This window comes from Oryctolagus cuniculus, chromosome 16 (genome assembly GCF_051225735.1).
Source record: "Oryctolagus cuniculus isolate XC-2025 breed Fujian yellow rabbit chromosome 16, ASM5122573v1, whole genome shotgun sequence".
Taxonomy (NCBI): domain Eukaryota; kingdom Metazoa; phylum Chordata; class Mammalia; order Lagomorpha; family Leporidae; genus Oryctolagus; species Oryctolagus cuniculus.
Genome location: NC_142882.1, coordinates 15,165,665 through 15,309,843, shown reverse-complemented (window position 1 = coordinate 15,309,843; position 144,179 = coordinate 15,165,665). Strand labels below are relative to the sequence as shown.

The 144,179-nt window shown below is 41.8% G+C and overlaps 3 protein-coding genes across 3 annotated transcripts; 2 read left to right on the top strand and 1 right to left on the bottom strand.

The window, feature by feature from the left end:
• Positions 1 to 24,815: 24,815 nt before the first annotated feature.
• LOC127485628 (vomeronasal type-2 receptor 116-like) lies at positions 24,816 to 29,800 on the bottom strand. The gene is made up of 3 exons (XM_070067758.2): positions 29,651 to 29,800; positions 28,354 to 28,477; positions 24,816 to 25,729 (listed from the first exon to the last, which is right to left on the bottom strand). Exons 1-3 carry the CDS (start codon positions 29,798 to 29,800, stop codon positions 24,816 to 24,818), a joined length of 1,188 nt encoding a protein of 395 aa, XP_069923859.2.
• Positions 29,801 to 53,769: 23,969 nt separating this feature from the next.
• Positions 53,770 to 124,357, top strand: LOC127485191 (vomeronasal type-2 receptor 116-like). The gene is made up of 4 exons (XM_070067757.2): positions 53,770 to 53,935; positions 58,337 to 59,233; positions 66,982 to 67,047; positions 124,245 to 124,357. Exons 1-4 carry the CDS (start codon positions 53,770 to 53,772, stop codon positions 124,355 to 124,357), a joined length of 1,242 nt encoding a protein of 413 aa, XP_069923858.2.
• A 474-nt stretch (positions 124,358 to 124,831) lies between these two features.
• Positions 124,832 to 138,199, top strand: LOC100350224 (vomeronasal type-2 receptor 116-like). The gene is made up of 6 exons (XM_051829260.2): positions 124,832 to 124,992; positions 128,311 to 128,602; positions 130,715 to 131,521; positions 133,824 to 134,051; positions 134,358 to 134,481; positions 137,286 to 138,199. Exons 1-6 carry the CDS (start codon positions 124,832 to 124,834, stop codon positions 138,197 to 138,199), a joined length of 2,526 nt encoding a protein of 841 aa, XP_051685220.2.
• Positions 138,200 to 144,179: the final 5,980 nt, after the last annotated feature.

Sequence of the window (144,179 nt, the reverse complement as noted above, 5' to 3'; positions counted from 1 at the left end):
AATGGACACTATGAGAAACAGTGACCTGATCAGCTCTTCTGCTGACTGTTGATGTACAATGTAATACTTTATCCATTTTACTATTTTTTTTGTTCTAGTACTATTGGTTGAACTCTGTTAGTAACATACAATTATTTTTAGGTGATTAAATTTTAACTGAAAAGTGATCCCTGTTAGGAATCTGGAAAGCATTATGCTGAGTGAAATAAGCCAGTCCCAAAGGGACAAATACCATATATTCTCCCTGATTGGTGACAACTAACTGAGCATGAAAAAGGAAACCTGTTAAAGTGAAATGAACACTAGGAGAAACGGTGACTTGGTCAGCCCATGCCCTGACTGTTGATGAACAACTTAATACGTTATCCCTCTTAGTATTTTTGTTTGTTTGTTCTACTTAATACTTTTGGTTGAATACTATAATCAATACACAGTTTTTCTGAAGTGTTGAAACATAACCCAAAAGTGATGGCTGTTAAATATAAGAGTGGTAGTAAGAGAGGGAAGAGATGTGCAATTCGGGACATGCTCAAGCTGACTTACTGCAAACGGTAGAGTTAGAAACATACCAAGGGATTCCAATTCAACCCCATCAAGGTGGCATGTACCAATGCCATCTCACTAGTCCCAGTGATCAATTTCTGTTCACAGTTGATCATAATGATAGGACTAAGAGCCAAAGGGAGCACATAAACACGATTAGTGTCTGCAAATAGTAGCTGATAGAATAAAAAAGGGAGAGAACGATCCAACATGGGAAGTGAGATACACAGCAGACCCATAGAATGGCAGATGTCCTAAACAGCACTCTGGCCTCAGAATCAGCCCTTAAGGCATGCGGATCCGGCTGAAAAGCCCATGAGAGTATTTCAGGCGTGGAAAGCCAAGACACTCTGGGAAAAAACAAAACTAAATGAAAGATCTCTACAAGTGAGATCCCAGTGGAAAGAACGGGTCATCAAAGAAGGAGGTACCTTTCCCTGAAGTGAGGAGAGAACTTCCACTTTGACCATGGCCTTGTCTAAATACGATCAGAGTTGGTGAACTCAAGAGGCTTCCATAGCCTTGGCGACTCATGACAGAGCCTAGGGTGATTACTGATGCCATAAACAAGAGTGTCAATTTGTAAAGTGAACAACAGGAGTCACTGTGCACTTACTCCTCATGTAGGATCTCTGTCCTTAGTGTGCTGTACATTGAGATTTAATGCTATAACGAGTACTCAAACAATATTTTTCACCTTGTTTTTCTACTTGGGTGCAAATTGTTGAAATCTTTACTTAATATATGCTAAACTGATCTGTATATAAAGAGAATTGGAAGTGAATCTTGATGTGAATGGAAGGGGGAGGGAGAGGGAAAGGGGAGGCTTGTGGGTGCGAGGGAAGTTATGGGGGGAAGCCATTGTAATCCATAAGCTGTACTTTGGAAATTTATATTCATTATATTAAAGTTAAAAAATGTTTGACACATAAGCAATTTTATGCACTTCTTTGTGAGACAGGGCCATATTTCAAAACATGTATGCTGCATCAAATCACACCCTTCTAGACTGCTTCATGTGCCCTGTGTTTTGTAATATAGCATCAAGAATACCTAGTGTAATCAAAGGAAAATCATTTCTTATATCCTAAATTTTTTTCAAGGTTATGGGGTTCTCAGAAATAGTTTGGAGAGTTCTCTACTTTATTACTTGATCGCAGTTTAATGTAGATGCTGGAAAGTTGAGTTAAGACCATTGGTAAAGATTTGGTTTTGGAGTGGCATGTGGTTCATAAGTTTATACATGTACCTTTGATACTTAAGATCTCTGCATATTTTCTACAAACTTTGTGCAGGGTCTGAAGGAAACACTGGGCTGCCTTGTATTTGGAAAAAGAATTAAATCCATCAGCATGCAGCTGACAGCAAGTGCTGTAAGTAACCCAGCAGTGAATAAAAATGACCTTTTCAGGGAAATTAACTGCAATTAAGCAAAATGATTAAAAGCAAGAAACATCTCAATGTAATGCCCTTAATGTATCATTACAACAAGTAAAATGAAGTATTGAACAGATTTCAGAAGCACATTTTTTGATAGATCTACTTAGTAAACTAAACGTAAATGCTACTTCTGAAGTAAAAAGATTTTTTTCCTCAACTGTTTAAGGAAAAGAAACAAAATTTGACTATTTTAGGCAAAATCTCAGAATTTCAAATTCTGCATGTAAGACTAATAGAAAACTGTGAAACTAAGAAAAATGCACTTAACATAAAATCAATATTGACTTTTAGAAATGGTATAAAATTATTTCCTGAATTTAACACATTAAAATGACAATCTCTCAACCTCAACATTTAAACACGTGAATCAATGCACCCCAACAGCAGATGATTACATAGACTTATTATATCCCACGTAATCTATTGACAAGTATGAACTTCCTTAACTCTCAAATTATGGATGAAATATAAAAATAAGAAAAATTTCCTAAGAAGAGGAGCAAAAGTATCCATTGTGAGAAAACAAAACATCTACTCTCTTGGACATGAAACATTTGAGAGCTATTATGAAATACCAAGACTCATACTTTTGCTTAAGATATGTAGAAAAATGAGAATGTTCAAGACTCAAAAGTGATATGATAAAATAGAATTCAGTGCATGAAGAAAACAGTGAATAAAAAGTGAATGTTGTGAATATTCTGACATATTGATGTTCTGAATGAAAAAGCAAACATAATTGAATGAAATTACCTCTGTGAGTGTTAGTATATTATATGGGAAAATTACAGAAACGGCTCATGAAAATCCCTTTGGTGAATAGATTACAGATGCTCCCAAACACTTGGATAACTGACAGGTCAGATGTGTTCAACTATTTCAGAAGGTACTGAAAAAAAAAATGCTTCCCTCTTGGGTTCCATCCCTAAGTAGAAGTGAAATCCCATGTTGGCACATACCAAGGCTTTCCTGAAGGGCTCGGGAAGGTGAGTATGATCATGGACACCGTTTTCTTCAGAGGAGTCCATGGGCCATTCCATGATCTTCTTGAGCCGTTGGAACCTCACTCACACCTCCTCCATATGCCAGAGCTGAGGCACCGCTGAATGAAAGTCTGAAAAACATAGTTCCGTTGTTGCTCTGAAATCCTTGTTCTCACACTTCTCCCTGCTGTTGCCCCTCTCTTTAGATGGCTGTGGAAGAACTACCAATATGGGCTGGCCTTCCATTTTGCCATCCAGGAGAACAATAAGGACACCCAGCTCCTCCCCAACCTGACCCTGGGTTTCCAACTCTACAATTCTGTTACCAGTGGTCAGTTTACCCTGAGAAGCACTCTGCACTGGCTGACTGGAAATCATCATCTCATCCCTAATTACATCTGCTAGGCACAAGGGAGACATTTTGCCATCACTGCTGGAACCACATCAGCATTTTTGGCTGAAATTGGAACAATGCTAGAGCTGTACAAAACCCCACAGGTAAATGGGTTGTGACTTCTGGTGAGAAATATTTCCATCTCCCACCAGATCTGTCACGTCTAATGCAAGGGTCATGTGGAAGCCAGTTGCACTTATACTACTATTAGTTTAAACAGATTCCACAGAATTCCTTGGGCTGTGAGAAAGAGAAGGAGCAGTGGATCCTGAGAGCCTCATCTGAGATCCCTGTCTAGGACAGATGTATGCATCCCCATCTGCTTGGACTGTTGATTGCTGACTATTGACAGGGAATATCCACAGCACAGAGATGTCCTAGGATGACTCCATGTTAGATGTGGGGATATAAAGATCTTGTCCTGAATTTTCCATTTGGAAACCCACTGAAATGATGACAGCCCCAAAGATCATTAAGGAGTATTTGGGCCTCAGTTATACTTAGATGAGATTTCACCCTCTTCCTATGCCCAATCCTGACCTCGTCACATTCAGCAGATTCCTTCACAGGGTTCCCAGTTCACTTTGCATGTGAAACTCAGAGATTTAAATCTTAGTGTGTGTTTGATTACCTGAGAAACAAAGAGAGGCAGGCAGTGTACACACATTCACTGGTTTAGTCACCAAATACAAACTTTGGTGCTGGTGCTGACTAACTGTGGTGAAGCCTCAGAGTCTAGCACTCAATTCAAATCTCCCAAGTAGGTGTCAGGAACCCAATCACATGACCAATCAAGTGGACTACCAGGGGCTGCATTCGCAATTCCAGGATTCTGAAAGGAGACCCACTTGAAACAGGTAGTGTTCTGCACACATTACTAACAAACTCAGAGTGCAACAGCATAGGGGAATTCTGGTTTAAAAAGCAATTTTCAAAAACTCAGAGATGGTAGGTGATTGTATTCTTCAAAACAATTTAGGTTATGCTCTGAAAACAAATGAAATTCAAAGTATTAAGAGATCAACACATGAAACAGTTGCTTGTCCCTGAGGTAACATCTAATACCAGTTGCAGTGGGAGCTGTTCTCCACATGTGATATGGGGTGAGAGGTGGGAAGACCAATGTCCTCGTGATGCTGCATCCAAAATCCATGCCGCCTTCTCCCCACAACTGGAAATGAAGATACTTGGATATCTTACAACTTTCATTCTATGAATAAAGATTTACATTTCTCCTCCTAAAGCAATAGGCACTGAAGCTTGGTCTTCTCTGAACCTAGATGATAGAACATGGTCATGTCCACTGTGGAAATCACTTTTTATTCTCACTTGCCAAAACAGAAAACTCATATCCCACAAAAGTCAGATCATGGTGGTTTTCTTTCCATTCAGATCACATATGGCTCTTTCGATCCCATGCTAAGTGATAGAAAAAAGTTACCATCACTCTGTCAGAGGGCCACCAGTGACAGCTCTCTGGCCTGTGGAATGCTCTCCTTGCTGCTACATTTTGGCTGGATTTGGGTGGCGATCTTTGTATCTAATGATATGAAAGGAGAGAAGTTCCTTGAGGATATTGAAACCGAGATGATAAACAAAGGTGACTGAATGGCCAATATAATAAAGCTCCCAGACACTAAGTCAAAGTATGAAGAAATGGAAATATCCTCCTCAGCAGGGAATTTCATCAGCAAATGTGCATATTCTATATGGTGATGTATGGAGCCTCCATATCATGGAATTTCTAAGTGAATTCTATTTAACCCTGGGGAAGGTGTGGATCATGGCTGCAAGGTGGGATATTGTGAAGGAGACACACAGCATGCTGCACTCTTTCCATGGAGGCTTCTCATTTTCACACCACAAGGAAGAAATCCCTGGCCTCAACCACTTTGTCAAGACAGTGGACCCTTCCCACTACCCAGAAGATTTCTTCCTCAGTCAACTATGGCTTCATGCTTTTCACTGCTTACCACATGGGTCACTTTGTGGAACAATTGGAGTCTGCCCACCAAATGCTTCCTTTGAGTTTTTCCCAGGACGCATTGACATGCTGACCATATCTGACTCCAGCTATTTCATCTACAATGCTGTGTATGCAGTGGCCATGCCCTCCATAAGATGCTTTCAGAGCAAATAGAAAAAGGATCTACAGGAGTTGCAGCTCAACCTAGGGTTCTTCCATGGCAGGTAACATCTCCCAGAAGAGGACATGCGTTGAACATCTGTTTGCATGCTCAGTTATTTTTATTGCAGTACCATGTGACCATGTTTTCATGTTGAAATTAGCATGATCAGGTACAATGGAAAGTGGATTCTTTCACAACACACTGGGCATAGATATATCTGTAATTGTTATCTGTGTGAGGAGGATTTGATATGGAACATTTTAAAATACACTTCTTGCTATGGGACATGATAAAAGCCTTTTAAAATGCTATATATGCTAAGAATTGCACATAAATCTACAGATAAATGAGTTTTGTTCATTTGAACACACTCATAACCAACACCCAAATTAAGAACATAGCATTATGAAAAAATATTTCTTGGAGGTGCTCAAAGATGGTGGAAGAGGTAGGGAGCGCACTGATAGTCCAGGAAAAGATAGTTTAATAAAAGTGGAGATACTGTAGTTTCAGGGAAGAGTTAGGGGAAAAAACTGCAAAGGAAACATGTCTGGAACCAGTGGGACACGGTGGACCTATGTGGAGGGCATAGGCGCCCATGGCTCGGGTACCCAGCTGCCTAGTCTATGCACCAGCACTGGAAAGGAAGGTAAGGCAAAACCTCAGTAGCCTGGGACACTGGTGGGAAAGCAGCAGGAAGAGCCTAGAGGGTACGAGGCTTGAAGCCCCTTGGGGGAAAGTTCACCAGGCTAGCTAGAGAGGGAAAAAAGGGGGAGACCGGAATGGACATGATTCTCTCTCTCCAATAACTTTACAAAGGTGAGCAAAACAAACAGCAGGTGCCATTTTGGACATATGTAACAGCTGCCCAACTTCAGGGCTGCAACCACCCTCAGCCAAACAAAAAACCTGACTCTGGTAGGGAGAAATAACAGGAGGGTACAATCTAGTGAATGTGTGGAGCTTATGAACTGAGGGTGTGTGAAGGAACTCATGGAGTGCCTGAGATGTGAGTACTCAGTGGGAGATGCACAAACTCAGTAACCTTGGCAAACCAGTGGGAGATTGCAGGGGAATCTGAGCTTACACTGAGGACTGCACAGATCCTTTGTGTGGTTCTTGGGACAAAGCAGATGATTATTATACCAGCTGGGGCCAGTGCTCAGACACTGACTGCCTTCAAGGAGAATAGTTCAGCTGTGTGGAATTACTTCACTTCTGAATAAAAAGTGAGAGAGAGAGAGAGAGAGGAGAAAGAAAGAAAGAAAGAAAGAAAGAAAGAAAGAAAGAAAGAAAGATTGATTTACCACACCAAAAATGGGTGTGTCACCTTTGATACACCCTTAACCCTGAAGAACTGAACAGAGCTCTTTGGCCACACCCATCACAGGCCTCCAAAGATCCACCAAAAGCAGACAGTCTGCTTAATCTAGAGTCAAAGTATAACGAGAAAAGCCACCACAGCAAGGAAAAAAAATGAAGAAACCAAATAATATCTCCACAATGCCAAGCAACAAACACAGAAACTGAGGAAACAAGAACAATGAAGACATTATGATGCCCCCAAATGAACATGACACTCCAATTCAAGATTATGAAGATGATGAGATAGAAGGGATGCAAGATATGGGTTTCAAAACATTTATCATAAAAACATTTAGAAATTCTCAAAAACAAATGCTTGAGCTACATAAATCCTTACTGGACAGGATAGAAAATCTCTCTCAAGTGGATGGGAGGGAAGTTATGGGGGGGAAGCTATTGTAATCCATAAGCTGTACTTTGGAAATTTATGTTCATTAAATAAAATATAAATACAAAAATTAAAAAAAAAACACAGTAAAAAAATGAAACCTTAAGGAGAAATCAAAATGAAAGGAGAAGAATCTAGTAGAACAAGAAATGGTGATATTGAAGAGAAAGCAAAATGAAATGAGGAATACAATAGATCAAATGACAAACGCATTTGAGAGCCTTAAAAACAGAGTCAGTGAAGTAGAAAAAGAATATCAGACTTAGAAGACAGAGCACAGGGAAGTATACAGTCAAACCGAAGAAAAGGAGAGGAAATTAGAAATCTAAAAAATATTCTTGGGAATCTACAGATTAGAACTTAAAAACCCAACATTCGGGTTCTAGGAGTTCATGAAGGCATCGAGAGAGAAAAAGGATTAGAAGGCCTTTTTAGTGAGATACTAACAGAAAACATACATGGTATGAAGAGGGCCAGAGACATCCAAGTACAGGAAGCTCATAGAATCCCCAATAAACTCACCAAAAGAGATCCTCACCATGACACATTGGCATCAAACTCACCACAATGAAACATAAAGAAAAAATTCTAAAATGTGCAAGAGAGAAATGTCAGATTACTCTCAGAGGATCTCCAATTAGACTGACAGCAGACTTCTTATCAGAAACCCTACAGGATAGAAGGGAATGGCCAGATACAGCCAACGTATTAAGAGAAAAAAAAAAAAAAACTGCCAGCCCAGAATATTATATCCTGCAAAGCTCTCATTTGTGAATGAAGGTGAAATCAAGACCTTTCATAGCAAACAAATTGAAAGAATATGTCACCACTCATCCAGCCCTGCAAAAGATGCTTAAAGATGTATTACACACAGAAACACAGCCATCAGTATGAAACAAGGTCAAGGAAGAACACATCCCAGGAAAAGATCACAGGAAGTTCAAAGCATATATTAGAAATATCTTTGGGAAAATGGAAGGGCAAACTTACTATTTTTTAAAACTTTCATTTAGTAAATATAAATTTCCAATATACAGTTTATGGATTACAATGGCTCCCCCCCATACCTTTGCTCCAACTTGCACCCCTCCCATCTCCCGCTCCCTATCCATTCCATTCAAATCAAGATTCATTTTCAATTATCTTTATATACAGATCGATTTAGTATATATTAAGTAAAGATTTTATCAGTTTACACCCACACAGAATATAAAGTGAAAATACTCTTTCAGTACAGTTATAGCATTAATTCACAGTGGAAAACACATTAAGGATGGAGATCCCACATGAGGAGGAATTACACAGTGACTCCGGTTGTTGACTTAACAATTTGACACTCTTGTTTATGGCGTCAGTAATCTCCCTAGGATCTAGTCAAGAGTTGCCAAGGCTATGGAAGCCTTTTGAGTTCGCCAACTTCGATCTTATTTAGACAAGGTCATAGTCAAAGTGGAAGTTTTCTCCTCCCTTCAGAGAAAGGTGCCTCCTTCTTTGATGGCACTGTTTTTTCCAATGGGATCCCACTTGCAGAGATCTTTCTTTTTTTTTTTTTTTTGCCAGAGTGTCTTGCCTTTCCATGCCTGTAATACTCTCATGGGATCTTCAGCCAGATCTGAATGCCTTAAAGGTTGATTCTGAGGCTAGAGTGCTGTTTAGGACATCTGCCATTCTATGAGTCTGCTGTGTAACCCACTTCTCATGTTGGATCATTCTCTACCTTTATTATTCTATCAGTTAGTATTCGCAGACACTAGTCTCGTTTGTGTGATCCCTTTGACTCTTAGACCTATCAGTGTGATCAATTGTGAACTGAAATTGATCACTTGGACTAGTGAGATGGACTCAGTACATGCAATCTTGATGGGATTGTAATGGAATCCCCTGGTAAGTTTCTAACTCTACCATTTGGGGCAAGTCCGATTGAGCATATCCCAGATTGTACATCTCCTCCCTCTCTTATTCCTACTCTTATATTTAACAGGGATCACTTTTCAGTTAAATTTCAATACCTAAGACTAAATGTGTGCTAATTATAGAGTTCAACCACTAGTATTAACTAGAACAAAAAAAATACTAAAATGGATAAAGTATTACATTGTACATCAACAGTCAGGACAAGGGCTGATCAAGTCACTGTTTCTCATAGTGCCCCTTTCACTTCAACAGGTTTCCTTGTTGGTGCTCGGTTAGCTGTCACCAATCAGGGAGAACATATGATATTTGTCCCTCTGGGATTGGCTTATTTCACTCAGCATGATGTTTTCCAGATTCCTACATTTTGTTGCAAATGACTGGGTTTCATTGTATAGTATGCTGTATAGTATTCTGTAGAGTACATATCCCATAATTTCTTTATCCAGTCTACTGTTGATGGGCATTTGGGTTGGTTCCACATCTATTGTGAAGTGAGCTGCAATAAACATTAATGTGCAGGCAGGGGGCGGAGCCAAGATGGCGGAATAGTGAGGGCGCGCACCGATAGTCCGGGAAAATTTAGTTTAATAAAAGGGGAGTTACGGTAGCCGCAGAAAATAGAACCAAACAAAAATTGCAGGGGAAACCCTTCTGAATGGAGCAGGCGTGAATCGGACGACCTACTGGGAGAACAAGGTCGCCCACCGCACGGAAGCAAAGTCGCGGGACCCAGCCGCAGAAGCCCCAGGGTCTGCGCGACAGTGCTCCAAGGAGAGTGCACGCCACACAGAAAACAGCGGGGAGACTTGAGACGCTCAGGGCTCCGAGTCCACACATCTGCGCTGGAAGGGGAGGTGAGCTCAATAACCCGAGACATTGGTGGGGAAACGGGGGTCAGAATCTAGAGGGGGGCCGGAAAGTGCAGCAAACTCACTACTGGAAAGAAGGAAAAAAAAAAGCTTCCGGGTTTCTCTTCCCCCTAACCTTGCAAAGGTTACAAGCCTGCAAGACTTGAAGAATTCCCAAGAGACAAAGAGCAGGCCTGCTCTTTGGATTTACATATCAGTGGGGGAGAGTTAAGGAACTGAGTCACTACAATTCAGTAGCCTAGGCAACCCAGTGGGAGTCCAGAGGAGCCAAAGACTGGAAGCTAAATACCATCAATTCTGCACAGCCCTGCCCTGCAGTGTTACTTACCCCCTGAATAAATAAAATAAATAAATAAATAAAAAGAGAGAGATTTACCACGCATAACCTGAGGGTGTCACCTTTGCACACCCTTAACCTGGAAGAACCAGGCAGAGCTCTCAGGCCCCACCCATCTCAAGCCTCCAAGGCTCCTCCAACAGCAGGCAGTCCACTTAACAGGGACACAGTATAAAAAAAAAAAAAAGAAAAAAAAAAGCGCACAGTGACGCAAGAAGAATTAACTATGCCGAGTAACAAACACAGAAATAGAGGGAGCAAGATCAACGATGACACTATGATGCCTCCAAATAAGCAAAACACCCCAAGCCAAGAGTATGAAGATGATGAGATAGAAGAAATGCAAGATACGGATTTCAAAAAATTTATGATAAGAACATTTAGAAGTTTTCAAAAGCAAATCCTTGAACTACAGAAATCCTTAATGGACAAGATTGAAAATCTCTCTCGTGAAAACGAAATTTTAAGGAAGAGTCAAAATGAAACTCAGAAACTAGTAGAACAGGAAAGTGTTATAGTGAAGAGAAATCAAAATGAAATGAAGAGCTCAATAGATCAAATGACAAACACATTAGAAAGCCTTAAAAACAGAATGGGTGAAGCAGAAGAGAGAATATCGGACTTAGAAGATAGAGCACAGGAAAACATACAGTCAAACCAAAGAAAAGAAGAGGAAATTAGAAACCTGAAAAATATTGTTGGGAATCTACAGGATACTATTAAAAAAACCAACATTCGAGTTCTAGGAGTTCCTGAAGGCATGGAGAGAGAGAAAGGATTGGAAGGCCTTTTTAGTGAGATACTAGCAGAGAACTTTCCAGGTTTGGAGAAGGACAGAGATATCCTAGTACAGGAAGCTCATAGAACCCCCAATAAACATGACCAAAAGAGATCCTCACCACGACACGTGGTAATTAAACTTACCACAGTGAAACATAAAGAAAAGATCCTAAAATGTGCAAGAGAGAAACGTCAGATTACTCTCAGAGGATCTCCAATCAGACTCACAGCTGACTTCTCATCAGAAACCCTACAAGCTAGGAGGGAATGGCGAGACATAGCACAGGTGCTAAGAGAGAAAAATTGCCAGCCCAGAATATTATATCCTGCCAAGCTCTCATTTGTGAATGAAGGTGAAATAAAGACCTTTCATAGCAAACAGAAATTGAAAGACTTTGTGGCCACTCGTCCGGCCCTGCAAAAGATACTTAAAGATGTGCTACACTCAGAAACACAGAAACACGGCCATCAATATGAAAGAAGGGAAAGGAAGAACACCTACCAGTAAAAGAGCATGGGAAGCTCAAAGCATATACTAGAAAATATTTCCGGGAAAATGGCAGGGCAAAGTCACTACGTATCAATTGTCACATTGAACATTAATGGTCTGAATTCTTCAGTTAAAAGACACCGTTTAGCTGACTGGCTCACAGAACACAACCCAACTATTTGTTGCCTACAAGAAACACATCTCTCTAACAAAGAGGCATGCAGACTGAAAGTGAAAGGTTGGAAAAAGATATTCCATGCCAACAGAAACCAAAAAAAAGCAGGTGTAGCCATATTAATATCAGACAAAATAAACTTTAATACAAAAACTGTTAAGAGAGACAAAGAGGGACACTATATAATGATTAAGGGTTCAATTCAACAGGAAGATGTAACTATTATAAATGTATATGCACCTAATTACAGGGCACCGGTCTATTTAAAAGATATGTTAAGGGACTTAAAGGGAGATTTAGATTCCAATACAATAGTACTGGGGGACTTCAATACTCCACTCTCAGAAATAGACAGATCATCCGGACAGAAGATCAACAAGGAAACAGCAGATTTAATGGACACTATTGCCCAAATGGATCTAACAGATATCTACAGAACTTTCAACCCTACATCTACAGACTTCACATTCTTCTCAGCAGCGCATGGAACCTTCTCTAGGATTGATCACATACTAGGACATAAAGCAAATCTCAGCAAATTTAAAAGAATTAGAATCATACCATGCAGCTTCTCAGACCACAGCGGGATGAAGCTGGAAATTAGCAACTCAGGAAACCCCAGAAAGTATGCAAACACATGGAGACTGAACAACATGCTCCTGAATGAACACTGGGTCATTCAAGAAATCAAAAGAGAAATCAAAAACTTTCTGGAAGTAAATGAAGACAACAACACAACATATCAAAACTTATGGGATACAGCAAAAGCAGTATTGAAAGCAAGTTTATAGCAATAGGTGCCTATATCAAGAAATTGGAAAGGCACCAAATAAATGAGCTTTCAGCGCATATAAAGGACCTAGAAAAACTGCAGCAAACCAAACCCAAATCTAGTAGGAGAAGAGAAATAATTAAAATCAGAGAAGAAATTAACAGGATTGAATCCAAAAAAACACTACGAAAAATCAGCCAAGCGAGGGGCTGGTTTTTTGAAAAAAATAAACAAAATTGACACCCCATTGGCCCAACTAACTAAAAAAAGAAGAGAAAAGACCCAAATCAATAAAATCAGAGATGAAAAAGGAAACGTAACAACAGACACCACAGAAATAAAAAGAATCATCAGAAATTACTACAAGGACCTGTATGCCAGCAAACAGGAAAACCTATCAGAAATGGATAGATTCCTGGACACATGCAATCTACCAAAATTGAACCATGAAGACATCGAAAACCTAAATAGACCCATAACTGAAACAGAAATTGAAACAGTAATAAAGGCCCTCCCAACAAAGAAAAGCCCAGGACCAGATGGATTCACTGCTGAATTCTACCAGACATTTAAAGAAGAACTAACTCCAATTCTTCTCAAACTATTCAGAACAATCGAAGAAGAGGGAATCCTCCCAAATTCTTTCTATGAAGCCAGCATCACTTTAATCCCTAAGCCAGAGAAAGATGCAGCACTGAAAGAAAATTACAGACCTATATCCCTGATGAACATAGATGCAAAAATCCTCAATAAAATTCTGGCCAACAGAATACAACAACACATCAGGAAAATCATCCACCCAGACCAAGTGGGATTCATCCCTGGTATGCAGGGATGGTTCAACATTCGCAAATCAATCAATGTGATTCACCACATTAACAGACTGCAGAAGAAAAACCATATGATTATCTCAATTGATGCAGAGAAAGCATTTGATAAAATTCAACACCCTTTCATGATGAAAACTCTAAGCAAATTGGGTATAGAAGGAACATTCCTCAATATAATCAAAGCAATTTATAAAAAACCCACAGCCAGCATCCTATTGAATGGGGAAAAGTTGGAAGCATTTCCACTGAAATCTGGCACCAGGCAGGGATGCCCACTCTCACCACTGCTATTTAACATAGTTCTGGAAGTTTTAGCCAGAGCCATCAGACAAGAAAAAGAAATTAAAGGAATACAAACCAAGAAGGAAGAAGTCAAACTATCCCTCTTTGCAGACGATATGATTCTGTACTTAGAGGATCCAAAGAACTCTACTAAGAGACTATTGGAACTCATAGAGGAGTTTGGCAAAGTGGCAGGATATAAAATCAATGCACAAAAATCAACAGCCTTTGTATACACAAGTAATGCCATGACTGAGAAAGAACTGCTAAGATCAATCCCATTCACAATAGCTACAAAAACAATCAAATACCTTGGAATAAACTTAACCAAGGACGTTAAAGATCTCTACGATGAAAATTACAAAACCTTAAAGAAAGAAATAGAAGAGGATACCAAAAAATGGAAAAATCTTCCATGCTCATGGATTGGAAGAATCAACATCATCAAAATGTCCATTCTCCCAAAAGCAATTTATAGATTCATTGCAATCCCAATCAAGATACCAAAGACATTCTTCGCAGATCTAGAAAAAATGATGCTGAAATTCATATGGAGGCACAAGAGACCTCGAATAGCTAAAGCAATCTTGTACAACAAAAACAAAGCCGGAGGCATCACAATACCAGACTTCAGGACATACTACAGGGCAGTTGTAATCAAAACAGCATGGTACTGGTACAGAAACAGATGGATAGACCAATGGAACAGAATTGAAACACCAGAAATCAACCCAAACATCTACAGCCAACTTATATTTGATCAAGGATCTAAAACTAATTCCTGGAGCAAGGACAGTCTATTCAATAAATGGTGCTGGGAAAACTGGATTTCCACGTGCAGAAGCATGAAGCAAGACCCCTACCTTACACCTTACACAAAAATCCACTCAACGTGGATTAAAGACCTAAATCTACGTCCTGACACCATTAAGTTATTAGAGAACATTGGAGAAACCCTTCAAGATATTGGCACAGGCAAAGAATTTCTGGAAAAGACCCGGGAGGCACAGACAGTCAAAGCCAAAATCAACTATTGGGATTGCATCAAATTGAGAAGTTTCTTTACTGCAAAAGAAACAGTCAGGAGAGTGAAGAGACAACCGACAGAATGGGAAAAAATATTTGCAAACTATGCAACAGATAAAGGGTTAATAACCAGAATCTACAAAGAGATCAAGAAACTGCACAAAAACAAAACCAACAACCCACTTAAGAGATGGGCCAAGGACTTCAATAGACATTTTTCAAAAGAGGAAATCCAAATGGCCAACAGGCACATGAAAAAATGTTCAAGGTCACTAGCAATCAGGGAAATGCAAATCAAAAGCACAATGAGGTTTCACCTCACCCCGGTTAGAATGGCTCACATACAGAAATCTACCAACAACAGATGCTGGCGAGGATGTGGGGAAAAAGGGACACTAACCCACTGTTGGTGGGAATGCAAACTGGTTAAGCCACTATGGAAATCAGTCTGGAGATTCCTCAGAAACCTGAATATAACCCTACCGTTCGACCCAGCCATCCCACTCCTTGGAATTTACCCAAAGGAGTTTAAATTGATAAAGAAAAAAGCGGTCTGCACCCTAATGTTTATTGCAGCACAATTCACAATAGCCAAGACCTGGAACCAACCTAAATGCCCATCAATGGTAGACTGGATAAAGAAATTATGGGATATGTATTCTTTAGAATACTATACCGCAGTAAGAAACAACGAAATCCAGTCATTTGCAACAAAATGGAGGAATCTGGAACACATCATGCTGAGTGAAGTAAGCCAGTCCCAAAGGGACAAATACCATATGTTCTCCCTGATCGGTGACAACTGACTGAACACCAAAAAGGAAACCTCCTGAAGTGAAATGGACACTATGAGAAATGGTGACTTGATCAGCATAGCCCTGACTGCTAATGGACAACTTAATACATTATCCCTCATAGTATTTTTTTTTTGTCTGTTCTACTTAATATGACTGGTTTAATTCTGTAATTATCACACAGTTATTCTTAAGTGTTGAAAATTAACTGAAATGTGATCCCTGTTAAACATAAAAGTGGGAATAAGAGAGGGAAGAGATGTATAATTTGGGACATGCTCGGGCTGACTTGCCCCAATTGGTAGAGTTGGAAACATACTAGGGGATTCCAATTCAATCCCATCAAGGTGGCATGTGCCAATGCCATCTCACTATTCCAAGTGATCAATTTCAGTTCACAATTGATCATAATGAAAGGACTAAGAGTCAAAGGGAGCACATAAACAAGTCTAGTATCTGCTAACACTAACCGATAGAATAAATAAAGGGGAGAGTGATCCAACATGGGAAGTGAGATACTCAGCAGACTCATAGAATGGCAGATGTCCTAAATAGCACTCTGGCCTCAGAATCAGCCCTAAAGGCACTCGGATCTGGCTGAAAAGCCCATGAGAGTATTTCAGGCATGGAAAGCCAAGACACTCTGGCAAAAAGATCTCTGTGAGTGAGATCCCAGTGGAAAGAACAGGTCTTCAAAGAGGGAGGTGCCTTTCTCTGAAGGGAGGAGAGAACCTCCACTTTGACTATGACCTTGTCTAAACAAGATAAGAGTCGGAGAACTCAAGGGGCTTCCATAGCCTTGGAAACTCATGACTGGTGCATAGGGAGATTACTGATGCCATAAACAGGAGTGTCAATTTGTAAAGTCAACAACAGGAGTCACTGTGCACTTACTCCTCATGTAGGATCTCTGTCCTTAATGTGCTGTACACTGAGGCTTAATGCTATAACGAGTACTCAAACAGTATATTTCACTTTGTGTTTCTATGGGGGTGCAAACTGTTGAAATCTTTACTTAATGTACACTAAACTGATCTTCTGTTAAAAAAAAAAAAAGAAAAGAAACTATCAATTCCCAACTTGACTCTCACTGGGATTAAACATGACAATAGGTCTGATCTGATTTCATCATCATTTAAAAAAAAATCATCTATTATTTTTCACTTTATGTTTCTGTGTGGGAACAAACTGTTGAAATCCTTACTTAAGGTATACTAAGCTGATCTTCTGTATACTAAGATAATCGAAAATGAATCTTGATGTGAATGGAAGGGGAGAGGGAGTGGGAAAGGGGAGGGTGGTGGGTGGGAGGGACGGTATGGGGGGGAAAGCCATTGTAACCCATGAGACGTACTTTGGAAATTTATATTCATTAAATAAAAGATAAAAAAAATAAAAAAATAAAAAAAAAACATTAATGTGCAGACAGCTTTTTTGTTTGCCAATTTAATTTCCTTTCAGTAAATTCCAAGGAGTGTGATGGCTGGGTTGAATGGTAGGGTTATATTCAGCTTTCTGAGGAATCTCCAGACTGACTTCCATAGTGGCTTAACCAGTTTGCATTCCCACCAACAGCGGGTTAGTGTCCCTTTTTCTCCACATCCTAAGTAGCATCTGTTCTTGGTAGATTTCTGTATGTGAGCCATTCTAACTGGAGTGAGGTGAAACCTCATTGTGGTTTTCATTTGCATTTCCCTGATTGCTAGTGATCTTGGACATTTTTTCATGTGCCTGTTAGGCATTTAAATTTCCTCTTTTGAAAAATGTCTACTGAAGTCCTTGAACCATCTCTCAAGTGGGTTGTTTGTTTTGTTGTTGTGGAGTTTCTTGATTTCTTTGTAGATTCTTTTTATTAATCCGTTATTTAGCATAGTTTGCAAATATTTTTCCTATTCTGTCGGTTGCCTCTTCACTTCCCTGTTTCTTTTGAAGTACAGGAACTTCTCAATTTGATGCAATCCCAATAGTTTATTTTGGCTTTCATTGCCTGGGCCTCCTGGGTCTTTTCCAAGAAGTATTTCCCTGTGCCTATATCTTGCAGAGTTTCTCCAATGCTCTCTAATAATTTGATGGTGTCGGGTCATAGATTTAGGTCTTTAATCCATGTTGAGTGGAATTTTCTGTAAGGTGAAAGGTAGGGGTCTTGCTTCATGCTTCTGCACGTGGAAATCCAGTTTTCCCAGAATCATTTATTGAATAGACTGTCCTTACTCCAGGGATTGGTTTTAGATCCTTGATCAAATATAAGTTGGCTGTAGGTGTTTGGATTGATTTCTGGTGTTTCTATTATGTTCCATTGGTCTATCCATCTGTTTCTGTACCAGTACCATGCTGTTTTGATCACAACTGCCCTGTAGTATGTCCTGAAATCTGGTATTGTGATGCCTCTGGCTTTGTTTTTGTTGTACAACATTGCTTTAGCTATTGAAGTTCTCCTGTGGCTACATATTAATTTCAGCATCATTTTTTCTAGATCTGTGAAGAATGTCTTTGGTATCTTGATTGGTATCGCATTGAATCTGTAAATTGCTTTTGGGAGAATGGACATTTTGATAATATTGATTCTTTCAATCCATGAGCATGGAAGATTTTTCCATTTTTTGGAATCTTCTTCTATTTCTTTCTTGAAGATTCCGTAATTCTCATCATAGACATCTTTAACTTCCTTGGTTATGTTTATTCCAAGGTATTTGATTGTTTTTGTACCTATTGTGAATGGGATTGATCTTAGCAGTTCTTTCTCAGCCGTGGCATTGCCTGTGTATACAAAGGCTGTTGATTTTTGCACATTGCTTTTATATCCTGCTACTTTGCCCAACTCTTCTATGAGTGCCAATAGTCTCTTAATAGAGTTCTTTGGGTCCCCTAATAATGAATCATATCATCTGCAAAGAGGAATAGTTTGAGTTCTTCCTTCCCAATTTTTATCCCTTTCATGTCTTTTTCTTGCCTGATGGCTCTGGCTAAAATTTCCATAACTATATTGAATAGCAGTGGTGAGAGTGGGCATCTCTCTCTGGTACCAAATCTCAGCTTCCAACTTTACCCCATTCAATAGGATGCTGGCCATGGGTTTTTATAAATTGCTTTGATTGCATTGAGGAATGTTCCTTCCATATCAAGTTTGCTTAGAGTTTTCATCATGAAAGAGTGTTGTATTTTTTTCGAATGCTTTCTCTGCACCTATTGAGATATTCACATGTTTTTTTCTTCTGCAGTCTGTTAATGTGATGTATTGATTGATTTGCAAATATTGAACCATCCCTGCATACCAGGGATAAATACCACCTGGTCTGGGTGGATGATCTTTCTGATGTGTTGTTGCATTCTATTGGCAAGAATTTTATTGAGGATTTTTGCATCTAGGTTCATCAGGGATATTGGTCTGTAATTCTCCTTCAATGCTGCATCATTTTCTGGCTTAGGAATTAAGGTGATGCTGGCTTCATAGAAAGAATTTGGGAGAATCCCCTCTTTTTCGATTGTTCTGCAGTTTGAGGAGAATTGGAGTTAGTTCTTCTTTAAATGTCTGCTAGAATTCAGCAGTGAATCCATCTGGTCCTGGGCTTTTATGTGTAGGGAGGGCCTTTATTACTGTTTCAATTTCTGTCTCAGTTATGGGTCTATTTAGGTTTTCTAAGTCTTCCTGGTTCAATTAAGGTAGGTGCATGTGTCCAGGAATCTATCCATTTCTAATAGATTTCCCTGTTTGCTGGCATACAGGTCCTTGTAGTAATTTCTGATGATTCTTTTTATTTCTGTGGTGTCTGTTGTTACATTTCCTTTTTCATCTCTGATTTTATTGATTTGTGTCCTTTATTTTTTTTAGTTAGTTGGGCCAACGGGATGTCAATTTTGTTTATTTTTTAAAAAAATTAGCTCCTCATTTGGCTGATCTTTTGTAATTTTTTTTTATTCAATCCTATTGATTTCTTCTCTGATTTTAATTATTTCTCTTCTCCTACTAGATTTGGGTCTGGTTTGCTGCAGTTTTTCTAGATTCTTGAGATGCAGTGAAAGCTCATCTATTTGGTGCCTTTCCAATTTCTTGATGTAGGCAGCTATTGCTATAAACTTACCTCTCAACACTGATTTCTGATTTCTCTTTTGATTTCTTCTATGACCCATTGTTCATTCAGGAGCATGTTGTTCAGCCTCCGTGTGTTTGCATATGCTCTAGGGATTCCTAAGTTTCTAATTTCCAACTTCATTCCCCTATGGTCTGAGAATCTGCATCGTATGATTCTAATTCTTTTGAATTTGCTGAGAACTGCTTTATGGCCTAGTATGTGGTCAGTCCTAGAGTAGGTTCCATGTACTACTGAGAAGAATGTAAATTCTTCAAGAGTAGGATGAAAAGTTCTGTATTTCTGTTAGATCCATTTGGGCTATAGTGTCATTTAAATCTTCTGTATACTTGTTGATCTTCTGTCTGGTTGATCTGTCTATTTCTGAGAGTGGGGTATTGAAGTCCCCCAGTACTATTGTATTGGAGTCTAAGTCTCCCTTTAAGTCCCTTAACAAATCTTTTAAATAAAATGGTGCCCTGTAATTAGGTGCATATACATTGATAATCATTATACTTTCCTGTTGAATTAATCCCTTAATCATCATATAGTGCCCCTCTTTGTCTCTCTTAACAGTTTTTGTGTTAAAGTTTATTTTGTCTGATATTAAGATGGCTATGACCGCTCTTTTTTCATTTCTGTTGGCATGCTGTATCTTTTTCCAGCCTTTCATTTCCAATCTATATGCATCTTTATTGGAAAGATGTGTTTCTTGTAAGTAACAAATTCATGGGTTTTGTTCCTTAACCCAGTCAGTCAATCTGTGTCTTTTAAATGGACAGTTAAAGCTGTTAACATCCAATGTGACTATTGATAAGTAGTAACTTTGCCCTGCCATTTGCCGAAGATATTTTCTAATATATGCTTTGAACTTCCTGTGATCTTTTTCTGTGAGGTTTCATATTGATGATCGTGTTTCTGTGTTTCTGTGTGTAACATATCTTTAAGCATCTTTTGCAGGGCTGGATGAGTAGCAATAAATGCTTTCAATTTCTGTTTGCTATGAAAGGTCTTGATTTCACCTTCATTCACAAATGAGAGCTTTGCAGGATATAATATTCTGGGCTGGCAGTTTTTTTTTTTTTCTCTTAATATGTTGGCTGTATCTGGCCATTCCCTTCTATCCTGTAGGGTTTCTGATGAGAAGTCAGCTGTGAGTCTAATTGGAGATCCTCTGAGAGAAATCTGACATTTTTCTCTTGCACATTTTAGGATCTTTTCTTTATGTTTCACTGTGGTGAGTTTGATTACAATGTGTCGTGGTGAGGATCTCTTTTGGTCATGTTTATTTGGGCTTTTATGAGCTTCCTGTACTTGGATGTCTCTGTCATTCACCAAACCCTGGAAGTTCTCTGCTAGTATCTCACTAAAAAGGCCTTCTAATCCTTTCTCTCTCTCCATGCCTTCACGAATTCCTTGAACACAAATGTTGGGTTTTTTAATTCTAATCTTTAGATTCCCAATAATAGTTTTTATATTTCTAATTTCCTCATCTTTTCTTTGGTTTGACTGTATACTTTCCTGTGCTCTGCCTTCTACGTGCGATATTCTCTTCTGCTTCACCCATTCTGTTTTTAAGGCTCTCTAATGTGTTTGTCATTTGATCTATTGAATTTTTCATTTCATTTTGATTTCTGCTCACTATCACGCTTTCCTGTTCTACTAGATTCTTCCTTTCATTTTGACTCCTCCTTGAGATTTCATTTTCACAAGAGAGATTTTCTATCCTGTCCAGTAAGGATTTATATAGCTCAAGCATTTGTTTTTGGAAACTTCTAAATGTTCTTATTAATTTTTTGAAATCTGTATCTTGCATTTTTTCCATCTCATCATCTTCATAATCTTGGCTTGAGGTGTCTTGTTCATTCGGGGGCGTCATAATGTCTTCCTTGTTCTGGTTTCCTCAGTTTCTGCGTTTGTTGCTTGACATTGTGGAGTTATTTGGATTCTTCTTCCCTCGCTGTGGTATTTTTTTCTTGTTATACTATGCCTGTATTAAGTGGACTGTCTGCTTTGATGCAGCCTTAGAGGCTTGAGATGGGTGTGGCCAGAGAGCTCTCTTTGGTTCCTCAGGATTAAGGGTGTGTCAAAGGTGACACTCCCAGGTTAGGCGTGGTAAATCTTTTTTTTTTTTTTTATTCAGAAGGGAAGTAATTCACACACACACCCAGAGTCAGCTTGGCTGTGGGCGGGCACAGCCTTAAGTTGACGCAGCTTTTACGAATGACCAAAATGGCACCTGCTCTTTGTTTTGCTCACCTTTTAGAGGTAAGCGGAGAGAGAGAAACTCATGTTCGTACTGGTCCCTTTGGAAGAGGAGCAACTGGGACAGAATCCAGTACCCCGACCAAGACTAGAACCCAGTGTGCCAGCGCTGCAGGCAGAGGATTAGCCTATTGAGCCATGGCGCCAGCCACTAACACATATTTTTAAAAGGTTACCAAAGAAAGAAAATTTTCGAGGACCAGGAAGCATTCTAGAATGAAGATGGTTCAGAATGCCTGGACCAAAACATGTATTTATAGCCCTGGCCTATATTCTTGCAGAACTATGGACTTCTTGCTTATTTGTTGAACATTTTGTTTGTTGGAGCATTAAGTCTTTGAATATAATGCAAACTAAAACTATGTTATCACAAAAATAACAAAACAAATATTAGGTTCAGCAAAAGAAAAAAAGAAAATAAAACCGCAAAGCAGAATGATGAAAATCAGGATGGCACCATGGCTCACTCGGATAATCCTCTGCCAGCAGCACTGGCATTCCATATGGGTGCCAGGTTCTAGTCTCAGTTGCTCCTCTTCCAGTCCAGCTCTCTGCTGTGGCCCAGCAAGGCAGTGGAGGATGGCCCAAGTTCTTGGGCCCTGTACCCACATGGGAGACCAGGAGGAAGCACCTGGTTCCTGATCAGCATGGCATGCCAGCTGTAAGAGCCATTTGGGAAGTGAACCAATGGAAGGAAGACCTTTCTCTCTCTCTCTCTCTCTCTCTCTCTCTCTCTAACTCTGCCTGTCTAAAAAAAAGAATGATGAAAATCAGTAAAATGGAAAACTACACTTTAAAAAAAGGAATGAAAGATGCATGCTGCAATGTGGATGGGTTTGGAATCTGGATCCAATTGAATGAAGCCACACTCCTATGCCACATACTGACTAGAAAGCTTTTTATTTAATAAATATAAATTTCCAAAGTACAACTGTTGGATTATAGTGGTTCTTCCACCCATACCCAACCTCCCATCCCCAAACCATCCCTGCTCCTATTCCCTTTACCACCCCATTCTTCATCAAGATTCATTTTCAATTATCTTTATATACAACTCTATACTAAGTAAAGAGTTCAACAGTTTGCACACACACACATGCACACACACAAAGTATAAAGTACTCTTTAAAGACTAATTTTACTGTTAATTCTCATAGTACAATACATTAAGGATGGAGGTCCTACATGGGGAGCAAGTGCACAGTGACTCCTATTGTTGATTTAACAATTGATACTCTTATTTATGACATTGGTGATCACCCAAAACATTTGCCATGAGCTGCCAAGGCTATGGAAGCCTCTAGAGTTCACAAACTCTGATCTTATTTAAACAAGGCCATAATCAAAATGGAAGTGCACTACTCCCTTGAGAGAAAGGAAGGAAGGAAGGAAGGAAGGAAGGAAGGAAGGAAGGGAGAAAGGAAGGGAGGAAGGAAGGAAGGAAGAAAGGAAGGAAGGAAGGAAGGAAGGAAGGAACTGAAGGAGATGATTGGTTGCATGATATGAGGTCATGGGAGTTAGAAAATGACTACTAATGCAGAAATTTTTATAGATTGATGAAGATGCATTCAATCCACAGAGAAGACTATTGCACAAATGTGAACACAGTGTGCACAATCTGAATGTATAAATCCAACTGATTTGAACAATTTAAAAATGTTTCAATTTGGCTGTAAGAATTTCACATCAATCACACAGCATTCTGCCCCCATATGCTATTGGAAAAAGAAAAATTAAAACAAGGGAATAACATAACCAGTATTTTGACTGAAGAACATAGTTACTGAGTCATTCACATGTGCAAATCAATATCCCATGTATGTGTGATAAAGATACCATTTCAAAATAGCTCAACAATGAGTATTTATTAAGATTTTTTTGGAAAACAGGGTATATCCACAGTGGAATACTGCATGACCTAGCACCTCCTGTATCTAGGAAAGAAATCTCACTTAAATCACAATGCCAACAAATAAATGACAAACATTCAACAGCCAGGGCAAACAGAATGTGAAGCATGTTAATTAGATGTCTTAGCAAATAAGAACACTTACATTGTCTGCACATTGATAAATAAATAGAAATTAATTCAGTCTCCACCATTTCAGGGATAGCTATTAAATATAAAATAACATTGCTGGGGACAGGCGCAGTGGCTTACTTGGTTAATCCTCCACCTGCGGCACCAGAATCCCATATGGGCACTGGGTTCTAATCCCAGTTGCTCCTCTTCCAGTCCAGTTCTCTGCTGTGGCCCAGGAGGGCAGTGGAGGATGGCCGAAGTGCTTCAGCCCTGCACCCACATAGGAGACAAGGAAGAAGCACCTGGCTCCTGGCTTTGGATCAGGCTAGCTCCGCCAGTAGCGGCCATTTGGGGGGTGAACCAATGGAAGGATGAACTTTCTCTCGGTCTCTCCCTCTCACTGTCTGTAATTCTACATGTCAAATTAATAAATAAATAATCTTTTTAAAAAATAACCTTGCTGTTGTAGCCTTGATGGCCATCAGAGGTTTCATTTAAAGCATGATTCATTTTTACTCAATTTAAAAATTTCCCTGAACTCCATTACTAACTCTGAGATGTAGAGAAACAGAAGGTTAGTGATAGAAACCAAGAGACCTCCTATTCGATGCTTCACACATCTACACCCCCAATGCTTGTACCTGGGCTGAGGTTACAACCAACAACAGGGATTCAGACCCTGGATTTTCACATGGGTGCCAGGACCAAGTTACATGAAGATTCACCACTTCCTTCCGAGGGCCCCCAGGACTCAAAACTCCAGGTCAGGGGCCAAAACCAGAGCCAGAAATAGATGCCATGAGCTCAGATTGCTAGGCTAAACATCCAACTAACAAGTCATTTATAAAGGAAAAATCCATTTTAGCTCCTTCATATATCTGGATTGCTACTCAGCCTGCATTCTTGGTCCTAAACCCTGAAAATGTGACAGGAAAACAAGTGGAAATTTTTAGGATCCCTTAGAACTTACTCTTTTCTTTAAGCCTTTCAAAGAACTCCTTTCTGGTCTTAAGAGAATAATGTAGCACTTGGGGAGGAAGATGCAGCCCAAGAGCCCCGCACTGGAGGCCAAGATGGAGAAGACCTCCACGGCCACCATGACCTTCCCCTTGGTGCTGTGGTAGACAAGCAGGAAGGTCACCCAGACACTGCAGAACACCAGCATGCTGAACGTCAGGAACTTGGATTCATTGAACGTGTCAGGCAGGTTCCTGGCTAGGAAAGCCACAGTGAAGCTTGCCAGGGCCAAGGAGCCCAGGTATCCCAGGACACAGTAGAAGGCAGTGGCTGAACCCTTGTTGCACACCAGGATGATGTGGCCATGCTCAGAGTGTGCATCTGTGTCAATAAAGGGAGGAGAAGTCCCAAGCCAGATACCACAAAGAACCAGTTGGATCAGGAAATAGATAGGAATGACAGAGTTAGAAGCTCCTGATACCAGCAATCGCCTGATAGTTCTTCCAGGTTTTGTAACCTTGAAGGCAAGAATCACAGTGATGGTCTTGGCCAGCACAGTGGAAACAGCCACTGTGAACACAAGGCCAAATGCTATTTGCTGCAGGAGGCAGGTGGCTGTGTTGGGACGGCCAAGGAAGAGTAAGGAGCAGAGGAAGCACAGGAGGAGGGCAATGAGTAGGATGTAGCTGAGGGTCCTGTTATTGGCCTTGACGATGGGAGTGTCTCGGTGCTTCACAAAGACCCAGAGGACTGCAGCTGTGAGGACAGAGAAGCACAGACCCATGCAGGTCAGAGCCATCCCCAGAAATTCCTCAAAGCCTAAGAAGGTCACCAGTTTCGGGAGGCAGTGGTTTCTCTCCAAGTTTGGGTACTCGTGATCTGCACACGGGATGCATTGTTCTGCATCTGTGGGGAAAAGCAAGATTCACGTTTCCATTTCACAATTTGCTCCTATTTCCCTGTTCAGGAAAAGGGTCATAGTGAGTCCATCCTGCTCTGATGTATACCAAGAAACACTAAAGGATATTTCTACATTCCTGACCAAGGGAGAATGCTTATCTCCTGTGGAAGAAAGTCTTTCAAGGAAGCTCCTTTGCACATGGGGCTCTGTGGTCTCATTCTGTCACTCTGAGGTTTTTTTTTTCAGTGTTTGAATTTCTATAGAATGATGAATTTCCTATATTTCATATGGGCATGAGATTCTTCCAAGCCCTCTTCTCTACAGTCCCCAGTGTCTTTCTCAGGAGGAGCCTTAGATTCACATGGGTTAGAATATTTTTCTGGGGTCATCAGTGTTAAGGTTTTTCTTACTTTTCCTCAGATGTTGACGACGTATATAAATGATATCTGATTCCTGGGACCTCTATAAATTTTTTCAGTACTCTAATTTCCTGCATGGACTCACCTTTTCATTCTTTCCATATAAATATTGTGATACTGTGATTGAATGTAAGAGAATTGTAGCTGGTTGTCTTTCTGAGGTAATATAGCCGTAAGTGGTATTTTCATGATGTCACTGAAACACACTCTTGTTAACCTGAAAGCATGGCTTTTTCACCTTTTTAGCTCATGTGAACACCACATTGGGCACCACATTTTCTCACTTGAAGTAATGCACTTCTGCTTCTACAGCATGAGAGAAGTCATTAAATACAGGCCAGTTGGTGAATATGTTTCTTTTAATCAAATGTCCATTAAACAAACAAAAATAGGGTCCGTGTTGTGGCATGATAGGTAAAGCCACGACCTGCAATGCCAGCATCCCATATGACATTGTTTTGTGTTCCAGTTGATCAATTTCCATTCCAGCTCCCTGCAAATAACTTAGAAAAAGCAGCAGAAGGTGGTCCAAGTAATTGGGACACCCACAGCCATCTGGACAACCCAAATGAAGCTTCTGGCTCCTGGCTTCTGCCTGGCCCAGCCTGGGCCATTCTTTTCCTCTGGGGCATGAGCAATTACATTGAGGCTCTCTCTCTCTCCTGTTCTCTGAATCTTTGATTTTCAAATAAAATAAATCTTTTTTTAAAAAAGCAAAAAAATGGTATTAGTAGGACTACACTTGCAGTAAGAGTCCTACTCTGTTTTTATCCTTGGTGTTCATGCAAGAATACAAACTTCAGGGACTGAAGTTGTGATGTAGGAGGAAAAGCCACAGCCTGGGATGATGGCATCCCATACAGGCACCAGTTCATGTCCTGGCTGCTCCTCTTTTAAACCAACTCCGTGCAAATGTGCCTGGAAAACCATCATAGGAAGGCCAAATACTTGTGCCTCTGCAAAACCTGGAAGAAGCTCTTGGTTTCCGGCTTTGGCCAGGCCCAGTTCAGACCATTACAGCCATCTGGGGAGTGAATCTACCTGATGGAAGATCTTCTCTGTCACTTTTCTCCCTCTCTGTTATGCTCTCCCTCTCTCTGTAACTGACATTGAAATGAAGAAATAAACATATTTGTGAAAAAAAAGAAAGAGAATATAAGCATCTATAAAAATTTGAGGAATTCTCTCTTAAAATTCTTTTCAAGGTGTACCCTTTACTTTTTATAGACTATGTAGGTGCTTCTGGCATCTGGCTCAGAGATGCACTAGACACAGATATGCAAATGTACATTGTACAATGGGTCAGTGTATGACACATTAGTTTTCTTTTTTCACTAACTTACTGCATGTTGATTATTTTCACAAAACTTAAAGTCTTTTTTTGTTATCTTTTTACTGGAAACTATATAACTTGTTTGAAGTAACTGAAATGAAAACAATTCTAGAGCTAAGATTATGTGAACTGAAATATCCTTTCAGAAGAATTCAAATTATTATAAATATATTTATTATACATTGAATAGTGAAACTATTTACCAATGAGACTTAGTACATTTTCACATTTCTCAAAACAATTGGCTTTGATATTTAACATTGCTTAAATGTTGGCCTTTTGCAAAGGTTTTTTTTGTGTTACTAAGTAAGATCATTTTTAGGATGCTGTATCTCTATATTCACCTTGTTTGTTCTCTTACTAAATTATATACATTCAAAGGACAAAGTGGTGGCATTCATTATGTGTACTGCACACCATGCACAATGTCAAAGATGTAGCACAGAAAATAATACAGTATTCCCATCACAATTCATGTGAAGTAGAACCCTGCTCATCAGTTGTGTATGGAAAAGTTTTGATTTCAAGCCCTTTAGAAATCCAAAGGGAGCCTTAACAAACATAAATATTATATTTCTTGTTTAGACATTAGGTCTCAGATTGAGACAGTCTCCTCCAGCACCAGATGGGAAAGAAGGATGCCAGATAGAATCAGTGTCAGAGTAGAACTAGAGAGGATGAGCATCACCAGACAACAGCTTACATATAATGAGATGGTGATAGTGAGCATACAACAAGGGTATGGAAAGAGTGAGTGAAGGTGTGCATGGAGAACAATAGGGCACTCTGATCCCAATACAAATACTCTTGGTTTCCTTTTTATCGAGAGAGAGTTCAGAGACTGGAGTCCTCATAGGTCAGTTATAGGGTTTTTTACCTGTATGATTGGAAATGTCTCTCTCTGGACAAACAACACAAGTATAGCAGCAGACAGGTCTTCCTTCCTGTGGTATTTTCCTGAATCCTGGACCACACCTCTGGCTACACAAAGACTGAGGAGTCTGAGGGGGGAAGAAAAGTGATGGTCATTGTTTTATATGTCATTAGGCACTGTGATAGGATGACTCTGTTTTTCTCATCACCCCCAAGGTCATCACTATGCCCTCCTTGATCTGTATCTCCTTGATTTTTACCTAGACATCCAATTTGGAGTTTTTATGATTCTCATCCCTGGTTTATCAGCTGTCTAGCAAATATTATGAGGTACCTGATCACTTTAATTTCATTCATAACCACATCTATGCTAAGCATTTCTTTCTTTCTTGAATTGCTTCCTGTGAAATCTTTTCCATTCAGCTTTTAATGTGGTAATTATTTTGAGAATGTGTATGTCTGAGACTATTTTACATGCTTCTTTCCTTGATTGAGTAGATTTTACATGCCAGAAAAATATCAAAAAATCAGAATGACTAGATGCAGTTCTGAATAACTACCTAGGAAAAGACAAGCCCACACAGAAATGGTGAGGAATGTTATAAACCATGCATTGTTTATTGATCTACTTCTGGACTTCTAGACCCAGGGAGAACAACAATTCTAGATTACCAAAGATTTGTAATATAATGTACAGCAGCTGTATAAAACAATAACAAAATTGTCTGGAGTATTTAAAGAGCACAATAATGATAAAATTTTTTATCACAGCTAAGAGGTGCTATTCAGAAGAAAACCCGAACTGATTGGCAAACACAATGAAAATATAGAAAATGGGAATAGTTTCTACAAATACATGATGAATAAGTCCACTCATAATTTATTTGTATTCATACTGCATCAAAACATAATAATGACTCTCACCATATGATTAAAATATCACTATGCTTATAAATATATATCTAATACATGAAGTTTTTTCACGTTATATAAATAAAAAAGTTGAAATAAAATTTTGGAATTTGTGTAGACGTGCATTTAGTAATTTTATGTCTACATATTGACCTCTATCTCTATTCCTTAACATTGCTCTTTCTAGTCACTCAACCTTTGGATGCATAAATATGCCCAGAATAAAAACAACAGTATCTAATACAAACATGCACTTCTAATACACACTGGCTCATATATGTATAAGCAACACCATACCTTTTGGAGCCAAGATGTGAAATGGGAACTGAATGCTTATTTAAAGTCTCACACATAATATCCCCTCAGACTCTCCTCCCATGGATTCACACCTCCATGAATGCAACAGGCCATTCTATCATTTCTTCATTGAGGACCAAGCTTTGATCATGTTTACTCTCAGAGGAAAACTCCCCGATTTTAATCAGCAACCGAAATCCAGCAGGAAAGTTCACAATGTTGTGGATATCATAGTGTGCCATACGGTGTCTTATTTCATGGAAGGAAACATCCTCCCCAGCACTGTTGGTAAATTGGATTTCCCTCAGAAGTGGATGAAGCTGGAGGGGAGGCACAATTGGAAAGAGAGAGAACATTCAGATTAGAGGTGGGAGGTGCACATGTACTGAGAAATCCTTGTCTCCCCTCCTCTCTATTTTCAGAGTCTATTTGGTGGAGGCTGACTTTGTCTGAATGGTCCCCATATTGTGGGTTCAAGTAATGAGAATTCTGCCTCTTCCCTATTAGAATGATGGGGAGTATCTGAATCCAAACAGAGAAATCACAGGATGTGTCCCACAGGGTGGCTGACCAAGAACGATTGGTTAGAGGTTTAGGAAAGCTCATCTTAGTTCTTCCACATGAGAACAACATGGCTTTATATGTGAAATACCTTGATTGTTGTGATGGTTCTACAGGATAGTACACTTCTAAAAGTTTAACCCATTCCCCCAAAAAGAATGATATCTGTTCTTTGGCAAAATAATGGATGCAACTGGATACCATTATTCATTGTGAAATGTATTAATTCCATAAAGAAAATAGCATATAGTTTTTTTGGTAATAGGTACTACATAATATAGCATGGGAAAAAAAATCCACAATGTATAAAAATGAAACTGACATCTCTGGGTTTGATTTGATTTGTTTATGACCCATGTGTAAATTCCTGTGTAGCTGTGGTATTTCTACTTTTCACTTCTGGAACATTATGATTTGTGTGGTATTAAACCCTACTTTTCACTTCTGGAACATTATGATTTGTGTGGTATTAAACCTGTGATTTAAAGTTAATTGAAATTAAAAGAAAATTAGTAAAGGAATTAGAGGGGATTAAGATATGAAAGGAAAAAACAATGGTTATCTTCTTAGAATTGTATCAATGAGCCAGCACTGAGGCTCAATAGGCTAATCCTCTGCCTGTGGTGCCGGCATACCGGGTTCTAGTCCCGGTTTGGGTGCCGGATTCCGTCCCAGTTGCCCCTCTTCCAGTCTAGCTCTCTGATGTGGCCCGGGAGTGCAGTGGAGGATGGCTTAAGTCCTTAGGCCCTGCATCCCCATGGGAGACCAAAAGAAGCACCTGGCTCCTGGCTTTGGATCAGCACAGCGTGCCGGCTGCAGCAGCCATTGGAGGGTGAACCAATGGCAAAAGGAAGACCTTTCTCTCTGACTCTCACTGTCCACTCTGCCTGTCAAAAAAAAAAAAAAAACAGAATTGTATCAATGAAATACATGAAATCTGTTCTTTTATATCAGTAAATTTCTCTTTAATTTAACAAAATTTAAGCTGGCCTTGTGGTGCAGCAGGTGAAGCCACTGTGCACAGTGCCCAGCAACCCTTTGAGTGCTGGTTCAAATTCCAGCTGTTCTACCGCTGATTCAGCTTTCTGCTAATGTTCCTGGGAAAGCAGCAGATTAGGGTCCAAGAGCTTGGGCCCCTGCGCTCACATGGGAGACATGGTTGAAGCTCCTACATCCTGGCTTGGCTTGGCCTAGTCCTGGTCCTTGCAACCAGTGGGGAATGAATCAACAGATGCAAAATCTGCCTTCTCTTTCTTTCTCTGTCTCCCTCTCGCACAGTAACTTGGTTAAATGAATTAGAAATCCAAACATAATTTTTTTTAATAAACATTTTGCAAAGTCCGCTTGTACATCCCTGGCTGAACCTGATAGTTCTAAACTTTAAAAATATGTATGTTTTGTATGTGCAGGTCCATTTGTATAGCAATTTCACCTCAGTGGATTTTAACAGTAATATGCAAGATTTTTATTTGACTCTTTGCACTTTGACTCTTTTTTGTTGAGAATACAGGTACCTTTTGAGATGATAGGGGAAATATTTTATAACCAAAAAGATAATTAAGAATACCCTGATGGTAGTTATGATCTGAACAGTGTGTACTAGCCCTTACTCTCTGAGTCTCCTGATGCCTTTGTGGGATGACCAATTCTTTAAAAAACTATCATGTGTTCACTAACTTGAACCAAGAACTTCATAAATAAAAATAATCTTATCTTTGTAAACATTCTTGGCCAATATACTTACTTTTCTAATTATGAGGCTACCAAATCACAGCTGATATGTCAATTATATTGTACATAAACACAGAAGTTACATAGACAAGTAAACATGCTGATGTCCATTTACATATATGTATAGTATAGATTATATGTATTTCTTCTGTGAGACATTAAATTTATTTGATTTACTAAATAATTTGACCAGTATATTTTCCTGTACATGCATAGAGACATTCCTAATTGTGTTCTACAATGGGTATTAGATTTATGTGAGCCAGAGTTAAAATCCAGACAAATCTATGTATATCCCAGTGGGTGTACCCTGTGCTTATGTGCATGCTTAGTGATCTTGTATATAATAATAGGTTCACAGCCCCTCCTGACTGCTTGTGTCAGGTTTTCTGTATGACATCACTTCCTGGGTTAGAGTCATTTTATGATATAATGTTGACCCCAATTCTTCTATTTTTTTTTTTGTTTACAGGCAGAGTGGACAGTGAGATAGAGAGAGAGACACAGAGAGAGAGAAAGGTCTTCCTTTTGCCATTGGTTCACCCTCCAATGGCTGCTGCGGCCAGGGCACTGCAGCCAGTGCACCGCGCCTATCCGAAGGCAGGAGCCAGGAGCCAGGTGCTTCTCCTGGTCTCCCATGGGGTGCAGGGCCCAAGCACTTGGGCCATCCTCCACTGCACTCCCGGGCCACAGCAGAGAGCTGGCCTGGAAGAGGGGCAACCGAGACAGAATCCGGCGCCCCGACCGGGACTAGAACCCCGTGTGCCAGCGCCGCTAGGCGCAGGATCAGCCTATTGAGCTGCGGCGCCGGCGCCATTGACCCCACTTCTATTTTCCCCATCAGCATCTCACAGAGGGCATGGGCTACAGCGTACAGCATTATAGAGGAGATATCTGCTGTGGGAAACACCATAGTCCATATTTCCTGGCTTTGCAATCATTCCAAAAGAAAATATAGTTTTGATCATTACCTTCTTCCTAGTCCTTGTAATGAGCTGTATTAAGATATTTTGCAGCATTTCATTGTACGGTGAGAAACATTATTCTTCTATGATCTGTCATTATAGAGTCTGAATTGAATTTTCCTTTTAATTTTTGCAATAACATCATTTGAATTTGCTTTAAATTTTAGGTTTAATACCCCACAAATCATAATGTTCCACAAGTGAAATGTAGAAAGATCACTGCACCACAGGAATTTAAGCTAGGGCCATAAAAACAAATCAATTTCTGTGATGCCAGTTTTATTTTTATACATTATGGGTTTTTCTTCCATTCTATATTATGCAGTACATATCACCAAAAATCTTATATGATATTTTCCTTATGCAATGGGTATATTTCACTATGCATAATGGTATCCAGCTGAATCTATTGTTTTGCCAAAGAGAGGATTTCATTCTTTTTTGGGGGATGGGTTAAACTTTTAAAAGTGCACATGAATGTACTACCATGTGGAACCATCACAACAATCAAGATATTTCACATATGAAGCCACGTTGTTCTCATGTGGAAGAACTAAGATGAGCTTTCCTAAACCTCTGACTAATCATTCATGGTCAGCCACCCTGTGGGACACATTCCGTGATTTTTCTGTTTGGATTCATATGCTCTCCATCATTTTAATAGGAGAGAGGCAGAATTCCCCACACTTGAACCCATGATATGATGTTCATTCAGACAAATGTCAGCCTACACCAAATAAACTCTCTGAGGATAGAGAGGAGGGAAAAGCAGGATTTCTCATGTGCACCTCCCACCTCTAATCTGAATGTTCTCCCTCTTTCCAATTGTGTCTCCCTTCAAGCTTCATCCACTTCTGAGGAAAATCCAATTTACCAACAGTGCTGGGGAGGACTTTTCCTTCCATGAAATGAGACACCATATGGCACACTATGATATCCTCAACATTGTGAATTTTCCTGCTGGATTTCAGTTGCTGATCAAAATCTGGGAGCTTTCCTCCGAGAGTGCATATGGCCATGATTTGGTCCTCAATGAAGAGATGATAAAATGGCCTGTAGCGTTCATGGAGGTGTGGATCCATGGGAATATTGCATACATACAGAGCGTCTGAGTAGCATCTGAGAGGATATTATGTGTGCAATTTTAAATAAGCTTTCAACTCTAATTTCACAACTTGGCTTCAAAAGATATGGTGGTGCTTACACATATATGAGCCAGTGTGTATTAGAAGTGCACATTTGTACTAGTATTGTTGTTTTTACTTTGGGCATATTTATGTATTCTGAGGTTGAGTGACTAGAAAGAGTAATGTTAAGGAATAGAGATAGAGATCAATATGTAGACATAAAATTACAAAACACACATCTACACAAATTCTAAAATTTTATTTCAACTTTTTTATTTATATAAGGTGAAAAAACTTCATGTATTAGATATATATCTATAAGCATGGTGATATTTTAATCTTTTGGTGAGAGTCGTAATTATGTTTGCTGCAGTATGAACACAAGTAAATTTTGAGTTGACTATTTGAAGAAACCATTCCCATTTTCCTTTTTTATTGTGTTTACCAATTAGTTCAGTTTTTCTTCTGAATAGCGCCACACAGCTGTGATCAAAAATTTTATCATCATTGTGCTGTTGAAATACCCCAGACAATTTTGTGGGCAATTTTTATAACTGTTGTGTTATACCGCAAATGCAATGGTAGTATCAGGAATTGATTCGCTCCCTGGGTCTAGAAGTCCAGAAGTAGATCAATGCACAATCCATAGTTTATAATATTTGCTCATCTTTTCTTTATAGGCTTGTCTTTTTCTGAGTCGTTACAATCAGAAGTGTACATAGTCATCATTTTTTTGGGAATATTTTTTTCTGGCATGTAAAATCTTCTACTCAATTAAGGAAAGAGGCGTGTAAAATAGTCTCAGACATACACATTCTGAGAATAATTTTACCACATAAAAAGCTGAACTGAAAAGATTTCAGAGGAAGCAATTCAATAAAGAGACAAATGTCCAGAAGCATAGATCTGATGATGATCAATATTAAACCCATCAGGTGCCCTCACAATATTTGATAGGCTGTTGTCAAACTTTGAATAAGCATCATAGAAACTTGAATTTGATGTTTGGATAAAATTGACAGACACAGACTGTTGAGATTATAGTGATGACCTTGGGATGAAGAGGCAAATAGTGACATCGTATCACAGTGCCTAATGTCGTGCATAGCAATGACCATCACTTCTCTTTCCCTTACAGATGCCTCAGTCTTTGTGTAGCCAGAGGTGTGGTCCAGGATTCAGGAAAATTCACAGGAAGGAAAATATACCTGCTGCTATACTTGTATTGTTTGTCCAGAGAGACATTTCCAATCATACAGGTAGAAAACATTTGACTTACCTGTGAGAACTCCAGCCTATGAAATATTTCTTGATAAGAAGGAAACCAAGAATATTTGCAATGGGATCAGAGTGCCCTATTGTCTCATGCACACCTCCACTCACTCTTTCCATACCTTTGTTGTATGCTCACTATCACCATCTCATTATGTATAAGCTGTTGTCTTGCAGTGCTCAAACTCTCAAGCTCAGCTCTGACACTGATTCTATCTGGTGTCCTTCTTTCCCATCCAGTGCAGGATGAGACCTTCTCAATCTGTGATCTAAGGTCTAAACAAGAAATATAATATTTGTGTTTCCTAATGCTCCATTTGGATATCTAGAAGGCTTAAAATCAAAACTTTTTTATACATAACTGACGAGAAGGGAGCTGCTTCATATGAATTGTGATGGGAGTATTATATGACTTTCTGTGCTACATCCTTGACATTGTGCATGCTGTTCACTACACATAATGAAAGCCACCACTTGTCTTTTATGTATATGCTAGAAGAAGAGAAAAAACAAGGTGAAATATAGAGACAAAGCATCCTAAAAATGATGCCACTTGCTAACTCCAAAACCATTTGCAAAATGCAAATATTTAAGCAATGTTAGGTATCAAATAAAATATCAAAGCCAATTGTTTTGAGAAATGTAAAAATGTACTAAGTCTCATTCGTAAATAGTTCCACTGTTCAATGTAGAATAAATATCTTTATAATAATTTGAATTCTTCCAAAAGGATGTTTTAATTCACATAATCTTAGCTTTATAAATATTTTTATTTCAGTATCTTCAAACAAGCTATATATAGTTTCCAGTATAAAGAAGATAACAGGCTGGCACCGTGGCTCACTAGGCTAATCCTCCACCTGCAACACCAGCACACCAGGTTCTAGTCCTGGTTGGGGCGCTGGATTCTGTCCCGGGCACTCCTCTTCTAGTCCAGCTCTCTGCTATGGCCCGGGGAGGCAGTGGAGGATGGCCCGGGTCCTTGGGCCCTACAACTGCATGGGAGACCAGGAGAAGCACCTGGCTCCTGTCTTTAGATTGACGCAGCATGCCAGACACAGTGGCCACTTGGGGAGTGAACCAATGGATAAAGGAAGACCTTTCTCTCTCTCTCTCACTGTCTAATTCTGCCTGTCAAAAAAAAGATAACAGAAAAATGACTTCAAGTTTCTGTGAAAATACTCAACATGCAGTAAGTTAGTGAAAGAAAGAAAACTAAAGTATCATGTATTGACCCATTGTACAATGTACACTTGCCTATGTGTTCCTGGGGTATCTTTTTTTTTTTTTTTTTGACAGGCAGAGTGGACAGTGAGAGAGACAGACAGACAGAAAGGTCTTCCTTTGCCATTGGTTCACCCTCCAATGGCCGCCGCGGCCGGTGCGCTGCAGCCGGTGCACCGCGCTGATCCGGTGCACCGCGCTGATCCGATGGCAGGAGCCAGGAGCCAGGTGCTTTTCCTGGTCTCCCATGGGGTGCAGGGCCCAAGCACCTGGGCCATCCTCCACTGCACTCCCTGGCCACAGTAGAGGGCTGGCCTGGAAGAGGGGCAACCGGGACAGAATCCGGCACCCCGATCGGGACTAGAACCCGGTGTGCCGGCGCCGCTAGGTGGAGGATTAGCCTAGTGAGCCGTGGCGCTGGCCCCTGGGGTATCTTTGAGACAGGTGCTGAAAGCACCTACATTCTATGAAAAGTAAAGGGAACACATTGAAAAGAATTGAAAGAGAGAATTCCTCTAAATTTTTGCAAATATTTATATTTCATTTTTTTACAAAATATCTTTATTTATTTGTCTGAATATCAGCATTACAGATAGAGGGAGAGCATAATAGAGAGGGAGAGAAGATGCAGAGAAAATCTTCCATCAGGTAGATTCACTCTCCAGGTAGCTGCAATGGCCAGTTCTGGGCCAGGCGAAGGCCAGAAACCAGGAGCTTCTTCCAGGTCTTGCACAGGACCCACATTTGAGCCTTTCTCTGTTGGTTTCCTAGGCACATTGGCATGGAGATGGTTTGGATGTGGATCAGCCAGGACATGAATAAGCACCTGTTCAGATGCCATCATTGCAGGCAGTGGCTTTAACCACTACATCACAACTCCAGTCCCTGAAGCTTGTAGTCTTGCATGAGCACTAAGGATAATAACTGAGTAGGACTCTTACTGCAAGTGTAGCCATACTAATAATATTTTCTTGCTTTTTAAAAAAGATTTATTTAATTTAAAAATCAGAGATACAGAGAATGAGAGACAGAGAGAGATAGAGAGAGAGAGAGAAAGATTCAATCCAATTGCTCAGGCCCCAGATGGAAACAATGGCCCAGGATGGATGAGGCAGAATCCAGGAGCCAGGAGCCACATCTGGGTCTCCCACATAGGTGTGGGGGTCCCAATTACTTTAGCCACCTTCTGCTGTTCTTTCTAGGCAATTAGCAGGGACCTGTATTGGGAAGTGATCAACTGGAACACAAAACAATGTCCATAAGAGATGCCGGCATTGCAGGTGGTGGCTTTACCCACTGTGCCACAACACTGACGCTATTTTTGTTTAACATTAGATTGAAAGAGAGACATATTCACCAACTGGCCTGTTCTTAATGACTTCTCTCATGCTATAGCAGCAGAAGTGCATTATTTCAAGTGAGACAATGTGGTGTCCAATGTGGTGTTCACAGGAGCTAAACTGGTAAACACGTCATACTTTCAGGTTAACTAGAGTGCCTAGTTGTCTTTCAGTAACATGATGAAAATACCACTTACTACCATATACCCTCATAAAGACAAACAGCTACAATTCTCTTCTATTCAACTGCAGTATCACAACAGTTATATGGAAATACTGACAAGACGAGTCCATGTAGGAATTAGAGTAGAGAAAAATGTATGGTGGTCCCAGGAATGACACATGATTTATATAGGTCATCTCCATTTGAGGATAAGTGAGAAAAACCTTAACACTGATGACCCCAGAAAAATATTCTAACCCATGTGAACAAAAGGCTTCTCCTGAGAAAGCCACTGGGGACTGTAGAGAAGAGGGCTTGGAAGAATCCAAGCCCATATGAATTACAGGAAATTCACCATTTTATAGAAATTAAAACACTGAAAAAAATCTGAGCGACAGGATGAGACCACAGAGCCCCACGTGCAAAGGAGCTTCTTTGAACCAGTTTCTCCTATGGGAATCAAGCATTGTCCCTGGGTCAGGAGTGCAGAAATATCCTTTAGTGTTTCTTGGTATACATCAGAGCAGGATGGACTCAACATGATATTGAAGAAGGGACCCTTTTCCTGAACAGGGAAAAAGGAGCAAATTGTGAAATGGAAACGTGGATCTTGCTTTTCCCCACAGATGCAGAGCAGTGCATCCCATGTGCAGATCACGAGTACCCAAACCTGGAGAGAAACCACTGCCTCCTGAAACTGGTGACCTTCTTAGCCTTTGAGGAATTTCTGGGGATGGCTCTGACCTGCATGGCTCTGTGCTTCTCTGTCCTCACAGCTGCGGTTTGCTGGGTCTTTGTGAAGCACCAAGACACTCCCATCATCAAGGCCAATAACAGGACCCTCAGCTACATCCTGCTCATCGCCCTCCTCCTGTGCTTCCTCTGCTCCTTACTCTTCCTTGGCCATCCCAACACAGCCACCTGCCTCCTCCAGCAAATAGCATTTGGGAAGTTCTCCTCCCTTTAGTGACACAGATGCACACTCTGAGCCTGGCCACATCATCCTGGTGTGCAATAAGGGCTCGGCCACTGCCTTCTACTGTGTCCTGGGATACCTGGGTTCCTTGGCCCTGGCCAGCTTCACTGTGGCTTTCCTAGTCAGGAATCTGCCTGACACTTCCAATGAAGCCAAGTTCCTGACGTTCAGCATGCTGGTGTTCTGCAGTGTCTGGGTGACCTTCCTGCTTGTCTACCACAGCACCAAGGGGAAGGTCATGGTGGCTGTGGAAGTCTTCTTCATCTTGGCCTCCAGTGCAGGGCTCCTGGGCTGCATCTTTGCCCCCAAATGCTATGTTATTCTCATAAAACCTGATAACAATTCTTTGAAAGCTTTAAAGAATCAGAGCAGTTCTAGGAGATCCTAAATTATTTTTCTCAGGCTTGTCTTCACATTTCTACCTTTGTAAACAAAATCCAAAGGGAAGTAGCCATTCAACATTGTCTAATAAGCAAAACTAAAAGCCATTGTTGGTTAGGCATTTGGCCTTGCAATTAAGATGACCTTGTACCCCATAATATTATCTGGGTTATTAATTTGTTCTGACTCCTGACCCCAGTTGCCCCCCCCACCAAAAAAAAAAAAACCCAATGAGTGGTAACAACTCAGTTATTTTTTTTTTCTGGCTTCTGGCTCTGACTTCAATCCAGGCTGAGCCACTGCAGGCATTGAGAGGTGAAGCAGTGAAAGGTTTGTCTCTCAACCACCACTCACTTTCTCTGTTTCTCTCTCTTTCTCACAAAAAACACAATGCAGTCCACAAATATTTTCATATAAAGTAAAACGAATCACTCTTTAAACTGAAACACAGCAGACCATCAACTTATAAATAGCAATGTCATTTTATATGGTAGGGTTATCCCTGAAAATATGCACACTAATTAATTTCCTTTTTGTTTATCAATTTAGATGCTATAAGCGTTCATATTTGAAAACATGTCTCAGTTATACCTGCTTTATCTTGCTTTCCTCAAGGTCTTGAATTTATCCTTTTGTTGTTATAATTTAGTGGAATTTATTTCCCAAACACAAGTCAACTAATCCTTGAGCATTCTTCACTTTGGACACTGTATCGTTCACAAACATCTTAGTCAATAATTACTTTCTGGTTATTTGGACAGCATATCTTTATCTCAACTATCGGTAGATTCCATGATTATAGGCATTATTCTGTAATTGTGTCCTCCATCATTTGACTGCTTTCTCTTTCTGCCTTTGGTTAGTGTTCATATTCCAGGGGAAAATGATGCTTTTATTGTGGTGAAATTCATATACACTGTGGGAACCACTGAAGTAATGTACAAATATGTTGTATTACAGTACTTTTACATTCAAATTCTACATCAACTTTTTATAACGTATGTTCACAGGGTTGTGCAATTATCATGTCTGTGTAGATTGAAGCCCTTTGCATCATCCCATAATCAAAGACTTTGTCCACTAAGCAGCCTCTTGCAAACTTGCATGAACTTGGTTCATGCAACCATTCATCTCTTTAGTTGCTATGTGTTTACCTACTCTGGACAGTTCCTGGCATTGGAATGAGGTAATATGAGACCTCTTAGATCTAGCTTCTTTCACATGACATTACATTTTTAATTTATCCAAATTATAGCAGATATCCTTCATTATTTTTATAGCTGTCGAACATTCAATCTTATGGATCTGCCATATCCAACTTATTCAATCATTTACAGGTGATGATTTGTGTTATTTCCACACTTCCAGTGTTATGAACAGATTGCCCTGAGTATTCTTGTAAAAATATATGTTTAGGCATATACCTCCAGCTCTTTTGAGTGCACAGGATATTTCAAATGGTTTTGAGGAAAATGCAGTGAATATATATGTTTATTTTAGTGAAAACTTTTAGTTTTTATTTATTCATGTTTTAGGCAAGTATTTTACCCTTTGTGTTTCTGTGTGGGTGCAAACTGATGAAATCTTTAATATATGCTAAATCAATCTTCTGTATATACAGATAATTGAAAATGAATCTTGATGTGAATGGAATGGGAGAGGGAGTGGGAGATAGGATTGTTGTGAGTGGGAGGGAGGTTATGGGGGAAAAAAGCCACTGTAATCCAAAGGCTATACTTTGGAAATTTATATCTATTAAATAAAAGTTAAAAAACATGTAAAACCAAAAAAAAAAAAACACAAAATTTCAAAATAACAAAAATAAAACTTAAAGCAACTAAAAAGACACTCCCCAAAAGAAGTGACTTCCAAGAGAAAATTTTTTGAAAATAATGAAAATACTGAAGAAACAAAGCTCCCTAGTAGGTAATTATGTTCTTTAATATGAAGAATGATGAGGCTGGCACTGCAGCGCAATGGGTTGATCTTCTGCTTGCCATGCCAGCATCCCATATGGGTGCTGGTTCTAGTCCCAGCTGCACTTCTTCCAATCTAGCTCTCTGCTACGGCCTGGGAAAGCAGTGGAGGATGGCTCAAGTCCTTGGGCCCCTGCACCTGTGTGGGAGACCAGAAGAGGCTCCTGGCTCCTGGCTTCAGATTGCTGCAGCTCCAGCCTTTGCAACCATTTGGGGAGTGAACCAATGGACGGAAGACCTTTCTGTCTCTCCCTCTCACTGTTTGTAACTCTATCTCTAAAATAAATAAATAAAAAACTTTCAAAAAATGATACAGAATGGTGATAAAATACTCAAGTGATTTAAAGACTTTGCTAATGAGTACACCCATCCCAGATTCTTTCACACTCACTGTTTGTAACTCCATCTCTAAAATAAATAAATAAAAATCTTTCAAAAAATAATATAGAATGATGATAAAATACTGAAGCAATTTAAAGGCATTGCTAATGAGTACACCCATCCCAGATTATTTCACACATATCACTGCCAAACACAGAACATAGCTCTGGAGGATTCTGGGCTAGTAATTGATTTTATTTTCAAGGTAACTCAGGTCATGCTTTGGTAACACATGAACCCCAAAGTTTTAAGACATCAATGCAGTAAAGATTTATATTAGTCTCAGAGTAAATATACAACAGTGGTTGCTGAGAGAGGGGGCTGTGCTCCCCAGAGACATGGAGATAAAATGAGGGAAGTCCACTGTCCTGATGATCTGCATCCAATGTTCATGCTTTCCTCACTTGGAATTTCAAAGCCTACAGAGTCTCTGGGTATCTTGCCTATTTTCATTCCTTCTGTGAACAAAAGTCATTCTCCTTAAAGCAATGTGCATGTGAAATGTCATCTTCTCTATGCTCAGAATGACAGAGTGCAGCATGGGGATGGCCTCATCCACAACCATGCCCCACGTTGCTGCCATGGTCCACATCTTCCCCACATGAAGAAGCATTTTTCTACAATGTATACACTGACAAGACTCTACATCACTGTGTAGCATGTGCACATTTGCAGAGGAAACTCTTATGCTCCTCTTGAAAGCAATATTACTAGATACTGAGGATGTCTTTTCTTCCTGAATTATAGCTGGATTTCTCTGGATTTTACTACTATATCATCTGAACCCAAACTTATATTTATTAACTCATGGGACAAAAAGATTAAATTAGTTGAAGAGATTGAAGTCTAGGAAAAAGGCAAATAACCATATGTAAGAAAAATCTCAGAGAGTTTATTTCACCATCTAATTCATTTGTTTAACTTTTAGTAAGAGTTCTTGAAATAGTCTGTGTTCTTATTTACAGTTAGTAACTTGGAGTAATTTACAGTGAATTTGTCAAAGGGTCTCAAAGATGTATGCCTAATATGCCTTATATTAGGCATCATAAGCCCAGAAGATAAGGTTTAGCTCAGAATATGAATAGTTACAATATCGTGTGGAGATTCAGAAGCTTTCTTTTTTGTTCACACACTGATCCTTAATTTCAAAGGAAGGAAAATCTCAGTCTCATAAAGTAGTCCAAGGGTAGAGATGGAACATAACATAAGCAGTATGTATACATAGGTTTAAATTTATAGAATGTGCACATTTTTGTAACTTTGAGCCTACCAGATAACACAAGGTGTCTTTAAGAACTTGTGAATTCTGAAAAGTCTATGGATCAATTTGTATTTGTTGAACCAAAATTGAGCTTGGATTTCATTTGTTGAACTTACATAGAATTTTAAATAAACCTACCACTTTTTGTTTGACCTACACAAAATCATACTGACCTGTCCACCCATGTTTTGCTTATGCTATTGAAGAACTAGGTTTAGCTTCCACACAGTTGCAGCCAAATCTTTGGGATGAGTTCCAAAGTGCCCATACCCTAGCCAACCTTGAACTACATCATACACCTATCTTGAGTGTGTTAAGAAAATTCTCAATTTGGTGGAAGGGTTCATGGAAAAAAATTTCTCATCATTTGAACCTATGACATGCTGTCCACAAAAACTAATTTCTACCAAAAAGAAGCATTGGGGATAGGGATGTTGAGGAAAAAATAAGGACTGCTGAGTACACATGCACCTCCCACCTCTCATTTGAGTGCTCTCTATCTTTCCAATTATGCCTATTGTACAGCTTCAGCAACTTCCAAGGAAAAGCCCACTTACAAACAGTGCTGGGGTTGAAAAATTTCCCCATCATCAAGTCACCATATAGCACACCACAATATCCATAGTGTGTGGACTTTCCTCTGGGTCTTGGGTTGTTGGCTCAAATTGGAGTTTCCCTACAAGAGTACTCATGACCAAGGCTTGGTCATCCATGCAGACAGATAGAAAGGCCTACTGCATTCAAGGAGGTGTCATTCCATGAGTAGAATTCGAAACAGAGGGAGGTGAGAGTAGATGACATGTGAAATTTTAAATATGCATTCAATTCTTATTTCACATGTATGCATTAAATATGATATTCCTCACACAAGTCATCAGCAAGTGTCTTTCAAATGTGCAACTTTCTATCAGCAGTGGAGAGAATATTAAGAAAAAGCTAATATATGTGTTATAAGCAAATTAAGAAGAAACAAGCACACACACACACACGCATGCACACACACACAGATGCTATATATATTCCTGTATACATTCTGAAAGGCTTAATTATATATGGCAAGCATCTTTACTGCATTTTGATATACTACAAAGACAACTAGATTACACAAGATGATGTAAAAGGGTAAGTGCATGGATGAACTACTGCCCTTCTCTAGATGTACATACTATTTCCAATTTATGAAGCCTATTTCTCTATAGAGTACTACAGGACTGGAAGAGATGTTAGGTACAGCCATGAAGAGACTACCTGGAGGTACACATAGGGTCATCAGTGGTGAAGGTGACCTTTCACCTTTTTTTTTTGATAGGCAGAGTGGACAGTAAGAGAGAGAGAGAGAGAGAGAGAGAGAGAAAGGTCTTCCTTTGCCGTTGGTTCACCCTCCAATGGCCGCCGCAGCCAGCACACCGTGCTGATCCAAAGGCAGGAGCCAGGTGCTCTTCCTGGTCTCCCATGGGGTACAGGGCACAAGCACTTGGGCCATCCTCAACTGCACTCCCAGGCCATAGCAGAGAGCTGGCCTGGAAGAGGGGCTACCGGGACAGAATCCGGCACCCCGACTGGGACTAGAACCCGGTGTACCGGCAGCACAAGGTGGAGGATTAGCCTAGTGAGCTGCGGCACTGGCCTCTTTTACCTTCTTGATAAAGGATTTTGTGACATGATGAAACTGATTTTTTTTTATTTCCCAAACTAATTATTTCTACAATTGCCAAATCCCTCAAAACAGTTGACTGACCTAACAACTCTTGGCCCCTGTGCGCTCAGGTTTACAGAACTCTGTCCTGGCAATGCCCTAGGGAGGAATGAGAGTCCAAAGCATGTTTTTCCAAAACTGTTTTTCCTCCTAATGGAGAGTGGCAGGTGCTTGGCCTCAGGGAGGGATGATGCCCTGAGTTCCCAGATGGGACAGAAATGAAGCAATGGAAATATATAGAAGCCAGAGCTGATCTAATCACAGGGACATTAAGGCAAGGCCTCAGCCCTGTGACTCCCTTTGAAATGTCTTCCTTGTGATTCTAGCTGTGTCCCTGTATGACTCAGTAAACTAGCACACATTGTCCACAGATTGAGAACATACAGCTATACTGGGATCAGCTGTGCCCTACACAGAGCTCTATTCTCCCTGCAGGGAGCTGAGATAGCAGATATAATCCAGGCCATTTTCACCTAATATAAACAGGGATTTGGGCCTTTAACTTTACGGTGGGTTGACTTGACATGCTATTTTCTATGATGTTTCTCAACCTACTCCTGAATTTTTCAAACAGTTCACAGGGCATATCTCCCTGGAAATGTCTTAATTCCATGAGGCCAAGTGTCTACAGAGATGGAGACCTGGTACTGGGTGGGTTTTTCCCCCTTTACTTTCTGGAACCAGAATAAGAATCCTGTTATCTTTTTTATCCAGGCCAAAGGATAAAATGGAGATAGATTGGTAAGTGCCACATTGAGTTATGTGTCAACTGTGGTTCAGACTGTGAGAGTGTGCTTGTTTCTGTGAGTGGTTAATTGCACTTGAGAATTTTCCAAAAAAGAACATATACAGAAGTTTCAGGATTGCAGATCAATGAAGGCTGGAGTTTTTTCCTTTCTTTCACCATTCACAACCTTCCCTTTCCATTTTCTGCTTGCTCTCCACTCCTGCACAGAGTGTGAGATGGACATTTTGTATGTACTCTATTGATCTTACTTCCTGATCAGCCTCCAAGAGTCCTGAAATGAATGTGCAGGTCAGAACTTAAGAGCTGGCAACCTTGTACTCAGGGATAGAAGAAGTAAATTTGTCAGCTTGCAGCTGACAGCAAGTACTGCAAGAAACTCAGCAGTGAATAAAATTGCACAAGATGATGATAATTGCAATTATGCGAAATGATTAAAAGCAAGAAACATTTCAATTTAATGCTCTGAATTTCCATTCAAGTAAGTAAAACTTAGTATTGAACAGTCTTCAGTAGCATATTTTTTGATAGGTCTACTTAATGTATAAGAAATAAACATTGTTTCTGAGGTAAACATTTTGAATCAACCTTTTACTATAAGGAACAAAATTTAACTATTTTTATGGAAAAAATAAAATTTCAAATTCTGTATGTAAGTATAATACAAAATTGTGTGAAACTTGAGAAAAAATGTACTAACCTTGAATCAAACACTGCATTTTAGAAAATGCATAAACATATGTCATGAATTGAATGCATATTGAAATGACAATCTATTAAGCTCAGCATTTAAACACATGAATCAATGCACCTAAACAACAGATGATTGCATAAATTTATTAAATCCCACATAATCTATTGACAAGTATGTGTTTGCTTGACATTCAAATTATGGATGAATTGTAAAAATAAGAAAGAAAATTCCAAGAAGAGGAGCAAAGATATCCATTGTGTGAAAACAAAACATCCACACTCTTGGACAGGTAACATTTGAGAGCCATTACTAAATCCCAAGAACTCATAATTTTGCTTAAGCTTTATAGAAACATGCGGAGAATGTTCAGGAATAAAAAGTGAAATGTTAAAAGACATTTCAGTGCATAAGGAAAACAATGAATAAAAATAAAGTGAACCTCGTAAATCTTCTGAGAATTTGACCTTCTGAATAAAATGCTCATTTTCAAGGCAAATATATTTGAACAAAATTGCTTCTGTGAGTGTTGGTATATTAAGAGGGAAATTACAGAAAAGACTCATGAAAATGGCCTTGGTGAATAGATTAGAGATGCTCCCAAATGCTAATATACCTGACAAGTCAGATGGTGTTAAACTATTTTAGAAGTTGCTGAAAATAGAGATGTTTGCCTCTTGGGTACCATCCCTATGTAGAAGTGAAATCCCATGTTGGGGCACATCAAGGCTTTCCTGAAGGGCTCGGGAAGGTGAGTGTGATCATGGGCACAGTTTGCTTCAGAGGAGTCCAAGGGCCATTCCGTGATCTCCTAGAGCCCTTAGAATCTCACTTACACCTCCTCCATGTGCCAGAGCTGAGGCACCACAGAGTGGCAGCCTGAGTCTGACCATTGCTGCCTCAGGGCATGGCTGTGTTGTTGCTCTGAATTCCATGGTGTCTCCCTTCTCCCTGATACTGCCCCTCTCTTTAGGTGGCTGTGGAAGAACTACCAATATGTGCTGGCCTTCCGTTTTGCCATCCAGGAGATCAATAAGGAGCCTCAGCTCCTCCCCAACCTGACCCTGGGTTTCCAGCTCTACAATTCTGTTACCAGTGGTAAGTTCACCCTGAGGAGCACTCTGCACTGGCTGACTGGAAAGCATCATCTCATCCCTAACTACACCTGCCAAACACAAGGCAAGACAGTTGCCATCATTGCTGGAACCACATCAGCATTTTCGGCTGAAATTGGAATGATGTTGGAGCTGTACAAAACCCCACAGGTAAATGGGTTGTGAATTCTTGTGAGAAATATTTCCATCTGCCACCAGATCAGCCACATCTGAAGCAAGGGTCATTGGAAGCCACGTGACATATACCACTGTTAGTTGAAAGAGATCTCCAGAGATCTCTTTTGGCTGTGAGAAAGGGAAGGAGCAGTGGAAGCTGAGAGCCTCCACCCAGATCCAGCTTGGGCCAATGTATCCATCCCCACCTGCTGGGAATGTTGATTGTTGACTACTCACAGGAAATACCCATAGCACAGACATGTCCTAGGATGACACCATGTTAGACATGGGTATATAAGTCATCGGCCTGTACTTTCATTTGGAGCACATGAGGACCATGAGAGTCCCAATGATCATCAAAGAGTGTTTGATGCTGAGTTGCATTTAGGTGAGATTTTACCCTCTCCCTATCCCAATCCTGACTTCATCACATTCAGCAGATTCTTTCACAGGGCTCCCAGATCACTTTCCATGTCAGCACACTGATTTAATCTTAAAGTGTGGTTGATAGACTGAGAAACAAAGAGAGGAAGACAGTGTACACACATTCACTAGTTGAATCATCAAATACCCACTATGGTGCTGGTGCTGATGCTCTGTGGTGAGAATGAGGGACTAGCACTCAATTGAAATCTCATAAGAAAGTCTCAGGAACCAATTAAAGAATTTGATCAAGCTTCCTCCAAGGGTCTGAATTCACGGTTTCAGGATTCTGAAAGAGACCCACTTCAAACAGGTAGCAATCTGCACAGATTAATATCAAGCTAGACTGGAATAGCATAGGAAGATTCTGGTCTGAAAAGCAACTTCACCAAAACTCAGAGGTGGTAGGTGAATGTATCCTTCAAGGCAATATAGGTTATGCTGTGAAAACATATGTAATTCAAACTATGAAGTGATTAACAGAGTAAGGGGTTGTTTGTCTCAGAGGTAACATTTAACATCAGTTGCAGTGTGGGCTGCTCTCCACATGTGAAATGGGGTGAGAAGTGGGGAAGTCCAATGTCCTGGTCCAAAATCCATGTACTCTTCTTCCCTTGGATGAATAGGAAGATATACGGGTGTCTTACACATTTTCTTTCATGCTATGAATGAGGATATGTATTTCTCCTCCTGAAAGCAATAGGCATTGAAGCATGGGTTTCTCTGAGCCCAGTTGATAGAAATTGACCTTCTTTACCCACAAAAGTCAGATCATGATTATTTTCTTTCCATTCAGATCACATATGGTCCCTTTGATCCCATGCTAAGTGAGAGAGACAAGTTTCCATTGCTCTATCAGATGGCCACAAGTGACAGCTCTCTGGCCTGCGGAATGCTCTCATTGCTGCTCCATTTTGGCTGGATTTGGGTGGCAATCTTTGTATCTAATGATCTGAAAGGAGAGCAGTTCCTTCAGGATATTTTAGCCGAGATGGTAAAGAAACGTGTCTGCTTGGCTTATGTATTAAAGCTCCCTGACACTAAGAAAAGGTATGAAAACACTCACATGTCTTTCTTAGCTGATCTTCACATTTCATCAGCAAATGTGCATATTCTGTATGGTGATGCGAGGAGTCTCTATACCATGGAATTTCTAAGCAAATACTATTTAACCCTGGGGAAAGTGTGGATCATGGCTGCAAAGTGGGAGATTGTTGTGAAGGAGACAGACCACATCCTGCACTCTTTCCATGGAGGCTTCTCATTTTCACATCACAAGGGGGAAATCCCTGGCCTCAACCACTTTGTCAAGACAGTGGACCCTTCCCACTACCCAGAAGATCTTCCTCAGTCAACTATGGCTTCATGCTCTTCACTGCTTACCTCCTGGGTCACTTTGTGGAACAATTGGAGTCTGCCCACCAAATGCTTCCTTTGAGTTTTTCCCAGGACACATTGACATGCTGACCATATCTGACTCCAGCTATTTCATCTACAATGCTGTGTATGCAGTGGCCCATGCCCTCCATAAGATGCTTTCAGAGCAAATAGAAAAGGGATCTCCAGGAGATGCAGCTCAACCTAGGATTCTTCCATGGCAGGTAAACATCTCCCAGAACAGGACATGCACTGAACACCTGTTGGCATCCTCAGGTGTTTATTGTAGTTCCACATAACCAGGTTTTCATTTTGAAAAAACTAGCATGATCACGCATGTTGGAAAGTGGGCTCTTTAACATTTCACTGGGCATGGATACATCTGTAATAGTTATCTATGTGTGGAGGATTTGTTATCTACTATTGAACATTTCAGAAAACATTTTCTGCTATGGACATGTTGAAAATATTTAAAAACAGTATATATACTAAGAAATGCACATAAGTCTACAGATAAATGAGTTTTTGTTTTTGCATCACACTCATAATCAACACCCAAATTCAGCAAGCTTATAGTATTACTAGTATTGCTAAGGAGCTCTGTATCCCCAACTCAATTTTTTCAATATGTGAAGGAGGAGAATATTGTCATTAGCATGCTATGATTCAGTGAAGCAGTATTAATATTGCATAGTCAATGATCTGACATCCACACAATTTTATACTCTATGCATTAACTAGCACAAATAAGAGAAAACTTACTATTTTTTATGTCTGGCTTATATAATATAATGCAATGATCTCCAGTTTTAAATGTCAAATATTCATTCTTTCTCATGGCTGAGTAACATTCCACTATATATGCTTGTGTGTGTATATATATATATATATATGTACATATATATTTGTATGTATATATATGTATATATGTCACGTTTCCTTCATCCAGTCATCAGTTGATGGACATTTAGATGATTCCACATCTTAGCTAATGTGCGTTGAGCTGCTTTAAACATGGGAGTATGGGTGATTCCTTCATGTGCTGATTTCACATGAATACAAGTTGTCCTTGTAATGAGCTGTATTAATATAAATTAGTGAGCTGTCAAATATCTTAATACAGCTCATTACAAGGACATGAATATTTCCTTTGAATACATTCCCAGGTGTGGACAGCTGGACCATAAGTTACAACTAGTATTGGTTTTCTGAGGTTTCACTCTACTAACTTCCATTATGGTTGTACCAGCTTACAATCTTTCCCATCATCAATGTATTGGGATACTTCTTTTCCGTATCCTCACCAGACTTTGTTATTTTTCACATTTTGGATAATAGTCAAGCTATGTGGGGTGGAGTGAAATCTCACTGTAGTTTTTATTGGCACTTCAAATAAATTTAATGTCACAGTAGAAATACATATAATCTATATATAATATATAAAAATTATATATTAATATATTATATAATATATATTGTATATTATATTATAAAATATATAATCTATATATGCATATATGTAAATGGACATCAGCATGTTTACTTGACTATGTAACTTCTGTGTTTATGTACAGTAATAGTTGACAGACAGATGTGATTTGGTAGCCTCATAATGAGAAAAGTAAGTATCTTGGCCAAGTATGTTTACAAAGATAAGATTATTGATATTTATGAAGTTCTTGTTTCAAGTTAGTGAAGACATGATGACAGTTGTTTAAAGAACTGGTCATCCCACAAAGGCATCAAGTGACTCCAAAAGTCAGGGCTAGTACACACTGTTCAGATCCTAACTACCATCAGGGTATTCTTAATTATCTTTTTGGTTATACAATATTTCCCCTATCATCTCAAAAGGTACCTTTATTCCCAAAAAAAAAGAGTCAAAGTGCAGAGAGTCAAATAAAAGTCATGCATATTTCTGTTAAACTCTATTGAGGTGAAAATGCTATACAAATAGACCTGTACATACACAGCATACACATTTTTATAAGTTTAACTACCAGGTGCAGCCAGGGATGTACAAGCAGATTTTGCAAAATGTTTTTTAAGAAAAATTATGCTTGGATTTCTAATTCATTTAACCAAAATCAACAGATATTTCATTCAGTTTTGTTAAACTTTAAAAAATTATTTGAAAATCAGAGTTACTGGGAGGGAGAGATAGAGAGAGAAAGAGAACAGATCTTGCATCTGCTGATTCACTCATCAATGGCTGTAAAGACCTGGAATAGGCAAAGCCAAGCCAGGATGCAGGAGCTTCAACCACGTCTCCCATATGAGTGCAGGGGCCCAAGCACTGGGACCCTCATCTGCTGCTTTCCCAGGCACATTAGCAGAAAACTGAATCAGCAGTAGAACAACTGGGATTTGAACCGGCATTCACAGGGATGCTGGGCACTGTGGACAGCAGCTTTACCTGCTGAACCACAAGGTCAGCCTAATTTTTGTTAAATTAAAGAGAAATTTACTGATATAAAAGAACAGATTTCATGTATTCATTCATACAATTCTAAGAAGATAACCATCGTGTCTTCCTTTTCTTTCTCAATCTCCTCTAATTCCTTTCCTTTTTCTTTTTAACTTCAATTTACGTTAACTCACAGGTTTAATACTGCACTAATCATAATGTTCCACAAGTGAAATGTAGAAATACCACTGCTCCACAGGAATTTACACAAGGGTGATAAACAAAAATTAAATCCAGAGATGTCAGTTTCATTTTTATACATTGTGCTTTTTTTCCAATCTATATTATGTAGTACATATTACCAAAAAACTTATATGATATTTTCTTTATGGAATGGGTATATTTCACTATGCATAATGGTATCCAGCAAAAACCACTTTTTGCCAAAGAACGGATTTAATTCCTTTTTGGGGAATGAGTTAAACTTTTAAAAGTGCACATGAATGTACTACCCTGTGGAACCATCACAACAATCAAGATATTTCACATATAAAGCCATGTTGTTCTCATGTGGAAGAACTAAGATGAGCTTTCCTAAACCTCTAACCAATCATTCATAGTCAGCCACTCTGTGGGACACATTCTGTGATTTCTCTGTTTGGAATCAGATACTCCCCATCATTCTAATAGGGGAGAGGCAGAATTCCCCTTACTTGAACCCACAATATGGAGACCATTCAGGCAAAAGTAAACCAAATACACTCTCTGATGTTAGAAGGAGGGAATAGAAGGATTTCTTAGTTGTGTGCACCTCCCACCTCCAATCTGAATGTTCTCCCTCTTTCCAATTGTGCCTCCCCTCCAGCTTCATCCACTTCTGAGGGAAATCCAATTTACCAACAGTGCTGGGGAGGATGTTTCCTTCCATGAAATGAGACACCGTGTGGCACACTATGATATCCACAACATTGTGAACTTTCCTGCTGGATTTCGGTTGCTGATTAAAATCGGGGAGTTTTCCTCTGAGAGTAAACATGATCAAAGCTTGGACCTCAATGAAGAAATGATAGAATGGCCTGTAGCATTCAAGGAGGTGTGGAATGTTGGACACATACAGAGGGTCTGAGGAGAGTCTGAGAGGATACAATGTGTGAAACTTTAAATAACCATTCAGTTCTCATTTCACAACTTGGCTTCAAAAGATATGGTGGTGCTTACACATATAGGAGCCAGTGTATATTAGAAGTGCACGTTTGTGTTAGATATTGATGTTTTTACTCTGGGCATATTTATGCATCCTGAGTTTGAGTGACTAGAAAGAGCAATGTTAAGGAATAGAGATAGAGATCAATATGTAGACATAAAATTACTAAATGCATGTCTACACAAATTCCAAAATTTTATTTCAACTTTTTATTCATATAATGTGAAAAACTTCATGTATTAGATATATATCTATAAGCATAGTGATATTTTAATCTTTTGGTGAGAGTCGTAATTATGTTTGATGCAGTATGAACACAAGTAAATTATGAGTGGACTTATCCATCACCTATTTGTAGAAACCATTTCCATTATTTATATTTTCATTGCGCTTGCCAATCAGTTCAGTTTTTCTTTGGAGTAGAACCTCAAAACTGTGATCAAAAATTTTATCATCACTGAGCTGTGAAATACCCAATTTTTTGGGTGATTTTATAACTATTGTTTGTTATACTGCAAATGCATTGGTGTATTAGGAATTGATTCTCTCCCTGGGTCTAGAAGTCTAGAAGTAGATCAATGGGCAATCTACATTTTAGAATATTTGCTCATCTTTTCTGTGTGGGCTTGTCTTTTCCTGAGTAGTTACTCAGAAGTGTACCTAGTCATTCTGATTTTTGGATATTATTTTTCTGGCATGTAAAATCTACTCAATTAAGGAAAGACACATGTCAAATAGTCTCAGGCATACACATTCTCAAAATAATTATCAAATAAAAAGCTGAACAGCAAAGATTTCAGAGGAAACAATTCAATAAAGAGAGAAATGTTCGGAAGCATATATCTGGTGATGAATGAAATTTAAGCGATCAGGTACCCTCATATTATTTGTTACACAGATGAAAAACCTCTAACGAGCATCATAGAAACTCCAAATTGGGTGTCCAGGTAAAATCAAGGAGATACAGATAAAGATTGGGAAGGACACAGTGATGTCCTTGGGGGTGATGAGGTAAATAGTCATCCTATCACAGTGCCTAATGTCGTGCAAAGCAATCATCATCATTCTCTTTTCTCCACAGACTCCTCAGTCTTTGTGTAGCCAGAGGTGTGGTCCAGGATTCAGGAAAATACCACAGGAAGGAAGACCTGTCTGCTGCTATACTTGTGCTGTTTGTTCAGAAAGAGACATTTCCAATCATACAGGTAAAAACCCTAGAATTGACCTATGAGAATCCAGCCTCTGAACTATCTCTTGATAAAAAGGAAACCAAGAATATTTGCATTGGGATCAGAGTGCCCTATTGTTCTCCATGCACACCTTCACTCACTCTTTCCATACCCTTGTTGTATGCTCACTATCTCATTATGTATAAGCTGTTGTCTGACAGTGCTCATCCTCTCTAGCTCTTCTCTGACACTGGTTTCCTTCTTTCCCATCCAGTCCTGGAGGAGACTGTCTCAATCTGAGACCTAATGTCTAAACAAGAAATATAATATTTATATTTGTTAAGGCTCCCTTTGGATTTCTAAAGGGCTTGAAATCAGAACTTTTCCATACACAACTGACGAGCAGGGCGCTACTTCACATGAATTGTGATGGGAACACTGTGTTATTTTCTGTGCTACATCTTTGACACTGTGCATGGTGTGCAGTACACATAACAAAAGCTACCACTTTGTCCTTTGGATGTATATAATAGAGTAAGAGAAAATCAATGTGAAATGTAGAGACACAAAATCCTAAAAATGATACAACTTGGTAACCCCAAAAACCATTGCAAAAGGTCAACTTTTAAGCAATGTTAAATATCACAGTCAATCATTTTGAGAAATGTAAAAATGTACTAAGTCTCATTGGTAAATAGTTCCACTGTTCAATGTAGAATAAATATCTTTTTTTAACTTTTATTTAATGAATATAAATTTCCAAAGTACGGCTTATGGATTACAATGGCTTCCCCCCCATAACGTCCCTCCCACCCGCAACCCTCCCCTTTCCCATTCCCTCTCCCCTTCCATTCACATGAGGATTCATTTTCAATTATCTTTATATACAGAAGATCAGTTTAGCATACATTAAGTAAAGATTTCAGCAGTTTGCTCCCATACAGAAACATAAAGTGAAAAATAATAGATGATTTTTTAAATGATGATGAAATCAGATCAGACCTATTGTCATGTTTAATCCCAGTTAGAGTCAAGTTGGGAATTGATAATTTCTTTTATTTTATTTTTTTTTACAGAAGATCAGTTTAGTATACATTAAGTAAAGATTTCAACAGTTTGCACCCCCATAGAAACACAAAGTGAAATATACTGTTTGAGTACTCGTTATGGCATTAAGCCTCAATGTACAGCACATTAAGGACAGAGATCCTACATGAGGAGTAAGTGCACAGTGACTCCTGTTGTTGACTTTACAAATTGACACTCCTGTTTATGGCATCAGTAATCTCCCTATGCACCAGTCATGAGTTTCCAAGGCTATGAGCCCCTTGAGTTCTCCGACTCTTATCTTGTTTAGACAAGGTCATAGTCAAAGTGGAGGTTCTCTCCTCCCTTCAGAGAAAGGTACCTCCTTCTTTGAAGACCTGTTCTTTCCACTGGGATCTCACTCACAGAGATCTTTCATTTAGTTGTGTTTTTTTTGTTTGTTTGTTTTGTTTTTTGCCAGAGTGTCTTGGCTTTCCATGCCTGAAATACTCTCATGGGCTTTTCAGCCAGATTGGAATGCCTTTAGGGTTGATTCTGAGGCCAGAGTGCTGTTTAGGACATCTGCCATTCTATGAGTCTGCTGAGTATCTCGCTTCCCACGTTGGATCACTCTCCCCTTTATTCTATCGGTTAGTGTTAGCAGGTACTAGACTTGTTTATGTGCTCCCTTTGACTCTTAGTCCTTTCATTATGATCAATTGTGAACTGAAATTGATCACTTGGACTAGTGAGATGGCATTGGTACATGCCACCTTGATGGGATTAAATTGGATTCCCCTGGTATGTTTCTAACTCTACCATTTGGGGCAAGTCAGCTTGAGCATGTCCCAAATTGTACATCTCTTCCCTCTCTTATTCCCACTCTTATGTTTAACAGGGATCACATTTCAGTTAAATTTTAACACTTAAGAATAACTGTGTATTAATTACAGAATTAACCCAGTCATATTAAGTAGAACAGACAGAAAAAAACTACTAAGGGGGATAATGTATTAAGTTGTTCATTAACAGTCAGAGCTATGCTGATCAAGTCAATATCTTTATAATAATTTGAATTCTTTCAAAAGGTTGTTTAAATTCCCATAATCTTAGTTCTAGAAATATTTCATTTCAGTATCTTCAAATAAGGTCTATATAGTTCCCTTTATGAAGAAGATAACAAAAATGACTTCAAGTTTTGTGAGAATATTCAACATGCATTAAGTTAAAGAAAGAAAACTAAAGTATCATGCATTGACTCATTGTACAATGTACACTTGCCTATGTGTGTCCAGTGCATCTCTGATACTGGTGCCAGAAGCACCTAGAGATTCTATCAAAAGTAAAGGATGCACGTTGAAAAGAATTCTAAGAGAAAATTCTTCAAATATTTACAGATGCTTATATTCTCTCTCTCTGTCCTTTTTTTACCAAATATGTTTATTTCTTTGAATGTGAGTTACAGAGAGAGGGAGAGCCTAATAGAGAGAGAGAGAAGTGAAAGAGAAGACCTTCCATCTGGTAGTTTCACTCCACAGATAGCTGCAATGGCCTGAACTTGGCCTGGCCAAAGCCAGAAACCAGGAACTACTTCCAGGCATTGCAGAGGCCCACCTATTTGGCCTTCCTATAATGGTTTCTTAGGCACATTGGCATGGAGTTGGTTTGGAAGAGGAGCAGCCAGGACACTAACTGGTGCCTGTATGGGATGCCATCATCCCAGGCTGTGGCTTTTCCTCCTACATCACAACTTCATTCCCTGAAGCTTGTATTCTTGCATGAACACCAAGGATAAAAACTGAGTAGGACTCTTACTGCAAGTGTAGCCCTACTGATAGCATTTTCTTGATTTTTCAGAAAAGATTTATTTATTTTATTTGAAAATCAGAGATTCAGAGAACAGGAGAGAGAGAGAGTGAGAGCGAGAGTGAGTGAGAGAGAGAGAGAGAGAGAGAGAGAGAGAATTGCTCATGCCCCAGATGAAAACAATGGCCTGGGCTGGGCCAGGCAGAAGTCATGAACCAGGAGCTTCATTTGAGTTTCCCACATGGATTTGGGGGCCCCAAATACTTGGACCACCTTCTGCTGCTTTCTGTAGGTTATTCACAGGAAGCTGGGTTGGAAATTTATGAACTGGAGCACAAAACAATGTCCATATGGGATGCTAGCATTGCAGGTGATGGCTTTACTTACTATGCCAAACACTGACCCCACTAGTTTTGTTTATTTAATGGACATTTGTTTGAAAGAGATTTACCAGCTGACTGGTTCTTAATGACTTTGAAAATCATAGATTCAGAGATGGAGAGAGAGAGAGAGAGAGAGAGAGAAAGAGAGAGAGAGAGAAAATCTAATTGTTCATTACCCAGATGGAAAGAAAGAGTGGCCTGGGCTGGACCAGGCACAATCCAGGAACCAGGAGCTTCATTTGCATTTCCCACATGGGTGTGGGTTTTAAAGTACTTTGGCCATCTTCTGCTGTTCTTTCTAGGCAATTAGCAGGGACCTGTATTGGGAAGTGATCAACTGGAACACAAAACAATGTCCATAAGAGATGCTGGCATTGTCGGTGGTGGCTTTGCCAGAATACTGGCCCTATTTTTGTTTGTATGACATATGATTGAAAGAGAGACATATTCACCAACTGGCCTGTTCTTAATGACTTCTCTCATGCTATAGCAGCAGAAGTGCATTATTTCAAGTGAGACAATGTGGTGTCCAATGTGGTGTTCACAGGAGCTAAAATGGTGAACACGTCATGCTTTCAGGTTAACAAGAGTGCCTAGTTGTCTTTCAGTAACATGATGAAAATACCACTTACTACCATATACCCTCATAAAGACAAACAGCTACAATTCTCTTCTATTCAACTGCAGTATCACAACAGTTATATGGAAATACTGAGAAGATGAGTCCATGTAGGAATTAGAGTAGAGAAAAATGTATGGTGGTCCCAGGAATGACACATGATTTATATAGGTCATCTCCATTTGAGGATAAGTGAGAAAAACCTTAACACTGATGACCCCAGAAAAATATTCTAACCCATGTGAACAAAAGGCTTCTCCTGAGAAAGCCACTGGGGACTGTAGAGAAGAGGGCTTGGAAGAATCCAAGCCCATATGAATTACAGGAAATTCACCATTTTATAGAAATTAAAACACTGAAAAAAATCTGAGCGACAGGATGAGACCACAGAGCCCCACGTGCAAAGGAGCTTCTTTGAACCAGTTTCTCCTATGGGAGTCAAGCGTTGTCCCTGGGTCAGGAGTACAGAAATATCCTTGTGTTTCTTGGTATACATCAGAGGAGGATGCACTCAACATGATATTGAAGAAGGGACCCTTTTCCTGAACAGGGAAAAAGGAGCAAATTGTGAAATGGAAATGTGGATCTTGCTTTTCCCCACAGATGCAGAGCAGTGCATCCCATGTGCAGATCACGAGTACCCAAACCTGGAGAGAAACCACTGCCTCCCCAAGCTGGTGACCTTCTTAGGCTTTGAGGAATTTCTGGGGATGGCTCTGACCTGCATGGCTCTGTGCTTCTCTGTCCTCACAGCTGCCGTCCTCTGGGTCTTTGTGAAGCACCAAGACACTCCCATCATCAAGGCCAATAACAGGACCCTCAGCTACATCCTGCTCATCGCCCTCCTCCTGTGCTGCCTCTGCTCCTTACTCTTCCTTGGCCATCCCAACACAGCCACCTGCCTCCTCCAGCAAATAGCATTTGGCCTTGTGTTCACAGTGGCTGTTTCTACTGTGCTGGCCAAGACCATCACTGTGATTCTGGCCTTCAAAGCTCTGAGACCTGGAAGAACAATGAGGCGATTGCTGGTAATAGGAGCTTCTAACTTCATCATTCCCATCTGCTTCTTGATCCAAGTGGCTCTCTGTGTCATCTGGTTGGGAATTTCTCCTCCATTTATTGAGTTAGATGCACATTCTGAGCCTGACCACATCATCCTTGTGTGCAATAAGGGCTCAGTCACTGCCTTCTACTGTGTCCTGGGCTACCTGGGTTCCTTGGCCCTGGCGAGCTTCACTGTGGCTTTCCTAGCCAGGAATCTGCCTGACACATTCAATGAAGCCAAGTTCCTGACGTTCAGCATGCTGGTGTTCTGCAGTGTCTGGGTGACCTTCCTTCCTGTCTACCACAGAACCAAGGTGAAGTTCATGGTGGCCGTGGAGGTCTTCTCCATCTTGGCCTCCAGTGCAGGGCTCCTGGGCTGCATCTTTGCCCCCAAATGCTATGTTATTCTCATAAAACCTGATAAAAATTCTTTGAAAGCTTTAAAGAATCAGAGCAGTTTTAGGAGACCCTAAATTATTTTTCTCAAGATTTTCTTCACATTTCTACATTTGTAAGCAAAATCCAAAGTGAAGTAGCCTTTCAACTTTGTCAGATAAGCAAAACTAAAAGCCATTGTTGGTTAGGCATTTGGCTTTGCAATTAAGATGACCTTGCATTCTATAATAGTATCTCAGTTACTAATTTGGTTCTGACTCCTGACCCCAGTTCCACCCCCCCCCAAAAAAAAAACATTGAGTGAGTGGTAACAACTCAAGCTATTGGATCCTTGTCAGTTATTTTTTTTTCCTGGCTCCTTGCTCTGTCTTCAATCCAGGCTCAGCCACTGCAGACATTGTGAGGTGAAGCACTGAAAGGTTTGTCTCTCAACCATCTCTCCCTTTCTCTCAGTTTTTCTATCTTCCTCTCAAAAAATACAAGGCAGTCTAGAAATATTTTCATAATTCTGATATGATTTGGATAAATTGAAAATGTAATGCCATGTTAAAGAAGCTAAATCTAAGATGTCTCATATTACCTCATTCCATTGCCAGGAACTGTCCAGAGTAGGAAAACACATAGCAAATAAAGAGATGAATGGTTGCATGAACCACGTTCATGCAAGTTTGCAAGTGGCTGCTTAGTGGACAAAGGCTTTGATTATGGGATGATGCAAAAGGCTTCAATCTACATAGACATGATAATTGTACAACCCTGTGAACATACTTTATAAAAAGTCAATGCAGAATTTGAATGTAAAAGTACTGTAATACAACATATTTGTACATTACTTCAGTGGTTCCCACAGGGTATGTGAATTTCATCGGAATAATAGCATCATTGTCTCCTGGAATATGAACACTAAGCAAAGGCAAAAAGAGAAAGCAGTCAAATGATGGAGGACACAATTACAGAATAATGTCTATAATCGTGGAATCTACCAATAGTTGTGATAAAGATATGCTGTCCAAATAACTAGACAGTAATTATTGACTAAGATGTTTGTGAACAATACAGTGTCCAAAGTGAAGAATGCTCAAGGATTAGTTGACTTGTGTTTGGGAAATAAATTCCACTAAATTATAACAACAAAAGGATAAATTCAAGACCTTGAGGAAAGCAAAATAAAGCAGGTATAACTGAGACATGTTTTCAAATATAAACATTTATAGCATCTAAATTGATAAACAAAAACGAAATTAATTAGTGTACATATTTTCAGGGATAACCCTACCATATAAAATGACATTGCTATTTATAAGTTGATGGTCTGCTGTCTTTCAGTTTCCTTCATTATTTTTATAGCTGTAGAACATTCAATCTTATGGATCTGCCATATTCAACTTATTGAATCATTCACAGGTGATGATTTGTGTTGTTTCCACACTTCCAGTGTTATGAACAGATTATCCTGACTATTCTTTTAAAAATATATGTTTGGGTATGTACCTCCAACTGTTTGAGTGCACAGGATATTTCAAATGGTTCTGAGGAAAATGCAGTGAATATATATTATATATTATTTTAGTGAATAATTTAGTTTTTATTTATTCATGTTTTAAGCGAGTTTCTAAAACTTAAAACAACTAAAAAAACACCCCCCAAAAGAAGTGACTTCTAAGTGAAAAGTTTTTGAAAGTAATGAAGATACTGAAGAAACAAAACTCTCTGTTATCCAAACATAACACATACATAAACATAAATAAGTTGAGTTTTAAAATTCTAGGCAAATATAACTTATAAGTGTGTAACCATTACAGTAGTATTCTATGTGATCTGAATTTTCATGACATTTCTTATGTTTTGCTATTTTCTTAAATATCCATTTCATAATTCATTTATTTATTTTATATTAAATATTTAAATAATGTTTCCTAAAAGTAGGTAATTATGTTCTTTAGATGAAGAATGATGAGGCCGGCACTGCGGCACAATGGGTTGATCCTCTGCCTGCTGTGCTGGCATCCCATGTGGGTGCTGGTTCTAGTCCCAGCTTCTCCTCTTCCAATCCAACTCTCTGCTATGGCCTGGGAAAGCAGTGGAGGATGGCTGAAGTCCTTGGGCCCCTGCACCTGTGTGGGAGACCAGAAGAGGCTCTGTCTCCTGGCTTTGGATCGGCACAGCTCCAGCCATTGCGACCATTTGGGGAGTGAACCAATGGACGGAAGACCTTTCTCTCTGTCTCTCCCTCTCACTGTTTGTAACTCTATCTCTAAAATCAATAAATAAAAATCTTTCAAAAAATAATACAGAATGATGATAAAATACTGAAGCAATTTAAAGGCTTTGCTAATGAGTACACCCATCCCAGATTCTTTCACACTCACTGTTTGTAGCTCCATCTCTAAAATAAATAAATAAAAATATTTCAAAAAATAATTCAGAATGATGATAAAATACCGAAGCAATTTAAAGCCTTTGCTAATGAGTACACCCATCCCAGATTCTTTCACACATATCACTGCCAAACACAGAACATAGCTCTGGAGGATTCTGAGCTAGAAATTGATTTTATTTCCAAGGTAACTCAGGTCATGCTTTGGTAACATATGAACCCCAAAGTTGTAAGACATCAATGCAGTAAAGATTTACATTAGTCTCAGAGTAAATATATAACAGTTGTTGCTGAGAGAGGGGGCTGTGCTCCCCAGAGACATGGAGATAAAATGAGGGAAAGACCACTGTCCTGATGATGCTGCACCGAATGTTCATGCTTTCCTCACTTGGAATTTCAAAGCATAGAGCCTCTGGGTATCTTGCCTATTTTCATTCCTTCTGTGAGCAAAAGTCACACTCCTTAAAGCAATGTGCATGTGAAATATCATCTTCTCTATGCTCAGAATGACAGAGTGCAGCATGGGGATGGCCTCATCCACAACCATGCCCCACGTTGCTGCCATGATCCACACCTTCCCCACATGAAGAAGCATTTTTCTACAATGTATACACTGACAAGACTCTACATCACTGTGTAGCATGTGCACATTTGCAGAAGAAACTCTTGTTCTCCTCTTGAAAGCAATATCACTGGATACTGAGGATGCCTTTTCTTCCTGAATTATAGCTGGATTTGTGTGGATTTTACTACCACATTATCTGAACCCACACTTATATTTATTAACTCATGGGACATAAAAGATTAAATTAGTTGAAGAGATTAAAGTCTAGGAAAAAGGCAAATAACCATATGTAAAAAAAATCTCAGAGAGTTTATTTCAGCATCTAATTTCATTTTTTACTTGTAGTTAGAGTTCTTGAAATAGTCTGTGTTCTTATTTACAGTTAGTAACTTGGAATAATTTACAGTGAATTTGTCAAAGGGTCTCAAAGGTGTATGCCTAATATGCCAAATATTAGGCATCATAAGCACAGAAGATAAAGTTTAGCTCAGACTATGAATAGTTGCAATATTTTGTGGAGATTTGGAAGCTTTCTTTTTGGTCACACCCTGATCCTTAATTTCAAAGGAAAATCACAGTCTCATAAAATAGTCCAAGGGTAGAGATAGAACATAACATAAGTAGTATGTATACATATGTTTAGATTTATAGAATGTGAACGTTTTGTAACTTTGGGCCTACCAGATAACACAAGGTGTCTTTAAGGAGAAATTGTGAATTCTGAAACATCTATGTTTCTCACACGTGTCATCAGCAAATGTCTTTCAATTGTGCAGCTTTCTATCAGCAGCTGAGAGAATATTAGGAAGAAAGCTAATACATGTGCTAGAAGCAAATTAAGAAGAAACAAGCACACACACACACACAAACACAGACGCTATGTATATTCCTGTATACATTCTGAAAGGCTTAATTATATATGGTGAGCATCTTTACTGTATTTTTATGTACTGCAAAGACAATTAGATTACACAAAGTGATGTAAAAGGGTAAGTATATGGATAAACTACTGCCCTTCTCTGGATGTACATACTATTTCCAATTTATGAAGCCTATTTCTCCATTAGAGTACTACAGGACTGGGAGAGATGTTAGACACAGCCATGAAGAGACTTCCTGGAGGTACACATAGGGTCATCAGTGGTGAAGATGACCTTTCACCTTCTTGATGAAGGATTTTGTGACATGATGAAATTGAATATTTTTTTTAGCTCCAAACTAATTATTTCTACAATTGCCAAATCCCTCAAAACAGTTGACTGACCTAACAACTCTTGGCCCCTGTGCACGCAGATTTACAGAGCTCTGTCCTGGCAATGCCCTAGGGAGGAATGAGAGTCCAAAGCATGTTTTTCCAAAACTGTTTTTCCTCCTAATGGAGAGTGGCAGGTGCTTGGCCTCAGGGAGGGATGATGCCCTGAGTTCCCGGATGGGACAGAAATGAAGCAATGGAAATATATAGAAGCCAGAGCTGATCTAATCACAGGGACATTAAGGCAAGGCCTCAGCCCTGTGACTCCCTTTGAAATGTCTTCCTTGTGATTCTAGCTGTGTCCCTGTGTGACTCAGTAGACTAGCACACACTGTCCACAGGTTGAGAACATACAGCTACTGGGATCAGCTGTGCCCTACACAGAGCTCTATTCTCCCTGCAGGGAGCTGAGATAGCAGATATAATCCAGACCAGTTTTACCTAATATCAACAGAGATTCGGGCCTTTAACTTTATGGTGGGTTGTCTTGACATGCTGTTTTCTATGATGTTTCTCAACCTACTCCTGAATTTTTCATACAGTTCGCAGGAAATACCTCCCAGGAACTGTTATAATTCCATGAGGCCAAGTGTCTACAGAGATGGAGACCTGGTACTGGGTGGGTTTTTCCCTCTTTACTTTCTGGAACCAGAATCAGAGATGGACTGGAAGAGGAGCAATTTAAAATTAAATCAATGAATTAAATACAGTTTAGAGCTTCAAGAACAGATAAACCAAGACAGAGGGGAAACAAAACTGCTGTTCTTGAGAATAGATTTTTGGAATAATACAGTCTGGTAAAAATAATGAAAAGGCCAGTGTGATATATGGCATATCAATAAGTAAACAAACATTTGTTGTTACAGGAATAATTGAAGGAAAAGGCTATGGAGAACTTCCTGAATGCAATAATAACTGGAAGCTTCTTAGTTCTTGAAAGAGATATGAACATTCAGATAACGGACGTTCAACCCTTTACAGACTCAACCAATAAAGATGTTCCATAAGGAATGTTGCAGTCAAATTGTCAAAAGGTAATAATAGTGGGCCGGTGCTGTGGCACAGTGGGGTAAATCCCTGGCCTGAAGCTCTGGAATCCCAAATTGGTGCTGATTGTTGTCCCAGCTGCTCCTCTTCCGATTCAGCTCCCTGCTGGGAAAGCAGTAGAAGATGGCCCAAGTGCTTGGGTCCTGCACCCATGTGGGAGACCTGGAATAAGCTCCTGGCTCCTGGCTTTGGATCAGCACAGCCTTGGCCATTGCAGCCATTTGGGGAGTGAACCAACAGAAGGAAGACCTTTCTCCCTGTCTCTTCCTCTCACTGTCTGTAACTCTACCTCTCAAATAAGTAAATATTGTTTTTAAATAAACTATACCCAAGCCTACATTATCCATAAAAAACTCACTTCACAGGTTAAGATACACATTCACTGAGAGTAAAGGATTGCAAAAAATATTAGATACAAATAGAGAGAAAAAATGATCAGGAGTAGATGTACTCATATCAGGTAAAAACAGATTTCAATCCAGAAATTAAAAAGAGACAAAGAAGATTATATATTAATAAGAGAATTCATTTAGAAAGAAGACATAACTATATATATATATACATATATAATACAAAACCCCAAATATATAAAGCAAATATTATTATAAATAAATGGAGAGATAGATTGCAATACAATAATAGTGATGCACTTCAATATCTCACTGTCATTAATGGACACATTGTCTATGCAGAAACTCCACAAAGGTATATAAGAGAGCCAAACCATGGAGCAAATGAACAACACAGGCATTGACAGAACATTTTAATTAAAAACCACAAGAATACACATTCTCCTCATTAGCACACCAAACAATGTCCAGGATAAATCATACATTGGGTGACAATCAGGTCTCAGAATTTACATATTCAACATTTTCTTCATTTACTCATTGTTACTATTATGGATTGTGCTTCAATAAACAGAGTTCATGTATCTCTTTCATAGGCTGACTAAGCTAGACACAGAAAGAGAAATATCACATATTCTCTCATATGTGAAAGTTAATACATGTAGAGTATAAAAAATGTATGTGTGTTATATTGTTTGGTGTATAAAAGTTATAAATATTGTCTTCACTAAATTATAACATCAATATAATATACCCTTATTTCCTCAGTTTATGATCATTGTCATGAGTCCTGCATCATGTCATATTAATATACTGGTTTTTATAAATATAGTATGTGTACATATATAATATCTACATATGAAAGGAATTTGTCAAACTGTTAAGACTTATTAAATCTAAAAATCAACTACAGTTTTTAAAAATTCCTTGAAACAAAAAATGAAAACACAGCATGTCAAGTGTATTTATCTATTCTACCAAAAGTAGAATTAAGAAATTTCAGAAATAAATGCATACACTAAAATACAGAAATATTTCAGATAAAACAGTATAACAATGCATTTTCAAGGACTTAAAAAAGCAAGAACAAATGAAACTCCAAATTAGAAGGAGGTGAGAAATGAAAGGGACTGAACAAACATAAATAAAATTGAAATTAAAAAATGCAAAAGATCAACAAAACAAAAAACTGGTACTATGTACAGATAAACAAAATAGACAAAACTTTACTCAGGACAACAAAGAAAAATTTGAATAAAATTAGGGATGAAAGTGGAAACATCATAACTGATATCACAGAAACACAGAGAACCATAAGAAATTACTACAAACCACTGTATGTAAGCAAAATAGAAAACTTTGCAGAAATGGAAAGGAACCTAGATACATGCAACTTGTCAAAATTACATCAAGAAGATGTATAGGGGGCTGGCACGGTGGTGCAGCGGGTAAGGCCACTGCCTGAAGTACCAGCATCCCATATAGGCATTGGTTTTAGTCCTGGCTGCTCCACTTCTGATCCAGCTCTCTGCTATGGCCTGGAAAAGCAGTGGAAGATGGCCCAAGTCCTTGGGCCCCTGTACCCATGTGGGAGACCCAGAAGAAGCTCCTATCCCTGGCTTTGGATTGACACAGCTCCAGCCATTGCAGCCATCTGAGGAGTGAACCAACAGATGAAAGTCCTCTCTGTCTCTCTCTGCCTCTACCTCTGCCTCTCTATAACTCTGCCTTTCAAATAAATAATTTTTTTTAAAAAAGAAGATATATAAAACCTAACCTAATAACACTAAAGCAGTAATGAAATATCCCATCAAAGAAAAATCCAGGGCCCAGTGGCTTCAAAACTGAATTCTACAGAAATAACTCTGATTCTTCTATAACTGTTTCAAAATATTGAAAAGGATGGAACTCTACCAGCATCACTCAGATACCAAATGAAACAGACACAACAGAAAAAAAAATACTGATCAATATACTTAAAAACCCCAAGTGCAAAAATTCCCAAAAAAATGTTAGCAAGGTGAATTTAACACTACAACAAAATACCATACATTGTGATGAAGTGAGATTTAACCCAGGAATGCCAACTGGGTTTAAAATTCACAAATCACATATTGTAGTAAATCACATCAACAGAATGAAGGAAAAAAAATCACATGATCATCTCAATGGATGCAGAATTTTTTTTAACTTAGGCAGAGTTAGACAGTGAGAGAGAGACAGAGAGACAGAGAGAAAGGTCTTCCTTCCATTGGTTCACTCACAAATTGGCCTCCACGGCCAGTGTGCTTGGCCAATCCAAAGCCAGGAACCAGGTGCTTCCTCCTGGTCTCCCATGTGGGTGCAGGGCCCAAGCACCTGGGCCATCCTCCACTGCCTTCCCAGGACACAGCAGAGAGCTGGACTGGAAGAAGAACAACCAGGACCAGAACGCGGTGCCCCATCTGGGACTAGAACCTGGGGTGCCAGTGCCACAGGTGGAGGATTAGCCAAGTGAGCCACGGTGCTGGCTGCAGAAAATTATTTGATAATATTCAACATTCATTCACAATTTTTAAAAAACGTACCAAACTAGGTACAGAAAGAACATACACCAAAATTGCAATGACTCTACATTTTAAAAAATAGCCAATATCATATTGAATGAGGAAAATCTGAAATCATTTCCCCTCAGATCTGGAAGAAGACAAAGACATTCAGTTTCAACACTCTTAGTATAGTATCAGAAACAATAACAAGAGAAGAGGAGAATGAAAAAGAAATAGAGGGGCTCCAAGATGGTGGAATAGAAGGAGGGAGTTCATTGATAGTCCAGGGAAAGATAGTTTAATTTTTTTTGACAGGCAGAGCAGAGAGTGACAGAGAGAGACAGAGAGAAAGGTCTTCCTTTTTGCCGTTGGTTCACCCCCCAATGGCCACTGCGGCTGGCACATCATGCTGATCCGAAGCCAGGAGCCAGGTGCTTCTCCTGGTCTCCCATGTGGGTGCAGGGCCCAAGAAAGATAGTTTAATAAAAGTGGAGATAGTGAAGTCTCAGAGAAGAGTTAGGGGAAAAACAACTGCAGAGGAAACCCTTCCAGAATTAGAGGGACATGGTAGATCTATGTGGAGGACATGGGCGCCCACAGCTCAGGAGCCCAGCTGCTGAGAATCTTCTCCTTCGCACCAGCACTGGAAAGAGAGGTGAGGCAAAACCACAGTAGCCTGAGACACTGGCAGAAAAGTGGCAGGAAGAGCCTAGAGGGAATGAGGCTTGAATCCCCATGGGGGAAAGTACACCAGCCTAACTAGAGGAAAGAAAAAAGTAAAAGGGGTGGTACAGACATGATTCTCTCTCTCCACACACCTTACAAAGGTGTGCAAGACAATAGAACAGGCACCATTTTGGACATACATATCATCTGCACCAGCTCAAGGCTGCACCCACCCTCAAGCAAGCAGAAAAACCTAACTCAGGTTGGGAGTAATAACAGGAGACTAAGACTTAGTGAATGTGTGGAGCTTATGAACCGGGACTGTGGAAAAAAAATTGAGAGTGTGTGGGAGAACTCACAGTGTGGCTGAGATGTGAGTAGCCTCATGTTGCTGTGGATTTGTTCTGAGAGGAGGAGCGTGGTGGGTTCAGGAGGTGCGGAGTCACCACACAGACCCCGGGAGTCTGGTGAAAGCAGGCCAGAGGTGAGCAGCCTGCAGACTTGTTTATTTCAGTTGGTACAGCAGCCAAGGCAGCCAAGGCAGCCAATCCAGTCAAGGGGTGGTTTATGCCCTAACCAATCACAGCCTGTTCCAGGCAGGCTCCATTGCCAGGTGGGTTTTGAAGCAATTCCTGAGTAACTGATACTCACTTCCCAGCAGCCATCTTGGCATGGCCTTCTCATTCCACCACAGTCTCGTTGGGAGAAGCCACAAACTTGAGTGGCCTTGGCTACCCAGTGAGAGACATTGCAGGGGAATCTGAGCTTACACTGAGGACTGAACAGATCCTTTGTGTGGTCCTTGGGACAGAGCAGATGAAGATTATACCCACTGTGGCTAGTGCTCAGGCATTGATTGCCATCGAGGAGAAGAGCTCAGCTGAGTGGAATTACTTCCCTTCTGGATAAGAGAGAGAGAGAGTTACCACTCCAAACCTGGGTGTGTCTCCTTTGGCACAGCCTTAACCCTGAAGAACTGTATAGAGCTCTCTGGCCACACCCACCACAAGCCTCTAGAGATTCACCAAAAGCAGACAGTCCACTTAATCTAGAGTCATAGTATAATGAGAAAAGCCACCACAGAAAAAAAGAAGAAGAAACCAAAGAATATCTCCACAATGCCAAACAACAAATGCAGAAACTGAGGAAACAAGAACAAGGAAGACTTCATGACACTCCAATACAAGATTATGAAGACGATGAGATCAAAGAAATACAAGATATGGAATTCAAAAAATTTATGATAAGAACATTTAGGAGTTTTCAAAAACAAATGCATGAACTACAGAAATCCATACAGGACAGGACAGAGAATTTCTCTCATGAAAATGAAATCATAAGGAGGAATCAAAATGAAATGAGGAATTTAGTAGAACATGAAATTGATATATTGAAGAGAAACCAAAATGAAATGAAGAATTCAATAGACCAAATAAACAACACATTTGAGAGCCTTAGAAACAGAATCAGTGAAGCAGGAAAGAGAATATTGGACTTAGAAGACAGAGCACAGGAAAGTATACAGTCAAACCAGAGAAAAGAAGAGGAAATTTAGGAATCTAAAAAATATTGTTGGGAATCTACAGGATACTATTAAAAAACCCAACATTTGAGTTCTAAGAGTTCCTGAAGGCATGGAGGGAGAGAAAGGTTCAGAAGGCCTTTTTAGTGAGATACTAGCAGAAAACTTCCTGGGTTTGGAGAAGGAAAGAGACATCCAAGTACAGGAAGCACATAGAACCCCCAATAAACCTGAGCAAAGGAAATCCTCATCAGGACACATTGTAATCAAACTCACCACAGTGAAACATAAAGAAAAGATTCTAAAATGTGCAATAGAGAAACGTCAGATTACTCTCAGAGGATCTCCAATTAGACTCACCCAGACTTCTCATCAGAAACCCTACAGGCTAGGAGGGAATGGCGAGGCATAGCCCAGGTGCTGAGAGGAAAACTGATTTCACAGAATATTATATTCTGCAAGGCTCTCATTGGTGAATGAAGGTGAAATAAAGACCTTTCACATTAAACAGAAATTGAGAGAATTTGTCAACACACATCCATCCCTGCAAAAGATGCTTAAAGATGTGTTACACACAGAAACACAGCCATCAATATGAAAGAAGGTGAAGGAAGAAAACCTCATAGTAAAAGATCACAAGAAGTTCAAAGCATATATTAGAAATATATTTGGCAAATGGCAGGGCAAAGTCACTACTTATCAAGAGTCACATTGAATGTAAATGGCCTCAACTCTCCAATTAAAAGACACAGGCTGGCTGAATGGATTAAGGAACAAAACCCATCTATTTGCTGCCTACAAGAAACACATCTTTCCAACAAAGATGCATGCAGACTGAAAGTGAAAGGTTGGAAAAAGATATGCCATGCCAACAGAAACCAAAAAAGAGCTGGTGTAGCCATCTTAATATCAGACAAAATAAACTTTAACACAAAAACTGTTAATAGAGAAAAAGAGGGGCACTATTTAATGACTAAGGGATCAATTCAACTGGAAGTTGTAACTATTATAAATGTATATGCACCTAAGTACAGGGCACCGGTTTATTTAAAAGATATGGTAAGGAACTTAAAGGTAGACTTAGACTCCAATACAATAGAATTGGGGGATTTCAATGCTCCACATTCATCAATAGACAGATCAACCAGACAGACGATCAATAAAGAAACAACATATTTAATCGACACTATAGACCAAATGGACCTAACAGATATCTACAGAACTTTTCATCCTACACTTAAGGAATACACATTCTTTTCAGGAGTACATGGAACTTACTCTAGGATTGACCACATACTAGGCCATAAAGCAAGTCTCAGCAAATTCAAAAGAATTAGAATCATACCATGAAGCTTCTCAGACCACAGTGGAATGAATCTGGAAATTAGCAATCCTGAGAGCATATGCAAACACATGGAGACTGAACAACATGCTCCTGAATGAACACTGGGTCACAAAAAAAAATCAAAAGAGAAATCAAAAAGTAAATGAAGATAACAACACAATATATCAAAAGGTGGTCCAAGTACTTGGGACCCCCAACCCATGTGGGACACTCAAATGAAGTTCCTGGCTTCTGCCTGGCCCAGCCAGTGCCATTGATTTCACTGGGGGCATGAGCAATTACATTCATACTTTCTCTCTCTCTCTTTCTCTCTCTCTCTCTCTCTTTCTCTCTCTCTATCTCTCTCTCTCCCCTCTGTTCTCTGAATCTCTGATTTTCAAATAAAATAAATAAATCTTTTCTGAAAAATCAAGAAAATGCTATCAGTAGGGCTACACTTGCAGTAAGAGTCCTACTCAGTTTTTATCCTTGGTGTTCATGCAAGAATACAAGCTTCAGGGAATGAAGTTGTGATGTAGGAGGAAAAGCCACAGCCTGGGATGATGGCATCCCATACAGGCACCAGTTCACGTCCTGGCTGCTCCTCTTCCAAACCAACTCCATGCCAATGTCCCTGAGAAACCATCATAGGAAGGCCAAATACTTGGGCCTCTGCGATGCCTGGAAGCAGCTCCTGGTTTCTGGCTTTGTCCAGGCCCAGTTCGAGGCATTGCAGTTATCTTGGGAGTGAATCTACCTGATGGAAGATCTTATCTTTCACTTTTCTCTCTCTCTCTCTATTAGGCTCTACCTCTCTCTGTAACTGACATTCAGAGAAATAAAATATTTTAGAGAGAGAGAGAGAGAATATAAGCATCTGTAAATATTTGAAGAATTCTCTCTTACAATTCTTTTCAACGTGCACCCTTTACTTTTTATAGAATGTAGGTGCTTCTGGCACCCTTATCAGAGATGCACTGGACACACATAGGCAAGTGTACATTGCAAAATGGGTCAATGCATGGTACTTTAGTTTTCTTTATTTCACTAACTTACTGCATGTTGAATATTTTAACAAAACTTGAAGTCATTTTTGTTATCTTCCTCATAAAGGAAACTATATAGACCTTATTTGAAGATACTGCAATAAAAATATTCCTAGAGCTAAGATTATGGAAATTAAATATACTTTTGGAAGAATTCAAATTATTATAAACATATTTATTCAGCATTGAACAGTGGAAATATTTATCATTGAGACTTAGTACATTTTTACATTTCTCAAAATGATTGGCTTTAATATTTAACATTGCTTAAATGTTGACCTTTTGCAATGGTTTTTGGGGTTACCAAGTTGTATCATTTTTAGGATTTTGTGTCTCTACATTTCACATTGATTTTCCTCTTCTTCTAGTATATACATCCAAAGGACAAAGTGGTGGCCTTCGTTATGTGTACTGCACACCATGCACAGTGTCAAAGATGTAGCACAGAAAATAACACAGTGTTCCCATCACAATTCATGTGAAGTAGCGCCCTGCTCGTCAGTTGTGTATGGAAAAGTTCTGATTTCAAGCCCTTTAGAAATCCAAAGGGAGCCTTAACAAATATAAATATTATATTTCTTGTTTAGACATTAGGCCTCAGATTGAGACAGTCTCCTCCAGGACTGGATGGGAAAGAAGGACACCAGATAGAATCAGTTTCAGAGTTGAGCTAGAGAGGATGAGCACCGTCAGACAACAGCTTATACATAATGAGATGGTGATAGTGAGCATACAACAAGGGTATGGAAAGAGTGAGTGAAGGTGTGCATGGAGAACAATAGGGCACTCTGATCCCAATGCAAATATTCTTGGTTTCCTTTTTATCAAGAGATAGTTCAGAGGCTGGATTCTCATAGGTCAGTTCTAGGGTTTTTACCTGTAAGATTGGAAATGTCTCTTTCTGGACAAATAACACAAGTATAGCAGCAGACAGGTCTTCCTTTCTGTCTCATTTTCCTGAATCCTGGCCCACACCTCTGGCTACACAAAGACTGAGGAGTCTGTGGAGAAAAGAGAATGATGATGATTGCTTTGCACGACATTAGGCACTGTGATAGGATGACTATTTGCCTCATCACCCCCAAGGACATCACTGTGTCCTTCCCAATCTGATTCTGTATCTCCTTGATTTTACCTAGGCACCCAATTTGGAGTTTCTATGATGCTCGTTAGAGGTTTTTCATCTGTGTAACAAATAATATGAGGGTACCTGGTCACTTAAATTTCATTCATCACCAGATATATGCTTCCGAACATTTCTCTCTTTATTGAATTGTTTCCTCTGAAATCTTTGCCATTCAGTTTTTTTATTTGATAATTATTTTGAGAATGTGTATGCCTGAGACTATTTTACATGTGTCTTTCCTTAATTGAGTAGATTTTACATGCCAGAAAAATAATATCCAAAAATCAGTATGACTAGGTACACTTCTGAGTAAGCAGATTGATTCTACAATCTCTGGAGCCTGGAGGCAGAACAAGATCTTTGATTGCTTCATTGGTCAATTTGCCAAATATTTAAGTTATAGATAACACCAATGGTAAAGTTTCTATCCAGAAGATTGAAAAGCATGTATTCTTAGCAAAAAACATATTAAGTAATTTCATTTCATCTACAAGGATGCTGGACAGTTGAGGGCGGGGGGACAAGCATTTTATAAACCTTTAATGCTATCATAATAAGAATTTTGTTTTGCAGTAGTAATATTCTTAATTAGCAGATGAAGAATATAAGGTTTGATGTAATAAACAGATAGAAGGCAAAGGCAGGATTTATATCTCCTACCTGTCTATAAACATTTCTCATACTCCTTCCAAGTCTACAGTGACCAGGTAATTGACATTCCAAGCTGATACACTTTTAACAACAAGATGGGATGACATTAATGAATACTCAAGGATTATTTGCATAAATTGGCTGTAGGAAGCAAACCAGAATGTGTGATCATTTTAGATAAAAAATATCTGTCTCACATGTAGACATCCAGTGATTTCATGATTTGTACTATAACCATGCATAGCATGTTTAGTTTGGCACATGAGAGGTACTCGGTACATTATTTGATGAATAACCGATATTTTGTTCAGTATATTCTAAAATTCATAAAGTTTAGGTTTTCCAAGTTGTGAGATATAAATCATGTGAAATAAGTTATGTAAGTAAAAAAAAAAAAGAATAGAATTTTGATAACAAAGAAAAACATATATTCCTAATTTTATATCAATAATAAGTAAACACAAGCATCTGGATAGCAAATGTAGACCTATCTATTAAGTTATTATGAGAAGGGGGGTGATAGTGTGGCGTACCTGGTAAAGCTGCCTCCTACACTGCTGTATTCCCATATAGGTGCCAGTCCAGGTCCTGGCTTCTCTACTTCCAATTCAGCTCTCTGTTATGCCTGGGAAAGCAATAGAAAATGGCCCAAGTCCTTGGGCCTCTGCACCTGTGTAGGAGACCCTGAGGAGGATGCTGGCTCCTGGCTTCAGGTTGGCACAGCTCTGGCCATTGCAGCCAACTGGGGAATGAACCAATGGATGGAAGACCTCTCTCTCTCTCTTTCTCTCTCTCTCTCCCTCCCTCTGCCTCTCCTTCTCTCTGTGTGTAACTCTGACTTTCAAATAAATAAATAAATATTTAAAAATATTATGAGAAAATTATGCTACAGGTTGATACAAGCCATTAAATGGAAAAGACTTGAAAACATTGTGCAGTGAAAGGTGCCAATCAACAGATGATAACAAAGGCTATGAATCAGTTTATATGCAGTCTCCACAGCAAGCAGACCCATAGAGACACAAGGTGAACTGGGGGTGTGCTGGGAAGGAGGAAGGCCTGAGTATGGGGACACACTGACAATGGGTGTGGGGATTTGCGAGGGTAATGGAAACCTGTGGGTTTATCAGCAAGAATTTGTCAAGAAGTACCATAAGCTTTATAAAGAAATATACCTCATGATCCAAGAATTTGCCCCAATTATTTCAGTCAGAGAAATATACAAATAAAATGATCATTAATATATTACATCGAGAAGCAAGAAATGAGTGACATTCCAAATATTCAATATTGGGTAAACAAGTATGAGTTATGCATATGAAATGACACTTGGTGGCCATAACATAATGTCCATCAGTTAGGGGGAAATACTTTCATGGCATATTGCGTCATGTGGAAGTCTAATGACACATAGAATTGGCAGTTTGTGCCCATATAGGACTTTTCTACATCTAGGCACAGTAATTCCTGAGACATCAGATGGACACACATGATGACTGACTCTCTTCACTCTCTTCTGCATAGAATGGAGATGGACATTGTTTGCCAGTTGAACAGTAGGTAGAATGCAATGTATGGGGGGACAGGCTCTATTTCAGGTGGTGGATGTCAGACAATAATAGCTTCTACACGAGGCATATTTGTTAGCAATGACACCCAGGGTGAGTGCCTTAGACCTAACACTGACCTCAGGCCATTCTCTATTCCATGGGTTTTGTCTGTGGCAGACAAGGGTGGGGGCGAGGATGGGGGCTGGAGTTCCACTAGTCCACTCATTTCAAGATTCTCAGAGGCTGATTAGGATATCAGATTAATAGAGTGGATATAAAATATGTCCATCTCTCTCTCTTCTCTTCTAGAGGAGTGGAGAGCAAAATAAAATGGAAAGGGAACGTTGTGAAAGGCAAAAGAAAGGAAGGAACTCCAGAGTTCTTTGATCTGCATTGCTGCAACTTCTGTGTACATTTTTTAGAATTCTCAAGCAGATTAACCAATACAAGCACACACTCACTTGCAGTCTGAACCACAATTGACACATAACTCAATGTTGGACTTACCAATTAACTCACATTTTATACTTTGGCCCTGATAAAAAAGGTAACCAGACCATGTCTGTTTCTCATTCCAGGATGTAAAGGGGGGGAAAACCCACCCAATAGCAAGTCTCCATCTCTGTAGACACTTGGCCTCATGAAATTATAACAGATCAAGGGAGGAATGTCTTGTGAACTGCATATAGGATTCAAGAGTAATTTGAGAAAAATCACAGAAAACAGGTCAAGTCCACCCAACATAAAGTTAAAAGCCCAAGTCTCTACTGATATTAGGAAAAAATAGACTGGATTATGTCTGCTATCTCAGCTCCCTACAAGGGGAGTATCTCTGTGTAGGGCAAAGCTGGTCCCAGTATTGCTGTATGCTCTCAACAAGTAGACAGTGTGTGCTAATCTACTGAGTCACACAGAGACACAGCTAGAATCACTAGGAAGACATTTCAAAGGAAGTCACAGGGTTGAGGCCTTGCCTTAATGTCCCTGTGATCAGATCAGCTGATCTGATTTTCATTGCTTCACTTCTGCCCTATCCAGGAACTGTAGGCATCACCTTGTCCTGAGGCTATGCGCTGCCACTCTCTATGAGCATAAAAACAGCTTTGGAAAAACATGATTTGGACTCTCATTCCTCCCTAGGGCATTGCTGGAAAAGAACTCTGTAACCTGCGTGCACAGAGGCAAGGGTCATTACATCAGTAGATGTAATGGGAATTTGGGATTTGGCAATTGTAGAAAGAATTAGTGTTCGAATTAAAAAAAAACACATCCAGTTTCATCATTTCACATGATCCTTCATCGAGAAGGTGAAAGGTCACATTCACCACTGATGACCCTATGTGTACCCTAGGAAGTCTCTTCATGGCTTTGTCTAATATCTCTCTCAGGCCTACAGAACTTTAATGGAGAAATGGGCTTCATGATTTGCCAATGTGTAAGCATATACAGAGAAGGGCAGAAGTTCATCCCCCTACTGACACATCCACAAAATTAATCCTTTTACTCAACTTCTTGTGTAATCTGCTTGATTTCGAAGTATATCAAAATACAGCAAAGATTCTCACCATATATGACTAAATGATTTAGAATGTATAAAGAAATATATGTAGCATCTGTGTATGTGTGTGTGTGTTTGTGCTTCTGTTTTCTTAAGTTGCTTCTTTCTCCATGTATTAACTTTGCTCCTACCGTTCTCTCAGCTGCTGATACAAACTTGCACATATGAAAGAGAGTGGCTTAGGACATGTGTGAGGAACATCATATTTTATGCATACATGTGAAATGAGAATTCAATGCATATTTAAAATTTCACATATCATCTCCTCCCACCTCTCTCTGTTTCTAATTCTTCTCATAGAATGACACATCCTTGAATGCAGGAGGCCATTCTATCATCTGTGCATTGATGACCAAGACTTATTCATGTACACTCTTGGCAGGGGAACTCTCCAATTTTAGCCAACAACCCAAGACCCAGAGGAAAATACACACACTCTGGATATCACAGTGTGTCATACAGTGCCTGAATCATGGAAGAATATGTTATCCCCAGCACTGTTTGCAAATTTGCTTTTCCTTGGAAGTTGCTGAAGCTGTAGGACAGGCATAATTGGAAAGAGAGAGAGCACTCAAATGAGAGGTGGGAGGTGCATGTGTACTCAGCAGTCCTTATTTTTCCTCAACCTCCCTATCCTAAAGGTTTCATTTGGGTAGAAGCTTAGTCTTTTGTTTTTGGTAGCCACCATCTCATGAGTTTAAATGATGAGAAATTGATTGTCCATGCATCCTTTCAACAAATTGGGAATTGCTTTAACTCAATCAAGAAAAGTCTATGAAGTAGTTGCAAGGGTGATTATGGTATGGACTGTTCTGGAACCCATCCCACGGAGGTTTTGTTGCAACTTTATGTTACCTAATTATAGTACTTCAATAACATAAGCAAAACATGGATGGAGATGTTTGTATGATTTTTGGGTAGGTTGCACTACTGTGTACATACAGGATTAAGTTTTTTAAAATAATTCTATTTAAGTTCAAAAAATGAAATTCAAGTTGTGTTTTTGTTCCACAATTACAAATCCATCATAGATTTATCAGAATTCACAATTTCTGTTTATAGGCACCTTGTATTACTTGGTAGACCCAAACTTACAAAAAATGTATAAATGCAATTCTATGTATACATATTACTCAGGTTTTCTTCTGTCTCTACCATTGGACTATTTTGTGAGAATGTGATTTCTTTTGGTATAAGTTCAGGGTATGACCAAAAAGAAAACTTCCAAATCTTCCCATTGTTTTGAAATTATCTATAGTGTTAGCTAACCCTTGTCTTCTGGGTCACAAGATGCCTAATATAGTGTATATCAGGAATATATTGTTGGAACCTTTTGACAAATTCACTTCTTTTTTATTTTTAAGATTTACTTATTTTTTGAAACAGTTACACAGAGAGGAGAGGCAGAGAGAGAGAGAGAGAGAGAGAGAGGTCTTTCATCCGATGGTTCACTACCCAGTTGGCCACAACGGCTGGAGCTGTACCGATCTGAAGCCAGGAGCTTCTTCTGGGTCTCCCACACAGGTGCAGGGGCCCAAGGACCTGGGCCATCTTCCACTGCTTTCCCAGGCCACAGCAGAGAGCTGGATGGGAAGTGGAGCAGCCACATCTCAAACTGGCACCCATATGGGATGCTGCTGCAGCAGGCCAGGGCATTAACCCACTGCACCACAGTCCAGCCCCATAATTCATTCTTTTCTAAGGATTCTTTGGTACACAGAGCATTTCAATCAATATTACTATACATAAAAAGAGAAATTAGATGGTGAAAGAAACTTTCCAGGATAATTTTTACATATGGTTATTTGCCTTTCCCCCAGATTTTAATTCCTCCAACTAATTTAATTAATGTGTTTGTCCCATGTACATGGATATACAAGGTCTTAAATATATTCTACATGTAAGCTATGGTATCAAATAACAAAGGGATACATTTCTCTTTTTTTTTTAGAAAACTTTTGTTACTTCATATACTATATTCACAGTTTCAAAATGGCAGTGTTTCATTTTTAATATAAGGTACTTTTCTATTTTGTCACACTCTATTGTATATATTATCCTGCCACATGAATCTAAAATTTTTCCTGTGGTATAAACATATAAACAAGTGTTCCTTTTCCATACACACCTGAACCAAATTGGATTTCTGATCACAGAGAGGACTCGCTTGTGGGACACTAAATATATCTGGCGCAAAAATTATGCTGTGGATCCATTGAGTAATTGAGTAATAAGAGTGGTGAATTAAATTATTTAAAATCATTTTGCTGTACCAGTGCCATATCACTATTCAAAGTGATCGGTTTCAGTTAACAATTGATCATAATGATAGGATTAAGAGTCAAAGGGATCACATAACTAAGACTAGTGTCTGATAATATTACTGATAGAATTAAAAAGACTAGAATGAACTAACATGGGAAGCGGGATACACAGCAGACTCATAAAAATGTCAGATGTCCTAAACAGCACTCTGGCCTCAAAATCAGCCCTTAAGGCATTTGGATCTGGCTGAAGAGCCCATGAGAGTATTTTAGGCATGGAAAGCCAAGACACTCTGGCAAAAAGGAAAGAAACAAACAAACAAAAAAAACCCACAAAAAAATAAAAAAAAAAACACATGGAAGATCTCAGCGAGTGAGATCACAGTGGAAATATTGAGCCATCAAACCTCCATCTCCTCCCTCTGAAGGAAGGAGAGAACTTCCACTTTGACTATGACCTTGTCTAAATAAGATCAGAGTTGGCGAACTCAAAAGGCTTCCATAGCCTTGGCAATGCACGACAAGAGCCTGGGGTGATTACTGACACTAAATTGATCTTCTGTATATAAAGATAATCGAAAATGCATCTTTTTTAAAACTTTTATTTAATAAATATAAATTTCCAAAGTACAGTTTATGGATTACAATGGCTCACCCCCCATAACTTCTCCCACCGGCAACCCTCCCATCTCCCGCTCCCTCTCCCATTCCATATGCATCAAGATTCATTTTCAATTATCTTTATATACAGAAAAGCAGTTTAGTAAATATTAAGTAAAGATTTCAACTGTTTGCACCCACACAGAAACACAAATTGTAAAATACTGTTTGAGTACTAGTTATAGCATTAAATCTCAATGTACAGCACACTAAGGACAGAGATCCCACATGAGGAGTAAGTGCACAGTGACTCCTGTTGTTGACTTAACAAATTGACACTCTTGTTTATGGCATAGTAAAATGAATCTTGATGTTAATGGAATGGGAGAGGGAGTTGGAGACGGGAGGGTTGTGGGTGGGAGGGAAGTTATGGGGGGGGAATGCCACTGTAATCCAAAAGTTGTACTTGGAAATTTATATTTATTAAATAAAAATTAAAAAATAAAATAAAATCATTTTACCCTAGTGATATACTTTGCCATTATGATGGGTATATTTGTTCACCCCTGGGTTATTTATAGCACTGATAATCAGCTGAATATTGAGTACCTTAATATTTTTCCAAAATATGAAGCTGTCATCTATTACTTTCTGTACTGTGCACAAAGTTGGAAGAAAAATCAAAGACTCAAGAACAAATACTTGTAAAATTCCCACCTTATTACAAGCAACCAAAAATATACTAATACAAAAAGTCCATGTATATATTCTGAAAAAAGTATACTTCTCACTGATACAGTACAACATGGGTAAAAAATGAAAATATTGGGCAGTGAAAGAAGCTCATCCCAAAGGCTGACAAAGTGAAATAGAGGTTCTTGTCTTCCGTTAAGAAATTAATTTCAGACATAAGATGGAGGAATGATAAGCAAGGCAGCAAGGTTGAATGAGGTAGTGCATGCATCAGAATACCCAGGCACCTTTCCAGACACATCTGCGCATTGTTAGTAGTGGTCCTGGGTCTCAAAATTCATCCATGCCAAGACCCTGGAGTTGGATCAGGGGATGTGCTTATGGGGTGAGCCCAAAAATCTTGATGCCTGTCTTCTACCTCTGAAAGGCTGGGGAGCAAACACAAAATTCTATGGAAGGCAGAACAAGGGTGAGGACCTCTGCTTTCATTCATCTGCCTTTCTGCCATACATTTGTCAGATTTTCCAATAGGGACAGAATACACAAAGGCACAAAGATACACTCACCTGCAGTCACAATGATACTTAACACATACACACAACCTTGAACTTACCAAGATGAGGACACTGTATTTTCTGGTTTGAACATTAGAGTCTGGTTGTATCTCTATTGGTAGACTTTCTGTGTAGACATTTATCCTCAGATAAATTTGGTAGCTGCAGACTGACATATTCAGTGAAGTGTGCAAGAGTTGGAGTTGCAGGCAAAGAAAATACAGAGATGATGACATGTCAAGATCTCCTCAGCATAGAGTTAGAGACCAGAGTGTCAGCTGAAATGGGGAGAACATGGGGTAGATACTGTCTGCAGGGCCAGCCCTCTGCAGGGAGAACTAGTCTCTGTGTAGGGCACAGCCAATCCCAGGATTGCTGTGTCCACAGCCTACAGAATGCATGTCACAGTCTGGTGATCCAGACAAGGACACAGCTCGAAGCCAAAGGGAGAGATTTCTAAGTCAGTCACAGTGCTGAGACCTTGCCTATGTGTCTCTGTGGTCAGAGCAGGTCAGAACTCTGTGTCCTTTTATTGCTATATCCCTCTCCATCCCAGGAAGTCAGGTAACCCCCCAGCCCTGATGCTCTGCACTGTGACTGGGAAATAAATTGTAAAGGATGTGTGGAGGTTAACATCTGTGCATTGTCTCTCCTGATGCCAGGATTTGAATTGTCCTTGTGTATGGTTCTGACTTTTCTTCACCAGGATGTGTGAAGGGCTGACTGTACCCGAGGTTCAAGGGTTCTATTCCTCTCCTATTGAGCTTACCTGAGTATTGGAGCCTCCTGCCTGCCAATATCCTAAGTTATGATTATCAACGGGCTTTCTCTGGGTCAACAGTTTCTGAGCACAGGACCTTTTATTGGAAAAGGGCTTGAACTGAGAGATTTGGAGAGGATTTGCTTTTTAAAGACCTGGATATATGACAAGATGGCCTTTGGGGGACCACATGACAGGATAAGTGGGTGAAGTGGGAGGCAACTCTGGAAGACAGCACGGCATTATGAGCATGGTGTGGTCAGAACAAGACTTGCCCTGACCATCTCATGGTGTGCAGGAAGGATATCTACTCTCATCCCTGTCCTTGAGAAAAAGTAAACACTGATTTAGATGTTACCGAGAGCATACTCATGCCTGGGCACACGTGGTAGCCAGTCTCAACAGAGGTGAGCCTTCCCACAGTGAGCTGGGGACACACAGGATACAGGCAGTCAAGTAGGCTGTAAGCCCAGGCCATGGCCATCCATATCCCTGAGCTGCATCTCTATTTAAAATATATGTTCGTTTTACTTTAGACATTACGTAGAGAATTCTAAAAGTATGCTTCCCTCTGTTTCTATAAATTGACATCTAAAACTGATTTAGATACGCAGGTTATCTTAATAGACTTTAATCAATTAAGAACAATGGAAGTTTTATTCAATTGTTTTAGTATTTGTGTAACTGTAAAAGATTCTGGGATGAGTGTACTCACTAGCAAAGCAATTACACCACTAGAGAATATTATCATTGTTCAATATTATTAATGACTAATTTTAGAAAATATTTTTAAAAAGCAATATAAAATGGTTTATGAAATAGACACTTAAGATAATAGTCATTAAAAAGCAATCCATTAAGTAATGTCATGTAAAATTCATATCACATAAAATACTACTATACTGGTTAAATATTATAACTTATATTTGACTAGAAATTTAACACTCAACATATTTATATTTAAATATTTTCATATTTGGAGGTCCGGCAAGATGGCGGAATAGGAAGGGAGCACACTGATAGTCTGGGGAGAGATAGTTTAATAAAAGTGGTGGTACTGCAGGTTCAAGGAAGAGTAGGGGAGGAAACAGCAGAAGAAACTCTTCCGGAACGCGTGACTCACAGCGGACCTGCGTGGAGAGCGTGGGAGCCCACAGTTCGGGACATCAGCGGCAGACTCAACACACCAGCGCTGGAACGCGAGGTGAGCCGAACCTCAATAGCCCGAGACACCGGCAGGCAAGCGGAGAGAGGAGACTAGAGGGAACGACCCCCGGGGAGGGAAGTTCACAAGGCTAACTGGAAGAGAGAGAGAGAGAAAAAAAAAAAAAAGGTGACTAGTATGGACACGGGTTTCTCTCTCTCCGCTCACCTCTCAAGGGCGAGCAAGACAAAGAGCAGGCGCCATCTTGGACATACGTCATAAGCAGAGCGACCTCAGGTCTGCACCGGCCCTGAGCCTAGCAGAAAAACCTGACTCTGGGCGGGGCGAATTAACAGGAGATTAGGAGCTAATAAATTTGTGGTGCTACTGAACTGAGACTGTGAAAAAAGAGACAGTGGGGGAGAGAACTCACGGAATTCATGTGAGCACTCTCCAGAGATGCTACAATTCCGTAACTTTGGCAACCCAGTGGGAGGCTGAAGGAGAATTTGAGCCCACTCTGAGGGCCGAACAGATTCCCTGTGGGGATCTTGGGAAAGAGCTTCCGATCTCTGGCTCCTGTGGGTATATCATTTGCCTGCTAACTACCTCCAACTTCGTTCAGCTGTGCGGAATTACTTCCCTTTTGAATCAAAAAAAAAAAAAAAGAAAGAGAGAGAGAGAGATTTACCACGCCTAACCTGGGAGTGTCACCTTTGGCACACCAAACAGAGCTCTCAGGCCACACCCATCTCAAGCCCTAAGGCTCCATCAAAAACAGATAGTCCACTTAATCTAGAGTCATAGTATAACAAGAAAAAGCACCACAGTGAAGAAACCAAATATCTCCAATATGCCAAATAACAAACGCAAAAACCGAGGTAATAAAAACAAGGAAATCACCATGACGCCCTCAAATGAAAAAGACACCCCAATTCAAGATTATGAAGATGATGACATAGAAGAAATGCAAGAAGCAGATCTCAAAAAATTGATAAGAACATTAAGAAGTTCTCAAAAACAAATTCTGGAACTACACAAATCCTTAATGGACAAGATAGAAAATCTCTCTCGTGAAAATGAAATATTAAGGAGGAATCAAAATGAAACGAAACAACTAGTACAACAGGAAACTGTGATAGTGACGAGAAATCATAATGAAGTGAAGAATTCAATAGATCAAATGACAAACACAATAGAGAGCCTTACAAACAGAATGGGTGAAGCAGAAGAGATAATATCGGACTTAGAAGACAGAGAACAGGAAAGGATACAATCAGACCAAAGAAAAGAAGAGGAAATTAGCAATCTGAAACATATTGTCGGGAATCTTCAGGATACTATTAAAAAACCCAACATTCGGGTTCTAGGAGTTCCTGAAGGCATGGAGAGGGAGAAAGGATTAGAAGGCCTTTTTAGTGAGATATTAGCAGAAAATTTCCCAGGTTTGGAGAAGGACAGAGAAATCCTAGTACAGGAAGCCCACAGAACCCCTAATAAACACGACCAAAAGAGATCCTCACCACGACACGTTGTAATTAAACTCTCCACAGTGAAACATAAAGAAAAGATCCTAAAATGTGCAAGAGAGAAACGTCAGATTACTCTCAGAGGATCTCCAATCAGACTCACAGCTGACTTCTCATCAGAAACTCTAAAAGCTAGGAGGGAATGGCGAGATATAGCCCAGGTACTAAGAGAGAACAACTGCCAGCCCAGAATATTATATCCTGCAAAGCTATCATTTGTGAATGAAGGTGAAATAAAGACTTTTCATAGCAAACAGAAATTGAAAGAATTTGTTGCCACTCGTCCAGCCCTGCAAAAGATGCTTAAAGATGTGTTACACACAGAAACACAGAAACACGGTCATCAATATGAAAGAAGGTAAAGGAAGGAAACCAAGGAAGGAAACCTCACAGCAAAAGATCACAGGGAATTCAAAGCATATATTAGAACTTATCTTTGGCAAATGGCAGGGCAAAGTTACCACTTATCATTAGTCACTTTGAACGTGAATGGCCTGAACTGTCCAGTTAAAAGACACCGATTGGCTGATTGGGTTAAGGAACAAAACCCATCTATATGCTGCTTACAAGAAACACATCTTTCCAACAAAGATCCATACAGACTGAAAGTGAAAGGCTGGAAAAAGATATACCATGCAAACAGAAATGAAAAAAGAGCGGGCGTAGCCATCTTAATATCGGACAACATAAACTTTACCACAAAAACTGTTAAGAGAGACAAAGAGGGACACTATATCATGATTAAGGGATCAATTCAACAGGAAGATATAACAATTATCAATGTATATGCACCTAACTACAGGGCACCAGTTTATCTAAAAGATTTATTAACGGACTTAAAGGGAGACTTAGACCCCAATACAGTAGTACTGGGGGACTTCAATACTCCACTCTCAGAAATAGATCATCCGGTCAGAAGATCAACAAGGATACAGTAAATTTAAACGACACTATAGCCCAAATGGATCTAACAGATATATACAGAACTTTCAATCCTACAGCTAAAGATTTTACATTCTTCTCAGCAGTACATGGAAGCTTCTCTAGGATTGACCACATACTAGGCCATAAAGCAAGTCTCAGCAAATTCAAAAGAATTAGAATCATACCATGCAGCTTCTCAGACCATAAAGGAATGAAGTTGGAAATTAGCAACTCAGGAATCCCTAGAGCATACGCAAACACATGGAGATTGAACAACATGCTCCTGAATGAACAATGGGTCATAGAAGAAATCAAAAGTGAAATCAAAAACTTTCTGGAAGTAAATGAGGATAACAGCACAACATACCAAAACTTATGGGACACAGCAAAAGCAGTGTTAAGAGGAAAGTTTATACCAATAGGTGCCTACATCAAGAAATTGCAAAGACACCAAATAGATGAGCTTTCAATTCACCTCAAGGATCTAGAAAACCTACAGCAAATCAGACCCAAATCTAGTAGGAGAAGAGAAATAATTAAAATCAGAGAAGAAATCAACAGGATTGACTCAAGAAAAACATTACAAAAAATCAGCCAAGCGAGAAGCTGGTTTTTTGAAAAAATAAACAAAATTGACACCCCATTGGCCCAACTAACTAAAAAAAGAAGAGAAAAGACCCAAATCAATAAAATCAGAGATGAAAAAGGAAATGTAACAACAGACACCACAGATATAAAAAGAATCATCAGAAATTACTACAAGGACTTGTATGCCAGCGAACAGGGAAACCTATCAGAAATGGATAGATTCCTGGACACATGCAACCTGCCTAAATTGAACCAGGAAGACATCGAAAACCTAAACAGACCCATAACTGAGACAGAAATTGAAACAGTAATAAAGGCCCTCCCAACAAAGAAAAGCCCAGGACCAGATGGATTCACTGCTGAATTCTACCAGCCATTTAAAGAAGAACTGATACCATTTCTTCTGAAACTATTCAGAACAATAAAAAGATGGCATCCTCCCAAATTCTTTCTATGAAGCCAGCATCACCTTAATTCCTAAGCCAGAGAAAGATGCAGCACTGAAAGAGAATTACAGACCAATATCCCTGATGAACATAGATGCAAAAATCCTCAATAAAATTCTCGCCAATAGAATGCAACAACAAATCAGAAAAATCATCCACCCAGACCAAGTGGGATTTATCCCTGGTATGCAGGGATGGTTTAATGTGTGCAAGACAATCAATGTGATACACCACATTAACAGACTGCAGAAGAAAAACCATATGATTATCTCAATAGATGCCGAGAAAGCATTTGATAAAATACAACACCCGTTCATGATGAAAACTCTAAGCAAACTGGGTTTGGAAGGAACATTCCTCAATACAATCAAGGCAATCTATGAAAAACCCACAGCCAACATCCTATTGAATGGGGAAAAGTTGGAAGCATTTCCACTGAGATCTGGCACCAGACAGGGATGTCCACTCTCACCACTGCTATTCAATATAGTTCTGGAGGTTCTAGCCAGAGCTATTAGGCAAGAAAAAGAAATTAAAGGGATACAAATTGGGAAGGAAGAACTCAAACTATCCCTCTTTGCAGATGACATGATTCTGTATTTAGGGGACCCAAAGAACTCTACTAAGAGACTATTGGAACTCATAGAAGACTTTGGCAAAGTAGCAGGCTATAAAATCAATGCACAAAAATCAACAGCCTTTGTATACACAGACAATGTCATGGCTGAGGAAGAACTTCTAAGATCAATCCCATTCACAATAGCTACAAAAACAATCAAATACCTTGGAATAAACTTAACCAAAGACGTTAAAGATCTCTACGATGAAAATTACAAAACCTTAAAGAAAGAAATAGAAGAGGATACCAAGAAATGGAAAAATCTTCCATGCTCATGGATTGGAAGAATCAATATCATCAAAATGTCCATTCTCCCAAAAGCAATTTACAGATTCAATGCAATACCAATCAAGATACCGAAGACCTTCTTCTCAGATCTGGAAAAAATGGTGCTGAAATTTATATGGAGGCACAAGAGACCTCGAATAGCTAAAGCAATCTTGTACAACAAAAACAAAGCCGGAGGCATCACAATACCAGATTTCAGGACATACTACAGGGCAGTTGTAATTAAAACAGCATGGTACTGGTACAGAAACAGATGGGTAGACCAATGGAACAGAATTGAAACACCAGAAATCAACCCAAACATCTACAGCCAACTTATATTTGATCAAGGATCTAAAACTAATTCCTGGAGCAAGGACAGTCTATTCAATAAATGGTGCTGGGAAAATTGGATTTCCATGTGCAGAATCATGAAGCAAGACCCCTACCTTACACCTTACACAAAAATCCACTCAACATGGATTAAAGACCTAAATCTATGACCTGACACCATCAAGTTACTAGAGAACATTGGAGAAACCCTTCAAGATATTGGCACAGGCAAAGAATTTCTGGAAAAGACCCGGGAGGCACAGGCAGTCAAAGCCAAAATCAACTATTGGGATTGCATCAAATTGAGAAGTTTCTGTACTGCAAAAGAAACAGTCAGGAGAGTGAAGAGACAACCGACAGAATGGGAAAGAATATTTGCAAACTATGCAACAGATAAAGGGTTAATAACCAGAATCTACAAAGAGATCAAGAAACTCCACAAAAACAAAACAAACAACCCACTTAAGAGATGGGCCAAGGACCTCAATAGACATTTTTCAAAAGAGGAAATCCAAAGGGCCAACAGGCACATGAAAAAATGTTCAAGATCACTAGCAATCAGGGAAATGCAAATCAAAACCACAATGAGGTTTCACCTCACCCCGGTTAGAATGGCTCACATGCAGAAATCTACCAACAACAGATGCTGGCGAGGATGTGGGGAAAAAGGGACACTAACCCACTGTTGGTGGGAATGCAAGCTGGTCAAGCCACTATGGAAGTCAGTCTGGAGATTCCTCAGAAACCTGAAGATAACCCTACCGTTCGACCCAGCCATCCCACTCCTTGGAATTTACCCAAAGGAATTTAAATTGGCAAATAAAAAAGAGGACTGCACCCTAATGTTTATTGCAGCTCAATTCACAACAGCTAAGACCTGGAACCAACCTAAATGCCCATCAACGATAGACTGGATAAAGAAATTATGGGATATGTACTCTTTAGAATACTATACCGCAGTAAGAAACAACGAAATCCAGTCATTTGCAACAAAATGGAGGAATCTGGAACACATCATGCTGAGTGAAATAAGCCAGTCCCAAAGGGACAAATACCATATGTTCTCCCTGATCGGTGACGACTGACTGAACACCAAGAGGGAAACCTGTTGGAGTGAGGTGGACACTATGGGAAATGGTGGCTTGATCAGCATAGCCCTGACTGTTAATGAACAACTTAATACATTATCCCTCTTAGTAGTTTTTTTTATCTGTTCTACTTAATATGACTGGTTTAGATCTGTAATTGATGCACAGTTATTCTTAAGTGTTGAAAATTATCTGAAATGTGATCCCTGTTGAACATGGTGGTGGGAATGGGAGAGGGAAGAGATGTATAATTTGGGACATGCTCAGGCTGACTTGCCCCAAGTGGTGGAGTTGGAAGCATACCAGGGGATTCCAATTCAATCCCATCGAGGTGGCATGTACCAATGCCATCTCACTGTTCCAGGTGATCAGTTTCAGTTCACAGTTGGTCATGGTGAAGGGACTGGGAGTCAAAGGGAGCACATAGACAAGTCTAGTACCTGCTAACGCTAACTGATGGAGTAAATAAAGGGGAGAGTGATCCAACATGGGAAGTGAGATACTCAGCAGACTCATAGAATGGCAGATGTCCTAAATAGCACTCTGGCCTCAGAATCAGCCCTAAAGGCATTCAGAGCTGGCTGAAAAGCTCATGAGAGTATTTCAGGCATGGAAAGCCAAGACACTCTGGCAAAAGATCTCTGCGAGTGAGATCCCAGTGGAAAGAACAGGTCATCAAAGAAGGAGGTACCTTTCTCTGAAGGGAGGAGAGAACCTCCACTTTGACTATGACCTTGTCTAAACAAGATAAGAGTCAGAGAACTCAGAGGGCTTCCATAGCCTTGGAAACTCATGACTGGAGCATAGGGAGATTACTGATGCCATAGACAGGAGTGTCAATTGGTAAAGTCAACAACAGGAGTCACTGTGCACTTACTCCTCATGTAGGATCTCTATCCTTAATGTGCTGTACATTGAGATTTAATGCTATAACGAGTACTCAAACAATGTATTTCACTTTGTGTTTCTATGGGGGTGCAAACTGTTGAAATCCTTACTTAATGCATACTAAACTGATCCTCTGTAAAAAAAAAAAAAAAGAAATTATCAATTCCCAACTTGACTCTCACTGGGATTAAACATGACAATAGGTCTGCTCTGATTTCATCATCATTTAAAAAAAATCATCTATTATTTTTCACTTTATGTTTCTGTGTGGGAGCAAACTGTTGAAATCCATACTTAATGTATACTAAGCTGATCTTCTGTATATTAAGATAATCGAAAATGAATCTTGATGTGAATGGAAGGGGAGAGGGAGTGGGAAAGGGGAGGGTTGTGGGTGGGAGGGACGGTATGGGGGGGAAGCCATTGTAATCCATAAGTCGTACTTTGGAAAATTATATGCATTAAATAAAAGTTTAAAAAAAAGACAAATAAAAAAATAAATAAAAAAATAAATATTTTGCATATTTGGATAGCAGAGAGTTTTGTTTATTCAGTATCCTCATTATTTCCATCATATCCACATGGGTCTTGGCAGATCAGAAGTCCCTACCCTGAGGGGAACAGAGGGATTCGGGCAGCCAGCATCTCCAGCTGGTGACAAACATTCCATCCTGGGGCTGGGGCTGGGGCTGTGGTGTAGCAGGTCAAGCCACCGCCTGCCGTGTCAGCATCCCAGGGGGAAGCTGGTTTGAGTCCTGGCTGCTCCACTGCTGATCCAGCTCTTTGCTAGAGCCTGGGAAGGCCAGAGAGAGCATGGTCCAAGTCCTAGGGCCTGTGTACCCATGTGGAAGACCCAGTCGAAGTTCTTGGCTACTGGCTTCGGATCAGCACATCCATGGCTTTGCAAGTCACTGGGGAGTGAACCAGTGCATGAAAGAATTTTCTCCGTCTCTGCCTCTCCAGCTCTGTCGCTCCCCCTCTCAAGGAGGAATGACACAGGACCCTGGGCTGTTTTGTCTGCTCGGCCCTTCCCGGGGTTCCTGATGGTCCTTCCCGAGTTGACTGCCGACCCCTCCACCTCCTTGGAGGAGTGGCTCCCTAGCTACTTTCCCCACTTCCGCGGAGGAGTGGCACACCGCCGGCCGGCTCTCTCAGGGGCTGCTCAGATGTTATCCGGATGTTCCCTGGTGCATGTTGTCTCTCTCCTCCTTTATAGTCCTCTTCCACCAATCCCAACTCTGCTACCCACACAAGGAACATGCTGCTCTCCTCCAATCAGGAGCAGGATCAGCTCATGCAGCTCATCAGTCAAACTGGCGAGAGGCAGCTGCGTAGATGTTGTTTGGTCTCTTTCTCTCAGCGCCATATTGTGGGAGAGCAGATGCATAGAATAAGTCTTAATTCCAGTAACTTAGTTTAGTCTGAGTTGCTACACACACAGCTCACTCTGTGGAACTCCGACTTTCAAAAACATCAATACAATAAAAATAAAGAAAAGTGTTCTTTTAAAAAATCCATTCCTGTAAAATCACACAAGCCTCATGGGAAAAGATAACCACATCAAGGAGTGAGAGGACCTGTTGACCAGAACTGCATCCCATAGGCAGTTCTTCCTGGATGAGATTTTCATCAGGGAGGGTTCTATTGGATTTTGACTGTCCTGGATAGACAGACTGCCAGCCTATCATTATCCCGATTGACTGGGTTCCGCTCAGCAAGCCCCGCCCCTCACCAGCCCAGCAGGCTTGAAATACCAGGAGGAAGCCAAGGCTACCATTCCTCCCTGGCTCCACATCTGCCTCCCACACCTGGATGCGTTCCCAGGAGCTCCCTCTGTCCAAGCTCACTCTGCCCTGCCCGTGTGAGGCCGCAGGAACATCTCCCTAGCACTCAAGTTGCCTGGGGTACCAGCTGGGGGGCTGATCCCTCTGCCTCAGGTGAAGAGAAAGAGCAGGAGCCAACGGGAGATCTGCAGGAAGCAGACATCACCTGGGGTTGGCACAGACAGACCAGAGAATCTGTACCATGAGCGGCTGCCGGCGCCCAAGGAGTCCCAGTGACTCCTGCCAGGAAGGGACCAGTGGCCCTGTTGGAGACAGCAGGTATGTTGGAGGAGAGTGTCTAGGTGACAGATTGAGTGTGTGTGTGTGTGTGTGTGTGTGTGTGTGAGAGAGAGAGAGAGAGAGAGAGAGAGAGAGAGATGCCTCGTAGGTTCCTGTCCCATGTCGGTGTGTGCTGAGGTGAACACAGTTTCAGGGGTGGGAACATCAGCCCCCTGGGTCCAGTGATGCTCTTTTGTTCAGCCTGTGCTAAAGGATCTGCAGGTGGGAGCCTGATTGCAGAACAGCAGAGCAGACTCCTTTTGAAGCTGAGTGGTTGGTATGGCCCCCAATTGATGTTGTAATATCCACATGGGCCTTGGCAGATCAGAAGTCCCCACCCTCAGGGGAGAAGAGGGATTCGGGCAGCCCCAGCGTTGGGCATTGAATGTGGGGGACTGGGATGGGCTCAGGGCTGCAGGGCTGCAATGACTTAGGGGCTTTGTGTAACAGGTCTCGCTGGTCTCAGCTGACCAAGTCCCATTCTCCTGCAGGCCACACGGGACACAAGGCAACCTCCCCAAACGGCAGAGACTGCAGCAGGGTCCCAGGCCAGGTAAGGCATTTTCTATGCTCTCACCTGACTGCCCCCACTAGGAAAGGCTCCCCCTTCCAAGGCTGACTGGAACGGGGGAGGGACTTTCTCTAGGATGCCCAGGCCTGCAGCCACCTCCGCGCTGGGAGCAACTATGCCCCTCCACTGGGACTCCTGCGGGACAGCCGCCTCCCCTCAACACACTCCGTGTTCCCCTAGGTGCAGAAGCTGCCCAGGAATGGCGGCCGTGTCCATGCCATGCTGTAGCGGTGCCCCGTGGAAGCTCGAGGGTAAGTTTTGGGGTCCACGTGACTTGTTGGGATCCAAGGTGTAGGGAAAGTCCATTGGTTGAGCTCGCTCAGGGTGTCAGGACGGTGAGGTTTCTGGATGGCCATGCAGGGCTGGATTGGGGGCTGGGTTTGCAGTTGGGGCTGTGCCCTGGCCTGTGCCCTGCCAGCCACTGCACGACAAGCCCTAACTGCTGGCTTTTCCTCCCCAGGGCCCGCAGAGTGCCAGCGCCCAGATGATCGTGGTGGTCTTGGAAGCGGGAACAGAGCTGCAGCTTCGCCTGGGAGCTGAGGGCCTGGTGCTGGCCCCACAGACAGCCCTGCAGCTCACGCTGGGCCATGTGGTGGTCGTGGTGGTCCCTGAGCACGTCCTGACAGCAGCAGAGGGGCTCTGGTTCCCTGCCCAGGCCCGCTGGCTCCTGCTCACAGGTGCTGACCCCACCTGGGAGATCAGCATGGAAGACGGGTCTGCCGTTCCCCAGGGAGCAGACAGGGCGGCTGGTGCTCCCCACGGCCCCCAGCCACCGTCGGCACGCCCAGCCAATGTAGCGCCAGGAGCCCGCTCCTCTGGCCACCCAAACACCCTCTTCCTCACCCCTCGCTACAGCTACAGAGCCGCCGCCCCTTGGGGCTCCTCCCACATGCCCAAGCCTCACCCGGAGAGGCATCCTCTGCCAGCTGAGTTCCAGTTGAGTCTCCATGGCCTGGAATCCCTGGCCTGCTCTGCCCTCAGACCTCTGCCTCCCTCTCCCTCTCCCAGCCCAGGGCCCAGAGCCCCTCCCATCAAGGCCCGCCCCAGGCCAGGCTGCAAGGCGCGCAGACGTCTCTTACAACACTGATGCCCCCCACCCCCGGGAGCCCTCAGGCCCCACACAAACTGCAGACAAGCTGACAGCAAGACCATGGACACCTGCCCCTTCTGGGATTGCCGCCTCCCTGACCTCACGCCCCGCTGAACGAGGGGGACACTGTGGGTGTGGGGGGCTGTGGAGAAATGCCGTGGGCTCTCGCCAGACTGTCACCAGCTGGAGATGCTTGGAGGAGAAGTGGAGCTCCGGATTCGCTGGAGTGGGGGTGGGGGAGAGGGTGGGGGTGGAATGCTGCCAGCGACCCTCCCGTTGTGCTGGCTGGGGAAGATGGTGGAAAGGCTCCTAGCACTTGCCTTGGTAGTGGCTGAAAGAAGAGACTCCAAGTTCACTCCACAGTGAGAGAACTCACCGACTGTGACCCGCTGGGAGGATTGTCTCCTCTGCTGTATCTGGATGAGCATTTTGTGCGCTGCCATTGTCTCTGTGGAAAAGCCACCATCAAGAACTGAGACTTACGCAGTCCTTGGAACATGTTCCGCTCCATGAGACATTTTGCCCATAGACAATCATTCTCGTGTTTGTAACTCTTGTGAATCCTATCAACACATTTTGGTATGCAAATGTTCTATGGAGATGTGCTCTCTTTGTGATCTACACCCTGGGTTGAGCATTCAGAAAAAGGGGAGAGAGTCACAACGTGTGATGTCTTAGTTTCTCATGATGCTACTTGGATACTTTGGCTGGAATACAACAGAAAAATGAGTTGTGTGTGTGTTCTATTTCTTTTCTATCCCAAGCATACATTTCAAAAGGCACCTTGCAGATGACCACAAAAGGATACCTATTGTTTGTAAAGAGTGATTTTATTTCTTTGACAGACATAGAGAGAGGTAGGTGCAGAGAGAGAAAGAGAGTGAGAGGCAGGGAGAGAGGGTGAGAGAGGGTGAGAGGGACAGAGAGAGAGAGATAGAAAATCTTCCATCTGCTGGTCTACTCCCCAATGGCAGGAGCCTTCCTGGGTCTCGCACAAGGATGCCAGGGCCCAAGCATTTGGGCCATCCTGTACTGCATTCCCTGCCCTGGCCATGGCAGAGAGCTGCATCAGAATGGAGCTGCCAGGACTCAAACCGGCGCCCATATGGGAGCCGACACTGCAGGCGGCGGTTTTGCACGCTATGCCACAGCACCGGCCCCCGGAGGAGTTTGTTTATTTATTTGACAGATAGATTTATAGACACACACACACACACACACACACACACACAGAGAGAGAGAGAGAGAGAGAGTAGACAGACAGAGACAGAGAGAGACAAATAGAAAAGTCCTCCCTCCTTTGGTTCACTTCCCCAGATGGCTGCTAGGGCTGGTAATGTGCCGAACCGAAGCCAGGAGCCAGGTGGGACGCCTTTTTTTTTTTTTAAAGATTTATTTCTTTTATCTTAAATGTAGAGTTCCAAAGTGGTAGGTCTTCCATCTGCTGGTTCACTCGCCAGATTGCTGCAATGGTGGGTAAAGCAGAGCGAGGTGAGGTGGAAGACGCAGCCCGCCAGCGGTGGATGGGGTCCCAGCTGCCTCCACCTCCCCTTCTCCTGGGTGAGGCTGCCTCCCACTGGGCACCACTGTCATCCAGAGGGTTGGAGCCAGGTGCACGGGGACCACGGGCAGTTTGTGGGGGTGAGAAAGCAAAGCTGTGTGTTGCAGGGTTTGCTTTTCTTGGAGAGCAGAGTCACAGAGAGTGAAGGAGAGAAGGGGAGGTGGAAGATGGTGTCACGCTTGCTCTTCCAATTGCTCTCAGTAACTCTTTCTTTGAAATCAATTAAGAAATGTGTCAGCACAATCTGGTCTATGACCCCAAGAAAGTTCCCATGACAAAGAGTAGATGACATTGCCTGTCCCTCGACACCATGGAGTGAAGACCCATGAGATAATACTGTTTGAGGTTGTGGCCATGTTTGGAGTGAACCAGCAGGGGGAGGGCTTCTCCCCAGCCCTCCCCCCACCCCATCTGTAACCCAGCCTTCCAAATAGATCACTGAATCTGAAGGAAAACATCCTGTCAGTTATGGAGAGAAATGTGAGTGAAGGCAGAAGTATACCAGTGGACACTGGGGAGTCACAATCATTCTCTACTCACCAGGGAGGGCTGGCTTGCAGAATGGAAGGACACAGGTTCTCTCTCCCATGCTCACAAGGTTTGCCTGGCTGCCCTCAGTGTGGGATGCGCACACAGCCTGTGGATCCTTGGACAATGCTGCTGCAGCTCTGCCGTCTGGCTCATCTTTCGAGAGGAAGACAGTACACAACCAACTCATCAGGAACTCCACAGCTCCCGGGAAAAATGCAGTCACTTTCCCCGGTCACAATCCCATCAGCGGTGAAGCCACAGGCCAAGAGAAAAATCTGGGTGGGAAACATATTTTCTCTCTGGAAATCAATAGCAAGTTTGCAGACACACCAATTTGCATAGGGCATCGGTTTTACTAGGCTACAGGAGAAACTGTGCTGCTGTTGTGGCCCAGGGGAGGAAGCCACCTGTGGAAATGCCCACATCCCATAGAGGCACAGGTTGGAGTCCTGGCTGCTGCCCTTGCAATCCTGCTCCCTGATGCGCCTGGAAAAGCAGTGGGAAGAGCCAGTGGATGCAAGATGGCTCTTTGGGTCTCCCTTTCACACTGTCCCTCCGCCTTTCTCAATCAATACAGAAGGAAGGAAACCAGTAGTAAAGATGGGAAAAGACTGATCTCAACCATTCCATCCTGGGGCCGGGGCTGTGGTGTAGCAGGTCAAGCCACCGCCTGCCGTGTCAGCATCCCAGGGGGAAGCTGGTTTGAGTCCTGGCTGCTCCACTGCTGATCCAGCTCTTTGCTAGAGCCTGGGAAGGCCAGAGAGCCTGGCCCAAGTCCTACGGCCTGTGTACCCATGGGGGAGACCCAGTCGAAGTTCTTGGCTACTGGCTTCGGATCGGCGCAGCTATGGCTTTGCAATTCACTGGGGAGCGAACCAGTGCATGGAAGACTTTTCTCCGTCTCTGCCTCTCCAGCTCCCTCTGTGGAACTCCGACTTTCAAAAACATCAATACAATAAAAATAAAGAAAAGTGTTCTTTTAAAAAATCCATTCCTGTAAAATCACACAAGCCTCATGGGAAAAGATAACCACATCAAGGAGTGAGAGGACCTGTTGACCAGAACTGCATCCCATAGGCAGTTCTTCCTGGATGAGATTTTCATCAGGGAGGGTTCTATTGGATTTTGACTGTCCTGGATAGACAGACTGCCAGCCTATCATTATCCCGATTGACTGGGTTCCGCTCAGCAAGCCCCGCCCCTCACCAGCCCAGCAGGCTTGAAATACCAGGAGGAAGCCAAGGCTACCATTCCTCCCTGGCTCCACCTCTGCCTCCCACACCTGGATGCGTTCCCAGGAGCTCCCTCTGTCCAAGCTCACTCTGCCCTGCCGGTGTGAGGACGCAGGAACATCTCCCTAGCACTCAAGTTGCCTGGGGTACCAGCTGGGGGGCTGATCCCTCTGCCTCAGGTGAAGAGAAAGAGCAGGAGCCAACGGGAGATCTGCAGGAAGCAGACATCACCTGGGGTTGGCACAGACAGACCAGAGAATCTGTACCATGAGCGGCTGCCGGCGCCCAAGGAGTCCCAGTGACTCCTGCCAGGAAGGGACCAGTGGCCCTGTTGGAGACAGCAGGTATGTTGGAGGAGAGTGTCTAGGTGACAGATTGAGTGTGTGTGTGTGTGTGAGAGAGAGAGAGAGAGAGAGAGAGAGAGAGAGTGAGAGATAGAGAGAGATGCCTCGTAGGTTCCTGTCCCATGTCGGTGTGTGCTGAGGTGAGCACAGTTTCAGGGGTGGGAACATCAGCCCCCTGGGTCCAGTGATGCTCTTTTGTTCAGCCTGTGCTAAAGGATCTGCAGGTGGGAGCCTGATTGCAGAACAGCAGAGCAGACTCCTTTTGAAGCTGAGTGGTTGGTATGGCCCCCAATTGATGTTGTAATATCCACATGGGCCTTGGCAGATCAGAAGTCCCCACCCTCAGGGGAGAAGAGGGATTCGGGCAGCCCCAGCGTTGGGCATTGAATGTGGGGGACTGGGATGGGCTCAGGGCTGCAGGGCTGCAATGAGTTAGGGGCTTTGTGTAACAGGTCTCGCTGTTCTCAGCTGACCAAGTCCCATTCTCCTGCAGGCCACACGGGACACAAGGCAACCTCCCCAAACGGCAGAGACTGCAGCAGGGTCCCAGGCCAGGTAAGGCATTTTCTATGCTCTCACCTGACTGCCCCCACTAGGAAAGGCTCCCCCTTCCAAGGCTGACTGGAACGGGGGAGGGACTTTCTCTAGGATGCCCAGGCCTGCAGCCACCTCCGCGCTGGGAGCAACTATGCCCCTCCACTGGGACTCCTGCGGGACAGCCGCCTCCCCTCAACACACTCCGTGTTCCCCTAGGTGCAGAAGCTGCCCAGGAATGGCGGCCGTGTCCATGCCATGCTGTAGCGGTGCCCCGTGGAAGCTCGAGGGTAAGTTTTGGGGTCCACGTGACTTGTTGGGATCCAAGGTGTAGGGAAAGTCCATTGGTTGAGCTCGCTGAGGGTGTCAGGACGGTGAGGTTTCTGGGTGGCCATGCAGGGCTGGATTGGGGGCTGGGTTTGCAGTTGGGGCTGTGCCCTGCCCTGTGCCCTGCCAGCCACTGCACGACAAGCCCTAACTGCTGGCTTTTCCTCCCCAGGGCCCGCAGAGTGCCAGCGCCCAGATGATCGTGGTGGTCTTGGAAGCGGGAACAGAGCTGCAGCTTCGCCTGGGAGCTGAGGGCCTGGTGCTGGCCCCACAGACAGCCCTGCAGCTCACGCTGGGCCATGTGGTGGTCGTGGTGGTCCCTGAGCACGTCCTGACAGCAGCAGAGGGGCTCTGGTTCCCTGCCCAGGCCCGCTGGCTCCTGCTCACAGGTGCTGACCCCACCTGGGAGATCAGCATGGAAGACGGGTCTGCCGTTCCCCAGGGAGCAGACAGGGCGGCTGGTGCTCCCCACGGCCCCCAGCCACCATCGGCACGCCCAGCCAATGCAGCGCCAGGAGCCTGCTCCTCAGGCCACCCAAACACCCTCTTCCTCACCCCTCGCTACAGCTACAGAGCCGCCGCCCCTCGGGGCTCCTCCCACATGCCCAAGCCTCCCCCGGAGAGGCATCCTCTGCCAGCTGAGTTCCAGTTGAGTCTCCATGGCCTGGAACCCCTGGCCTGCTCTGCCCTCAGACCTCTGCCTCCCTCTCCCTCTCCCAGCCCAGGGCCCAGAGCCCCTCCCATCAAGGCCCGCCCCAGGCCAGGCTGCAAGGCGCGCAGACCTCTCTTCCAACACTGATGCCCCCCACCCCCGGGAGCCCTCAGGCCCCACACAAACTGCAGACAAGCTGACAGCAAGACCATGGACACCTGCCCCTTCTGGGATTGCCGCCTCCCTGACCTCACGCCCCGCTGAACGAGGGGGACACTGTGGGTGTGGGGGGCTGTGGAGAAATGCCGTGGGCTCTCGCCAGACTGTCACCAGCTGGAGATGCTTGGAGGAGAAGTGGAGCTCCGGATTCGCTGGAGTGGGGGTGGGGGAGAGGGTGGGGGTGGAATGCTGCCAGCGACCCTCCAGTTGTGCTGGCTGGGGAAGATGGTGGAAAGGCTCCTAGCACTTGCCTTGGTAGTGGCTGAAAGAAGAGACTCCAAGTTCACTCCACAGTGAGAGAACTCACCAACTGTGACCCGCTGGGAGGATTGTCTCCTCTGCTGTATCTGGATGAGCATTTTGTGCGCTGCCATTGTCTCTGTGGAAAAGCCACCATCAAGAACTGAGACTTACGCAGTCCTTGGAACATGTTCCGCTCCATGAGACAGTTTGCCCATAGACAATCATTCTCGTGTTTGTAACTCTTGTGAATCCTATCAACACATTTTGGTATGCAAATGTTCTATGGAGATGTGCTCTCTTTGTGATCTACACCCTGGGTTGAGCATTCAGAAAAAGGGGAGAGAGTCACAACGTGTGATGCCTTAGTTTCTCATGATGCTACTTGGATACTTTGGCTGGAATACAACAGAAAAATGAGTTGTGTGTGTGTTCTATTTCTTTTCTATCCCAAGCATACATTTCAAAAGGCACCTTGCAGATGACCAAAAAAGGATACCTATTGTTTGTAAAGAGTGATTTTATTTCTTTGACAGACATAGAGAGAGGTAGGTGCAGAGAGAGAAAGAGAGTGAGGGGGAGGGAGAGAGGGTGAGAGAGGGTGAGAGGGACAGAGAGAGAGAGATAGAAAATCTTCCATCTGCTGGTCTACTCCCCAATGGCAGGAGCCTTCCTGGGTCTCGCACAAGGATGCCAGGGCCCAAGCATTTGGGCCATCCTGTACTGCATTCCCTGCCCTGGCCATGGCAGAGAGCTGCATCAGAATGGAGCTGCCAGGACTCAAACCGGCGCCCATATGGGAGCCGACACTGCAGGCGGCGGCTTTGCACGCTATGCCACAGCACCGGCCCCCGGAGGAGTTTGTTTATTTATTTTACAGATAGATTTATAGACACACACACACACACACACAGAGAGAGAGAGAGAGAGAGAGAGAGAGAGAGTAGACAGACAGAGACAGAGAGAGACAAATAGAAAAGTCCTCCCTCCTTTGTTCGCTTCCCCAGATGGCTGCTAGGGCTGGTAATGTGCCGAACCGAAGCCAGGAGCTGGTGGGACGCCTTTTTTTTTTTTTTTTTAAAGATGTATTTCTTTTATCTTAAATGTAGAGTTCCAAAGTGGTAGGTCTTCCATCTGCTGGTTCACTCGCCAGATTGCTGCAATGGTGGGTAAAGCAGAGCGAGGTGAGGTGGAAGACGCAGCCCGCCAGCGGTGGATGGGGTCCCAGCTGCCTCCACCTCCCCTTCTCCTGGGTGAGGCTGCCTCCCACTGGGCACCACTGTCATCCAGAAGGTTGGAGCCAGGCGCACGGGGACCACGGGCAGTTTGTGGGGATGAGAAAGCAAAGCTGTGTGTTGCAGGGTTTGCTTTTCTTGGAGAGCAGAGTAACAGAGAGTGAAGGAGAGAAGGGGAGGTGGAAGATGGTGTCACGCTTGCTCTTCCAATTGCTCTCAGTAACTCTTTCTTTGAAATCAATTAAGAAATGTGTCAGCACAATCTGGTCTATGACCCCAAGAAAGTTCCCATGACAAAGAGTAGATGACATTGCCTGTCCCTCGACACCATGGAGTGAAGACCCATGAGATAATACTGTTTGAGGTTGTGGCCATGTTTGGAGTGAACCAGCAGGGGGAGGGCTTCTCCCCAGCCCTCCCCCCACCCCATCTGTAACCCAGCCTTCCAAATAGATCACTGAATCTGAAGGAAAACATCCTGTCAGTTATGGAGAGAAATGTGAGTGAAGGCAGAAGTATACCAGTGGACACTGGGGAGTCACAATCATTCTCTACTCACCAGGGAGGGCTGGCTTGCAGAATGGGAGGACACAGGTTCTCTCTCCCATGGTCACAAGGTTTGCCTGGCTGCCCTCAGTGCGGGATGCGCACACAGCCTGTGGATCCTTGGACAATGCTGCTGCAGCTCTGCCGTCTGGCTCATTTTTCAAGAGGAAGACAGTACACAACCAACTCATCAGGAACTCCACAGCTCCCGGGATAAATGCAGTCACTTTCCCCGGTCACAATCCCATCAGCGGTGAAGCCACAGGCCAAGGGAAAACTCTGGGTGGGAAACATATTTTCTCTCTGGAAAACAATAGCAAGTTTGCAGACACACCAATTTGCATAGGGCATCGGTTTTACTAGGCTACAGGAGAAACTGTGCTGCTGTTGTGGCCCAGGGGAGGAAGCCACCTGTGGAAATGCCCACATCCCATAGAGGCACAGGTTGGAGTCCTGGCTGCTGCCCTTGCAATCCTGCTCCCTGATGCGCCTGGAAAAGCAGTGGGAAGAGCCAGTGGATGCAAGATGGCTCTTTGGGTCTCCCTTTCACACTGTCCCTCCGCCTTTCTCAATCAATACAGAAGGAAGGAAACCAGTAGTAAAGATGGGAAAAGACTGATCTCAACCATTCCATCCTGGGGCCGGGGCTGTGGTGTAGCAGGTCAAGCCACCGCCTGCCGTGTCAGCATCCCAGGGGGAAGCTGGTTTGAGTCCTGGCTGCTCCACTGCTGATCCAGCTCTTTGCTAGAGCCTGGGAAGGCCAGAGAGCATGGCCCAAGTCCTAGGGCCTGTGTACCCACGGGGAGACCCAGTCGAAGTTCTTGGCTACTGGCTTCGGATCGGCTCAGCTATGGCTTTGCAATTCACTGGGGAGCGAACCGGTGCATGGAAGACTTTTCTCCGTCTCTGCCTCTCCAGCTCCCTCTGTGGAACTCCGACTTTCAAAAACATCAATACAATAAAAATAAAGAAAAGTGTTCTTTTAAAAAATCCATTCCTGTAAAAATCACACAAGCCTCATGGGAAAAGATAACCACATCAAGGAGTGAGAGGACCTGTTGACCAGAACTGCATCCCATAGGCAGTTCTTCCTGGATGGGATTTTCATCAGGGAGGGTTCTATTGGATTTTGACTGTCCTAGAAAGACAGACTGCCAGCCTATCATTATCCCGATTGACTGGGTCTGCTCAGCAAGCCCCGCCCCTCACCAGCCCAGCAGGCTTGAAATACCAGGAGGAAGCCAAGGCTACCATTCCTCCCTGGCTCCACCTCTGCCTCCCACACCTGGATGCGTTCCCAGGAGCTCCCTCTGTCCAAGCTCACTCTGCCCTGCCCGTGTGAGGCCGCAGGAACATCTCCCTAGCACTCAAGTTGCCTGGGGTACCAGCTGGGGGGCTGATCCCTCTGCCTCAGGTGAAGAGAAAGAGCAGGAGCCAACGGGAGATTTGCAGGAAGCAGACATCACCTGGGGTTGGCACAGACAGACCAGAGAATCTGTACCATGAGCGGCTGCCGGCGCCCAAGGAGTCCCAGTGACTCCTGCCAGGAAGGGACCAGCGGCCCTGTTGGAGACAGCAGGTATGTTGGAGGAGAGTGTCCAGGTGACAGATTGAGTGTGTGTGTGTGTGTGTGTGTGTGAGAGAGAGAGAGAGAGAGAGAGAGAGAGAGAGAGCGAGAGATAGAGAGAGATGCCTCGTAGGTTCCTGTCCCATGTCGGTGTGTGCTGAGGTGAGCACAGTTTCAGGGGTGGGAACATCAGCCCCCTGGGTCCAGTGATGCTCTTTTGTTCAGCCTGTGCTAAAGGATCTGCAGGTGGGAGCCTGATTGCAGAACATCAGAGCAGACTCCTTTTGAAGGTGAGTGGTTGGTATGGCCCCCAATTGATGTTGTAATATCCACATGGGCCTTGGCAGATCAGAAGTCCCCACCCTCAGGGGAGAAGAGGGATTCAGGCAGCCCCAGCGTTGGGCATTGAATGTGGGGGACTGGGATGGGCTCAGGGCTGCAGGGCTGCAATGAGTTAGGGGCTTTGTGTAACAGGTCTCGCTGGTCTCAGCTGACCGAGTCCCATTCTCCTGCAGGCCACACGGGACACAAGGCAACCTCCCCAAACGGCAGAGACTGCAGCAGGGTCCCAGGCCAGGTAAGGCATTTTCTATGCTCTCCCCTGACTGCCCCCACTAGGAAAGGCTCCCCCTTCCAAGGCTGACTGGAACAGGGGAGGGACTTTCTCTAGGATGCCCAGGCCTGCAGCCACCTCCGCGCTGGGAGCAACTATGCCCCTCCACTGGGACTCCTGCGGGACAGCCGCCTCCCCTCAACACACTCCGTGTTCCCCTAGGTGCAGAAGCTGCCCAGGAATGGCGGCCGTGTCCATGCCATGCTGTAGCGGTGCCCCGTGGAAGCTCGAGGGTAAGTTTTGGGGTCCACGTGACTTGTTGGGATCCAAGGTGTAGGGAAAGTCCATTGGTTGAGCTCGCTGAGGGTGTCAGGACGGTGAGGTTTCTGGGTGGCCATGCAGGGCTGGATTGGGGGCTGGGTTTGCAGTTGGGGCTGTGCCCTGCCCTGTGCCCTGCCAGCCACTGCACGACAAGCCCTAACTGCTGGCTTTTCCTCCCCAGGGCCCGCAGAGTGCCAGCGCCCAGATGATCGTGGTGGTCTTGGAAGCGGGAACAGAGCTGCAGCTTCGCCTGGGAGCTGAGGGCCTGGTGCTGGCCCCACAGACAGCCCTGCAGCTCACGCTGGGCCATGTGGTGGTCGTGGTGGTCCCTGAGCACGTCCTGACAGCAGCAGAGGGGCTCTGGTTCCCTGCCCAGGCCCGCTGGCTCCTGCTCACAGGTGCTGACCCCACCTGGGAGATCAGCATGGAAGATGGGTCTGCCGTTCCCCAGGGAGCAGACAGGGCGGCTGGTGCTCCCCACGGCCCCCAGCCACCGTCGGCACGCCCAGCCAATGCAGCGCCAGGAGCCCGCTCCTCTGGCCACCCAAACACCCTCTTCCTCACCCCTCGCTACAGCTACAGAGCCGCCGCCCCTCGGGGCTCCTCCCACATGCCCAAGCCTCCCCCGGAGAGGCATCCTCTGCCAGCTGAGTTCCAGTTGAGTCTCCATGGCCTGGAACCCCTGGCCTGCTCTGCCCTCAGACCTCTGCCTCCCTCTCCCTCTCCCAGCCCAGGGCCCAGAGCCCCTCCCATCAAGGCCCGCCCCAGGCCAGGCTGCAAGGCGCGCAGACCTCTCTTCCAACACTGATGCCCCCCACCCCCGGGAGCCCTCAGGCCCCACACAAACTGCAGACAAGCTGACAGCAAGACCATGGACACCTGCCCCTTCTGGGATTGCAGCCTCCCTGACCTCACGCCCCGCTGAACGAGGGGGACACTGTGGGTGTGGGGGGCTGTGGAGAAATGCCGTGGGCTCTCGCCAGACTGTCACCAGCTGGAGATGCTTGGAGGAGAAGTGGAGCTCCGGATTCGCTGGAGTGGGGGTGGGGGAGAGGGTGGGGGTGGAATGCTGCCAGCGACCCTCCCGTTGTGCTGGCTGGGGAAGATGGTGGAAAGGCTCCTAGCACTTGCCTTGTTAGTGGCTGAAAGAAGAGACTCCAAGTTCACTCCACAGTGAGAGAACTCACCAACTGTGACCCGCTGGGAGGATTGTCTCCTCTGCTGTATCTGGATGAGAATTTTGTGCGCTGCCATTGTCTCTGTGGAAAAGCCACCATCAAGAACTGAGACTTACGCAGTCCTTGGAACATGTTCCGCTCCATGAGACAGTTTGCCCATAGACAATCATTCTCGTGTTTGTAACTCTTGTGAATCCTATCAACACATTTTGGTATGCAAGTGTTCTATGGAGATGTGCTCTCTTTGTGATCTACACCCTGGGTTGAGCATTCAGAAAAAGGGGAGAGAGTCACAACGTGTGATGCCTTAGTTTCTCATGATGCTACTTGGATACTTTGGCTGGAATACAACAGAAAAATGAGTTGTGTGTGTGTTCTATTTCTTTTCTATCCCAAGCATACATTTCAAAAGGCACCTTGCAGATGACCAAAAAAGGATACCTATTGTTTGTAAAGAGTGATTTTATTTCTTTGACAGACATAGAGAGAGGTAGGTGCAGAGAGAGAAAGAGAGTGAGGGGGAGGGAGAGAGGGTGAGAGAGGGTGAGAGGGACACAGAGAGAGAGAGATAGAAAATCTTCCATCTGCTGGTCTACTCCCCAATGGCAGGAGCCTTCCTGGGTCTCACACAGGGATGCCAGGGCCCAAGCATTTGGGCCATCCTGTACTGCATTCCCTGCCCTGGCCATGGCAGAGAGCTGCATCAGAATGGAGCTGCCAGGACTCAAACCGGCGCCCATATGGGAGCCGGCACTGCAGGCGGTGGCTTTGCATGCTATGCCACAGCACCAGCCCCCGGAGGAGTTTGTTTATTTATTTTACAGATAGATTTATAGACACACACACACACACAGAGAGAGAGAGAGAGAGAGAGAGAGAGAGAGAGAGTAGACAGACAGAGACAGAGAGAGACAAATAGAAAAGTCCTCCCTCCTTTGGTTCGCTTCCCCAGATGGCTGCTAGGGCTGGTAATGTGCCGAACCGAAGCCAGGAGCCAGGTGGGATGCCTTTTTTTTTTTAAAGATTTAAAAATGAGTTGTGTGTGTTCTATTTATTTTCTTTCCTAAGCATACATTTCAAAAGGCACCTTGCAGATGACCAAAAATTGATACCTATTGTTTGTAAAGAGTGATTTTATTTATTTGACAGACATAGAGAGAGGTAGGTGCAGATATGAGAGTGGGGGGAGGAGAAGGAGAGAGAGTAGGGAGAGAGAGAGAGTGTGTGATCTTCCATCTGCTGCTCCACTTTCCAATGGCAGGAAATGTTCTGCTACATGAGACAGTTTGCCCATATACAATCATTCTCTTGTTTGTAACTCACGAAATGTATCCATACTCCTTGGTATTCAAATGGTATATGGAGATTCATACTCTTTGTGGTATACACTCTGCCTTTAGAATTCAGAAAAAGGAGAGGCCAGCACTCCGTTCTATAGGCTAATCCTCTCCCTGTGTCACTGGCACCTCGGGTTCTCATCCTGGTTGCTCCTCTTCCTGTCATGCTCTCTGCTGTGTCTCAGAAAGGCAGTGGAGGATGGCCCAAGTCCTTGGGCCCTTCACTCGAATGGTAGACCAGGACAAGCATGTGGCTCCTGGCTTCAGATCAGCCAGATGCACCGGCCGCAGCGTGCCTGCTGCAGAAGCCATTGAAGGGTGAAGCAATGGAAAAAGGTACAGCTTTCTCTCTGTCTCTTTCTCTGTCTCTCCTCTCTGCCTGTGAAAAAAAAAGGACAAATTTATTCACATATTCACTACATGATTTCTTTGTTTCTAATCATGCTACTTGGATTCTTTGGCTTGAATTAAGCAGAAAAATGAGTTGTGTGTGTGTTGTATTTATTTTCTTTCCCAAGCAGACATTTGAAAAGGCAAATTGTTGGCTGGAAGATGTCACCTTTTGACAAAGTCACAGTGAACACACAGGGAGGGACATTCTCAAGGTAGTGGTATCCACCTCCATGAGTTAGAAGTTCGTGGATGGAATTTTGGTGCAACAGATGATGTTGCTGGCTGTGGTGCAGGCATTCCATATAGGCACCGGTTTTAGTCCCGGCTGTTCCACCTCTTGTGCAGCTCCCTGCTACTGTGCCTCAGAAAACAGCACAGGATAGCCCAAGTCCTTGGGCCCCTGCACCCATGAAGGAGACCCAGATGGACTTCCTGGTTTCTGGCTTCAGCCTGGGCCATTTCATCTCTTTGGACATGATCCTGCAGATGGTTGATCTCTTTTTCTCTCTTTGTCTCCATTTCTCTGTAATTAGATTGATGTATTTATTTGTGAGGTTACATCCAGCGTGTGGGAGAGATAGAGAGAAAGATTTTTCCTCTTTCCGGTGGCACACTCTCCAAATTGCCTCAACATATGGAGCTGGGCTGATCTGAAACTAAGAGCCAGAAGCCTCTTCTTGGCCTCCCACATGAGCAGAGACCCAAGTACTTGGGCCATCTTCCTGTAATTTCCCAGACCATAGCAGAGAGCTGGATCAGAATAGGAGCAGCCAGGACTCGAACCGGCACCCATATGGGATGCCGACCTTGCAGGTGGAGGCTTAGCGCACTACCCTACAGTGTCAGCCCCAATAGTTAAATCTTGAAACAAACAAAAAAGACAGAGAAGCTCACACCCACCCTTCTACCATCTGGCCCACACCCTCAGGTACCTAATCCCAAAAAGATGTCCACAACTCCCACATAAGTTCACTTAAGGTCATCTTCATACTCCCTCAGGATTTCTCAATGGCATGAATTTGCCCTTTTACAGTCTTTTCTGGGCTGGATGTTGTGGAGCATGCTTAATATGCACACTCCAATACTGGAGTAACTGAGTTCAAGTTCAGGCTCTACTCCCTGTCCTTGTACCTTGGGAAGCAGCAGGTGTCGGCTCAAGTAGGTGGGTCCCTGCCACCTAGGCAGTAGACCAGGCCTGAGTTCACAGCGCTTGATCTGGCCTAGCCCAACCCCATGATGGCATGCATTTGGGGGATGAAACAGCAAGTGGGATCTTGATCTCTCTCAAATAAATAAAAAATGAATAAGGAAAGCTTTTTTCCCCAAAAAAACTCTTTCCTTTAAGGACAACCCAAGGAGGTCTGTTTGGACAATTCGGTAGGAGTTCTAATCAGAAACTCACATAATGTGATGTATTCATCTCTACTTCTCTGAGGAGTTCCTACAAATTATGAGTAACATTTTTTGCAAGATTCTTTTTGAAAATCAACTTTTTAGCAGTGTAAACATTCCTAAGCAATTATTTCATGGAAGGAATAATACGGTATAGCTGAAAGTGAATATCACTACTATGAAATATTTTCTGGATAAGAGAGCAAGTCTTCCAACTCACCAGAAAGCACCGAGATTAGCGGATCAAGTGGTCAACATATTCCTTCTGGGGCTGGTGTTTGGGTGTAGCCTCTGCCTGAGACACTGGCAGTCCATATGGGCACTGATTCAAGAACCGGCTGATCCACTTCTTCTAGATTCCCTGCTAATGCACCTGGGAAAACAGCAGAAGACAGCCCAAGTGCTGGGGGAGTGAACCAGTAGATGGAAGACCTTTAAATCTGTCAGTCTCTCTCTCTCTCTGTAATACTGCCTCTCAGCTGGATAAATCTTTATAAAAAAAAAAAAAAAAGCAGGGTTCCTTTTATTTGCACACATGTGGGAAACCCAGGTGAAACTCCTAGCTCGTGGCTTCAGTCTTGCCCAGCCCCAGCTGTTGTGGCCTCTTTGGGAGTGAACCAATGAATGGGAGACCTCTCGTTCTCTATCTCTCTCATTCCCTCTCCTCCTTCCTCATTCTTTCCCTCTATATTCCTCCTACACCTCTCTGTGTTATTCTGCCTTTAAAAAATTAAAAAATAAATCTTCTTAAAGAAACCCAGATAAATATGTCCCTCCTTTTTGGAATTATTAAATCACTCCCAGGAATGTGCCAATATCATCTGCTAGAACATCCAGTTCTGCAAACAAGAAAATTGTCAAAAGAAACTAATGCATGAGATTTCAACATGACCCATGCTTTCCACAAAACTTGGGAACAAATCAGAACCTAAAAGGAGGAAGCTGCATAAACAGGAAGTCTAGAGTCCAACTAGAAATAGTTGCGTGCAGCTGGAGTCTGGCATGGGCCATGACCAAATAAGATGGGGGCACACTTTTCCATGAGTGTGCATAAAATGTCAGCCTCTTCTTCCTCCTAAGCATCGGGCTCATGTACTCAGTGATTCAGAGAACAGTCACATATCAGAGAAATTGACTATGGAATTGTGGCATGATACAATCCAGACGCTGGGTCAAGAGTAGGGTTCCTGGGGACAGCATGGTGGCATAGTTGGCTAAGCCTCCACCTGTGGTGCTGGCATCCCGCATGGGTGCCAGTTCATGTCCTGGCTGCTCCACTTCCAATCTAGCTCTCTGCTCATCACATGGGAAAACAGTGGAAGACGGCCCTAGTGCTCGGGCTCCTGCATCTCCATGGAAGACCTGGAAGAATCTTCTGGCTTCGGATTGGCTCAGCTCTGGCTGTTGTGGCTACCTGGCGAGTTGTCCAGCAGATGGAAGACCTTTAAGTCTGTCTATCTCTCTCTCTCTCTGTGTCTGCAATTCTACCTCTCAGATGAATAAATCTGTAAAAAAAAAAAAAAAGTAGGGTTCCTTTCATTTGGAATGTAAAGACAAGGCCAGCATTGTGACCCTGCACACTAAGCTGCAACTTGTGACACTGAAACTATCTATTGGAGTGCTGGCTCAAATCCTAGCTACTCTACTTCCCATCTAGGTTTCTGCTAATGGCTCTGGAAGGTAGTGACATAATGTGATGCGTTTATCTCTACTTCTATGAGGAGTTCCTACAAATTATGAGTAACATTCTTTGCAAGATTCTTTTTGAAAATCAACTTTTTAGCAGTCTGTCTGTCTTTCTGTGTCTGCAATTCTATCTCTCAGATGAATAAAAATTAAAAAGAAAAGTATGGTTCATTTTATTTGGAATGAAAAGACAAGGCCAGCAATGTGGCCCTGTGCACTAAGCTGCAACTTGTGAAACTGCAACTCTCTATTGGAGTGCTGGCTTGAGTCCCAGCTACTCTACTTTCCATCTAGGTTTCTGCTACTGGCCCTGGAAGGCAGCAAGTAATGTCCCAAGTACCTGAGCCTACACCTTCCCTGTGGGAGACCAGGATGGAGTTTGAGGCTTCTGACATCAGCCTGGCCAAGCCCCGGCCATTGAGGCCATTGGAGGATTGAACCAGCAGATGGAAGATTGTGCTTGCTCTCTCTGTCTCTCCCTGTAAATATGATTTTTTCAATTAATAAGTAAATAAATAAGGCTCCTAAAGACATCATCTCTGTACATTGTTCAACCCCCCACTACCCATCATATAAGGATTGAATAATATGATGTTTCCTTTTCTTGAGACTTTGCGTATTCATTCATGAAGGATTAACTTTGTGAATATTCTGTATTTTTATAACCATGATGAAATTGTAATTGTAAAAATATAGATGTGGTTATGTTTGCATTTTATTCTTATTTCCTGTATGTATATTTCTACTCATGTTTTGAAGATTTATTTATGTATTTAAAGTCATAGTTACAGAGAGTGGAGAGGCAGAGAGAGAGAGAGAGGTCTTCCCTCAGATGTTTCACTCCCCAATAGGCCACAATTTCCAGAGCTGCGCCGATCCGAAGCCAGGAGCCAGGAGCTTCCTTTGGGTCTCCCATGTGGTTGCAGGGCCCCAAGGACTTGGGCCATCTTCTACTGCTTTCCCAGGCCATAGCAGAGAGCTGGATTGGAAGCACAGCAGCTGGGACTCAAACCAGAGCTCATATGGGATGCCGTGGCTTGAAGCCAGGGTGTTAACCCTTCTGCGCCACAGTGCTGGCCCCTCATTATTTTTAAAAATGTATTTGAAAGAGAAATGATGAGAGGGATGGGGGGGAGCAACAGGAAGAGAGATGGCCACAACAAGCATACCAGGGTGTGGACCAACTCCAAAGCCTGTAACCCAATGCAGCTCTCACACAGGCATGGCATGCACCTAACCATGCAGCTACCACTTTCATCTCTGAAGGTCGCATCAGCAGGAAGCTGGAATTGGGAGCGGAGCTGGTACCAGACCTCAGGCCTTCTATATTGGATACAGACATTCAAAGTGGCTTATTTTTTTAAAAAAAATATTTATTTAGGGGCTGGTGCTGTGGCACAGTGGGTTAACACCCTGGCCTGAAACACCAGCATCCTATATAGGTGCCAGTTCTAATCCCAGCTGCTCCACTTCTGATCCAGCTCTCTGCTATGGCCTGGGATAGCAGTAGAAGATGGCCCAAGTCCTTGGGCCCCTGCACCCACATGGGAAGCCTGGAAGAAGCTCCTGGCTCCTGGCTTCGCATCGGCACAGTTCCGGCCATTGTGGCTAACTGGGGAGTGAACCATCTGATGGAAGACCTCTCTCTCTCTCTCTCTCTCTCTCTCTCTGCCTCTCCTCTCTCTGTGTAACTCTGACTTTCAAGTAAAAATAAAGAAATCTTAAAAAATATTTATTTATTTTATTTATAGACACAGTAACAGAGAGGCAGAGAGAGAGAGAGAGATCTTCCTTCTGTCGGTTCCCTCCACAAATGGCTGCAATGGCAGGTGCTGGGCAGATCTGAAGCCAGGAGCCTGAAGATTCTTCCAGGTCTCCTACATGGGTGCAAGGGCCCAAGGGCTTGGGTCATCTTCTACTGCTTTTCCAGGCCATAGCAGAGAGTTGGATCAGAAATGGAGCAGCCAGGACTTGAACCAGTGCCCGTTTGGGATGCCAGCACTGTAGGTGGTGTCTTTACCAGCTACACCACAGCACTGGCACCATCACAGTGGCTTCTAAACTACAGCACCAAAGACTTGTCCTTATTTCTAAAGTTAATGACAATTACTGTGCCAAGGTCCTTAAAAACGTGTGTGAAGAATGGATTGAAAAATCCATGATTCGGGTAAAAATGTTGAAAGGATAGTTTTTTCTTGTTTTCCATGAACATTTTGAATACATCTCATACATTTTTGGGATAAGATGACCAAAAGATGATACCTGTTGTTTTAAAGGTTTATTTTATTTATTTGACAGACAGAATTAAATAGAGAGGTAGACACACATAGTTTGCCAGAGAGAGAGAGAAAGCGAGAGAGAGAGAGAGAGAGAGAGAGAGAGATCGTCCATCTGCTGGTTCACTCCCCAATGGCATGTGCTTCCTCCAGGTCTCTCAGGAGTTTATAGGCTCAAGAACTGAGGCCACCATCTGCTGCATTCCCAGGCCATAGCAGACAGCTGCACCAGAAGGTTAGCCTCCAGGACTTGAACTGGTACCCATATGTGATGCCGGCACTGCAGGCAGTGAATTTACCCACTATGCCACAGCACTGTCCATGTCACAGTGGCTTCTTAACTGCAGCACCAAAGACTTGTCCCTATTTGTTATTTTTAATTGACAATTTCTCTGCAAAGGTCTTTAAAATGTGAGTGAAGAATGGATTTAAAATACGATGGGTAAAAATGTTGAAAGGCTGGTTTTCTTTATAAATCATATTTTCCATGAACATCTTTAAAACATCTCATACGTTTGTGGGTTAAAATGACCAAAAATATACCTATTGTTTTTAAGGATTTATTTTATTTAATTTAAAAGAGTTACAGAGAGAGGGAGACACAGACACAGAAAGGTCTGCCATCTGCTGGTTCATTCCCCAAATGGCCACCTTGGCCAGAGTTGAGCTAATCCAAAGCCAGGAGCCAGGAGCTGCCTCCAGGTCACTCAATGGGTGCAAGGGCAAAAGGAGTTGGGCCATTCTCCACTGCTTTCTTAGGCCATAGCAGAGAGCTGGAGTGAAGTGGAGCAGCTGGGACTTAAATTGGCACCCAATGGGGTGCAGTGCTGCAGTCCAGGGATTTAACACACTGCACCACAGTGCCAGCCCCATAATGGATAAATATTTTTGGTGATGGATATACTTGTTAGCAGGTTTGGGTCATTGTGCACCGCTCACATGTATGAAAATACTACACATTTGTAGCCAGCATCATGTCACAGCTTGTTAAACAGCCCTTGTGCAATGCCAGCATCACACATTGGAGCAGGGGTTTGGATTCTGAATGCTCCATTTCCCATCCAGCTTCCTGCTAATGCACCTGGGAAAGCAACGAAAGATGGCCCCAGTGCTTGGACCCTTGCATCCAGGTTGAGGCCCTCTAAGTCCTTTCAATGTAGAGATGGCATCCTGCAGACTTGCTCATTGGCACTGCTAAAATATGCCTTGAAAATTGTGTGTGACAGTGAACACAAGAACCAAAATCCATGAGGGCCAGTGTGGTAGCCCAGCATACATTGCCACCCACATGGCTGCAGCATTCCAGCTGAGTGTCCTCAGAGCACAGGTTGCTGCACTTCTGATCTAGCTTCCTGCAAACACTCCTGGGAAGGCAGTGGAAGATCACCCAGGTGCTTGTGTCCCCGCCACCTCTGTGGGAGATCCAAATGAAACTCCAGGTTCCTGGCTTCAGTCTGGTCCAGCCTCTAAATATTGCAGCCATTTAGGAAGTGATTCATGTATGTGAAATCTCCCTCTTTCTCTGTCTCTCCTTCTCTCTCAGTGATCTGCATTTCTAAGAGAGAAAAAATAAATACAAAACACATGGAAATGATTATTTGCAGTTTTATTCAATCCAAGAAATCCAAGGATTGAGCCCCATAATCCAGATCAAACATAATCCAGATCAAAGTCCATCCTTCTGAATTCTAAATCCAGGGTGTGTTTCACACATGCAGAAGGACTCCACAAGAAACTTCAGTTCATCATGACTGGAGCATAGGGAGATTACTGATACCATAAACAGGAGAGTCAATTTGTAAAGTCAACAACAGGAGTCACTGTGCACTTACTCCTCATGTAGGATCTCTGTCCTTAATGTGCTGTACATTGAGATTTAATGCTTTAACGAGTACTCAAACAGTATATTTAACTTTGTGTTTCTATGTGGGTGTGAACTGTTGAAATCTTTACTTAATGTATACTAAACTGATCTTCTGTATATATAGAAAAATGAAAATGAATCTTGATATGAATGGAAGGGGAGAGAGAGCGGGAAAGGGGAGGGTTGCTGGTGGGAAGGAAGTTATCGGGGGTGGGGGGTGTGGGATGCCAATGTAGTCCATAAGCTGTACTTTGGAAATCTATATTCATTAAATAAAAGTTAAAAAAATAAAAAATAAAAAAAGAAACTTCAGTTCATGTAACACACCAGGTATGAACACAGGTTTCACAAGAGTTACAGGCCCCAGATTAACTTGACAATCCCAAACTGTCCAAATTTACCTTCAATAAATGCAAGATGTGTAAGAACTGACAGTGCTGCTATTTTGATTGTCATCACAGTGACCTGGTATTTACAGTTGGAATTGGGTATTACAATGGTGTCACCAAAACTCTTATCCCATTGACAGCTGAGGACACCGGAAATCATTGAACCCTGAAATTCATCATTGCCTCTATTTCTCCAGTGCATGAGGCAGATGTGAGAGCACACGGCATTTCTCCACAGCCCACCAAACCCAGAAGGTCCCCCTCATCAACAGGGGGAGAGGTCAGGAAGGGGGCAATCCTGGAAGGGGCAGATATCCATGGTCTTGCTGTCAGCTTATCTGCAGTTTGTGTGGGGCCTGAGGGCTCCCAGGGCATCAGTGTTGGAAGACATGTCTGTGCCCCATGCAGCCTGGCCTGCGGGAGGCCTTGATGGGAGGGGCTCTGGGCCCTGGGCTGGGAGAGGGAGAGGGAGGCAGAGGTCTGAGGGCAGAGCAGGCCAGGGGTTCCAGGCCATGGAGACTCAACTGGAACTCAGCTGGCAGAGGATGCCTCTCCGGGTAAGGCTTGGGCATGTGGGAGGAGCCCCGAGGGGCGGCAGCTCTGTAGCAAGGGGTGAGGAAGAGGGTGTTTGGGTGGCCAGAGGAGCGGGCTCCTGGGGCTGTATTGGCTGGGAATTTCAAAGATGGCTGGGGGCTGTGGGGAGCACCAGCCACCCTGTCTGCCTGAGGGACACACACAGCGGCTACTCCCTGGGGAACGGCAGACCCGTCTTCCATGCTGATCTCCCAGGTGGGGTCAGCACCTGTGAGCAGGAGCCAGAGGGCCTGGGCAGGGAACCAGAGCCCCTCTGCTGCTGTCAGGACATGCTCAGGGACCACCACGACCACCGCATGGCCCAGCGTGAGCTGCAGTGGTCTCTGTGGGGCCAGCACCAGGCCCTCAGCTCCCAGGCAAACCTGCAGCTCTGTTCCTGCTTCCAAGACATAAATGATCATAGAGGGGCTGGCACTCTGTTGGCCCTGGGGAGGAAAATCCAGCAGGTAGGGCTAGTCAAGGAGAGGCTCTCAGGGCACAGGGCAGAGGGCAGCCCAAACTGCAACCCTAGCCCGAAACCGAATCTGCATGGCCGCACAGAAACCTCACCATCTTGAAACCCTCAGCAAGCTCAACCTATGGACATTCCCTGGGTGCTTGACCCCAAACAGCTGGGTGGGACCCCAGGACTTAAATTCAGTGTTACTTGAGGCAACACTTCACTGTGGACTGAACAGGGGCACACCTGTGTAGCTTCTATACCTCTGGGTACACAGAGTATGTTGAGGAGAGGCAGCTGTCCTGCAGGAGGCCCAGTGGAGGGGCTGATCTGGGGACTCCTAAACCCAGGACAGCATAGCTGCTCCCAGAGCTGAGGCGGCTCCAGCCATGGGCATCCTAGAGAAAGTCCCTCTCCTGTTCCAGACAGGCTTGGAAGGGGGAACTTTTCCTAGAGGAGGGATTCAGGAGAGGGCATAGAAAATGCCTTACCTGGCCTGGGACCCTGCTGTAGTCTCTGCCGTTTGGGGAGGTTGCCTTGTGTCCCGTATGGCCTGCAGGAGAATGGGACTCGGTCAGCTGAGACCAGCGAGACCTGTTACACAAAGCCCCTAACTCATTGCAGCCCTGCAGCCCTGAGCCCATCCCAGTCCCCCACATTCAACGCCCAACGCTGGGGCTGCCGAATCCCTCTTCTCCCCTGAGGGTGGGGACTTCTGATCTGCCAAGGCCCATGTGGATATTACAACATCAATTGGGGGCCATACCAACCACTCAGCTTAAAAAGGAGTCTGCTCTGCTGTTCTGCAATCTGGGTCCCACCTACAGATCCTTTAGCACAGGCTGAACAAAAGAGCATCACTGGACCCAGGGGGCTGATGTTCCCACCCCTGAAACTGTGCTCACCTCAGCACACACTGACATGGGACAGGAACCTATGAGGCATCTCTCTCTCTCTCTGCTTATCCACCCCCCCAAACACACTCAATCTGTCACCTAGACACTCTCCTCCAAGATGCCTGCTGTCTCCAACAGGGCTGCTGGTCCCTTCTGGACTGGAGTCACTGGGGCTCCTTGGGCACCAGCAGCCACTCATGGTACAGATTCTCTGGTCTGTCTGTGCCAACCCCAGTTATTGTCTGCTTCCTGCAGATGTCCCATTGGCTCTTGCTCCTTCTCTTCACCTGAGTCAGATGGTTCACTCCATAGCTGGTACCCCAGACAACTTGAGCACTGGGGAGGTTTCCTGTGGCCTTTCACTGGCAGAGTGAGCTCAAAGAGGGTGAGCTCCTGGGAACGCCTCCAGGTGTGGTAGGTAGAGGTAGAGCCAGCCGATTTGCCAGGGAGGAATGGTAGCCTTGGCTTCATTCTGGTATTTAAAGCCTGATGGGCTGATGAGAGGTGGGGTTTGCTGAGCAGAACTTAGTCAATTGGGATAATGATAGTCTGGCAGTCTGTCTATCCATGATAGTCAATCAAATATAGCCAGCCCCAGCCCCAGCCCTATGAGAAAATTTCTACATGGAAAGCTAAGACACTTTAGCAAAAAAAAAAAAAAAAAAAGAAAAAAAAAAGAAAAACACGCACACACACACACACACACACAAAACAAACATCTAAATAAAAGATCTCTGTGAGTGAGATCCCTGTTGAAAGAACAGGCCATTAATGAAGGAGATGCCTTTCTCTGAAGGGAGGAGAGAACTTCCACTTTGACTATGACCTTGTGTAAATAAGATTGGAGTTGGTGAAATCAAAAAGCTTCCATATCATTGGCAACTCATGACAAGAGCCTAGGGTGATTACTGATGCCATAAATGGGAGTGTCAATTGTTAAGTCAACAACAGGAGTCACTGTCCACTTACTCTCTATTTAGTATCTCTGTCCTCAATGTGCTGTACATTGTGATTTAATGCCATAACTAGTACTCATACAGTACTTTACACTTTGTGTTTCTGTGTAGGTGCAAACTGTTGAAATCTTTGCTTCATATATACTAAATTGATCTTCTGCATATAAAGATAATTGAAAATGAATTTTGGTGAATGGAATGGGAGAATATTTGGGAGATAAGAGGGTTGCAGGTAGGAGAGAAGTTATGGGGAGGGAAAAGGCACTGTAATCCAAAAGCTATACTTTGGAAATTTATATTTATTCAATAAAAGTAAAAGAAAAATCCAATCCAGTAAGAACTCCCTATGGTATGCAATTCTGTTAAACAAGTGCCCTCACTCCTTGATATGATTATATTTTCCATAGCCTTGTCCAATTTTAGAGGAATTTTTTAAAGAGTTATTTATTTATTTGAAAGTCAGGGCTACACAGAGGGAACAGGAGAGGAAGAGATAAATAAAGTTCTTCCATCCATTGGTTCACTCCCATTTGATTGCAAAGGCTGGAGCTGATCCGATCTGAATCCAGGAGTCAGGAGCTTATTCAGGATCTCCCACATGGGTGCAGGGGCCCAAGGACTTGGGCAATCCTCCATTTTCTTTTTAAAAAAAATAGTTTATGTATTTATTTAATTTTGACGTAGAGTTACAGACAGTAAGAGGGAGAGACAGAGAGAAAGGTCTTCCATTGCTGGTTCATTCCCCAAATGGTTGCAGTGGCTGAAGCTGTGCTGATCAGAAGTCAGGAGCCAGGAGCTTTTTCTGGGTCTCCCACTTTGGTGTAGGGGCCCAAGCACTTCATCTATATTCTACTACTTTCCCTGGCCTTTTCAGAGAGCTGGAATGGAAGAGGAGCAGCTGGGACACCAACCAGCACCCATATTGGATGCTGGCACCACAGGTGGAGAATTAACCTACCATGCCACAGGGTCAGCCTCTGAAGTATTTTCAAGTGAAGAGATCAGTGACAATTCGTACATTTGAAAGCTCGGTCAAGTTTCACCTCTGTCATTTTGATTGATGCCATTGTTTACAATTCTTCTAGCTCAAGCAGCTGAAGAATAAAATCTTTTTAAGGAATATGTGTTGTGGGGCAGCTAAGGGGAAGTATGCTCTCCTGTCTGATGGGTTCAGAGGTAGGCTGTCCATTGAGGCCCAAGACCAGTTTTTGGGTCTCCTGCCAGATAAAATCTCTCCTCTGAGGTGAAAAGTGTCTGAAGAAGCTGCTGGCAGTTATCCCAATCTCTCAAGAGGAGAGATTAGAACCTGTGGTTTTTCTGAGAAAGAAGGGTTTTGCTGTTTCCAATTATAGAGATCACTAGTGAATAAGGGAATATAGATCATTCAGGGGGTCCTGCCCTCCCCGAATGGGGAGGTAACGACATAAAGGGAAGACTGGAACCTCTGGCAGCTCTGGGTAAAGATAATACCTCATCCCACTCTGTGTGTGCAGAGGACTAATGAGGCCAGTCGTCTCCAGACCCTGTCAACAGAGGACTCACTGAGGTCCTCAGAGTTACTGGTGTTGACAGGCCCTCAGGGGACATTGGAGTGGAAGAGTCAGGGGCACATATGGTCATAGGCATAATTCCAAACTGGGGAGTGTCTAGGACATCTGAATCCTCTGGCAGACTTGGAATGACTGAAGGGGGTGACTTATCCTTCCCTTGGGCCACCAAAACACTCTTTCCTTTTGATGACCTTATCTGTTTCTTTAGGCTGGCTTTTAGCCATGTTGGGGGGGGTCTATGAGAAAATCCATCCAGACCCCAATATACGGGGCCTGGGCAGGATGATCTGGCTTCCCAAAAATCACCCATTGAAACTGTAAAACTATAAACAGGTAAGTGGTTCTTTCCAGTGGCCACCCAACATTAAAGATTGGCCACTCCTGCTCACAAAAAAGATGGACATTAAGAGCATTTATTTAATATCCAAAAGATACAATCGCACACTTTTTGACTTCCTCAAAGTCTTTCAGGAAGAAACCCAATGAGGGGTCAGCTGGAAGAGAAGACCCCTGTCCCATCTCCTAAATGAGTAAAACACTGAGCACACAAGGCACAACAGTGAATGAACAGATAAAGATGACTCCTATACAAATTAGGTTGAACCAAAACCAGAAAACCAAAACCAGAGGTCTGAGATAACGTCTAAAACTCAGACCTGGTTCTGGAAGTAGTGCTGTGTCCAGGCTTCCAACAATCCCTGACAGGTCAACTCACACACCAGAAACCAGAAGAAATCAATAATGATTTCTACTCACCAGGGAGATACCAGACAACTCCTTTGATTTAAATTTAGCGAAGACTCTGAGAAACTGTGCTGAAGTGTCAGAAGTCAGCCCAGGGCTGAGGAACATCTCTCAGGGGCCAACCCTGAACTTCCTCATTGGGCTATGGAAGTACAGGGGAGAAATGTATGTTATTGCTTTTTCAAGCTTTCCTTAGGTATAGTATACAAATTTAGCACATTTCATGCATATATTTTGATGACTTTGGACATTGAACACATCATAATATCAGTACCATAATCAAAGAAGTAGGCATCCATAGGAACCAAAAATCCTCATAGGCTGGGTGGTAAAAATACCACCTTAAGTGTGAAAATGATCATTTGGATAGAATTAAGTGTTAAAGTGATCATATAAATAGGATCAAGTGTCTGTTAATAATAATAGAATTTAAAAGTAGAGACTGTTCCAACATGGGAAGCAGTCCACACAGCAGACTCATAGAATGATAATCACATTAAGTAGCACTCTGACCTCAGAATCAGCCCTCAAGGTATTCTGGTCTGGCTAAAAAGTCCACAAGAACATATCTGTCATGGAAAGCCAAGACACTTCGAAAAAAAATGTCCTACATGAAGCACCTCGGTGGGTGAAACCCCAGGGGAAAAAAGGGGTCTTAAAAAAATAAGGTACTTTTCTCTGAAGGGAAGAAAGAAATTTTGCTTATGGTTTTCAAAAGTATTCCATAGGGACCGGCACTGTGGCATAGTGTGCAAAGCCACCACCTGTAGTCCTGGCATCAATATGGGCACCAATTCAAGTCCTGGCTTCTCCATGTCCTATCCAGCTCTCTGTGCACTGAATTTATATCCTGCTACTTTGCCACACTCTTCTATGAGTTCTAAGATTCTCTTACTAGAGTTCTTTGGATCCCCTAAATAATCATATCATCTGCAAAGAGGGATAGTTTGACTTCTTTCTTCCCAAGTTGTATCACTTTAACTTTTTTTCTTGCCTAATAGCTCTGGATAAAACTTCCATTACTATATTGAATAGCAATGGTGAGAGCCGGCATCGCTGTCTGGTGCCAGATCTCAGTGGAAAGGCTTCCAACTTTTCCCCATTCAATATGGTGCTGGCTGGGGGTTTTTCACAAGTTGCCCTGATTGTGTTTAGGAATGCTCCTAATATACCCAATTTTCTTCTAAGATCAATCCCATTCACAATAGATACAAAGACAAACCAATACCTTGGAATAAACTTAACCCAGGATGTCAAAGATCTCTATGATAATTACCTTCAAGAAAGAAATAGAAGAGGATACCAAAAAAAATGGAAAAATCTTCCATGCTCATGGATTGGAAGATTCAGTATCATCAAAATGTCCATTCTCCCAAAAGCAATTTATACATTCAACGCGATACCAATCAAAATACAAAGACATTCTTCTCAGATCTGGAAAAAGTGATGCTGAAATTCATTCGGAGACACCGAAGACCTCGAATAGCTAAAGCAATCTTGTGCAATAAAAACAAAGCTAGAGGCTTCACAATACCAGATTTCAGGACATACTACAGGGCAGTTATAATCAAAACAGCATGGTACTGGTACAGAAACAGATGGATAGACCAATGGAACAGAATTGAAACACCAGAAATCAATCCAAACACCTAGAGCCAACTCATATTTGATCAAGGATCTAAAACTAATTCCTGGAGCAAGGACAGTCTATTCAATAAATGGTGCTGGGAAAACTGGATTTCCACGTGCAGAAGCATGAAGCACGACCCCAAAATTACACCTTACACAAAAATCCACTCAACATGGATTAAAGACCTAAATCTATGACATGACACCATCAAATTTTTAGAGAACATCAGAGAAATCCTCCAAGATACAGGCACAGGCAAAAATTTCTTGGAAAGGACCCCAGAGGCACAGGAAGTCAAAGCCAGAATTAACATTTGGGATTGCATCAAATTGAGAAGTTTCTGTACTGCAAAAGAAACAGTCAGGAAAGTGAAGAGGCAGCCAACATAATGGGAAAAATATTTGCAAACTATGCAACTGATAAAGGATTAATAACCAGAATCCACAAAGAGATCAAGAAACTCCACAACAACAAAACAAACAACCCACTTAAGAGATGGCCCAAGGACCTCAATAGACATTTTTCAAAAGAGGAAATCCGGGCTGGTGCCGTGGCTCAATAGGCTAATCCTCCACCTGTGGCACCAGCACCCAGGGTTCTAGTCCCAGTCAGGGCACTGGAATCTGTCCCGGTTGCTCCTCTTCCAGTCCAGCTCTCTGCTGTTGCCCGGGAGTGAAGTAGAGTACGGCCCAGCTATTTGGGCCCTGCACCCGCATGGGAGACCAGGAGGAAGCACCTGGCTCCTGGCTTCAGGTCAGTGCGGTGCGGCGGCCACAGCACACCGGCCACAGTAGCCATTGGGGGTGAACCAATGGCAAAAGGAAGACCTTTCTCTCTGTCTCTCTCTCTCACTGTCCACTCTGCCTGTAAAAAAAAAAAAAAAAAAAAAGAGGAAATCCAAATGGCCAACAGACAAACAGACACATGAAAATATGTTCAGGATCACTGGCCATCAGGGAAATGCGAATCAAAACTACAGTGAGGTTTCACCTCACCCTGTTACAAAAAATGAAGAATGAAATGGGAAAAAGATTAGGAGATGGAATGGTTTGCAGGTGGGAAGGTGGTTATGGAGGGAAAATTGCTATAATCCAAAAGTTGTACTTTTGAAGTTTATATTTATTAAATAAAAGTTTTCCAAAAAAGTTAATGAATAGAGATGGAAGTGGTACAGAAAGAGGCAGTGACCCAAATGCATCTATATAAATACCAAAAGTGTTCCTTCATATATTCTAAAACCTTAGGTATATATGATTTGAATAATTATCATACTATGGTACACCCTAATTCAAGAGATTATGATTGACACATTCATCCTTTGTAGATACCATACATATTTGCCTTTGTCACTTTTATTCCATTCAACCCCTCTCTGTGGAGGATCTCAGGTAAGGCCATTATTTCATGCTGTGTTGCCAGAGTGGGACAATCCTAGGGAATTTTTCAAGTGTTTTCCATAACAACAGGGGTTGAATTCCTAATGCATAGTTAGTTCCTAAGTAGTGGAACCCTCATACCCCAGATTCAGAATCTTAGAAATGGTTTAAACATGAACCATGTACATGTGACTATATGTGTTCATGTCAACAATGTGATATCATTCATTTCTCTGTTGGCCTATATATTTTTGAGTAGTTACCCCAAGTATTGTGCCTACAATATGCTATCATTAGAATATTTTATATAGAATTTAAAGTTCCAGCTCAGATAAGGATGACAGCTTGCTAAAAATATTATTAGCCATACATGTTCCCTGAATCATTGCCATGTTAGAGAGATGTTGGATGAAGTCCAGGAAGCATAAGGCTCAGCTGTCAACCTCCACAAATTCTAGACCCTCCATCTCTCAATTACATGGTGGCCCTTGGAAGTCAGGCCCCTTCCCCACCACTACTGCTACCGTTCTATCAAAGATTCCTCTAGAATTCTATAAAAAATCACATTCTTACCCACTACCTACATGACCCCTTTTTTTCCTGATCTAATGAAATTGTCAAGCATTTGTCTTCTGTTTTATGATATGTTATTTATTCAATTTCTAATTCTTCCTGCACTAAGTACTCTTCACATTTCTTTTTAGGTTGGTGTGTGAGTCTTGTAGAATGGAGGCCTATATGTGAATGAGTGTAATTGGTTGCTACCAGATTTCTCATAGGTAATTGGTACAACCTTGAAGGGCATGATCATGATGGGGAAACTAAACTCAATAAATTTAAGCAAGGAAGTAGAAGATATACAAACTAAGATCTTCATAAGATAAATGGATGTGCACACAAATAAATGCAAAGAAATATGGTATTCATGTATTATAAGTATTAATAGCCTTAAAATATACATAATATGAAAAGGCATATAATAACTTGTTCAAATCATGTCAAAATCCCCATGTCATTTTTCACAGAAGTAGAAAAGAACAAAGGTTACCAAGGCTGGGAGTTTCAATGCTCAGAAGTTAGAGAAATAAAATTTCATTTAGACAAGACCAATGAGTTCAAGTGATGTGTTGCACATCATGGGGAGCCTGGGAACAGCATGCAGTTTACTTGCAAAATGTCTGAGGCAGATGACTTTAATGTGGTTAACCCAAAAAATTGAAGATGATGAGAGGATGTGAGGTAAACACATGGCAAAGAGCTGGATGAACTGATTCACAATGTGCACAGATATCAACTCATTCACTTGGAACCATAAGTCTAGACGATTTAAAGTTAACAATTAAAAACAGGTAAGAAGATTATTAATTAAAAAGGTAGAGGAAACAGCACTCTGGCCTCAGAATCAGCCCTTAAGGCACACGCATCTGGCTGAAAAGCCCATGAGAATATTACAGGCATGGAAAGCCAAAACACTCTGGCCAAAAAAAAAAAAAAAAAAAAAAAAAAAAAAAAAAAAAAAACCTACATGAAAGATCTCTGCGAGTGAGATCCCAGTGAAAAGAACAGGTCATCAAAGAAGGAGGTACCTTTCTCTGAAGGGAGGAGAGAACCTCCACTTTGACTACGACCTTGTCTAAATATGATCAGAGTTGGAGAACTCAAAAGGGTTCCATAGCCTTGGCGACTCATGACAAGAGCCTAGGGTGAGTACTGATGCCATTAACAAGAGTGTCCATTTGTTAAGTCAACAACAGGAGTCACTGTGCACTTACCGCTCATGTGGGATCTCTGTCCTTAATGTGCTGTACATTGTGATTTAATGCTATAACTAGTACTCAAACAGTATTTTCACTTTGTGTTTCTATGGGGGTGCAAACTGTTGAAATCTTTACTTAATATATGCTAAACTGATCTTCTGGATATAAAGAGAATTGAAAATGTATCTTGATGTGAATGGAAGCGGGGAGAGAGAGGGAAAGGGGTGGTTTGGGGGTGGGAGGGAAGTTATGGGGGGAAGCCATTGTAATCATAAGCTGTACTTTGGAAATTCATATTCATTAAATAAAAGTTTAAAAAAAGGGTAGAGGAATATTGTTTAGAATGTTTCCTGTAAAAAGTGAGAGAAAATAGACAGCCTGAGAAATCCATGTTTGATACAGAACAGAATTCCTTTCACTTGTCACATGGAAACCATACCAATGCTAAATGCTTGTTAAATGGGGAGAACCTCAGGGAGGTGGGTAACTGGATAAATTGTCTGGAGGGGTATACATGGTGAAAGAATTGGTCCCCTTTTCTGAATATGCCCGTTCATTCTTAATCATGAAGCCAATGTTCCCAGCAGCGTTCTGTAGACTTGAGATTGATATTAGATACAGCAATGAAGAGACTGGGTGGGGAGCACAGTCATCAATGATAGACATCAGCCCTTGACTTCTTTCCAACTCATATGTGGAATGATGCAACTAGATATTTTGTTGATCCTAGCATCGACTCTTTCTAAACTTGCCAAACACACCAAGAAGTCCCCTGGAGTAACACTTAACACTTTGTACACAGTCCAATCATTCAGTGGTCCCCAGTGCTTTGTTGGACCATGATGAAATCATACAAGGAGGAGAGGAAAGAGAGTCCAAAACATGTTTTTCCAACATGTTTTCCCCAATAATGGAGGGTGACAGGTGCAGGGCCCCAGGGCTGGGTGATCCCTTGAGTTACTGTGTGGGACACAGTGAAGCAATGAAAAGGCTGAGCTGCAAGTGCTGTGCTGATCACATGGACACCAAGGGCAATGTCTCACTGCATGGACTTCCTTAGAAATAACTCCCTGTAGTTGCTAGTTGTGCCCCTTTCTGACTCACTAGACTTGAAGACAGCGATACTGGGATTCGGCAGTGCCCTGCACAGAGAGCGATTCTCTGCAGGGGATTGAGCCTGCTGACACCTGCCAGCTCCTTGTTCCCTAACCTCAGCTGATGTTCTGGGCTTCATCTCTGCATTGTGAAAACACTGGCAAGATGTTGTCTGTGAGCCTTCTGTGCCTACTCCTGCATACTATACACACTTCACAGGGCATGACTCACAGGGAATGCTATCATTACCTTAAGCCAAGTATCAACCAAGATGGAGACCTGATCTTGGGTGGCTTTTTCCCTCTCTACTATCCAGAAACAGAAACTGAAAAGGTCCAGATATCTTTTTTACATCGTGCCCAGTATAAAACTGTTGTTTCGTGGTAAGTTCAAGATTGTGCATATGTGTTAAGTCTGGTTATTCTTGAATGTGAGTGTATGTTACTATGTCTTTGTTTAATACTTTCTGAGAATGCTGGAAGGTATGCAGAAAGTGGCATAAATGCCAATAAAGAAAGTCATAGGTTCCCTCCACTCTTGTTCCTTCCACACCTTCCTGTTCATTTTTACATTTGTTTCTTAGTCTTTCAGGGACAGAGCAGTGACATCAATAGAAATGTGCCCACTCCATGTAGCCCTGGACATCTTGGGATGAGTCAAAATGTGGGGACTCCAGATCCCATCCCACCTGCATGCATGGAGTGGGCACAGGTGTCCTGAGACACTGAGACCCTGGTCTGGGGTCAGCGTTAGGATTAAGAGGTCATTCTGGGTGTCAGTGCTGACAAGAGCATTGTTGAAATGCACTTGATAGTGAATCAATGTGTGTCTGAGATGTGCCACCATAAACAGACTGTGACAGACTGTGTCTCACCACATGTCAATAACTTAGCCCCAACAGACTGCAGGCATTAAGTCTCTGAAAGTCACAAGGAGGAAGGGGTTTGTCTTCCCCAATTCTTTCGCTTGGATCCTGATGGTTCTCCAGGAATCACACAGAAAATTCTGGGCTTGACGTACCTGTGCAGCATGTGTTTTAGTAACTTTTAACATGGATGTCTGAAGAGGATTAGAAACAAACATCCTGTCTCTGCACCCTTGTTGATGGTGACAGTGGAGTGTGTTTCTGACTCACTGCAGAGAACCACATGCTCATGTGTTCAGAAGAGGGTGAGGCAGAGAGCTGTTGGTTTAAATGGTGTGTGTCTGGCTTTTCCATGCTTTTTGGAATTTAAAGCTTATCCACTCAGCAGATTGCCATGCAGTGTGGGCAACTGATAATGGGCCTGGCAACCTCTGAGGCACAGTGTTACCATGTAAGCTCTCATCTCAGGGACACTGGGAGACAGTGAGGACCTGTCTTGTTCATGATCTCAGGGTGAGGTCAGCCCACGCCAAAAAGAGGAGGACAGGCTTTGCCCTGTCTTCTGTTCCCCAGGTAGAAAAGTGTCTGGTCACCCTTGTTTGTGCAGACATGCCAGCCTTCATGTGCTTGTCACACTCTAAAATAAAATTATGTATGCTTTAGTCTCCTTTAGTTAATATGGGCCAGATGATTAATTCTTTGTGGACTTTGGCTTCAAGCTCCAGCTTCAATACAATGACTGAACTCCCTTAAAGCTGATGGAAGATGTGTTGTTATTTGCCTACAAGGAGTTATTTTATGTGCAGATCCCACACTTGTTTACCCAGTGTTTGGCCTTTAATTTGGCATTCATTTTGCGTGACTGTATGTAATACTCTAATGATCAATTTCATTTAATAAACTGCATATTTCTCTGAGAAGATTGGGGTACATCATTGAATAATGAGATAAAGTCTTTTATCAAGATTTTTAAAAGAGTTACCAACTCATTGCTGATAAACCTGTTAATGTTCATCACCCACTCACAAATCCCCATAGTCCTTTTCAGTGTCTCTACATTTTTCATTCTTTCTCTCCTAGTCCATACCACCCATCTGTCTTGTGTGTCTGAGGATCAGTCTGTTATAGCCCCTCCATGTGAACTGATTCATACCCCTTGTGGTCTTTTGTGACTAACATCTTGCAGTGCACCATGTTTTCCTATTTTATCCATGTTGTGGCTTGCAACAACATTTAGTATACTTTTCTCAAAATATCTTAATATCTAGGTCTGCTTTGGTGTCAGACACTCCTGTTTACTTAAAAAAATAACTCTGCATGCCAGGTTCTGTACTTAACAACTCACAACTTTGCATTCAGGAAAAAAAAGAATTAAGCTAGTCAACTTTCAGCTGATAGCACATGCTGTAAATAACCCAGGGTGAATGCAGTATGCCCTTCACAATGAAAAATTCTATTACTAAGACTAAATGTGTAAAAGAAAAAAAGTTTATTCAATGGTTTTAATTTATTATTCAAATAAATAAATTTAAGCTATGGACACATGACAGTAGCATGATTTCTGTGCCAGGTTGACTTCATTTTTAACAAGTAAGTCCTCGACATATCTGAAAATCTCCTTGGATTAAGTGTGTCTAGAATACTGACTTTTACCTGGAGGACAAAATTAAATTTTAAACTCCTCATATAAGAACAACATGCACAACACTGTCTGACCCAATAAATACTGTTCAGCTAAAAATAAAGCACTGTCAATTAGAAACTTTTTGAATGTGTTTATAATATTGAGGATAAGGATAAATGAAAAACTCTTAATTAAGCCCAAAACAGAAACATAATATCCAATGCAAAGTAACTAAAGGAATGATTGGATGAATATATTGAGTCCCAGGTAACTTATTAACATGTATGACTTTTCTTAGCTTTCAAATTATGGAAGCAATGTAATAAGTTATAAAAGTTCAAAAGAATTCCAAGGGAAGAAGATAAAAGAAATCCATAGTGAGGAAATAGACCATCCACTCTCTCATAAAATGTGAGAGTTCCTAAATTCTCAGAAATCCTATTTTCACTTAAGATATATGTTGTGATTATAGAGTAAATTGAGATTATGTTATATCAAAGATTAAATGAAAAAAGAGAAAGGAAGGAGGGATAATTAAGGGAGGGACATATGGTTATCCTCTTAGAATATCTATGAAATATATGAAATCTTTGTATTAATAACAATTTTAAGAACATATATAGAAAACAGGAGGCAACATGCAAGTGTAAAATATGAAATGACAAATGTGAATTCAATAGAGAAAAAAATAAATGGAAACTAAGCAATCATCAGCAATTATCTGACAGATTTCAGGAGTCAAATGTTTACATTCAAGGAAAACAAAATGTTAAATCTGATTTGAGCAAAGCAAAATATTAGAGTAGAAAATTAAAGTGAGGACTAGGGAAAAACAGCTCAGGTGGCCCTGAGAATGTTCTAAAATTTTGGACAACAGATGAGTCAGGTGGTATTCAGCCCACTCCAGAAATTACTGAAAACAGAAATGCTTGCTCCTGGGTGTTGTCCTTAGGTTGAACACATCAAAGATTCCCTAGAGGGTTCATGAAGGTGAGAGTGATCATAGACATGGTTTGCTTCAGAGGAGTCCAAGGACCTTGCCAGGATCTTCTAGAGCCCTTGGAACCTCCCTCACACCTCCTCCATGTGCAAGAGCTGTGGCACAACTGAGAGGAAGCCTGAGTCTGACCATTGCTGCTTCAGGGCGTGGCTGTGTTATTGCTCTGAATTCCATGCTCTGAACCTTCTCCCTGATGCTGCCCCTCTTTTTAGGTGGCTGTGGAAGAGCTACCAATACGTGCTGGCCTTCTGCTTTGCCATCCAGGAGATCAATAAGGACCCCCAGCTACTCCCCAACCTGACCCTGGGTTTCAAATTCTTCAATGCCTTTGCCAGTGAACAGTATACCTTATTGAGCTTAGTGTATTGGTTGGCTGGGATGAATCTGGCTTTTCCTAACTACAGCTGCCATAAACAAGGAAGACATGTTGCCATCATTGCTGGAACCACATCAGCATTGTCCATTGAATTTGGAACACTTTTGGAGCTCTACAAAACCCCACAGGTAAATGAGTTGTGAATTTGGAGAACAATAGTTGAATCTCCTCCAACACCATTCTCTCAGCTCTGAAAAATGGAAATGGGGCAGCCGAGTGTACATATTCCACTGTGGTATAGGAGAGATCCCATGGATTTTTCAGGGACATGAGATTATTAACAAGGGAAGGATAAGGAATAAAGGCAAATAGCAGGGTATGTTGACCATATTTCCTTTTTTTTAACAGGCAGAGTGGACAGAGAGAGAGAGAGAGAGAAAGGTCTTCCTTTGCCATTGGTTCACCCTCCAAAGGCCGCTGCAGCCAGTGCACTGTGGCCGGCGCACCGCACTGATCTGATGGCAGGAGCCAGGTGCTTATCCTGGTCTCCCATGGGGTGCAGGGCCCAAGCACTTGGGCCATCCTCCACTGCACTCCCTGGCCACAGCAGAGAGCTAGCCTGGAAGAGGGGCAACTGGGACAGAATCCAGTGCCCCAACCTGGACTAGAATCCAGTGTGCTGGTGCTGCAAGGTGGAGGTTTAGCCTAGTGAGCCACAGCGCCGGCTGACCATATTCTTAATATTCCTGTCTAGGGCCTGTGTAACCATCTCCCACCTGCTGGAAGCATTGACTATCTAATAGTCACACCTCTATGCCTCATAAAAAATGTCCACAGCACACAGACATGCCCCATCCTAGGACAGCACTGTCTCAGGTGGCACCCAGAGATCTAGGACTAATGGATATGGGGATCTACCTCTTGGTTCTCTTTGGGAAAACACTGAGTGTAACAGTGAAAAATTATTTTTAAAAAGACTTCTATATGTGTTTATCTAAATGGCAAAGCAATAGAGAAAGAAGGAAAGGCACATACACATACACACAGAGGTGGGGTGGATCTCCTATTCCACAGGGTCACTCCCCAAACTCCCACAACAGCTAGATCTGAGCCAGCCAGCAGCTAGCAGCCAGCAGCCAGCAGCCAGCAGCCACTATCTCCTTCCAGTTATTCCACATGGTAGAAAGGGGCCCAGTACTTGTGTAACACATTGCTGAATGCTCAGGCACATTGGCAGGCAAGTAGATCGGAAGCATATTAGCCAGGACTTGAACTGACAATTTAAAATTGGATGCTGGTATCATCATTGATAGGCTAACACACAGTGCCACAAGGCTGGCTCCACCATGGAGTGTTGAGACTCATATCCAGTTATACTGGAGCTCAACCAATCATGTTTTCAATCCTAATTAGTCACAAGCACACAGATTGATTTTTTTCACATTCTCAGTGGCCATGCCATATACAACTCTACATATCAAACATGTGGACATTGAATCCAATCTTCAGGAGACAGCGAAGCAGCCAGTCAGACAAGGGGCTCCAATATAACCAGCTCTGCTGGTTTGCTCACCAAATGTCTGCCATGATGTTTGGCTGAGTCTGCCAGAGCAGATGTGTAGAACCAGGAAGTCATTCCACATGAATTCCATGACCCAATGACTTGAGACATTATCACTTCCTCCCTAGGTCTGCACCAGTATCTAAAAAATACTTCCCCAGGGACACACTACACAAGAAAATGTGCCTGCCAAACATAGGCCACATGGTGAGTGGAAGTTTCTGTTTTGGAAAAATTATTTTGCCCCAAATCAAAGAGGGTTGGTAATTGTATTCTTGGAGACAATGCAGGATTCCTGTGGTAATCAGTGTACACCAAATACCAAGAGATCAACACAGTAGAGATTTCTGTCTAAAGTTATCTACCATGGAGAAGGTGGCTCTGCTCCACCAGTCACCCTGGGCAAGGATGTGGGAAAGACCACTGGCTGGGTGAAGCAGCATCCAAAGTTTCTTATTCCTCAGTCCCCACTGCAGGACATGAAGAGCATACAGAAACTGACAGATTTTCCTTAAAGCTAAGGATGAGGAGTCACATTTATTAACCTAAAGTAATGTGCATGTGAAGCATGGTCTTCTCTGTGGTCAATATAGCAAGATTTTTCATCTCACTGCACTTTTTCTTTTCACACAATAGTAACCTACTTAAAGCTCACCTTGGGGAGATTTTTTTTCACTCACTTCCAAGTGAGATAAGACAAATCTCACAAAAATGTGATCATGTTTTTCTTTGCTTTCAGCTCACCTATGGCCCCTTTGATCCCATGCTAAATGATAAGGACCAGTTTCCCTCACTCTATCAGATGGCCACCAGTGACAGCTCTTTGGGCCATGGAATGATCTCCTTGTTGCTGCATTTTGGCTGGATGTGGGTGGCTCTCTTTGTGTCTGATGACATGAAGGGAGAGCAGTTCCTTCAGTACTTTGAAGCAGAGATGCTCAAGAAAAGTATCTGTGTGGCCTTTACAGTGAAGCTCCCTGTCACAAAGAAGTTGTATGGGGATAGTGATCTCACTTTCATGAGTAGCATCAGAGCTTCATCTGCAAATGTGCATATACTCTATGGTGATGTAAGAGGTCTCATCAGTGTGGATATTTCAGTGAGGTCCTTTTTAACCATGGGGAAGGTGTGGATCTTGACATCAAAGTGGGATCTTGTTATGTCTGAGACAAACCACATGTTGCACTCTCTACATGGAGGCTTCTCATTTTCACCCCACAAGGAAGAAATCCCTGGCCTCAAACATTTTGTCAAGATGGCAAACCCTTCCCACTACCCAGAAGACTTTTACTTTAGTAAATTATGGCTTTTCCATCTGGACTGCTCACTTGCAGGGTCATTTTGTGGACGTATTGGAACCTGCTCACGAAATACTTCCTTAGAGTTTCTTCCAGGACATATTGACCTGTTGACCATATCTGACTCCAGCTATTTAGTCTACAATGCTGTCTACACAGTGGCTCATGTCCTCCATAAAATGCTTTTGGAGAAAGTAGAAATGGGATCTCCAGGAGAAGCAGCCCAGCCCATGATTCTTCCCTGGCAGGTAAACCTCCCTTAGAACAGAACAAGCACTGGCCACTTGATGGAATCTAGAGATGTTTTATTGAGGTACAGCATCATGACCCTGCTTTTCATCTCAAGTTCAGAGAGATTAGGTACAAAAGAATGTGGGCTCTTTCTTTTGGTTAGTGGTATATCTGTGATTGTTGGCTTTGGCTGGAAATTTCAGTCACTGTAGATTTTGAATGTTTACTTTCTAATCAGAAATCATATTAGGAAAGTTTCTAATGCTGGCTGAAATACTGTAAAGTATACAATGAAACACATGAGTAAACAACAGATAAAAAGTTGTCATTCCCTAATATTCTTTGGAATTTATATAAAGCCAAAAAAGACATATTGACCAATTATTTTTCATTTCTATTCATTTTTCATTTGTAAAATTTAACAATTTTGGCATCCTGCTACGTGTACATCACATGTAGATATTTATATATATTCATATATACAGCTTTTTCTTGGAATAGGACTATTAAATTAAAAAGGTGAGGGATTAATGACAATGTTCCTAATAAAGGGAAATTAGGGTATATATCATATACATGGTATGCTTCATGGAAACAACATGCTAGGATATCATCACAGTGTTTGTACTCTGTATATTAACTTGAACAAATCAGAAAAACATCTGATGTTTCTTTCCTGGGCCTGCAGTATCTCACTCAGCATAGTGATCTTCAATTCCATGTATTTTGTTGCAAATATTGATCAAATCTATAATTGATTAATTATATATAATATAAATTAATTATATACATTATGTAATTATATAATATAGTACACAATTAATTATTATATCAATAATTAACTATTATATAATTGATTTTAGATCAATAATTAATTATTGATTAATAAATTGATCTGTAATTCTGTATAATCTGTGGCCTCAGCCCTTAATGAGATAAGATACTTTTTGTGAAAATAGACATGGATTTCACATAATATCCTAAACATGATAGGAAGTGGATGGGAAATAAAGCATGTTAGACCAATTGTCCTTACAAACTCTGCAGCAATCAGGGGGCATGGACTGTAGTCCCATTTCTTACACATGAGACTACTGAGGATGCACGTAAGCACAGGATATGCCCTCTGGATTACAAATGAATCTGTCTGGGTTTTAACCCTAGCTTACATAATCCATTCCCTATATATAGAATGTATTTAGGAACTTCTGTTTGTGTATGCAAAGGACAAATACATTCATAAATTTGCAGAATAAATTAAATAAGTGTGATATGTAGAAAAGGTAAAATGTATATGCAAAAATTAACATGAGAAAGTTTACTTCATAAATTAATTATATTTTACTCATAAGAAGCATATTTTATAATCCACATGATTAGAGTCAAACCTTGGTAAAGAAAATGAATTTTTCAAGAAGGCTTCCATAGATATAATTTTGAATTATTTGTGAATTTTGTCCTCTACATTACTTAAAAATTAAGTGAAAACTGTTTAAAAAATAAGAACTTAGTTGTATCCCATAGCAGGTGTGTTGTGATCTAGAAGGTCCAAGGTTAACACATACTATATAAAACATAATAAGCTTTCAAAGATTTGAAATTTTGCCTTTAGTCATACCATACTTCCTGATATGTCAAAGATAGTCACAGTCATCACAATAAGTGACCCAAAACCAAAGAAAGGAAGAACACCATGTTGTACCACATTCAACCTGTGTTAAGGTATACCTTATAAGGTATAAGACATATTGCTGATATATGTAATGTACATAATGTACATATTTATAAATATGGACCTCTGAGGTGTTACCAGTTGTCTTGAGTCTCTTGATGGAAAATATCTTATGAAACGATCATGCATAAATCTCTAATTTTTCCCCAACCAAAATACACTAATCATCAACTATATTTTGAACCTTATGAAGAACTTATGTAGATGCACACTTGTGATATATCACAACACCTATCAAGTTATTTCAGTAGCCATCTATGTGGTTCCAAACTAGTAACAGTGAAGTTAGATTCCACAAAGCCCCAACCAATCTTTCATGACCAAGGCTGCAATAGAGCCTATGCTCCAGTCAACCTCTGGACCAAAAACTATAGTTTTCTGATTGGGGACAATCACTCTTTGATGTTTTGTTGAGGGAGCAGAGGAGTACCTGAACCCAGGAGATGTTTAACCATCCAAAGAAAACTAATGTTCTACCAAATGGAAAAAATGAATGCAGAAGACAAGAAAGAGGGCTTGTTTAGAGCATCTGACTTCCAACAACTAATTTGGATGTGCTCTGTATTTCGATTATATCTGTCCTCCAGCTCCATCCATTTCTTAGGAAAATCCAATTTACAAACAGCGCTGGAGATGATGTATCCTTCCATGAAACAAGAAACCACATGGTGCATTACTATATCCAGAACGTTGTGAATTTTCCTAGTGGTCTTCGTTTGCTTATTAAAATTGGAGAGTTTTCCTCCAAGAATCCACATGAACAAAGCTTACTTATCAATGAAGAGATGATAGAATGGCCTGTTGCATTCAAAGTGGTATGATTCTCTTTTGACAAGGAATACCCATAGAGAGATCCGTGAGTAGTCTTGTGAGGAGATTAAGTGTGAAATGATCAGGTTCCTTTGTAATCCTTGGGAATCAGGGTCAGTGAAACAGGAGTGGTAATAGTTGAAATACTGAAATGGATGTCTAGGTATTGACCACAGGTACAGGAGGAGGGGATATAGTTGTGACTTTCAATTGAAGACCAAGGTGTTATGTAGTGAAGAGGGCTCTACTGACATCCTTCACGGTGGCTGATAATAAACCAAACCATGATCATGCTTCTCTTTTTCCTTCAGACTCCTCGATCTGTGTGTAGCCAGAGCTGTGGTCCTGGATTCAGGAAAATGTCACAGGAAGGAAGACCTATCTGCTGCTATACTTGTGTTTTGTGTCCCGAGAGAGAAATTGCCAATCAGACAGGTAGAAAATTTCCAATCCATAATTTATGGTCCTAATTAATTCTCCACAAAAGGGAAACCAAAGAGTTTCAGTAGGACCCAGTGAATTTTTAGTGCATCATTTTTTCTATGCACATATGTACTTGTTAATTCAATATATCAATTTATGATCACTACAGCTATTTCTTTATGTTTAAGCTGTTGTCTGGTGGTGCTCATTCTAGAAAGACAACTTTAGCACTGATGCTAAAAGACATCACAACACATTAGATGAGTCATCATCTGAGATTTGCAGGTGGAACCTGCTATATTGCAGCTGAGAAATTCAGGAAGTATAATAATCAAGACTTTCTATTGGTGCCTGTAGATCATGAAACCAATTCATCTTTACAAACACATGATAAGCACAGAGCAAGCGCTTGTATGTCATCGTGGAAATACCATATTCCTTCCTGCACTTTCATTAATCTTGTGCATGGTATTAAGGATGTCTAATTAGTACCACAGTTACATTTAGATTTCTAGAATTTATTAAAGGAAAAATTCAAGGTGAAGTATGAATATCACATCCTGCTATAATATGAAGTTTGGCATACTCATTAAAAATGTTTGAACAAGACAAACATAAAAAGAATTACCTATCAAACAAAATGTACCGAGAATGTAAAAACTATGCAAGGTCTCATTGAGAAATAATTTCTTTTTTCAAAATATTAGAAATAGACCTAGTAATGATTTGATTACCTCCAAAAGAGCATCTCAATTCCCATTGTGTTAGCAGTAGCAACCATCTGGCTTTATTCATTTCCTAGAGGAAATAAATAGTTTTGGACATGGAGAAGATAACAGAACAGAGTTAACCTATGCTTTTTTTTTAACAAAAATTCAATAACAAGTAAAAAGAATTAAAAAAAACTAATTCTGGAAACATGTTGTAAAACAATACTTGCTTGTATGTGCAAATACTGTATAAAGTATCTGAGATTGAAGACAGAGCCTCTGGAGACCCCAAGAGGAGGAATGAGTACTTCAAGATAAGAAATCCAGAAAGATTTACTCTAAATTACATTGGGATCTTGTATGATTGAAGAAGTATCATCTACAAAACCTAAATCAAAACCTTATGACAAGTATAGCCAGACCCCAATATCATCATGTGTATTTTTTATGATTTATTTATTTGAAAATCAAATTGACACAGAGAAAAGGAGAGGCAGAGAGAGAGAGAGAGAGAGAGAGAGATTCTTCCATCTGTCGGTTCACTCTCCATTTGGCCCCTATAGCCAGGGTGGCACTGATCCAAAGCCAGGATCCAGGAGCTTCTTCTGGGTCTCTCATGTGGATGCAGGGGCCCAACCAAGGACTTGGACCACTCTCTATTGCTTCCCCAGGCCATAACCAAGTGCTGGATTGGAAGCGGAGCAGCCAGGACTTGAACCGGGGCCCATATGGGATGCTGGCATTGCAGGAGGCAGCTTTACCTGCTATGCCACAGTGCCGGAGCCCATCTTCTGTATTTAACTAAAACAGAGATATGTCCATTCATTGACTTGTCTCTATGACTTATTTCTTGCCGTACTGGCACTGAAGTGTTATTTCAAGAGAGACAACATGGTGTCCAGAGCTGACGTTTTTCCCCACCATCCACAAGAACAATGGGGTAACAAGCCATGATTTCATGAAAATGAGTGAAAAGTTCAAAAAATACAAAATAAAAAATTACTCAGAGTTTCTATGATTATTTTAAAATTTAATATGTATAAGTGAAATGGACACTTTGTTTTGGTTATTGTTTATAGCCTTTGCCTCCATTCCCACTGAACTATAGTCTTATTAATTTTTACTTGTTGAATTCTTGATTTAGTGGAGTTTTAAGCCTTTGACTATAATGTAAATTAAAAATATGCTATTTCAAAAAATAAAAAGGAAGAAATGAAGGAAGGAATTAAGAAAAAGAAGAAAAGAAGAAAGGAAAAGAGAAAAAAGAAAGGAAAGGAGGGAGGGACGGAGGAAGGTAGAGGTGAGGTGGAGAAAAGGAAGTATCTTAAAATGGTACCAATGAATGGAATGTTAGCTCTTTTGCTTTTATTAATATCATACTAACATGAGAATTGGTGAGAATTATGTTATAGTAATTATCATGCAATTGTGACCCTGAGAATGTAATATATTAATAAATTCATTTTGAAATTAATTTATACTATGTACTAACTTGAAAAATATCTAATTTCTCAATCAATAACTTGATAAATTATCAATTGCACTCAAATTTCTTTATTTATAAAAAACACCTCTGTTCAAATCCAAATGTTGCTTACTTGATAAAATGCACCTCAAGATTACATTAAAATTGAAACAAGGTTCTCAAGGAAATAAAAATATAAAATGAGAAAAGACTTTTTCTGCAGATATCAAGTAGTATGCAGTCAGGAAATGCTAGCAATTGGAGTATTGATGATGGTAAGTTTATCTTGTGAGGTTTGGGTTATTTATTTCTGTGTCTGAAGCATGGAGATGCAGGATGTGACATGAGGCTGACTTAGGAGATAGTACAGACAAAGGCTGGAAAGCATCCATGCTCGTGGGAACAGCACTGTGTCACAGGATGAGTTAACCGAGCCCCCATCTCCTGAAGGTGTTGTTTGAATGAGTTTATTCCAATCTGCCGATGGGCATGCTCCCTGGTCAGCAATGCAGAAACCTGATTGGGTGTGCCCTGGTATACATCACAAGCTCCCACTGGCATTGCAGAGTTGACCATTTTTGACAATAGGAAAAAATTCAAAATTTCTGCAAAGTAAAAATTCAGTATTTCTCCTTCATCAGATGCAAAGCAGTGCATGCAGTGTTCAGACGATGAGTACCCAAACCAGGAAAGAAGTCGCTGCCTCCCTAAACTGATGACCTTCTTAGCCTTTGAAGAATCCCTGGGGATGGCTCTGGCCTGCATGGCTCTGTGCTTCTCTGTCCTCACAGCTGCAGTCCTCTGGGTCTTTGTGAAGCACCGAGACACTCCCATTGTCAAGGCCAATAACAGGACCCTCAGCTACATCCTGCTTATCACCCTCCTCCTGTGCTTCCTCTGCTCCTTACTCTTCGTTGGCCGTCCCAACACAGCCACCTGCCTCCTGCAACAAATAGCATTTGGCCTTGTGTTCACAGTGGCTCTTTCCACTGTGCTGGCCAAGACCATCACTGTGATTCTGGCCTTCAAGGTTACAAAACCTGGAAGAACAATGAGGAGATTGCTGGTATCAGGCATATATAACTCTGTTATACCCATCTGCTCCTTGATCCAACTGGCTCTCTGTGGCATCTGGTTGGGAACCTATCCTCCTTTTATTGAGTTAGATACACACTCTGAGCTTGACCACATCATCCTGGTGTGCAACAAGGGCTCGGCCACTGCCTTCTACTGTGTCCTGGGCTACCTGGGCTCCTTGGCCTTGGCCAGCTTCACTGTAGCTTTCCTAGCCAGGAATCTGCCTGACACCTTCAATGAAGCCAAGTTCCTGACGTTCAGCATGCTGGTGTTCTGCAGTGTCTGGGTGACCTTCCTGCCTGTCTACCACAGCACCAAGGGGAAGGTCATGGTGGCCGTGGAGGTCTTCTCCATCTTGGCCTCCAGTGCAGGGCTCCTAGGCTGCATCTTTTTTCCCAAGTGCTATGTTATTCTTATTAGACCTGAGAAGAACACTTTGAAAGGCTTAAAGAAAAAAGCAAGTTCTAAAGGATTCTAAATTTTTTCCACTTGTTTTATTATCATATATTTAGAGTTTAGTACCAAGAATCCACTCTGAAATAGCATTCCAGAAATATGGGGGAACTAAAATTGATTTTTCCTTTAAAAACTTACTGTATTGGACATTATCCTAGCATTCTGAGTGCATGGCATAAATTTCTACCTTTGGCTTTGGCTCCTGACATGGACGTCTGACTCCTGGGGACCCTGGAAGGAAGGGTTGAATCTTCATGTTAACTTGGTCCTGGCCACCTATGTGAAAAACTGGGGTCTGACTGCCTGTTGTTGGTTGTAGCCTCAGTCCAGGACAGGCATGGGGTTGTGTTTCTCTCCCTCTCAGAGTTAGTAATGGATTTTAGAGAAAAATTTTATATTGAGTAAAAATAAATTATGATGTAAATTTTCATCCAGGCTACAACGACAATATTATTTTATATTAAAAGGCTATCCCTGAAATGGTGGAGACTGAATTAATTTATATTTTTTATCAATGTACAGACAATGTAATTGTTCATATTTGCTAAGACATCTAATTATACAAGCTTTATGTTCTGTTTGCCCTGGCTATTGAGTGCTTGACATCTCTTTGTTGACATTGTCATTTAAGTGAGATTCCTTTTCCAGACACGGGAGGTGCTTGGTCATACAGTGTTCCTCTGTAGAGATATTGTGTTGCCCAAAATATCTTAATAAATTCTCATTGTTGAGCTATTTTGAAATGATGTCTTTATCAAACATATATGGAATATTCATTTAAACATGGCACCAAATCATTAACTGTATGTTCTTTCATCAATATATTGGTTTTTGTTTTTGTCTTTGTTTTAAGTTTTATTTTTTCACTTGCACATGCGACACAATGTTGTTTTTATTAATGTGAAGTTCTCATAGCTAAGATGAACCAATTTTAAACTGGATAAGTCAAAAGCATTTAAGTACATGCATATTCATATTGAACATTCAGATTGTGCATAGTATGTTCACACATTCATGCATTAGTCTTCTCTAAGTGGATTGAAGACATTTTCATCACCCTATAAAAATTTCTTTATGCAATAAGAAGTCAGTTTCAAACTCATATCATGCAAGCAATCATCTTCTTTAGTTTCTCTGAGCTTACCTTTTCTGAATAATTCTGATCAATATGTAGCATAGGAGTCTGGCTTCAAACCCATCCACATTGCAGCAGGCATGATTTATTTTTTTTCAAACTGTATAACTTTCCATCTTACAGATTTTTATCATTCTGTTTTACAATTTTATTGATTCATTTTATTGCTCAACCTAGTAATATTTTATTTGTTATTTTGAGATAGTATAGTTTTAGTTTGCATTTGACTCAAAGGCTTAATGCTGCACTACATAACGTGTTCAACAAATACCAAGAAAGAAGACCATAGTTCTGCAGGAATATAGGCAGGGGATGTAAATGATAATCCAATGAAAAATGTTCAACTTCTCTTATATGTAGCAAATTTTAAAATAACTTTTGAACATTCATGCTATGGTAGTGTGCAGTGGAAGGTTTCTGGCACATAACAAACCTTCCCAGGCAGACGAATCAATTAATTCACAAGCTTTTATTGGGATTCCGCCCCTGGGCAAGGTTTCCCAGCCCCAACAGAGCATCAGAGGTTGGAAGGGCTCCTTTTATAGATATAGGGCATAGAGGTTAAAGGTTGAGGCAGGTCTGATCCTCGTGGGTTGACCTTTAGGCAACAGGTGGACCTTCACAAGGACTTTTCTTTCCCAGAAGTGCGGGTAGGGTCTCTCCATTCCCAGAAGTACAGGCCTTCTCTCCTTGTGGATCCCAAAGCTACCATGTAGTTCTTAATAATTTATTCCACAAAGATTTAAAACTAAGTATGGCAAAACATTGTATTTTCAGCCAAAATGATACACACAGTTTACTTTCCTTTAATTTATTTTTATTTCATAGCCAAAATGAATTTTTTCTTTTATTTCCCCAGAACACTTTTATTTAAGGTATCTAAACTTCAAACATTTCATAAATACAACCTTAGGAACATTGTGAATCTCCACATCCTTCTTCCTCCTTCCTCTCCAATTTCCATTCCTACTTTACACTGAGATCTATTTTCTTTTTTTTAATTTTTATTTAATGAATATGAATTTCCAAAGTACAGCTTATGGATTACAATGGCTTCCCCCCATAACGTCCCTCCCACCTGCAACCCTCCCCTCTCCTGCTCCCTCTCCCATTCCATTCACATCAAGATTCATTTTCAATTATCTTTATATAGAGAAGGTCAGTTTAGTATACATTAAGTAAAGATTTCAACAGTTTGCACCCCCATAGAAACACAAAGTGAAATATACTGTTTGAGTACTCGTTATAGCATTAAATCACAATGTACAGCACATTAAGGACAGAGATCCTACATGAGGAGTAAGAGCACAGTGACTCCTGTTGTTGACTCAACAAATTGACACTCTTGTTTATGGCATCAGTAATCACCCTAGGCTCTTGTCATGTGTTGCCAAGGCTATGCAAGCCTTTGAGTTCACTGATTCTGATCATATTTAGACAAGTTCATAGTCAAAGTGGAAGTTCTCTCCTCCCTTCAGAGAAAGGTACCTCCTTTGATGACCTGTTCTTTCCACTAGGATCTCACTCATGGAGATCTTTCATTTAGGTCAATTTTTTTTTTTTGCCAGAGTGTCTTTGTTTTCCATGCCTGAAATACTCTCATGGGCTTTTCAGCCAGATCCGAATGCTTTAAGGGCTGATTCTGAGGCCAGAGTGCTGTTTAGCACATCTGCCATTCTATGAGTCTGCTGTGTACCCCCCTTCCCATGTTGGATGGTTCTCTCACTTTTTTATTCTATCGGTTAGTATTTTCAGACACTAGTCTTGTTTATGTGATCCCTTTGACTCTTAGTCCTATCATTATGATCAATTGTGAACAGAAATTTATCTCTTGGACTAGTGAGATGGCATTGGTACATGCCACCTTGATGTGATTGAATTGGAATCCCCTGGCATGTTTCTAACTCTACTGTTTGGGGCAAGTCAGCTTGAGCATGTCCCAAATTGTACATCTCTTTCCTCTCTTATTCCCATTCTTATATTTTAACAGGGATCACTTTTCAGTTAAGATTCAACACTTAAGAGTAACTGTGTATCAATTACAGAATTAAACCAATAGTATTAAATAGAACAAACAAAAATAATACTAGGAGGGATAAAGTATTAAGTTGTTTATCAACAGTCAGAGCAAGGACTGATCAAGTCACCACTTCTCATAGTGTCCATTTCACTTCAACAGGTTTCCTTTTTGGTGCTCGGATAGTTGTCACCGATCAGGGAGAACATATGATATTTGTCCATTTGGACTGGCTTATTTCATTCAGCATGTTTTCCAGATTCCTCCATTTTGTTGCAAATGACGAGATTTCATTGTTTTTCTCTGCTGTATAGTATTCTGCAGAGTACATATCCCATAATTTCTTTATCCATTCTACTGTTGATGGGCATTTAGGTTGATTCCAGGTCTTAGCTATTGTGAATTGAGCTACAATAAACATTAAGGTGCAGACCGCTTTTTTATTAGCCAATTTAATTTCCTTTGCGTAAATTCCAAGGAGTGGGATGGCTGAGTTGAATGGTAGGGTTATATTCAGGTTTCTGAGGAATCTCCAGACTGACTTCCATAGTGGCTTTACCTGTTTACATTCCCACCAACAGTGGATTAGTGTCTCTTTTTCCCCACATCCTCACCAGAATCTTTTGTTGGTAGATTTCTGAATGTGAAAAATTCTAACTGGGGTGAGGTGAAACCTCATTGTGGTTTTGATTTGCATTTCCCTGATTGCTAGTGATCTTGAACACATTTTTATGTGCCTGTTGGTCCTTTGGATTTCCTCTTTTGAAAAATGTCTATTGAGGTCCTTGGGCCATCTCTTAAGTGGGTTGTTGGTTTTGTTTTTGTGGAGTTTCTTGATCTCTTTGTAGATTCTGGTTATTAATCCTTTATCTGTAGCATAGCTTGCAAATATTTTTTCCATTCTGTCCGTTGCCTCTTCACTCTCCTGACTGTTTCTTTTGCAGTACAGAAACTTCTCAATTTGATGCAATCCCAAATGTTAATTTTGGCTTTGACTGTCTACACCTCTAGGGACTTTTCCAGAAACTCTTTGCCTGTGCCAATATCTTGCAGGGCTTCTCCAGTGTTCTCTAATAACTTGATGGTGTCAGGTCATACATTTAGGTCTTTAATCCATGCTGAGTGGATTTTTGTGTAAGGTGTAAGGTAGGGGTCTTGCTTCATGCTTCTGCACATGGAAATCCAGTTTTCCCAGCACCATATATTGAATAGACTGTCCTTATTGCAGGGATTGGTTTTAGATCCTTGATCAAATGTAAGTTGGCTGTAGATGTTTGGGTTGATTTCTGGTGTTTCAATTCTGTTCCATTGGTCTATCCATCTGTTTCTGTACCAGTACCATGCTGTTTTGATTACAACTGCCCTGTAGTATGTCTGAAATCTGGTATTGTGATGCCTGCGGCTTTGTTTTTGCTGTACAAAATTGCTTTAGTTATTTGAGGTCTCCTGCATCTCCATATGAATTTCAGCATCATTTTTTTTCTAGATCTGAGAAGAATGTCTTTGGTATCCTGATTGGAATTGCATTGAATATATAAATTGCTTTTGTGAGAATGGACATTTTGACGATACTGAATCTTCCAACCCATGATCATGGAATATTTTTCCATTTTTTGGTATCCTCTTCTATTTCTTTCTTTAAGGTTTTGTAATTATCATCGTAGAGATCTTTAACATCCTTAGTTAAGTTTATTTGAAGGTATTTGATAGTTTTTGTAGTTATTGTGAATGAGATTGATCTTAGCAGTTCTTTCTCAGCCATGGCATTGCCTGTATATACAAAGGCTGTTGATTTTTTTGCATTGATTTTATATCCTGCTTCTTTGCCAAACTCCTCTATGAGATCCAAGAGTCTCTAGTACAGTTCTTTGGATCCTCTAAGTAAAGAATCATATCGTCTGCAAAGAGGGATAGTTTGACTTCTTCCTTCTTAATTTGTATTCCTTTGATTTCTTTTTCTTGTCTGATGGCTCCGGCTAAAACTTCCAGAACTATGTTGAATAGCAGTGGTGAGAGTGGGCATCCCTGCCTGGTGCCAGATCTCAGTGGCAATGCTTCCAACTTTTCCCCATTCAATAGGATGCTGGCCATGGGTTTTTCATAAATTGCTTTGATTATATTGAGGAATGTTCCTTCTATACCCAATTTGCTTAGAGTTTTCCTCATGAAAGGGTGTTGAATTTCATCGAACGCTTTCTCTGCATCTATTGAGATGATCATATGGTTTTTCTTTTGCAGTCTGTTAATGTGGTGAATCACATTGATTGATTTGCGAATGTTGAACCATCCCTGCATACCAGGGATGAATCCCACCTGGTCTGGATGGATAATCTTTCTGATGTGTTGTTATATTCTATTGGCAAGAATTTTATTGAGGATTTTTGCTTCTATGTCCATCAGGGATATTGGTCTATAATTCTCTTTCAATGCTGCATCTTTCTCTGGCTTAGAGATTAAGGTGATGCTGGCTTCATAGAAAGAATTTGGGAGGATTCCCTCCTTTTCAATTGTTCTGAATAGTTTGAGAAGAATTGGAGTTAGTTCTTCTGTAAATGTCTGGTAGAATTCAGCAGTGAATCCATCTGGTCCTGGGCTTTTCTTTGTTGGCAGGGCCTTTATTACTGTTTCAATTTCTGTTTCAGTTATGGGTCTATTTAGGTTTTCTATGTCTTCCTGGTTCAATTTAGGTAGATTGCATGTGTCCAGGAATCTATCCATTTCTGATAGATTTTCTTGTTTGCTGGCATACAAGTCCTTGTAGTAATTTCTGATGATTCTTTTTATTTCTGTGGTGTCCGTTGTTACATTTCCTTTTTCATCTCTGATTTCATTGATTTGGGTCTTTTCTCT

Excerpts from the sequence above, each read along its gene's own strand:
- LOC127485628 (XM_070067758.2), bottom strand. The coding sequence starts at position 29,800 with ATGGCACACTATGATATCCACAACATTGTGAACTTTCCTGCTGGATTT. Across the intron at positions 28,478-29,650 it reads GGCCTGTTGCATTCATGGAG|ACTCCTCAGTCTTTGTGTAG; the intron begins GTGTGAATCCAT and ends TTCCCCCCTCAG. Across the intron at positions 25,730-28,353 it reads AGACATTTCCAATCATACAG|ATGCAGAACAATGCATCCCG; the intron begins GTAAAAAACCCT and ends TTTTCCCCACAG.
- LOC127485191 (XM_070067757.2), top strand. The coding sequence starts at position 53,770 with ATGTCGTGCAAAGCAATCATCATCATTCTCTTTTCTCCACAGACTCCT. Across the intron at positions 59,234-66,981 it reads AGCTTTAAAGAATCAGAGCA|AGACAGAGAGACAGAGAGAA; the intron begins GTTTTAGGAGAC and ends ACAGTGAGAGAG. Across the intron at positions 67,048-124,244 it reads CAAATTGGCCTCCACGGCCA|CATCGACTCTTTCTAAACTT; the intron begins GTGTGCTTGGCC and ends TGTTGATCCTAG.
- LOC100350224 (XM_051829260.2), top strand. The coding sequence starts at position 124,832 with ATGACTCACAGGGAATGCTATCATTACCTTAAGCCAAGTATCAACCAA. Across the intron at positions 134,052-134,357 it reads GGCCTGTTGCATTCAAAGTG|ACTCCTCGATCTGTGTGTAG; the intron begins GTATGATTCTCT and ends TTTTTCCTTCAG. Across the intron at positions 134,482-137,285 it reads AGAAATTGCCAATCAGACAG|ATGCAAAGCAGTGCATGCAG; the intron begins GTAGAAAATTTC and ends CTCCTTCATCAG.